Below are 144,179 nucleotides of genomic sequence, written 5' to 3'. Positions count from 1 at the left end.
GAAAGTAAAATCGATATTTCTCCTGTGTAGTCTGCATCAACAACTCCTGGGATGACTAAGATCCTCTGTAACGAGGTGGAGCTCCGTCCTAATATTAAACCTACAGTTCCCTCAGGCAGCGGCCCAGACACTCCTTAGGAATGGCTGCTACTGGCGAGTCTGGGTTTAGTATTGCATGGGTGGTTGAGTGGAGGTCCAATCCTGCACTGCCTGGGGTTGCCCTGAAGAGGTCACTGACTGATTGAAATTTGCAAAGGGGTTGAGGGTTGATGCCCCTATTATTGCAGGGGCCTGGGGCTGGCCCCTTCTCAAGTTTCCCAATTGAGGTGATGGGATATAACCTCCTTGGGAGCTATTTGTAGAGTTTAAAGGCCGACCATTTTTATGGTATTTTGATCTACATTCCTTTGCCCAATGGAATCCTTTCTGACATCGGGGACAAATGGTTTTTGGAGGATTAATATTATTCCCTAATGTATTTCCAGGCTGTCGAGGAGCTTGCCATCTGGCCTGAGTATTATTACTTTTATTTGGGCATTCTCTGCTAAAGTGCCCAGATAAGCCACAAGAGTAGCAGTTCATATTTCTTTTATTACCTGTATTATTGCTGGCTTGTCCTATACCTTGTACATATTGAGGGTATGTCTCCCCTTTGAGAGCTGCAGCTATAGCTACACCCTGTATAAATGCTGGACTTACATCAGCACACTGTTTTATAAAATCATTTATAGTTCCTGTTCTGCGAATCGGCCTTAATAAAGCCTGACAGGTATTATTAGCATTTTCAAAAGCCAGTTGTTTGATTAGGATATCGGCTGCCTCTTTGTTATTGATTACTCTCTTGACTGCCTGTATGAGGCGAGAAAGGAAATCCTGATATGGTTCCTTGACCTTCTGTTTAACCTCTGTAAGGGTGGTTATTTTTCCTGCTGTATAAGGTAGGGATTTCCAGGCATTTACTGCACAACTGGTTACTTCGGTAAGTGCCTCTGTGGGCATATTCATTTGCTCCTGAGCTGTGTTAAAATCACCTTCTCCTAATATCATGTCTAGGGTTATTCCTTTTCTGGTTTTTTTGCTAGTGGCTACAGCTTTCTTAGCAAGATCATCATATTCAGTTTTCCATAATAAGTAATCGCCTCCTGAGAGACAGGCTTTACAAACCTGTGACCAATCATAAGGAGTCATCCATTTACTGGCTAGGGTTTCTACCAAGGTTTGTGTGTAAGGAGCTAGAGGTCCATATTCAGAGCAGGCCAATTTTAATTCTTTAAGTATTTTGTAAGGTATAGGCTCCCAGGTGGGGTTTCCGTCCCCACCAGACTCATTCTCATATGCAACTGGGAAGCAGAGTGAGAATTCAAGATCTCCATTAGCTTCAGCTTCTCTTATCGCCCTTTTAAATTTAGACATAGAGCTCATAGGAGCCACAGGCTTCCTTTCTAATTTGGGGAACCTGTTTTGAATGGGAGGGCCTCTCTCCTCTCTACTGACTGGAAAGGACCAATGGTCATGTTTATGATATTTATTCTCCTCCCGATCAGTAGGCATAGCTAAATTGCTTTTAGATTGAGCTGAAGACAATAATGATGTATCCTCTCTGGGTGGAGCCGAGGGACTATTTAAATTTTGAGAAAGTTCAACCGTTTTTGCCTCTGGTGCCAAGGTGTCACAGATTGAATTCCAGAGAGAAAAGGTATCTGCCGGGACCTTCTCAGATCCATGGTAGCTGTAATAGTTCTTTAATTGCTTTCCTACTTTAGTCCAAGTTTCTAAATTAACAGTTCCATCCTCAGGAAGCCATTGACATACGTCTTCTATAAAACTTTCTGTCTGACTGGGAGTAACCTTAACTCCTCTGCTAGCAAGCATATGCGTTAAAAGATTAATACAGAGTCTTTTTTCTTTAGACTCAGTGTGACCCATCCTGTCAATCTAAGTTCTGTACTAACTACCCGCTTACCCTACTTATCCTCTATGGGGGGGGGGGGGCGGTCTGCAGCACCCTATGGTGCAGTCCTATCCGTCCCAAGTACGGGGGGACTTACCTAAGGGTCCCTGTTCGGGCGCCAGATGCCAGGGTCCAACCCCAGCAGGTCCAGGGGTTCCCAAAGGCGTAGACGGAGTCGGTGAAGAAGGAAGGACACGGAGACAGTGTTCATTTGATCAGCAGCCTAGCCAGGATCTCCAGCCAGGATCTCCAGCCAAGTTCTGGTCTGGATCTCCAGCGAAGTTCTGCTTAGTATCTCTAGCCATGTTCTCTCCATTCCTCAACCTCCCTAGTGTACACAAACATAAAAAAAGGTTACCTCAAGAGAGTGAAAAAAAAAAGGTGAAAGCAGATCTGGGCACTGTACTGATTAATGATAAGAAACAATGAAAATTTTCCAAGAAAGAGGCAAATCAGGCTGTCAAGTCTGAAGATGACCAAATCTAACTTAGATCAAGTTAATAAAACTAATGAGCATGGAAGCTTGCTTCTCAGCAGGCCTATGGAAACACACTCCACAAAACCTTTATGCAAGCTGGCTCTGATATACTAGGCTCTCTTAGGTGCCTACACTAGTCTGCATTGAGTCTTTTCCTCTACCTGCTGTGACGCTTACAGGATCACTAAGCCATCTTTTATCTTTCTGGACCCCCAGCCTCCTGCATATTCTGACTTCTGAAAAAGAAAAGCATGTGCTATGGTTGATTAACTTTGCATGCTCTGGTGCTCCAGATAACTTTTTGCTAGGATGCTCCTTTAGTCTTGGCATTTTAAGCTACCAGCCAAGAGCATTCTGCAGTGTTATCAGGTAACCAGGATTGAAGTGAACCATAATAGATTTTTTTATCCACTCATTTATTCAGATATTTATTGAGACTCTATTATATGTCTGCCATTAACTAAGATCTGGAACATAAAATTAAATACAATCTGACTTCTGTGCAAAGTTATGATATGAGAGAATAGAAAAATATTCAAGACATAATTACAACACTGTGTGATAGGTACAAAGATACAGATACGTATTAGGTGCCTAAGCATAAATTCCCTTTACTTGGATAGGAATGGAAAATGGTAGAGCAAGCCTACAGAGGAGACATAAAACTGTCTTTAAGGATGAGAAGTTTGCTACTGCTGGGAGTTGCAGGCAGAGAAGTCTAAATAAATTGATCAAAGTTGTAAGATAATAAGTTGTAGAGTCAGGATTCAAATGCAGACAGTTTGCATTTCCCCCCTTGATTTTAATTTAAAAATATTTTTGAGGTAAAATGTACATATTGTGAAATTCACAAATTTTCTGTGACAATCTGTGAATTTTTGGATGTGCATTTGATATTTATTTATATAATTCTATATAACAAAAGCCTAATATGCTAAGTGTCCAGTCGTCCAGTCATCTGTTCAACCAATCAAAGCATAATATACTAATGATATGTTAAGGTTGATCAACTACTTGCTATGACGTGCACTGACTACCAGGGGACAGATGCTCTGACTGGTAGGTTACCTTGCTGCTGGGGTCTGGTTGTTCGGGACTGAGTCACACGGGTCAGACACATCCTGGAGTCCTCCCGCGGCCCCTCCCCAGCTGGCCAACCTCCTGTGTACCTCCCCAGCCCTGATCATGCACTGGTGGGGTCTCTCAGCCTGGCCTGCACCCTCTCGCAATCCAGGATCCCTCGGGGGATGTTGGAGAGCCGGTTTCAGCCCAATGGTGGAACGACCAGTCGCTATGATGCCCACTGACTACCAGGGGCCTGACGCTCAGCGTAGGAGTTGCCCCCTGGTGGTCAGTGCATTCTCATAGGGAGAGCACCGTTCAGCCAAAAGCTGGACTCATGGCTGGTGAGCGCAGCGGTGCTGGCGGGAACTTCTCCCACCACTGTGGTAGCCAGCAATCAGACATCCCCTGAGGGCTCCCGGACTGTGAGAGGATGCAGGCCAGGCTGAGGGAACTCCCCTCCCAAGCCCCCCGAGTACACGAATTTCGTGCACCAGACCTCTAGTGACATATATGAGAAGCTCCTGAATAGCTTCCCTTACATCAGTTGGAAGACATTTTTGCTGTTTTACTTTTTGATGATTATGAATAATACTAGTGGCCCAGTGCATGGATTCATGCACATTGAAAGGAAATTAATTAGAAGAAATATTTTAATGTCACTATTCACCCTTTCTCTATAATAGAAGTATCAACTAAATTCATGATCAATAATGACAGATCGAAACACATGTGTGCGATTGGTGCCAACAAGAGCTTTATATGTATCGCACATGCACGAGTCAACTTAGCCTTTTATAGATATAGAATAAACTTGCTTAATTAGACCTGCTTTCTGAATTAGCTCAACTTTTTCTAGCCCAGTGAAGCACCCCAACTTCTCTTTCAGGTAATTGTCAGCAACACAGCAGTAAATATCAACACAAAGCAGATTATTATTGTAGATCACACAGGGAGAACAAAGGGTAAAATATTTAACTGCAGCATTGTTTGAGTATACTAGTATTCTGCTCAGTGAGAAAACCTGAAGTCATTTTCAAGGTCCACCATTTCTTACTTCTTTTTAGTCAGGTCAAGTTTCTAAATTTTCTAAACGTCTATTTTCTTGCTAATGAAAAGAAAATAGGATTCCACCAAGTCTCCTATCTATCTACTCCAAGACTTCTGTGAGGATCAAATGAGATGAGGCACGGGAAAACACTGCACAGACATTTGGTTACAATGTGAAATGTTTCCGCCTGATTATAAAGCAAGTCATGTTCCTGGGCTGAAGAAACTCCAAGGAGGCTAGTCACTAGGGAGAGGAAGCTGGGCATTGTTATGTGACATCATTACCCAGATGGACACTTAGCATATTAGCCATATATATATATATATATATATATATATATATATATATATTAGAGGCCCAGTGCACAAATTTGTGCACAGGTGGGTTCTGGCCATCCCGTCCCAATCGGAGGACTGGGCCCAGGCTTGTAGGGAGGAGGAAATGGTGGGAAGTTTGCTGGCCCACCCCGATCGGGGCCAGATGAGGGCCAGGCCGGCTGGGGGGCAGGCCCCACCCCTGATTGAGATGGGGGGTCGATTGGGGGTGGGGCTGGTCATGGGGAGGGGCTGTGGGCAGTGGGACAGCTGGTCCTGCCCTCGAATGGGGTGGGGGTGGCTGATCAGGGCCAGCTGTCTGGGGGAGGGGCCATGGGTGGTTGGCCGGCCGGCTCTATCCCTGATTGGAGAGAGGGGGCAAATTGGGGTGGTGGGGGCCCACCAGGGGCGAGGGTGGGGCTGGGTGGGAGGAGGGGCTGCAGGAGATTGGCTGGCCAGGCCTGCCCCCTGATTGGGGTGGGAGGGGCAATCAGGCGTGGGGCCAGCCTGGGGGAGCGGTTGTGGGCTGATTGGGGTGGTGGGGGTCCATTGGGGGTGGGGCTGGACAGGGGGAGGGACTTCAGGAGGTTGGCCAGCCAGCCCGCTCCCTATTGGGGTTGGGGGGGCTATCAAGGGTGGGGCCAGCTGGGGGGAGGGGCCATGGGAGGTTGCTACTAACTGGCCCAGCCCCCCAATCAGCCAGTGGGCGTCATAGTGACCTATTGTTCTGGTCATTACTGTGTTTTAGTTGCTGGCTTTTTGTATATATAAATAGATTATGACAAAGTTCCTGCTTGATAGTTCTAAAATCTGGGTCATCTCTGAGTCTGGATCTTTTGATTGCAGTATTTTTTCCCTGCTTTTTTGTGTGCTTCATAGTCATTTATTACATGCTGAGAATCAGGTATAAAGCAGGAAAGACTCTGGTAAATAACATTTATACCTGCAGAAGTTCACCCTTCTTCTTTCAGGCCATGGTGGCCAAATTTTGTATTGTATCTGCCTCTTTTCTAGTCGTATTCTGCCTCTTTTCTAGTTGTATTAGGATAGAACACTGGTTCCAGAACTCCTTTCTGCTGCTGTCTCTGGGATAGAGGGTTCTTCTCTTCTGTCTTTCCTGCCCTGTCAGTGTGCCCTTACCTCTACCCTGAAGATGCCAGGGTTTGCTGTTCCTCCCTCAGTGTCCTTAGGCTTTTGCTCCATATATGAAAAGGATAAGGGGAGTAGTGTGGGGTTCCAAACTTTCCCTCCATGGTGACTGATCTCCTCCATGTTTACAACACCTTTGGGGGGTCTCTCTGCTCTCCCATATTTTCCCCCAATCTTTCTTATGAGCAAAAAGTGAAGGTTCCTGGAAAAGGGACTATGAATATGTGCGAATTCCACGTGGGTCTAGGGCTCACAGAGATACTATTTCATCACACTAGTCCACACTTGACATTAAGAATTCATTTTTTAAAATATACTTTTTATTGATTTTAGAGAGGAAAGGAGAGGGAGAGAGAGACAGAAGCATCAATGATGAGAGGGAATTATTGATCGGCTGCCTCCTGCTCTCCCCCGACCAGGGACTGAGTCTGCAACCCAGGTGTGTGCCATGACTAGTTCACTGTGACAACCCCCTGCCACTCCTACATCCTTGCTCATAGGTCTGCACATAACCACTGAGCAACACTGGCTGGTCAAGAATTCATTTTTTTTTAATTTAATTTGATTTATTCTTATCCACGTGTGCTGTCTATGCTATTCCCCTTGTGAGAAAATCCTTGTGCTCTATCTCTCCTTAAAGAGGTCTGCTTCTTCTCGGGATTCAGCCTACTTCATTGTCTTGCAACACCAACAATCTGATGAATTTAATAAAAGCTCTAACTTTGTAGTTGATCCAGATTTCTCTCATTGTTGGGAAGGAGCAATGCTCATTTCAGCTTTCCACATCTTAGGCAGAAACCAGACTGCTTTTAATCATCACATGAATGTATCCTTCTAAAGTAGCTGCGAATTAGATAATTTAGGGCTTACATGTATATGAGATTCAATTTTATTCTGAAAGGCAGATAGATACAATAAGATTTTAAACAAGTGAATAACATAATCAGATTTGAGATTTAGAAAAATAACTTCAAAAGTAGTATTAAAGGCACAGGTTCGAAGCAGGAAGATGAGTTAGGCCTGAAATATTTTAGGAATAAGACGATGAGCATCTAAATAACTAAATATAGGCCTGGGAAATGTCAACAAGTTTTCCACGCAATGACCAATTAGTTGAAATTTAAAAGATAATTATAGTGTAACTTTATATTCTAATTGACCAATATACTAATGGTCCATTTCATTATCAAACATATTTTCATTTGAATGAAAAATTAAACTATATTGTCAGTTTCAGCATAGAGTGTCTGTAAGGTTTTCAATTTGGGAAACAAGGGTATAGTCATTAACATGGTTGAGATATGCTTTAAAGGGAGCCAATATTGGAGGAAAGAGAATAGGCTCTAAGAAATATTACTGCATTTACCATCAGGTACTCTTCAACAAACAGCTGGATATTTGGGTCTGGAGATCAGAAGAGAGGCCTAGGTTGGAGATATAGATTTGATGATCATTAGTAGTATTGGGATTTATTGATATAAATGAGATTGTCCACAGAAGCTAAAGTTAGAAGAATCAGGAAAGGAGCCTGATAGAGAATGACCAGAGAACAATGAATGTCAATGTAAAGAATTGCCTTGAAAGACAAGAAAGTAGAGTTTAAGCATGGAATGGTTAATAGTATCAAATAGTCACTGAGTGGAGAAAAGGTAAACTTAAATTAAACCAATGGATTTTTTTTAACCCAGACAACAAAGGAAACAGAGACCAAAGCCCCAGAATGCATATTATACAGATTGTGAAATCAAAACAAGCACTCTTCCACACAGATTTCCACTTCTTATCTCATATTATGTCTCAAGCAAAAACATTATATTTGGAAGAATAAAAGTGAATGTAGTAATGGTATGTTTCTTCAGAAGATGGTGCTCATTTTTTCTCATATTTGTAGCTTGATGAAAAACTTTTTCAAAGTCACAATAAATAGAATTATAAGTTATATATCACAATGTATTCAGCTGATTTGATGTATTATGAAATTGTGTGATTTATTACATTTCTTACTGTTACAAATACTCTCTCTCCAGAATGTCAGACTGTGCAATATATGGGAAGGGGTTTTTGAAGACCGGAAAAAGATTTTAACCAAGACCAAAGAGTCTGTGTGTGTGTGTGTGTGTGTGTGTGTGTGTGCGTGCGCATGCGGGTGAGCTCGCACATGCACTACTGTTTCATTGCATTAAAGAGTGTGATTAATTGATAATTAAAAATTCTAATCTAGCCCTGACCGGTTTGGCTCAGTGGACAGAGCATCGGCCTGCAGACTGAAGGGTCCCGGGTTCGATTACAGTCAAGGGCATGTGCCTTGGTTGTAGGCACATCCCTAGTAGGGGGTGTACAGGAGGCAGCTGATCGATGTTTTTCTCTCATCGATGTTTCTAACTCTCTATCCCTCTCCCTTCCTCTCTGTAAAAATCAATAAAATATATTTAAAAAAAAATTCTAATCTAGTCCTAGCCAGTTTGGTTCAGTGGATAGAGCATCAGCCTTCATACTGAAGGGTCCCAGGTTCAATTCTGGTCAAGGGCACATGCCTGGGTTGTGGGCTCGATTACCAGTTGGGGGCATGCAGGGCAGCTGATCAATGATCCTCTCTCATCATTGATATTTCTATCTCTCTCTCCCTCTTCCTTCCTCTCTGAAATAAATAAAAATATATTGAAAAAAATTATATACTGGGAGAGTCATTTCAAATTGTCCTGTTTAGAAAATTGAATGTTCAATATTGAAGAGTCAATGTTTGTCCTCTGTGTCCTCTCTTATGAGTAAATTTAAAATTAGTTATCTTGTCTTCGTGCATAAGACAAAATAATTTATCTGGATTTATGGCTTCTTCTCTTGGCATTTTTTTCCCAAGAGTGAGGTTTTCTTTGCTTAGGATTTTTTATTTTTGCAAGTTTTAAATAGCATTTGCCCTTTCTCCATCATTTTATAACTTAACCAATTGTGACATATCTATAGTTAAAACAAAAAATCCTTTTGAAATAGCCTTTCTGCATGTTTTTCCAAAACAATCATTTCTACTATCCCATTAAAGATATTCCCAATTTTTTAAGACATGTGTTACACTCCCTCACTTTTACGAAAGACCTATATTAGTTATCATTTTTCTAACTGAAATAAAATTGAAGAGGATTTTCACTTCACACACACACACACACACACACACACACACACACACACACACACAAACACACAGTAGAGTTCAGCATTAGCCTTGCTTAGAGCTGTTAAGGAAGCAGTGGCAACCAGCAGCGAGAGCGGCCTCACCCATCTCCTTCCCCTGGAACCACATTCAGCATCAAGCCCCATAGCTTTGAACTGTATCTCTGAGCATCTGTGCTTTATCTTGATTTATGTTGTGCATTTGTTAGCGAGATGTGTCCTAAAGTATCAGAAAGCTCATTAAGGGCACTATACTCAGTGTAATTCTGGACATAATTAAGCATCTCAATCCTAGTGAACAAAACGACGATGTGTGTGTATTGAATTTGCTTTTGTCCACCATTCATACTATTTACATGAGAGAGAACTAAATCTTGAAAGCTGCTAAACTTATTTTTGGTCCTAGTAGTAGCAAAGTGGCTTTTTCATCAATATCCAGTAATGGATTCAATGGAAAGTCTATTATTTGAGTGGACTGATGGGTATACAGATGTGGTGTTTCATTATCTTATACTTAAGCAGAACTCAGTCTTCTTAGTCAATGAAACTATATTGCACATACATTAATTCTACTTTACACAGTGTATTTGTCAGATTAGTCATGGTTTTATTATATGTTAGTGTTATTTTAGGTCTAGCGTGTTATTTGGTATGATTTGATAGGGGATCTGGGAACACTCAAAATTTTTCCTTATACATTAATGATAATTGCTTCTTTGTTTTATGCCATTTTAGCTTATGAAAGATTTTATAGCAATGTTCTATTTCCAATGGGGGGAAACCTGAGCTCTGCCATTGCAAACCTTTTTATTCCTTTTCTCCTTTTGTTTCTGATTATGTTTCATGTAAACCTTTTATGACCTGTCTAGGGACCCCTCCACCTTAATAGTGTTGGCAGTGATTTTTCTTACCCTTAATTGCGCTCTTGACTTTGGTTTAGTTTGTCCTTTTCCACTCTGAGCTTCAAGGTTTATCATTTCAAAGAATTCATCCGTCTGTCAGTCACTTTCCCCTCACTCTTTCCGTAGGCATTCATAAAACTCTCTCTTGTTATGCTCTGACTTTTGCTCTTTCTCTCCCTGGGGCTTAGTCTGGAAAGAGAAATGGACTCTAATCCTTTCATTATCTTTGGAGTGGGAAGCATCGACTGTCGCTTTTACAGCATCTGTTTGTAACCCATCTGAAATACTTTCTCCTCAATTCCACTTAAACGCTTTCTATTTTTTGGCAGGTATTGAGGAAGGACTGTTCATTTTCATTGATTTCTTTCTTTCTTTGCCCCGACAATGCTTCTTTCTTTCTATTTTCCCTTCCATCAGTTATATATAATTATCTATTTTTCTTCTTTCTTTTTGTTAAAGTATCTTTGTCCCTCCATTGTCTTTACGCCTCAGTGGTATGTCTTTCCTTGTCATGACCTTTGTATCGGCTTCCACTGAATCTACTTTGGGAGTTGTCAACTCTCCCTGCACATTGAAATTACCTGAGGACTTAAAAGAACAAACCAATTTCTGGTGACACAGCCCACAAAATAAATCTAACTCTCTGGGGGTGGATTTAAAAGCTTCTCAGGTGATTTCAGTGTAAAGTCAGGAATGAGACCATTGATCTACTTATTCTTAGCCGATTTGTTTTCACTTACCTTCCTGTTTCAAGTAAGGAAACTCATGGGGATATCCTTGCAGTGTTTTTTATTTAGCTGGCAGTAAAAATCACATAGCATTTGCAAACAGTACTGATAATCTCTACCCAAACAGATAGGACACTTAGGAATTACATCATATTCACTGTCACTGGATGAGAGCTAGGTAAGGCAAGAGATACAGAGAAGAAAATAAGGCAAAAAGATAAATAAGTTGTGGAATGGGGAGTCTGAGAGACACAGAGAAAGAAAGGAAGGAAAGAGAATGCAAGTGTTCCTGAAAGTGCTAACATCACTGCGTGTGACATATGCAGATTCCTGCCTCTTCCTAATGGACTGTGTCAGAGGCACTCTACGAGGCTCTCTAATCATTTTCAAGATGATCCTCTGCCTATTGAAGTTTGAGAACACTAACCCTGGCTAACAAAAAATTGATAAATCTCACTAGAAGTTTACCACTCTTTTTTCTACACTTAATAAACTGTGGACATAAAAAAATTCATTGAAGGGTGGTCTCTACTAAGGCAGAAATGCCATGTGTATTAGGATGTAGGGGGCAGATAAATGGTACTCGTGGTTGCACATAATACCACATTTTGTATTATTCCCCCAAATGTTAAGATCACAAGATTCTCTGGCTCACTTGTTTAACGTTTACATTTCTGAGCTCCTTAATGGGAGCTAATATTTTGAGTCAGCAGGTCAGGAGTGGTCTTCAGAAGTGTGTGGTGTGGTTGTGTGTGTGTGTGCGTGTGTACCCACAAGTTCCATAGGTGATTACTAGATCAGGAATTATTAGATAAGGGTGATTATTACATAAGGGAAATCTAGAAAACACTGGCAATATCAGAGAATAGAGATGACACCTTTGAACATTTAAAATAGTCTGTTTTCTAATGCCAGAAATGTGTTTATAAAGGTCACTCATTTGGTAGATATAAGGTATAGATAACTGGTATCAGTTTATTTTTAATGATTTATTTTAAAGCAAATGATAGAAGAAGGACATACAAACAATAGAGACATGGTTTGCTTTCTTTGGACATGTTTTTTGTTAAATGGATTCGTGCAAGTAGCAAGATTGATGTTGTGGGTGAGGCGAGGAACTATGGGCTCTGCATCCTTGGAAGGGGAATGTTGACTGTCCCGCTTCACTTTCAGGGAACTGAGTGGAGAAAGTGGGAAAATGGATCCCCTCTTTGTCTTCAGCTTTACTCTTTAATGTGCGTTCCTCCCTAGAGGTCCCCAAATTCTGCTGAGCTCTGTTCTGCCCCTCTCCCAGTCCATCACACTGCCTGAGAAACCTTCCCAGAAGGCTTCACTTTCTTTAGGAAGTGTGTCTGATTGTTTAGCCTTGGGAAGTATGCAACTTCTAACAACTAGTGTTCCATGTGTGAGGAAGGAGAGAGAGTCCTATCTGGGCTGCCAGTTTTGCTGTGGGTAATGCAGTTCATTAATTGCTCAGATGATTCTACTTGAACACCTGTTCTCTTTTCATTTATACATTTTACTATGAACATCTTCGGATCTGATCTTACTATGAATCTTTCTAATGGTTTCCTCTTGAGCTTGTTTTGAGCTTATGTGTTTTTCTACTCCTGTCAATCCAGTGCCATCTATTTTCTCTTCTAAGCGTATCTCTCAATGGCTTCGATGTTGATCACATCCTTTATTGGTTTTAAATGCTTTCTGTAATTTTAAAGAATTAGGATAAGAGGAGGGGAAATATGAAACCAAAATGGATCAAATATTGTATTAGTCAATTAGAAAACAAAAACAAAAGACACAGACCTCTGATTAATTTGAACTGAAGTGAAATGTATTGCGAGGATATTAAGAAGACTTGCAGACTTGCCCTAAATCCAACACACCTGTGTTCTAGAATCAAAAGAGGCTGAGAAAATGAACATTTGAAATGAGATTTTATGACAGAAAGGAGGCAGTTAGGTCTTTTTCAACCTTAGTCTATCAGTCACCTTCTGGCTTCACTTTTTGCAAACACTGCTCAACTTTCCAGTGATGTACTCATTACCACCTAAAAATATCCTTGTATATTTAACCTTGCACTGTGTCAACTTGCCAATCTTCAAAAGTGAATCACTCCACCATCTGTTTTTCAGGTTTTATTCCCAGGTTGGTGGACTTTGCTGGATAAATTCTCAAAATTATGCTGACTGAAAATTCATGCTAACTTAATTCTGAGTCATGATTTTGCCCGTTTTTCCTTGACCTTTCTTTGTCCCTTTCATTTTTTTTTGTCCATGATCAACTGTAGCATAAATGAAGGAGTAGAAAGCTGGCATGAGAAAACCTGATTTTTAACTCTAGGTCTATTGCTTGTTAGTTGTATGATTTAGGGAAGGACTCTTCATTTCACTCTGTCTCAGTTTTGCCTGTGACATGAGTAAATACTTAAATTATAGGATGCTTGTAATGAATAAAAGAGGTACACCTGTGAAATTAGCTTCCAATCTACATTATATCCACTTAGGTTAGCTATGTGATGCTTCATAGGGAAAGCAATCCAAAACCTTTATTAAACACTCGTGGCCTGGTGCACAGATTCGTGCACATTGAAAGAAAATTAATTAGAAGAATATTTTAATATAGCTATTCACACTTTATCTATAATAGAAGTGTCAGAGATGAAAGAAAGTCAGTAAAATATACATTAAAATAATATGTAAATTGATTATTAAATAAACAATAAGAACATGATATAACAACAACAAATACATGATATAAAAACATGATGTAAAACAACACTGATAAAAACAATGGCTAATAAATTGATTAAACTTATTCTAATATCTCCCTGTATACCACATTAAGAGTGAAACACTTTCAGAGTGTTTGACTAATTTCCCTTGTGATGAAGTATTTACAACTTTAACTTTAATGTCACATGTTCTTCAAACTCGAGAGAAAGCAACATATAACTGACCATGTCCGAAAATGGGTTCAAGTAGGAATATTCCTACTCTGTCTAGAGTTTGTCCTTGTGATTTATTAATAGTCATCACAAATGCTGGCATCATGGGAAACTTTCTTAGAATCAATTAAAAAGGGAAGCCAGTGTCAGACAGGGACAGTTGTGCCAATAGTTGGCCTTCAGACATATTCTGTCGATGACAACGCTTTCTTTCAACTTCAGAATGTCAAGAAAAACAACAAAATTCATGATCTACAATGACAGATAGAAACACAAGTGTGCGATTGGTCCCAGCAAGAGCTTTACATGTATTGTGCATATGTGAGTCAACGTTTATTTTTAAATTGCCAGTGCGCATCATATGTACCCGCCGGTCAGTCGGTTGGATGGTCAGACAGACATATGGTCAGTCACTTAGCCTTTTATATATGTAGATATTTACTTGCTAATATCTTTTCTATGTATGTTCATTTCCAAATTTCCAATTCTATCTGGACAGTTTGAAATCTCTACTGACACATCAAACGAAAGGTATCTAAAACAAGCTTCATCATTTTTCTACCAGAACTTCTCTTCTTTCTGAAGTAAGGCAATTCTGGTTAATTAAGAGAGATTCTTCTGTCTTGCATCACCTTGTTGTTCCATTCCCATCATCACATTTTTAAACATCTTTCATTCCACTTCATTTTGACCAAGGACATAATATTCTGTCCTGTCAATTTGGTATTAACGACCAGAAGCTGGAAACCTTGTTTCATGTACTATTTCATAACACAAGATATGATACAATCCCTGGGATAAGAAGAAAACTTTGAGTAATCCAAGCTACTAATCACTTTATTTACTTTTAATTCCAAGAAATTCTACAGTTCGCTTCACAAGCCCATTAGATAATATTAGCAAAACAAATACTACACTTATCTCTCAAATCAGATTTTATGCCATTTCCCTTGTGTCCTTCATATAGTTATTGAAATATCCATACATTGTTTCATTCTAAGAATTGTGTCTAAAATTTTGGAATCATTACTTCCACAGAAGGCCCCTCTGCTGTTCTGGGCTGACATCAATGTGTATGTGCAGAAGACCTCTCCACCCCTTGGGGTCCTTGCTTCCATGTGCCAAATTGTGTGAAATGTCTGCTCCTTCCTAAAATCCTCTCTTTAAACTCAGGAAGAAGGATTCTTGCAAACCAACTGCAGACACAGGATTGGCTTTTCTTGTGTTCACAATGGAGAGGTAAAAATATCTGCTGGGGTGCAACATTGAGCCTTTTCTCTTGGGAGCTGCAGGTGGAAGATGCAGCTGCTTTCCTGCAAATCAGCTGCCTCCCATACGGCCTCTGTTACTCATTTCCCAGAGAAAGTTCTTCTTTTTTAACAGTGTATTTTCCCACACAATCTAAATTATTTTCATACAGTCAATTCTTGAGTTTCACTTTTAACACTTTAAGATGACATCCAAACTTGCCTTTCTTTTTCTTTCTTTCTTTCTTTCCTCCCTCCCTCCCTTCCCCCCTCCCCCCTCCTCCCTCCCTCTTTCTTTCTTTCTTTCTTTCTTTCTTTCTTTCTTTCTTTCTTTCTTTCTTTCTTTCTTTCTTTCCTCCCTTCCTTCCTTCCTTCCTTCCTTCCTTCCTTCCTTCCTTCCTTCCTTCCTTCCTTCCTTCCTTCCTTCCTTCCTTCCTTCCTTCTTTCTTTCTTTCTTTCTTTCTTTCTTTCTTTCTTTCTTTCTTTCTTTCTTTCTTTCTTTCTTTCTTCTTCCCCTGCAAAAAGCATTATTGTTTCATTTGGTCCAATGCATGGGAGAGGGCTTCAGGGTGGTTAAAAGAATGGCTAGTAGTTTTGCGGAGAGACTCAGGCAAAAGCCAGACACCAGGGGATGCAGGGGGGCCCCTCAAAGGCCTCTGGGCTCCAAAGGCTCCCAGTCGTGCTTGCGGATGAGCCTTTCGAAGAGATACTCGCCCAGCCCAGCCTGGGGGCCCGCAGCCTGTGGAGGGTGTCACCCATCTTCTTGATGAGTTTCACCTCCTCTCCCCGGAAGTGGTTCTGCAGGAAGTCCCAGAGCTGAGTGTTTGCGCTGGCGGAACCCAGGGCCTGCAGCTCCACAAGGGCCTGGTTCAGGGTCCTCTTCAAGGCCAGGGCGGCTTCCATGGCGCCCTGAGTTTTGCCCACTCACTTGGGGAGGCTTCAGCTCGTCCTGGAGAGAATGCAGCCACCGGAGCTGGTTTTGGTTTTAAGAGAAGCTCAGCGCCCTCGGCTTCTTCTCCGCCAATTCTCGGAAGAAGAGGCCCGCCCCGGAGAGCCAGATCATCCTTGGTGGGAATAGAAGCCCAGAGAGAGGTAGGTGTGGGAGGCCCGCAGAGGCAGGCTGGCCAGGCGGGTGACTGCAGCCTCCCCCTCGGTGGAATAATTGATGAATTTAGGAGCTTATGTAATTAGCAATAAGGAAGTTAAGGTAGAAAAAAAACAGGTGTATTGGCTGGTCCCAGAAGTGGTTTGAAGGTGGTGACTGGATAAGACGCAGGAGAGTGGCCGGAGGCTGGGAGAAGGGGCGTCCCTGGGTCTGTTCCATCCAAACACTGTTGATGCAGGAGACAGATCCGGACTGCCAAGGGCACTGCCTGCCTTACTTTCACTGGAAATAGTGAAGTAATTGCATTCTTTCATCTCAAAGCAGTAAGTCTAGGATTTCCTGGCTGTATGGTGGAGTGATTTCATAGTAATGAAGTCTGAGTTATATTCATAATTGATACAATTAATAGTTTTATTTGTCAGAGATTTGGATTCATAAATTCTGAATAAGGGAGACAAATAACTAGTACACCTTAATGGGTTGAAAAGACTACTTTGAAAAATCAAGTATTTACATAGATTTTTATGAACCAGGATTGACACCATTTTGCCTTTAAATAGGATTTGCTTAACAAGAGTGGCTCAGTTATATATTCACTAGATGTTCACCACTGTGTGATGTACTTTTAAGAGGAAATGTAATCAATTTGAATATATAGATATGTCTTTCTCTTAAAATTTCCAAATATATACAGTATATATTTTCTGCTTGGTGATTTTATGTGACTTTTCTGAGAAATATTATCTATAGCTATCTATCTTTCATCTATCTATATAACTAGACCAATATTTCCATTTTTTGCTAGCTTTGCCTGGGTAGACATAACATTTATGGTGTTTATTAATAAGGAGGCAATAAAAATATTTTAGGAAAATTGAAACACCATATGAATATCCTCTTTTGTAATCTCTAAAAAATCCATTTAATCTATGTACATTTTTCTAAGGGATGTTTCATAGATAAACCTTTAGTCAAAAAATAGAGGTAACTAGTTAGGTCAGGGACATGGAATCATTGAGGTGCCCCTGGTTTATGTTATAGACTTCTGTGTAACTTTAAGGGAACATATAACACAATTCATCACAATTGACACAGCATGTATTTTAAAGTAATTATTTGCTTAAAAAAATTTATGGGTAACAACAGAAGAGGTGGTAAAAGCTGGAAGGAACCTGTCCTTTAGTGATGTAATGTCAGCATTTGAGAGCTGCTGTCAGCCTGGGCTCCTGGACCTGGGAATGGGTCAGTCAGGCTACAAATGCAGTGGGGTCTTGACTTACGAGTTTAATTTGTTCTGTGACGGAGCTCGTAACTCAAATTACTCGTATGTCAAATCATAAAGTGAACAAGTTAGACACGTGATGCTGGGCTGATGTTGTGGCATTCACTGTGACGTTCGCTAGCGGTGGGGTATCTGAAGCTGGCTCATAACCCTAATTTTAGCTCGCAACACAAAGCAAAAAATCAGCCGAGAGATGGCTCGTCTCTTGAAAAACTCGTTAGTTGGGACACTCGTAAGTCAAGGCCCCACTGTATGTGCTATTTCAAGGCATTGGGGATACAGAAATAAAACACATAGTTTAACTAATTGAGAGGGCTGGAAAGTGAACCTGACTATACATAAGATGATTTCAGATATCAAAAAGTGTTACGAAGAAGATAAATAATAGTAGAGAATGGCCCTCCACCCATGATGTTCTGGAAAGAACTCTCAGACCAAGTACATTTCCACTAGGATCTGAATGATGAGGAAGAGGCAGCTACGTAAAGACGTGGAGGGAGGGGGTTTCCAAGTAGGAAGAACAGCAAGTGCACAAGCCCTGATCTAGGAAACAGCACGATGTGTTCCAGAGGCCAGGGGAACGGCCAGTGGCTGGAGAGGAGTGGCTAAGGGAGAGAGGGCAAGGACAGGAGGCAAGGAAAGCAGCCCCAGGGAGGTAATAGAGGACCTTGTGGGGCATGACACCGATGTCAGATTTGTATTTAATGGTAAATGGTAACCACTGAAGTTTTAAAAAAGCAGTGAAATTATATGACTTACACTTGGGAAAGATCATTCCAGTGGTTGTGTGGTGGATATACACTGGGGATAGAGGCAGGAAGAGCAATTAAGTGGAGCTGCTGAAAGTCCAGGGAGAAATAATGAAGGTTTGGAACACAGAAACATTAACTGAGGTAGTGAGAAGCTGTGTATTTGGAATATATTTAGAGGAAGAGCTGACAGGACACACTGATGGGTAGCACATAGAGTATATGAGAAAATAATCGACTATTTGCCTCACTTTCCTCACATTTTCCTCTGAAAATATTGTTTTTGTTATAAATATAGGGGAGCAACTCTTCCTCTTCTCATTTTTTTCCCAACATTTCTCTAACTGGTCCCATGGCTTTTTTATTTAACTGTATATTTGGAAGTCATAGTATAGATTTCAGAACAAACAAAAAAACACAACAAATAAAATATTTTTCTACTCTCAAGGCCAAGAAAATCATCTGTGCTCATCAACATGTTTCTTTGTGAAAGTCCATCTTGCCTCTCTTCTTCAACAATGAATGAATTATGAAGCGAGGACAGAGCAGTTGCACACTTAGCATCTCCTGTGTATGTCTAATAACGGGAATGGAAATAGGATATTACATCCTTTTTCAAGTGAAAGCTAATTGTTGGCTGGAGGCTAAGTACAAGAGAAATAATAATGGCAATTGTATTGTGAGTGCTTGTTCTGTGTCTCACATGGTTCTTCATGTTAACCAATTTAACTCCAAACAATCCTATGATGTATTTTAAAGATGAGAACCTGAGGCACTGAGGTGGACACACTTACTCAAGGTCATAGAATTAATGCATGAAAGAGCTGGTATTCAGTTTCAGGCAGCCAACTGCAGAGGCTGTGTACTTTCCCAGCATGTTGATATTCCTTCTCATCTTGGTGCAGTTTTAGGAAGAATGGAAGAATGGCTACTATTTTTAGCATCCTCTCTCCTGGTAAAGATAGAAGCAACATAGCCTCAATCTCGGAGGCAAGAGAAAGTAGCCCAAATGCTCATTGACCTCTAATGATGGAAAATAGAGGCGACCATACATGCTCACCTTCCTAATGTTTTAAAAAATGAATTAATTCTTACTCTCTAGCATGAAAATTTCCCAGCAAATATTTGAAAAATATAGGCCTGGTGTGCAAGGAGATACTGGTATACTTTTTGTATGTTATCACCTTGAAAATTCATAATAAAACTCATAAGTATTCTTAATCTGGTATTATCAATGAGATTTAAAAAGTGATGAACTTGCTCAGGTCATACAGACAATGTACTCCAGATTAAAATCCCCATGTAATTTTTAAAACATTGGTAAATTATAAGAGCCAAAAGCACTTTTGCCCAGTTTCAGATATCATACTTAAATGATAATGTATTGAACTGATATAAAATAATACTTTAGTAATGCTTTGAATCCAATAGGACTTTGATATAAAAAAAACCTATGAGAATCGTGTTGTTCCTTTGTTTTTCCATTTATAGTCACTTGTGCTATAAGAAAATTTGAATGATTCTTTTAAAACAAAACCACTGTAGCACAAAATAATATGAAAGTATAATTGTTCTGAAGAGAGAAAACTAAAGAAACAATACAAGTTCTACTTTCCTTTATGATTCATTAATCAGGAGTTCTATTTTTTATTTCTATCTTTTCATCCACTTTAATGGGCATTTTTTCCTTCCACGGACTGATTTTGTTGTTTCATCCCATCGTTTTGTTCTATGGAATTTTCTTTGATTGCGTGGCTTTTGTTTTGCGCACACATACGTATATGCGTTTTCATTGCAAAAGGTAGAGCCCTGCAGTAATTGTAAACCAATAAATTAACTTAATCCCACTTACAATGGAATCTTCCAAAGATATAGACAATCAATTTAACCCAAAAGAATGAATGTTCTATAGCTGAAGAGGGAGAATAATTCTTGAGTGGTGAAATCTGAAGGTGGGCTGGAACTAGATAGGAGTAAGTCTACTTCAGACAGAAATCTGCAAGGTGTGCAGGTTATTATCTAGTTTGACCACTGGGACTACTACATTCTTGATTTCGCTAGGTTAATTGAATAAGTCCATCTGATCCAGACATCTACCCAAATCAGTATTTTACAAAGTAATTAAAAAAAACCTGGCAATTAGAAATAGCCAAAGTAACACTATACATTGAAAACCACATATAGTTTATAAGTAATTTGTTTTAGTTATTAATACTAAATATGGCTCCTCTGTTCCAAGTTTAAAATGCTTTAGCTTGTCCCAGTTTGGTCCTAATATACAGATTTCAAACTTTCTCTGCCACACCATGTTGCCTGTCCACTGATTCCTAAAGCATTTGTAAGTAGCCTGGAATGTGATTGGAAGGTGATATCTGAAGGCATATCAATGATTTGACATCTTAGACTCTGAGAATCAATCAGGAGGTAATCTACTTGCAGGATAGCTGAGTGGAATTTTGGGACTTAGTGGTGATGGTTCCACCCATGTGACGGGCAGCCGGGTAAGACCAGCTTTCCCTGTGTTTTAGAGCGTGGGTCCAAGCTCAGGCCTGGGTGCAGAGCGCAGCCGGGAGCAGAGATTAAGCTAGCCAGATAAGACAGAGACTGAGATGGACTAACCTTTGGCATGAAACCAAACTCCAGCAGCTTTGGGACCCTGCGGATGCCAGGACAATGGCACAGAATCTCTGGACCCCGACCCTTCTTCTGGGCTTTGTGAAGACAAGGCCAGACTTCTTCCACAGTGGGACTGAGCTGAGCCACCTGGTTGTGGATGAGACACCGCACACCTGGGGACAGTCCTTTATTTCCACTCCGATTATTCTAACTACTACACCTCATCCTTCCAAGCGTGGTCCCTGAAATGCTTTGCCAGCAACTCCGTTGAAGAACCCCATTTCTACCGGCAACCTCATGACAATAATTATACCAGAAACTGATTATTGATGCAGTTATAGACTAAATGTGTAGCCTACATTATGTCATGTGATAATTATAAAACCTTGTGAGGTTGAGATTTTATTCCTTATTTACAGATTAGGAAGCACAGTTTTGGAGAGAATAAATGACTTGTCAAAGGTCATTGAGCAGGAGGTAGAGTCAACAGTTTAACTCACATCTGTAACCCCAAAGCACTGATCTAACCTTCACACTTTCTGGGCTCCCGCTACTCAACATTGCTCATCCCTTGATTCAGCTACATTAAGTATGGGTATAAATAGTAAATTGATTCGGGGGTAGAAAACCTCGAAAAACTAAACTCCGTATGTCTGAAGTGTTCAGACAAATCATGAGTTAATTATATATTCTAAAATTATGCAAATAATCCTTTTAGTTGTGAATTAATCAATGTTAATCACTTGAAAAGCAGCTTTTAAGTTATTTTTTTTTTCTTAGAGATGTGTCAGAGTAGTTGAAATTCTCTTAGTAAGATTCCTTTTAAAAAAATCCCATTTTTTTCCTGGCAGATGAAGACTACTTGAGTTATTTTGGTGTTGAACAACAGTCACAGTGGGTGATTAAATTAGAGACAGGTGTAAAACTCCTAAGAGTCACCAGCGCTCTGATTTCTGATCTCTGGAGTTATGGATCAGCGGTAAATTGCTAACATTGGAATGCCTTTCTTTTGTTTAAGAGAAGAAGATACTAATGTGACCTGCTATTTAGAAAGAAGAGTCAATAAAGGAATATCATGAATACTGGATGAGGAAGATATGGCTCATCTGTTTATTTGAATTCAAAAGCAACACATTTTCATCTGTGGGTATTTCAAGTGCATGTTAAGAAAAATGCAAATAGAGCAAATGGAATGGCAACCCTCTTTCCTTATCAGCAAACAGTAACCTAGTAACTCTTCATTCATTTTCAAAAGACCTTAATTGAGTGGCATTAAGTAAAGTTTCTAAAGGTCCTCTGGTAATGCAGCTCATTCCAGTATATTATTGACCTATATTATTTTGTAAAAACAATAGAACTGCAGAAATACTAGTATAACATGCATACACACCCTGACTGAGGATGGAGCCTGCAACCTAGGTATCTAGGTATGTGCCCTGACTGGGAATCAAACTGCATCCTCTTGGTGTAGGAATGATGCTTCACCCAGCCAGGGCTAAGATGTATTTTCAACCTGCATTTTGCTTAATGGATATGTTTTCCCCACTCCTAAATAGGATATAGAAGCACCTGAAAGATTTGGTTTACAGGAAGGAATTTTGAGATGTCCTAAATTTAATTATGGTGGTATAGGGTAAGAGAAAGAGATACCAGTATTTTGCCAGTTAACAGACATGGGCCAACTAACTATAGACTGCTCACATTCCTTAATGTTGGAGCTTTGAATCAACTTCTATTAAGCCACCCTGTGTCCTGCATACACATAAACATTCAGGACTGTTGCCCACCACCAATCAAATCAGTAAATATTTCTTCCTTATGGACTAAGTGTTATCAGTGGGGTGCCCTCTGTGTCCTACCCACTGCCAATTGAAGTCGAACTCTTGCAATGTTGTAAGGAAGGGAATTTCCTGAGACTCGTGTGGGAGAATAATTTATCTCTATTTCCATGGAATTAAACCCCTGGGTTTTGAATGTCCCATTTCCCTCTGTCCACCATGGAAAAAGTCCAATCTTGCCTTCAGCAGGGCTAGGATTAAAGCCACTTCATATCCCAGAACTTGGCCCTCTTCTGGCTAGTATATGGCTCAGTAAACCCTTTCTTTCAGAAAAGCTTTTCACTGTGAAAGCTTTTGTTTAACATGGGTATCACAAACTCTTTTTAACATGAAAATTCCTAAAATTTATTGCCCTTAGGCATCTGATATGTTTTGGCATGTCTATGAGTGTTTCTGTTTCCAAATATTGCATTCTTTCTTTCTTTTTGTAAAAAAATGTTTTTAAATGTAAATCTTTGTTTTTAATGGTTCTTACATTCTATAATTTTTAACTTTAGCAGTGTTGTATGGTTTGAAGAGCTGAATGTTAATAAGATATGGTTTGATTTCTCCACTGGGTATTTATGTATTGGATGTACATAGTGGATGATTCTTCCTGGATCAGAGTGAATTATGATGATGGACCTACAAATTAACTTTTATATGTAGAACATAACAAACATACAATATTTGGAATCCCTTTTTCCCAGAGTAGTTAAAGATGAAACATTTTTAGCTGTCACACTTTAACTGCTGTAGGAATGACTGCAAATACATTTTCTTTTTAAATAAAATCTTACATGAATCTTTAAAATAATTTATTAGTATAGTAATATTCCAGAATTTCTTATACCTTGCAATCACAAGTGTTTTAAAAAAGTACATTTAGGTTCCAATTTCTAGTATAAAGTTATACTAGATAAAATAGAATTAAAGTTAGTTAACTAATAAAAAATACTGAGATTTTGGAAATAAGAGACACAACATGTGTTGTCTAGTACTTTATATTTTCAAATACTGACACAACCTTGAAATGTTGGCACTCTTTTGCATGGTAATCTGTTAAAAACTTTTAGAGAGGAGAATTAAATTCCAGTAAATACTTGATATTATAAAATGAATCACAAAATGACATATTTTAAAACATCTAGATATGCTTTTAGTTCAAAAAGTGTGTACATTACACATGTCCATATTTAGATGATTAATAGATCTTCATTGATTAAAGTTTGGTGGCAAGAAGTATATTTGGTAACCTAGGAAATAAAAGTTCATTAATTTGAGAAAAATAGTAGAAAAATTCCAATGAATAGAGAAGTGGGTATTATATTTTCCCAAAGCTATACTGATTTTTGTTTGTAATCCTAAAGCTTGACCAATCATTTTAACATTTTTTTCAGATGTCTAAACAAAAAAGTATCCTAAAATAAAGAGGCAAGACATAGAATGTTTGAAATCTTACTTCACTTTTCATTGATTATAGTCATTTCACTTCCATTTATTATATATAGATTTTCTTGTTTTGTTGACAGTTTATTATGAAAGGAAATGGAATATGAGAAACTGAGAGGCTATGATTGCTAAAAGTAAGATGGCTTATTACTGCTCTAAAACTGCTTAAATATTTAACAATAGTTTTAGCAATAAAATAGAAACAAAAGAAACCTATAAAAGTAGAAGTTGCAGTGAAAGTACTTATGGAGACTTTTCTGGTCCTCAGAGGTTGAGGTTTGTCAGTTTCACAAGTATGTTCATTACCAGATCTCCTGACTTATTCCTATGCCTGCACAAGACGCCTAGATTCATTCTTTCCACCGTCTGAGGTGCAAACCTCAGCCTTGTCTTTTGCTTCCACCAGGAATCTAATCATACCGAGGAAGGCCCCAATGTAAAGTACTAAGTAGCCTCACCACCCGCTTTTAGTTTCCATAAATGTTTCTAAGGTGACCACTCATGCTGATTTTCCTGGAACTACCCCAGTTTTAAAACTGAAAATCCCCACCCAGCCAGCCTGGCTCAGTGGTTGACCATCGACCTATGAACCAGGAGGTCATGGTTCGATTCCGGTCAGGGCACATGCTTGGGTTGTGGGCTTGATCCCCATTGTGGGGCATGCAGGAGGCAGCCAATCAATGATTCTCTCTCACCATTGATGTTTCTATCTCTCTCCCTTTCCCTTCCTCTCTGAAATCAATAAAAAAATGTATACTAAAAAAGGAATACAATTTAAAATTTCAGATCTGGGGGGCAAACCAGAAAGATTGATCAGCCTAGAATCCCATATTCTCAGGGATCCTCCAAATCTCAATGCTCCTGTCTTATAAATTTCTGTGGTGTTCAAGTATTCTGCCTTCTTCAGACACTCAAGAATCTGGGGGACGTTTTCTTTTAAATCTCTTTCTGAGTGAAAAATAAACATACCTAGTATGTTTGCTGCACAGATATTTATTGAAGGCATAGAACAAGCATGGCATTTATTTGACTTTTTTTGACTTGAGCTCCTCCTGAGTGGCTGGGCAAGGATTTTCTCTGAACTCACTTTCTGGGTGAGAATGCCTCCTAGTAGCTTGTGTTTTGGGAACAGCCATGCCCAGCCCATGGTGTTCTCCACTCCTGGCCGGTCAAAGACTGGTTCTTCTGTCACTAAAACCCACGAGAATTCAAGGAGCCTGGAGAATGTGCACTGTTTCTATCAAACTCATCAGTACATTTTAAAAGTGATGCGAAGCCCCAGCCCCTGTGTTTGAAGAAACATAATCAGATGGATGTCTTATCTGCCTTTTGCTAAGTTAATGTGATGCTGTGCTCACCCAGCACTTTTTTTGAAACTTAAACATAAAAGGGTATTTATTGGTTCACATGATTGAAAAGTCCAGAGGATATACTGGCGTCAGGCATGGGTGGATCCAGGGCCACAATCATTGTTGTCAAGACTCAAGTCTCTCCATCATTGGGCTCTGCTTTCCTCTTGCACTGGCTTCATGCTGATGGCTTATTTGATATGGTTTGAGCTTTTTTTTTTTTTTTTTCTTTCCCTAAAAACCTTAGTAAATAGAGTTTCTGAGTTTCTCCTCTTCCACAGTTCAGTAAAACTCCTAGGGTTGAGATCACTGACCAACCCACCCAGCATCTTTAGAGTTTAGAAAACGTGTAATTATGGCCTCTGCCATACGGCCTGACATTAATTTTAGAACAAAGGAAAGAGATCACCCTAGAAAAGAGGTTTATTTATTCCAAGATGAATCTTTCGGCCCAAGAGAAAGTTTAGCATAAATACAGAGACAGGTTTGAGCCCCTGACCATTCCCTGAATCCCTGGGCTCACAACTAGGTCAGACTTTCCAGTCTCCCTTGCAATTAAATGTGCTTATGTGACTGAGATCCAATATATTTATTTAATTCATAGAGCTGTAGTGGTTGTTTTTTTATAATAAGAAATTTAAGTACCTCTGTATAAGCAGTCTATCCTTTGGAAAAAAAAGAGCTTCTTAAGATTTCTCAGAAATATTCTCAAACACTTCAGTAGTTTTCTTCTACAAAAACTATGCCAAAAAGAAAAAAATGAGATTTTTTAAACACATAATACCCGTGTCTGCAATAATAAGATGGGTACACTGGCAAAGGCAGGGCAACTTGAAAAAGTGGGTATTTCTCCCTATCTCCGCGCCCCCCCACCCCCACCCCGCCGCCTTCTTCCACCTATTTTGGGAGTGTCTCTAAGAGCATGTTGGGAAAATTGATAGGACATATGAAATGCAATAGTTGGACCAGGGAGAAAAATTTTCACAGTAGTGTTACACTTAAAATGTTCTGCAGGATGCATTAAATTTCGGTCTTTATTTCTGCCAAATTCTCCTATGTCTGTGAATAATTTTAATCCTAGTAAAAGGATAAACTAATCATGGATTTTTTTCTAGATACAATTCTGGCAATTTATATTCATATTCACCTTAGAGATATTTTGCCCCCCACAGGCAGGCATTTGCTGACATTTCGATCGAGAGATTTGCAATTATAGACACTTGGTATCTAAATGAGTTGTGACAGCTAAAAGAAAAACTACTGTTTTAAAATTTTCTTTCATATGCCAAATCACTTCATTACTTAATTTACAGTGACACATTTAACGGCATTTTTTCATCACGATAAAAGTAACACAACCCAGAAATCCATGGTCTTTTGACATGTCACGTTTTTTGACATAAAAAAAAAAATCTATTAACATTTTAATTCATCCCACATTATCGGTCTCTAGCTCATTTTCTTTTATTTTTGGATGTCTACAATCTATAAGGTCTCCTGAAAATATTTAAGAACTTTCTGACCTTTCTAAAACAACATGTTTGATGGTTATTTATTTTGTAAGGAGATTGAGAAAAGTTTATTTACTAGACTTCCCCAGGGGTGAGAGAAAATGTGGACATTTGAAAAATCCTCTGGCTGCAAGAATGTCTCGAGGGGAAATGAATTGCAGTGGGCACAAGCTTGACTACAAATTCCAGCATTATGTATAGCAAGAAGGGTTCTACATCAGTGATGGTTATAAAACTGTAGGAATTAAGAGGAGGAGACCTACTACAACAGATAGAGGCAGCAAAATTGGAGTTAACTAGAGGGAGGGATTCACACAGTTTGTAAGCAATTCTCCCTGCTATCACTTCTTGTAAATATTCACTGAAACCACAAATATCACCCTTGTGTTTGAGATAGAGTTTCTGTCGAGGTCAATAAGAAGCAGATCCAGTCAGTGTATTTGAACTCGGGAATAGAGATACCTAGGAAGCTGAGAAAATAAGACGAAATTGTGGCATATCCTTGTGCAAGTGGTGCCTCGCAAAATGCACTTGGCATAGCAATCAGCTAAAACTGCCTTTTCAGATATTGATTTTAAGAAACCAAATATTCAAAATATTTGACCTTCCCCTTTCTTGCCTAAGAGATTCAGATGGAAAGGCCTGATCCAGAAAAGAAATCTTAGCATGTTCACTTTAGCCTAATTTGAATTAATATGGTAGAAGAGAAGACTCCAGGCAGGGACCTGGTAGCTAGATCACCCCTTTGTCCCATTGAAACAAAAATTTACCTGCCATGTATGTTCTGCTCTTTCTCAACTGTCTGTAAATTGCCCATTCTCACTTCTGAAATCTGACCCCAATCCCCACTTTTCTCCTTTGTCTAAAATGTCTTTTATACCTACTCTTGCCTGACTATTTTTGGAATTTTCATGCTTATGTGAATTTTTCCTGCATATGTATTAAAATTTAATCTATTTATTTGATTATTTGCCCACCGAGAAGAACTTGTTACAGCAGTTCTCAACCTGAGGGTTGCTACCCCATTGGCGGTCAAACGACCCTTTCACAGGGGTCGCCTAAGACCATCCTGCATATCAGATATTTACATTACGATTCATCACAGTAGCAACATTACAGTTATGAAGTAGCAACGAAAATAATTTTATGGTTGGGTCACAACATGAGGAACTGTATTTAAAGGGCCAGAAGGTTTGAACCACTGATAGACGGTGGGAAGAAAAGTTTTGTTTTTGTTTTTTTAAAGCCTCCACAGCCTCCAGACACTTGTTTCAGTCTAGTGAAACTGATGTCATACACTTTTCCTCCAAAATGGTGAGAGAATCAATTTCTGTTGTCTTAAATAATGTGTTACTACAACCCCAGAAAACTATTAATCTGTCATCTATCAACTATGGTATATAATTATCTCATATTTTTACTAATCAAATTTCTAAAGGCAATTTACTATGATTCAGAATTTTCTTTTTGAAAACTTCTTTGCCAGTTAGATAGAGAAAGAGCAAAAAACTAGAATATGACATGATTAAAATGTACCAAAATGTGATTCTGTTTCATTAGCAGTATAAGAATAGCCACCTCAAAATAAATAAAGTGAGGCTACTATTAGTATCTACTATAAAATTATATGCTAGTACATACTATCCAGACCAATTTAATTTTCATCATGCATCAGAGATTCTTAGCTTATATAAAAAATGTTTTATCTTTTTATAGAATATATTCAAGATTATAATTTTAGACACAATTCTTTTTAAAACAATAGAAAATAATATGTATATCTTTCAATATATATTCTTTAAAAATAATCCTAAATAAATCAACTTCATGAACACCTTTTTAAAATATAACTTTGTAGTTTCTCTAAAACAGGATTTGGCAGAAAAATAATGCACTGTTTATTTACAAATGTACAAAATAATTTACAAAGCATTTGTAAAGTTTACTTCACTTTTTGAAAGATTTTAGACTCAAAATAATAATTGGTGAGCTAGGTTGATAGTAAATATTGAAATATTTGAAGTAAAAAATATGAGAGTAAAATTGTGAAACTGAATAAAAAACACTAGAATAAATGTTCAGCTTTTATCAAACTAAGTAGCCTAAGAAGTTTGAATATAAATCTTTGCTTTTGAACAGATCATGTTTTAATGTATTGAAGAATTAGTTGATATGGACTGATGGGATATGAAACGGAAATTCAATGCCATACTAGAGAATTTACTGCATCCACAAATACAGGAACTTTTAAATAAAGTACTAGAAAATAGAATTAATCTGTTTATTAAAAGAATAATTGTACATGAACAAAATATTTTCCTAGGAGTTCAGATAATTTTATTCCAAATGAGAAATATGTTAAGAAATAAACCATAGTTAAAGAACATAAATAGATAACTCGAGAAAAAAAGTTATGTAATGAAAGAAATAATCACTAATTATTCTTTAAAGATATAAACTAAAACACATTTTTCTATTTTTTCCAAGCAAGTTAGCTATAATTATTATTTTTTTATTGTGAAAATTCAATGACAGCAGATGTGTCCTGAGATAAAGCCCTCTCCTACTTATCAGAACATCATTTAAGACAACACATTTAGAAAATTGTTTGGCAATAGTTTTCAAGAATAATAAAATATTTACATTATTTGACCTTGTAATTCTATTTCTGGGAATCTCCCCTAAGAGAATAATTTAAAATGCAGATGCTTTTTGCTCAAAGATATTCATTACAGCATTATGAATTTTGGAAATAATTTTATGTGTGCAAAACAGGGAGATAGTTAAGTTTGCATTGGGTAGAACCAGAAGAATAGCTCAGGTAAAGCTATGGGTATGAGCATAAGAGGAACACTTTAATAATATCAGAAAGAAAAACTGTAAAAGTAGTATGTAAATTATTTTAATTTATCCATTAATGTTACCAAGTAATTCGAGTTTGAGAAAAGCTTCCTCTTGTTACCTAATAACTTTTTACATATTTGCCACATCAGAACATCTGTTTGCATAATGGCTTTTCCAGTGTTCTTGAAATAAAATGTCAATTGGCAGGTAACATTTAACACTTTAAAATGTCCTGAAACTTGGGATTTGTTAATTATTTCTCCATTTTTCTGTCTTGTTACTATTTTCTTTTTGGAGCAGTTCATTTTCCTGAAGGCTATCTAATTAATGGTCAGGCATTGAGTACATGCTTAGCATTAGAGTGACACAAAGTCTATTAATTCTGACAGTAACTCCCTAACATTTTTATGCCAGTGCATAAACTCATGATCTCTGACTGTGGTTAGAATGAATTTGTCCTTTTCAGTGGTTCTCAACCTTGGCTGCACATTAGAATCACCTGGGAATCTTTTTTAAAATCCTGATTTCTGGGCCTCATCCTCCGGAAATTCTATTTCTTTGTTATGGGGTGAGGCCACACATTAGTTGTGGTTGAGAACCACTGCTTTAGATGAAAGCAACAAGAACCCCTCACAGCTTGAAAGAACGGTTGTTATCCAATGGGTTCCCAGCCACTTTCTGAGAGTCTACAGCAGAGAACTTGAGGCTCTCAGAATAGACAAGCGAAGGAGATGGAGTGCCTGCAGGATTATGAGATATTCAATAAACATATACACAGGACCTAATTTCTGGTTCAGGTAAATGCTAAAAGCAGTCAAACAAGAAAATTGGCGGGCTAACTGGAACCCAGGGTGAGGGGAGGAGCGGGCATCACTTTCATTTGGAGAACTGCGAAGTGAGGCTTGAATGGCGAGGAGAAGGCAGAGGCACAATGACCTGGAGAAAGAGATTTCCAAGCCAGAAGAACATACTGGTATGTTGGCAGGAGAACAAGCCAGGCATATTAGAAGGCAGAAGTGAGGCTCTCCTGACAGCAGCATTGATCAGGGGGATGAAAAGGAGCGCGGAGAGGTATTCAGGGCTGTGTCCTACAGGACTTGTCGGCATGGAAGACATTTGGATTTTATTCCAATTGAGAAATAATTGCGCAGTGATCTGGTTTGATCATTGGATCATTGGTTTATGGGAGGTGAGAGAGCTCATATGTTTTCACAAATTAACCTCCCTCATTTAGTTGGCACGTGAAGCGCAGGTCGTTGAGAGCCTTCAAAAGGAAGCAGTTAAAAGACAAAGCTTCTTGCAGTTTTTTGTTGCTTCTCAAAAACAGACTCTGCTGTATGATTATATTAATAGATCCCCTGCCTTCCAGGCGCGAACAAGGGCAATGGCACAGAGAACCTCACACTGTTCGCCAGGGGCAGTCTAGTGCTCGTTCACCGGCCAGAATCCCTTTGAAGCTGGGGCAGCACACGATTAGATCCCCAGACCTAGTACAGTACCAGAATAGAACTCAGTTACTGTGGGTTGAAGGAAGTAGAATCTATGGAGGGAATGGAGAATTTCATTGTTCTCTCAAAGGATGGTTGGTTCTTGATGGAATCTACTTGTTTGCCCCAGTGGTCATACCCATTTCCTGTAAAGAGTGCTCTATAGCTCAGTGCAGTCTCCTGACATTCAGGACAAATTGCCATGTCTCCTTGTAAGATTTGAGCTTTCATTCCTTGAACTACAACTAGGTGCGTTCTCCCTATTGCTTGCTTGCATTTACTTAGGTTTCAATGCAGAAAACAATTAATTAAAATGAACCTGAAGATTGGATTGAAAAGGGATATGTGTTTTTTTTTTTCCATTTGCATTTGAAAATGCAAAGGACAGGATCCAGAGTTCTAAGGATAGGATGGTGATTGACAGTAATGAGTAACAATTCAGAAGAGAGAAACATATTGCTGGAGTCACAAAACCTCTAATGCCCCAAACATTTCCCCTCTTTTAAACATTGGCCTTTTTCTGCATTACCTTTTTTAATTTTTGTCAGAAGAGTTGTAGCTGCCATTCTTAGCTCAGTTGCTTTTGCATTTATGCTCACGAAGAAACAAGAGTGCCAAGCACAAAAGCTGTACATTTATATGTTCAGATGAAAGGCTGAAATCCCAAACACAGAAAGCTATTGACAGGTCTGACAGATCCATCTCTGGCTCTCACAGTCAAAGATGGTTGCATGGAAACACTAACAGTCAAAAATAACTCCTTTTGTTACAAAAAAACATAGTAATGAGGAGGAGGTGAATTGAAAGGCTTTGAGCCCCAAGTGAGTATCACAAAAATTATTCTAAAATTTGGACCTGACATTTGTCTATTCCTTTTCATTCTAAAAATTTCAAGATGAGCCTCAGAGAAATTTGCTTCACAGGTTGCTAATTTGAGTTTGGAATAAAATACTGTGACTTTAGAATAAAAAAAAATGTGACTTTTTCACAAAGGCTCTTTAAAACATTGCAGTCTAATTTTCCCTACTGTGATTGATACCCTGAGCCTTACCTTAACTCTCTCGTCACCCTCCTAGATCATTGCTGAGGGTTCTATCTCAGCTTTTCAGTTCTACTTTCTCAGCTTGACTTCCATCATTGTCATATACAGGGCATTCCTGCAAAATACATTTTCTCCAGTGATACTTTATGCCATGGTTTGATATAAATAGAAAATAGCATGGCTAAATACTTAGAGACAATTTTGAAGATTCAGGAACTCAGAGTAATAGTTCTGTGAAACCATTAAACTGGCTATTGAGGAAAGATATTCAAAAGTGGTTGTTTAATGAAAATTTTCATGTTCTGGTGAGATTTATTGGCAGCCTATATAGCAAGTCTTATTTCTCAAAAAGTTTGACTTGTCTGAAAAAAGAAAACAAAGAACACAAAACTGACATTGTCACAGTTTAAGAAGGATTGACATTCAGCAGAACTCATTTTCCCATGTCATAAATAACTGTTTGAATGCACCTCCTCACAAAATGTTTCTTTTCTACCTACAAAACCCTGCCTGAAAAGGGCCCATCTCTCATTAATATTCATTGGAATTATTTAGCTCCCTAATTTTTTTCTGTGTGTTTTTTTTCCCTATTCTCCAAGCAAACTGTTGTACCTTAAGGGAACTAAGAGTCATTAATTTTTGACCGACCTTTGAGATTTAAACTCTTTTGTGCACTTTTACCAAACTGATTCTCTGACTTGTTTTTCTGGCTTAGACTGAGCTTGCTTTATTAGAAGACAACAGTCTAATTGATGACATTTGGTGAATGAGTTGGTATTTCAGAAGGCAAATAAAATTTGAGGCCATATAATCACTTCCTAAGCCCTCATCCTTACAAAAGGGCATCAGATTTTTCATAGTTTTGTAGGCTGCTTTTAGAATCCAGCAACACACTGTGATATAATTTTTGAATTAATAAAATGTCTACTTTTTTTACTCAACTATATCAAATATTAAGTTTCCTGGACCTAACCTTCTGAGGAGTGCCAGAGTAGCATGAATTATGATAGTGAGACAGAATCATTTGACCAGGAGAATAGCAGATTTTCTTGTCTATGTAACATATACCAGACCATGGGAATCACACTCAAGCAAAAAGAGGCTTCTTGAAGCTCTGATGAGATCTCAAATTATATTGATTTCCCTATTATGCTTTCGATTTTATCTCCTCTCCAAACATAATAATCACTACAATCATATGATGTGGAGGGCATATGTACAATGGAAGGAATCAGAGTAATATCAAGGGAGATGGCTGGCTGTCACAACCTGACTACATTTGCTACTATTCCAAATGGACAGCTAAAGCATCATTACGCCCCTAAGAGAATGGCTTAGTGTGGGAACTGGGTTTGAACTCAAAACCTTGCCATGGGCCGGTTGGGTGACCTTGGGAAAACAATTACATTCCTCTGTCCCACAGGTTCCTGATTAGTAAAATAAGGAATAAGTATACAGCCTATAGGATGTTATGTAGCTTAAATCAGTTAATACACAACAGTGCCTGGTGCACACTGATCATGTCTTCATACTTGCTATTTGTTATTGATCCTTTTGGTAGTTTGTTCATGAAAGGACATAGTGAATACATGCTCTATGGAGAAGGGAGATTTGTCCTTTTAGAAAAGATGATTAGTAGTAAGAAGGACCTCAAGTGTTCCTCCAAGCCCCATGGTATGAAAGAAAACACTGCCCCGCCCTGACAGGCTGCATGAGAAAAGAGGTCCTCAAGGGAAGGCCAATGCTCAGGAAAGTGCAAAGGTGACAGGAGCACGAAGTAGAATTGGAGGATTTTACAAAGGACAGACTACAATTTTCAGGTGGTACTGAGGCCTTGTTCACGTGTAGTTTTCAAGGAAAAAGGAAATAACAAATTAGTCCTTGTTTCTTTCCAAACTCTGTATAATATTCTGGACTGGGGACAACTGCATGTTACCTCTTTTTCTTGATTTGAAAGGGATTAGTCTCTCCCCATTATTATATATTGAGTATAGATTATTTAAATTTATCATTTAACTCTAGGTTCAGATTAGAACAAAATACATGCATATACAAAATATACCTATACCAGATCAAAAGTATTGCTTATCACTCAGAGATGAATCAACTGACATGATTTTTTCTTTAGGGAGGAAGTGAGTAAGTTTCTAAGTGTATGTGGAAATAACTGGTAGGACAGGACATTATATATATGTGATAGCAAGATAGATATTTATATTTGGGATATGGGAAGAGTGTGTATGTGAGGGTTTGCACTCATATGCAGAATTAAGAGGAGGCATATCTTGGTCAGCTCTGCACACCTTTTATCATCTTGTGAAAATCGCTCTTTGGGCAATTGCTTCTTGCTCCTCTTCTGTTCCCCCTCAGCCCCCCTTATTGTGGAGACTTCTGGGAAGGCTGCCAGTCATTGTACTGAGCCACTCAGGCCACAAGAGATTGGCTTGGGCCAAAGTGCCTCATTCTCCTGGTCACAGATTGATTGATGTGTTTGTGATTTAAGGGAGACCAATAAGGATCCATCCCTATAATTTTTATATATAGTCATTGGGAAAGGACAATTCTTTCTTTCATCTGGGGGTCATAATCTTGATTAATCAGAATGAACCTAGGGCTATCTACAACCATGCTCATAACTTGCCCCTCCACACAGAAAATGTCTTTATAAAATAGGAGAGAATGAAGTCAATATATAGATGAGAACTGCTGAAAAAATGGAGAAAGTACTGGTAGTATTGTTTGTGTCCCTGAATTCAAAGACATGTAAAACTATCCATCTCTGTTTAAGATTCAGAACAGACAGAAGAGAATTGGGGTTTATGATAAATGGGGTTCTTTTTCAAATCCCCAAAGATTGGATAAAAACAACAAACCAACAAAGAGTAATGTCAAGAATAGTGGGCTGAGAATCAGGACAAGTGGCTTCTAGTTCAAGAGCTTCATTAATAATTCATGTAAATGTGGACAAGTTAGCCTTTTCAATTCTTAGTTCTTTCCTCTATAACATGTTTTAACTAATTCTAAGATCTTTAAACTATAAACATGCATACCCCAGGCACTTCTAAACTGATTACACTTTGAGATAACTGCTCCACCTTTAAATAGGTGCTTCATAATTGTTTTCTTATAATAACATTTTTCCCCATTTGCTTTAAGTTTTCAGTTAAAAGAAGTGTGATTTGTTAGAGTAATCCAGTAGAATGTAAATGTAATCAGAGACTACATCAAAAGTGTCTGTAATCCACAACATCTCCAAAGGAAAAACAAAATTATATATCCTAATTTGAACCAGCTGAAGTAACTACTGATTTTTATAGTTTCAATGAAATAGTGAATTGTCAGAATTGATTGTCTCTGCAGATTACAACGCTGAGCACTCATGTACAGAGAGAAACAGCAGCCCCTGCACCAAATTGAGAGCTTCATGAAGTTTAGCACTGGAAATGCTCCTGTGTGTCCTTTCAGTGGGGTCTCAGCCCTCTCAATCCATCCTTCTGACTTCCTTCCCAAGCTCATGCAAGTAAACTCATCATCAGGGCCAACTGGAATACACTGCAGGGAACACTGGGTTGGAGAGAGTTTCTAGGCTGTATCCCAGCTCCTGGGAGAGGATGCTGTGGTAAATAAGTGGTGTCTGCAAAGGACACAATCCTTGAAAAAGTCGGTATATGCCATTCAATTGCGAACTTGATTTTGTATTCCGGATGTTTGCCTTTTATAGAAAAATTTCACATTCAATTTCTAAATGATAGGACTGAGCCTTTGATTTGTGTATAAATCCTTCCCTATTGGGTGATACATTTTGGGATGAGGGTACTTTCTACGTTATTCTTTAAATCCAAACATCTATTCTACTTATTGACCATGCAAAGACAGCATAAATTTATATCTTTGGTGCCTTTCACAAGTCCAATTTGTTCCCAGCATGAAATACCACTTATATGGGTTTGAAATTCTATTCTAAACTTAGAGACGTCGATTTCTGTGTAGGATGTAAAGTTGACAAAACACATGCTTTTTTCCTAATGCAAATCTTACAATGCATTGCCTTTCAGGTAGTTAGGCTGACACTTTGGGGGGCGTGTAAGGCAGAAAATAATTCCTATTAAACAAAAGGATAAGGAGTGAGGAAAGAGGAACAGATCTAGTTTGTTAAATGGAATTTTTAGAGACACAGACCAAATGGTTCTGTTTTGTTTTGAAGAAGATTAAGACTAAAAATAAGGTATCTAAAATGAGAGTGAGTATACCTTAGGAGGTTAAGGAAAGCCGACAATCTGCCAGTTGTGACAACATTTAATAGTATTCAAATTAATTATAATATTGAAAATGGAAAAACCTGACTTCAAATGAATAATGAATAACAAAGCCAGATATGGCTCTGAGGTGAAATGTGATTTTCATGAGGCTGGGAACATTTAACATTTATACAGCAGTTCATATTCTCAAAGCCATATATCAGCGACAACTGTAAAATACATCTTTAATTTGAATTGATGAAATACTCTGCAGGGTTACATTCAGGAGGTAGTACACTTCCTTCCCTAAATAAACCGAGAGCAAGAGAGAGAGAAGATTTGGATAAACAAATTCTTTAAAAGTGCTTATACAAATGTAAGTCAAATGTTCTGATATCCAATCATTTGAAATGATTTAATTCTTGGTAGGTATATTTTTGTTATTCATTCACATGAATACTCAGGGTATGTTATAACTCATCATGTGCTTCGAGGTTAAGGGTAATCCACATTCTGAATGCAAAAGGATTGATTTATAAATATAAACTATAATGCTTAGACAGTAATTTAAATAAAAGTGTTTAGATTATGTATTTTCTCCAAAATTGCCATCTCTGTTCTGCTTTCCCCATACCCTTGCCTTGCTTAAACTTTAGCTAAAACTTTTCTTAAAGCTCACACATGCCTGGAGATTTCAGCTCCATTAGCTACTTCTCTGCTCCAATACTCAATCTGTTAACATGGCTATGGAGAACTCAAAAGTATACCTGTGGTGATTTCATCCCTAGTAATAGTGTTTTAGTATAATGTCACTGAACCCTCAACTCTACAGCCTTGCAGAAAAGTAGAGCATGGCCAAAAATCGCATCATGGAATAGAAGCAGCAGTGCTCCATGTCACTTCCAGGTTTGAGCCACAAGCAAGCCTTTCCCCCTTTGGCTGGCTGCAGTGGCAATAACAAGAACAATATTGCAAGTGACATAAAGATGGGAGAAGCACCATTATCCTGGAGCTCTAAATGAGCCTGTGGAGATTAGCTGCCCACTCACCTGGAACACCTCCGTGGATTGTAAACTTGAGAAGGATGTGGGTTTTATTTTGCTGGAGGTCTTTTTGTTTTTGCTTGTTTTTTTTTTTTGTTTTTTTTGTTTTGTTTTTTTTTATTATTACTCTAGCTAATATAAGTCTAGATTTACTGCTATAAACATATGGTTTCCAAACCCACCTGGCCCCTCAGTGGGACTCTGCAATTCTTAAGAAACTGCCACTCTCTCTGCCTCAGCAGCTTTTTGAAATCTTCAGAACTCTCTTCAAGATGTCATTCTAGCCTCCGATCCTGCCTTTCTCAGCAGATGACATTGACTCAGAAAATGATGCCATCAGGCATGAATTCCTTTAATTTTCCCCTTTGCCAACTCAAAAAGTATTCATATGTATCCCAATCATTTTTTAAAAAAGTATATTTTTATTGATTTCAGAGAGGAAGGGAGAGGGAGAGAGAGATAGAAACATCAATGATGAGAGAGAATCATTGATTGGCTGCCTCCTGCACACCCCCTACTGGGGATCAAGCCCACAACCGGGGCATGTGCCCTTGACCAGGATCCTTCAGTCCGCAGGCTGACACTCTATCCACTGAACCTAACCAATGTTAATTCTTTTCATTTTATTAAGAATTTTGTCTTTAAAAGTACTCCCCACATGATTTTTAATTTTACCCTTTAATCTGCTTAAAGCTTTCTCTATAGTTCTTATTTCTCCCTCATTCCTGTATTTCTTCCCTTATAGTATAAATATGATCAAGACTCTTCGATCTTTAAAAAATTCTCCTACTCCGTATCCCCCTCTGATCCTCCACCCATTATTCTCCTTTGCTTTTCATATAAGTTCCCTTGAAGTGTATTTTACTACTCTTTTCATTTTGTGATCGCTCATTTACCCCACATTCAATAACCTGGCTTCTATTTCTGAGGCTCCCTTGAATCGTCTTAAGGAAAGTGTGAGGATTACTTTGCTAAGTCTAGTATTTCTAAAAGGTGAATTTGATCATTGTATGTTCTTTGTTAAAACACTTCAGTGTTACTCTCTACGGGAGTTAAGTCCAAACACCTTAGTATGCCTTATAAAATACTTCATTCAGTCTCTGACTCTTATTTATTCTTCTGTTTCTTCTTCTATAGCTTCCTCCCAAATACCCTGAACTAGTTCAAGTTAATTATGTTTAAATCTTTATATTCTTTTTCTGAGTTGTTTTCTCTACCTGGGAAGTATGCCCTCAATGAACTATTTATTTTAAAAACTTCTTATACTTTAAGACCAGCTCCAGGATTTTCTTCCTCTTAAAGCTTTTCTTGTTGCATTACATCTTCTATTCTGTCACCCAGGGTATGTTGTTTACTCTGCCCCAGAATTTACCGCATTATAGTATCTGGTATATCGTATTTACTCTTCTACCAGACTATGGAGGCAAAATCTTTATTCATTTTGGTATCACTAGAAAGTAGCCTGGTGGTGAGGGCAGAGTAAAAAGCTAATATATTTATTGAGCAATGGAATTAATGATTGTAAGTTATTTTCTTATTATTAAGTAAGCTCACAAGGTTAGTGAAGGTTGTATTCATTAAATGATATACGAGATACAGCATATCATATGGTTGATAGTCCACACGTCAAAATGTCAGAACAAAATGAGGACATTAGAAATGCCCATTTAAATTATTTTTTGAGAAGAAATTTGTATATAAGCACTTGTATTTTTATAAGAAAGGAAGGTCTTTATGCTTTTGTAAGAAAATTTTAAAAAGTATAAATAAATGATAAATTGCTTTGGAATAACAACTTGGACTACAATTGGTTATATCTGATAGACTTCAGAACAGAAAGCAGTGATGTAAATTGTGGACTCCACAGGGGCCACCTACTGCAGGATTTGCAGATCCTTGTAAAGAGGACAGAGGGAGTGGACGGAAGCCAGCTCCTTGGAGAATGGAATCTCTAAAATGGAAGGAGCGTCATTGCCTTTGTTACTGAAGACTGGATTGACGTAGGCAAATTTCTAAGAGAATGTTTGACAATGCCAAATGTGTGTGAGCAAAGAAGCCTGATATTGGAGACTCAGGTATTCATGAGTCAGAGTTAAAGAGAGGAAAGTTTTTAATTGCACTGGAATGCCTTCTGTCATTTGAAACGAGCTGGATTACACAATTTCTAAATAATCAGATGGTAAGCCAAACCTATGGAAGGACTTTCAACCTCTGGTTAAAGAAATGAGCACTGGCCACTTAGAGAAAGTTAATGAGGACAGAACGAGATTTTCCAGGACACAGGTAGAACACAAAACAATTGAAAATGAACTTGACAGCAGTGCTGAGATGAAATGAGATTAATGAACTAATAGTACAATTGCGGCTTTTCTTATGATTCTGAAGACTAAGTTTATCACGTAAACTTCAGAGGAATTTCTAGGTCATGTGATTAGATTTCCAGGTCTGATGAAAGCAAATACAATCAAATGGCCCCCAAGTTCACTTTCAATGTTTTTATTTTCTTCTAAATATCTTCATTCTAAAGTTTACAAAGCCAATATTCTTTTTTCTCTATCAATTTGTTTTTGCCAAGTTTTTCTTCACCTACAGGGCTAAAAGCAAAGCATTTTTCTTTTGTATATTTCTCCTGGTAGGTTACTTCAACCAAGGCAGTAGGACAGTAGCTTACACTTAGCTCAAATAATTTTCTTATATTTTTAACGTTCTGTCCTCAACTTCTCCCCCTTTTCTCCAATTGATTCCCATTGATTATTTATCTTTGTGTTCATTAAAATAACCCTGAAAACTTAAGCTCACAAAACAGTTGATGGTTATTATTATTTTAAGATCCAAAAAGAGAACTTTTAATAAATGTGTTTTTATTGATTTTTTATATAGATGAGGGGGGAAAGAGAGAGAGAGATAGAGATCCACTGGTTTCCTGACTGGGAATTGAACCCAGGACTTTTCGGTGCACAGGATAATGCTTAACCAGCTGAGCCACACAGGCCAGGGCGACAGCACTTTCTATCCCAATTAGATAGCCCACATATTTACTTGCAATCTAATTGTATAATATTATACAAAATATTTTTTTCAATTTCTTTATTTCTATTTACCGCCAATCTATTACTAATAAAAGGGTAATATGCTAATTAGACCAGACATCTTCCGGATGTCCTTCCAGAAAAAGCCACAGTAGCTCTGTGGCTGCGAGGGCCAGGGCTCAGGCTGGGCTAAGGGAACCCCCCTCCGTCCCCCCATCTCCCGAGTGCATAAATTTTGGGGCACTGGGCCTCTAGTTTATGTATAAGTTATTCAATATAAGCTGTTTGTGTCTGTACATTTAGAAACAGAAGATCTTAAGAAGTAATGTTAAAATTTTATTTTCTCTCGGCTACCTCCAGTCCTTGAGAAACAGAGACTCATGGTAGGTAGCTATTTACTCCATAGTATGTCCTTTTCTTTTTTTTTTTTTTTTTTTTAAATATATTTTATTGATTTTTTACAGAGAGGAAGGGAGAGAGATAGAGAGTTAGAAACATCGATGAGAGAGAAACATCGATCAGCTGCCTCCTGCACATCTCCCACTGGGGATGTGCCCGCAACCCAGGTACATGCCCTTGACCGGAATCGAACCCGGGACCCCTCAGTCCGCAGGCTGACGCTCTATCCACTGAGCCAAACCGGTTTCGGCCATAGTATGTCCTTTTCATTACTCTATCTTAAAATTGTTTTCAAAAATTATTGTTTTATTTTATGATTTTCTAGTGTAAACCAAAAATCATCAAAACACTTCTCTGCTTGCCTTCTGAAACTTTTATATTCTTTAATTCAATGTGGATGAAATATCTTGTTCACAGCCAAATGCAGTATACATTTTTCTGATCATTAGTTTATGATAATAACTGATAGAGCAGTCAGCTTTTTAAAAATCGCTTTAAGTTCCCTGGCTGGGTGGCTCAGTCGGTTGGAGAATTTTCCTGAGCACCAAATGGTGGAAGATTCCATTCCCCACTGTGGTGCGAGCAGGAAGGCAACCAATCAATGTTTTTCTCTCACATTGATGCTCCTCTCCAGCTAAAATCAATTAAAAAAATAAAATTGCTCTAAGGATGAATATTTTTGTCTACTAACTTGAATATTTAGAACACCTGGTAAAACTCACAAGGAGTGATGATCAATATAAACAGGTTGGAGAGGGAGCTGGACTAAATAAAACATTTAATAGGAGAACAAGCAATCAAGATTTACCATGGACTTATATAGACTCGGTCAGTTAATAATGGCAGGAACAGTTGTTTTGTATGCATATGTTATTGAGCAGAAAGAGTTTGTCCACCCAGTGCTAGCAGAGCCAAGCACTAGACAATGAGAATTGCAGTGGAGAGATATTGGCTATTTTATTATGAATGGTAAGCTAATGCTCAATGCTGGATGATCCCAATGGCTGGCGTGTAGGTTACAGATTATATAGGGCAAAATTGCAGGACACCATGGGTTAGGGGCTCAGGGTCCTGCTGCAAGCTGATTGGGGAGGTAAGGGTAATTCATTTCTTCAGGTCTTGAGGCTAGCTCTGAGGTCTTGGCCTACAACCCTTTGTCTGGTCTCATGAGGAAGTAGCCAGGGGGTTGTTTCACCTTAGATCTGAGGAGCTGAAGCATAACTTAGGTCAAGATGCTATCCTTAGCCTGCCAGAGGTTCAGACCTTGTGATAATTAGTCAGATCCGGGCTATTGTCTGCTGCCTCTGAGTTTGCTGATTACCTAGGGGAAAGGCTAGATCTCATAGGAATATATATGTTTAAGAGAAGTGATTTCTAGAGCTAGAATTCAATGGTAAATTTAATCATGATCATAAGGACCCTCAGTTTCCCATACAGTCATTCCTGTATGCAAAACCAATATAAGTCTACCGGTGCCAATCTTACAGAAATGGAACATATGAGAGTACATCAAAGCTGTTATTGAGAAGAGAGAAGCATTACTTTCGGGTCATATTGAAAGAGCGCAATGAACTGGAAAAGTCTCTCCAAAATGACTACCTCTTAAACATAAAGACAAAAATGAAGAAAGGCAAATGTATTTTTTCCTAATGTTTTATTCTTTGAGTGTGGAAGAGTGCGGTGTATATCCTTAGAAGAATGTCGACTGCTTGGTTTTGAAAAGCTTCAGAGTTCCGTTTGAAACTCAAAGGTGTGTCTTATGAATTGAGTTGAAAAGAACTTGAAAGAGTTCTAATAATTTTCTAAGATGAGAAACATACCGATTTCTTAACGTCTAATAAGATTTTCAACCCAGTCAACAGGTGTGTTTTAACAAACGTATTTCTCTGCAAACATGATTATTGGTTAGAATGCTTTTTTACTCTTCTTTTTTTTCCTTCTAGTATATATAACATGAAATTAGTGATTGGGAATATAAGAGTACCATCAATTACTGGGGACTTAGTTTTCTTGCTCTGTGGTCTTATTTCAACTTTGATTAAATAAGAGTTTGAGATTTTGTGTGTGTGTGTGTGTGTGTGTATACATTTTCCCCTCTGAGTTAGCTAATTCTAATTAGGCTCTGACCCAAGTAAATTCATAACGAGTTGCATAGAAATTATTAACTCTTCAGTTAACTGCAGTGAAAGACTATGAAAGTTTCTGACAAATGGATATGGAAAGCACTATCTTTTCTTAAAATGGAAGCACTGTGGAGATGAATGGAGATGCCCTTGTGAGTAGAGTCCTGCTTTTAGGCTCCATCCTTCCCACCATAGAAAGTGGACACTGACCCATGTCTCCATGAGGGTGCTGGAAGGAGCTGGTGTCTTCTCGGCTCCTGGCGTACCTAATTTTTAAGGATTCCCTTTCCTTGCAAATGGTAGTGTCTGCAATAAGTTTTACTTCGTGGGCAAGGTGTCAGACTTATCGTCAAAAGCCTTCAAGCCCAGTGGTGAGTGTAGGATCTTATATAAAATCATGAATGTAACTGGAATTACTTCCTCTTTTGTGAGTTGAGAATGTTTACTTAGTTATGTTTTTATTTGGTTGGTATATCCACACTCCCTATTGTGCAAAGAATTGGGCGGCAAATACAGAACTGCTAACATGGATGGAGGAGGTCATTGTCTATGGAAATAGCTTGTGCAGTGCTCTTTGGAATCTCAAATACTAAAACAACACCCGTGACTTTTCTTTATGATCTCTAAGATACCATACAAATTCAAGAGATTCTGACAACCAGAGGCAGAAAGTTAAGGCTAAAAGTTTAAACTACAAACATTTGTTAGGTTGAATATGAGACTAAAATAAAAGATAAGGATCGTCAGGCCTTAAATAGTCACAAATTGCCTAGAATTTGCGATTATTGATGCCCTTTGATTCTCCTTCTCCTTCCAACCACCAACCATTGAATATTTCCCTGCTCATTAACACTTGGCTAGGAGTAGAAAGATAAAATGCTAATCAGTCAATCGGGCTAATTGTTAGCAGCAATGATCATTATTTTATTTTATTTTATTTTTCTTGAAGTTGAGGTAGGGAAAAGGTGAAGTCTTTTACTAAAATGTGGGCTGGAGATTCCTAAACTTTGTGCCACCTTCCCTTTCTTTTCATGCATACATAAGTTCAGACACTTTGTTTTTTAGTAAGATATTAAAGTGAACAAAAAATTGAGTAATTCATCTGTTCTCAAATGTTAATATAAGTTCATATTACATATTTCCTATTGCCTAGTGTTTGGATAGTCCTATTCTCCTACAAGGAAGCTTCAGGATTTAATAGTTGCAACTTTAAATGTAGGCCCATATAAAGAACTGCACTTGCTGAATGGATTTAGACTAATAGGGAGTCAAGGTGGAGAAAATGACTTAAGACTACCTTCCCCGTTGCCTCTGCTAGACATTACAGGGCCCTCCTCACACCAAATAAGGGGAAGAGGAATGTTCTGAGCATTAAGGACACTAAGAATAAATCTGAGTTATCATGGATAAGATTACTTTCAACTCTTTATTTCATGTTTTCAGATGTAGACCCCAAGAACTGTAATAATCTTAGGAAAACTGTGAGGGATTAAGCAATACTTTTGAGTTCCCTTTCCTGCTTTCATTATTTCTTTATTTTTTTATTGCCTATCTCTATTTGGGGCTGGGGAACTGGTGTGTGTGTGTGTGTGTGTGTGTATGTGTTTCCCAGTGCCAAAAAAAAAAGTGCTGCAGAGTCCTAGGGAGATGAGGAGGCTATTTTTATTCGAAGCTGATACTTCTGCCTGAGCCACAAGTGCTGCTTGGAAAGGGCTCAGGTTGTTTCCAGGGGGAGAACTCTGCAGAGAAGAGACAAGTTCAAGAAGACACAAAGGAGCAGCAGGAACAGCCAGGAAAACCAAGAGCCCTCACTCTTCACCCAGAACGCCCCCAGCAGAGTTCTCGAATCCTAAAGTATTCTGCAAAGTGCCACTAGACCAGGACTCTTGGCCTGCCTTTTCCTCTCTGGAAACACCATGACTGAGATCACTGCTGAAGGTACTGCTACCATTTTCCGATAGTATCAACTAGAATACAAAGTAGAAATTGACAGTCAATGTGCCGACTTAAAATCTTGTTTTTAGTTCATTGCTTTGATCAAGTGACTCCATACGGGATCAGAGAAGTGGATTTGGGAACTGAGAGGCGGGCAGAGTGGTGTGTTGGGGGAATGGGTAGAGGTTTCTCGGAAATTTTGCATGTGGAAACTTTTTTGCTACGCCAAAGGCCCCACTAGTGAATAGTGTCACCCACACCTCTATAAATAGCCGTGGCCTTGTAACATAGCTGATATCTCACCTAGCAAAAATACAAGGCTTGCAAGCGTGGAGACCACAATGAACTTAAAATGTTGTATTTCATGTTTCAACTTGGAATTTGAGTATTTTGCCTACTGGTATTTTAAAATAGAAATCCTAATTTATGTTTCCTTTCTAACTGGAGTATATAAATACACCCACATACAGATTTGTATACAATTTAAGATATAAGTTCTCCCTCAAAGTTTTTTTTTTATATCTTACTAGAGACAAGGTTTGGAATTACAGAAAATCACTACAGATCAATGTGATTTCCAAAATAAAGCAATTTAAAACTGGCTGTATTCTGATTCTTTTTATGCACTCATGTTTCTTTCCCCCCTAAATGATGAATTCCATCTTTATTTTAAAACAAATATTTTATTTCAATACTTATTCTGAAAAGGTGCATGCTATAAATAAAGCATATAATGTTTAATTATTTCACCATGGTAGTAATTGTTTTACATATGTATTATATGTAAAATGTATGTTTAGATGTAAATATACAAATGTATATATCAAATTATATATATACAATTATATATAATTTTATATATATCTTAAGCTAAAAAGAGACTTTAAAACAACTCAAGCATGTTGAACACAGACACAATCCGGTTCTAGTTGGTGTAAAAATTTGGGAGGTGGATCTAAAATTTGCTTCTGACAGCTGTAAGAAAATCAGACAGGTGGTGCTCTCAAAAGCTTCCAAGTTGAATGCTGTGTTGGTTTGTTTTTAATCAGACAACTAAAAAATAGAACCTGAGGTTTTGGCGCTGTGGACAGACAGTTCTATGGACACACAGTGACATCAGAGTTGGAGATTTTTTGTATTTATCAGAAGAAATATCTTACTTGTACTTTCCATTGAGACATTTAGTCTGATACCCTAAATTAACAAAAACAACTGCTGAGAGATTTCCCTGTATATCAGGTATTTTGCTCAGGGCTTTTTGTGTATTTACTTATTTAAACCTCACACAATCCAATTAAGTCAGCATTATTATCTCCACTTGGCAGAAATAGAAACGGTAGCTCAGATGTTCGGTGACTTGCTCAAGACCACAGTATTGCCAAGATTAGAAGCTCGTTCCCTGAAATCTAGTTTGTGTTTTCGCTTTTCTGTAAAAGGATATCGGGTTTCCTCTTCACCCATTTTAGTTGAGAACTTGCTAACTAAATATAAGCAGCATTTTTTTTCCTATTCCTTAGATATTCTGAGTCATCCAGCCTTTGGTTTGTCTTAAAGAGTGCTGTCTATAAAAACTTCTTGCTTAGCCCGGCACAAGTTGCTAAGATACTTATGAATATATTTCTCTACCTCTGCACAGGACTGCCAGCTGAATCAGGAGGTCACTTGGCCAAAACATTTTTGACTTGTCTGCAGATTATGCTCTGTAGACCTTTGCACTTAATTGGTAAAACATTTTACAGGAGAATTCTTCAATATGAAATAGAACTTTTCTATGTTCTCTCCATGGGAGAGTTTAAAGTGTTCTTGGAAGACCTCCTGGAGTCACCCATTAAAAATCATTGAATTAGAAAGAAATTAAAAATGCAAAAATGCCACCCAGTTCCTGGGTGATGGTCATTTCCTACTCCCTGGCTTTAGCAGTTCATAGGACCTATGTCATCTGAACATCAGTTATGTGCTCTTATCATTTTCTGGGATGATTTATTAATCACATTTCTCAAATAATAATTAGACTGCCAAATCAGAGCTTAACTTTTAAGGTTAGCACTTCAGTCATTCTCAGTGGTGATCTAAAGTTTCTTCTTGCACACTGCTTCTACTAGACACTTTTCTTTTTGTCTTCACAATTCTAACTTTTTGTGTCTCATCTAGCCTTCTTTTAGAAGTGAACTTTTCTACAGGGCCTTGGTACAACCTGGAATATTCTTTCCTCTCACCTGCTATATTTCTTTTGCACCACTTTTGAACACATTACTGCAATGCAAACACTGCATTAGTGGCCTATGACATCTACTGATTACTCTTCTGATCCATTTATCACAGAACAAGCAAACACATCATCGTAGCACTTAAGAAAATTAGAGTTCAGTAGCCTCTTATAGAGTTCTAGTTCACTGTCCTCACCTCAAATTTTGAAAAAACTGAGGTTCATGAAGTTATATGACTCTCCATGGTCATTAATAATTACAGGAGGTCTGATGATACACTTCATGTCTCCGTTGGTGTATCCCAGAGCTTATTCAACCATAATGCAGGACATGTTTCTAAACCTTACCCAGTTCTTCACGTAGATTTCCACTGCATGTTCCAAGCTCGATGACTTTATCTGACAAACGAAAGGAAGTAATGCAAGGTATGGAATTGTCTTTCAAGAACAGAACAATAGAGTAACCAGAACTAGGACCAAGTTGAACACCAAAGGACTTTAGGCAAACAACATCTTTTGATTCTGGCCTTGATAAATTAATAAAGATAATTATAATTACAATGATGATAACACTTCACATTTATTCAGAAGACATTATATATCAAGCACAGTGTTAAGATTGCTTTATGATCATTTAAACCTCAGGACAACCAAATGAGACAGGAATAGGAACCTGAGGTTTAGAGAGGTTAGAAATTTGCCTGAATTCACACAGCTGTATATGATGTAGCTAGGATTCACAACCACATCTCTGATCCCAAAGTCACATTGAATACTTCAATACTAATAGTTAGCCTGGTATGAATTTGGAGGTTAGTGGGGGCCTACACTAGGTCCGTTTTCTGGTTTGGCCAATGCTACTTTGGGTAGGTTAGAGCCAGCTACAGACTGGATCAGACTCAAACAGCCCTAAGTTTTAACACTATAAATAACCTTCTATCTTCTTTGTAGAGGCTCAGTTATTCCTAGACAAGTGCCTAAGTTAGTTTCCCTTCTGAGGTCCATATGAATTTTCAACTACCAATTTCAGCATCTATTTGACAGTATGTATCACTAGGCAAAATACATTTTGAGTAATTTGTTAATAAAATGACATTTAATTAATTCTTAATAGCTTTGTTAAAAAGATGGAGATTTTTAAAAAATAAGTTTAAAAGTATGTAATGTTTTCAAATTGCCAGTTAACTAATACATAAACAAATTATTGTTTACAATAATTGTGCTCTTTTGGCCTAAAGACCTCCAAAATAGTAAGAAATAAAATATTTACATAATGGATTCCTGTTGATAGAAGTCCAATATATATAATTAACTTGGCATTACTAGAACACTTAGTTGAGAAAAATTCTGTTTTTAAGTTATAAGTTATGTCATTCTCTCAACTTCTAAACTATTATATAATTTCAGGATTCAGGAGAAGGGTTATTGTACTGCATATTCTTTTCTTACTATTAGTTCAAGCGTATTTCACTGCTTCTGTATCAAACCTATGAGAGGGTTTTTATATTACACAATGCACTGCTTTGACAGAATCTGTAGCACACAAGGAACCATGGTTGCTCTCAAGGAAAAAGTTCAATAATTCATAGCTAAACTACTTAACAACTATGTACAGAAGTTATACCATTTAGAGCAACAGATAGTAAAATTAAAAGAAGGAAGAGATCCAACTTACATATCTGTTTTTATCTGCCCAAAACCAAGAGCAGCTACTCTGGCCTAAGTGGAGATGACTTGTGTGTAGTAGGAGGAGAAAGAGAATAAAGAACTAGGTTCAAGTCTAATTACTTCCACGTGTGTTCTCCTTTCCAGGAAAAACAAGAGACCACAGAATATCATTTTTAGATGCAGAAACACATTTTTTTTTTTTAAAAGTCAATATTTTTTATTGAATAATTCTTAAAATAAATATTTTATAGGAAAAAATTTATCGTCGCTGAACAACGTATGATTATTAACATAACATTATTTTATACCAATCATTGCATTTGATTTTATTTTATTTTTTTTAATTAAATCTTTATTGTTCAGATTATTACATTTGTTCCTCTTTTTTTTCCCCCCATAACTCCCCTCCTCCCAGCTCCCGCCCCACCCTCCGCCCTCACTCCCCACCCACTGTCCTCTTCCATAGGTGCACGATTTTTGTCCAGTCTCTTCCCGCATCTCCCACACCCCTTTCCCCCCCAAGAATAGTCAGTCCATTCCCTTTCTATGTCCCTGATTCTATTATTATCACCAGATTATTTATTCACTTGATTCTTAGATTCACTTGTTGATATATGCATATTTGTTGTTCATAATTTGTATCTTTACCTTTTTTTTTTTCTTCTTCCTCTTCTTAAAGGATACCTTTCAGCATTTCATATAATACTGGTTTGGTGGTGATGAACTCCTTTAGCTTTTCCTTATCTGTGAAGCTCTTTATCTGACCTTCCGTTCTGAATGATAGCTTTGCTGGATAAAGTAATCTTGGTTGTAGGTTCTTGGTATTCATCACTTTGAATATTTCTTGCCATTCCCTTCTGGCCTGCAAAGTTTCTGTTGAGAAATCAGCTGACAGTCGTATGGGTATTCCCTTGTAGGTAACTGGGTTTCTTTCTCTTGCTGCTTTTAAGATTCTCTCTTTGTCTTTTGCTCTTGGCATTTTAATTATGATGTGTCTTGGTGTGGTCCTCTTTGGATTCCTTTTGTTTGGGGTTCTCTGCGCTTCCTGGACCTGTAGGTCTATTTCTTTCACCAGGTGGGGGAAGTTTTCTGTCATTATTTCTTTAAATAGGTTTTCAATATCTTGCTCTCTCTCATCCTCTGGCACCCCTATAATTCTGATGTTGGTGCGCTTGAAGCTGTCCCAGAGGCTCCTTACAGTATCTTCGCATTTTCGGATTCTTTTTTCATTTTGCTTTTCTGGTTGGGTGTTTTTTGCTTCTTCGCATTTCGAATCTTTGACTTGATTCTTGCGCTCCTCTGGTCTGCTGTTGGGTGTCTGTATAATATTCTTTATTTCAGTCAGTGTATGCTTAATTTCTAGTTGGTTCTTTATCACAACATCGAGGGTCTCATTAGATTTCTTGAGGATCTCATTACATTTATCGGCGGTCTCACCAGTCTTTTCGAGGGCCTTACTAAGTTTATCGGCAGCTTCTAGACAGTTCTTAAGAGACCTTAAAAGTGTGGTTCTGAACTCAATATCCTCCATTGACAGTTTTGTCCTGTTTCTTTGTCTCCGCATTTTTTATGCTTTCTTGGTTCACCCCCTAGTGGTCTTTGACTGCAGTCTTGTTGCCTTTAAGCCTTGATTGATGTCGGCAATACCGGGGTGATTTGACCTCCAGGCTAACTGGCTATGAGAGTCTGCTGTGTCTGTAGTGGGAGGGCTTCTGTGCTGGATCTCTAGGGCGGTGCTAATCTAGCGTTTGCCTGAGGCTATCCGGCAAATGGCGCTGCGCAGGGCTTGGGCGGGGCGGGTCCCCGGGGATCTACAGGGCGGGCGGAACAAGCAGTAATGGCGACTCTCAGTTCCTTCCCCAGGGGCTCTGCCTCTCAGAGCCCCAGCAATGGCTGCAAACCTCGGAGAGAAAGCTGCCTTCGAGTTCCAACCGAAGCCAGACAGTCCCGTTTCTCCCGTTTGAGTCTCGGTCCCCAGAGACTCGCCCGGATCTGGAGCTCAGAGTCTGAAACTCCCTCCCGATTGAAAACAACAACCGCGCCCTCCGCTGCCAGCCCGCTCCGCGCGCACACTCCGCACCTGAGTATTTCACTTCAGCACTGCACCTCCTCTGAGTCTGGGTATGATATTCTCTTTCCTCCTAGTTGTAGAATTTCCACTCAGCCAGCCTTCCCGTGGTTCTGGGTGATGTCCGTTCTGTCCTTTAGTTATATCTCTGAAGTGGTTGTTTGAGGCAGCGATCTCCGGCGTTAACCTATGCCACCATCTTGGTTTCTCCCCCAGAAACACATTTTTAAAGTCGAAATTAATAAGCCAGTATAGTTGGAGGAAATCATGATGGCAAGAAGCACAGTTAAATGAAAATATGTGTACAGGTCATTTAAATGCAAGGTTAGAATTCTTTTATTATTATGTACCACTAGAGCAAAATGCAAAGACCCTTGGATAAAAGCCTGGAAACCACAATAAGGGAAGCTGTTGGCAAAATATAGGGCAATGATAGTGAGGACTAACAAAATAAAAAAATATAAAAGGAGAAAAAAAGAAAAGAACAACAATAAAAAATATAGCCTCCAATTTTCAAGAAACAGAGGGGTGCAGAATATGCTATAAACTATTCCATAACATGAAGTCAACAAAATCCAGAGTATGGGAATCTCTACAGTACAAACAACCAAGTTCCCTTAAATAAGTTATTAGGAACAAAAAGAGATGCCAAAGAAGATTATAGACTAACACAGTGGTCAGCAAACTGCGGCTCGCAAGCCACATGCGGCTCTTTGGCCCCTTGAGTGTGGCTCTTCCTAAGCCTTACGAGTACCCTAATTAAGTTAATAACAATGTACCTACCCATATAGTTTAAGTTTAAAAAATTTGGCAATCAAAAAAATTTTAATCATTGTACTGTTGATATTTGGCTCTGTTGACCAACACACACACACATATTGGTAAGTGAATTTACTGACCACCAAATCCTATATAATAAAAGCCTAATATGCTAAGTGTCCTGTCGTCTGTTCATCCGTTCAACCAATCAAAGCGTAATATGTTAAAGATATGCTAAGGCCACTCAACCGCTCGCTATGACATGCACTGACTGGTAGGTTAGCTTGCTGCTGGGGTCCGGCTGATTGGGACTGAGCGAGACGGGCTGGACATGCCCTGGAGCCCTCCTGCGTCCCTCCCTGGCCCTGATCGTGCACTGATGGGGTCCCTTGGCCTGGCCTACACCCTGTCGAAATTTGGGACTCTTCAGGGGATGTTGGAGAGCTGGTTTCGGCCCCATTCTGCAGGCAAGGCCGAGGGACCCCACTGGTGCACAAATTCGTGCACTGTGCATTTGGTTTATTTATAAGTGCAAATTATTCTCTAAAATGAACAGTCTGTTGTTATTGAAATGGAAACCAAATATACTAATGTTAGAGGAGTCCAGAAATGTACATTACATTTGTAACAGCAGACAAGGAAATGCCGATTTTTAAATATAGTCATTATAATGTGAAAATCTGGAAGTTAGTTTCATATAATTTTTTCCAAATTATCAGTGACATTAATTAGAGACATTAATTAGTAACAGATTATTTTGAGATGGTCCATGTGAAAACCTAAGAACTTAAAAACCTAAGGAACCAGTATGATGCAAGTAAAATAATTCTAAGAAACACTGTGGTCAGAAACATCTCGGTATTGACAGGGTATTAAGGGCCAAGGTCTTACATGAATATCTCTTTTAAATATCACAGAAACTCTGAAAGGCTAGAAGGCAGATATCGCATAAACCTGGTCGTTCTGACTAAACTACTTGACCTTCTGTACTGCTCAAGTTGAATTTGGAAAAAGTGAAGAAAGCAGATTATGAAAATCAGTGGGCGATATAATTCATTGAAAACCAGATAGAAAAAGTGATGCAGAGCTGAGAGAAGGCAGCATTAAAATAATTAAAGGCAGTGTGACATAGTAGAAAGTGTGTGGGGTTTCAAGTCAGAAACCTGGCTTCAAGCATTAGCCTATTACTTAACCATATGCGGTCTGGGGAGGATGGGAGAGCCTCATGGGGCCAGGCCGGAAACTAGTTGGTGAATCTTGGTTAATTGTGTGTCACATGGCCAGATAATTTTTTCAACTTTTTATAAGATCTTGCCAGTTGGTAAAATTAAGTTTATATTGTTTTAATTGTGCAAAGCAACCATGGTGCAAAATCTGCAGTGAAAGTGAACAGAAAATATATCTCGTTTAGTGTCAGTCCTAGCTGGATTCCATTAAGAATCTTTTTGTTGTACTTTTTTTTATTTGTAATAGTGACTCTTCCCCACCTCCTGACCCCGCACACCTTGAGCACACAGTACCAAGGGAAAATGTTCTGTTTGCCACCTTAAGTGCTTTTCGTTTTTTCTTATTTATTTTTGGTCATCATTGTGACTATAATTTAAAAATCATGCTACTTTTACAATGCAAAATGAATTGAGCCTATTCAGTTATTCCAAGGGCATAGGAATACTTAGAGATTTAAAGCCTCCAATACTGTTTGCATTAATTTTTAATCAGTTAACAATATTTAATATGAGAGAAACATAAAATGGTGCAACTAAGCAAGTTTTAAATCGTCTACGTTGACCTTTGGGTTGAATATATCAATTTGAAAGGAGAATGCATAGATGGCTAAGATTTTTCTGTTAAGCTTTGGTTTTACAGTCATGGAGTTTAAAACAGTATTTTCTTTTCTTCCTTCAAATAAAAAAAGAATATATTTAGAAATGCAATTTAAAACCTGTAAATGAGGTGAAAACCTTTATTTGGTAACTATGCGTTAATATCTTACAATTATTGCAAGTTTATAGAGTTTAGGTTCTGTTCATCTTCAAGTTCTAGGAAGATTTGTGAAAGTTAGGTTATCTGCAATTTTGATTTCCTGCGGATAATCTGTCATGCACAATATCTGTTAGAAAATGTTTACTTGAGTGTCACATAAACATGTATTGCCCCAAGCAAGGGTTATTCAGAGATAGATGAACTTCCTGACACAAAAATATAGTATTTTTTTCATCTTCAAAGGAAGTTAAAAAGAATATTGTTGGCATATGTGTAATGAGTAAAGTTCTCCTTCTCTCTGTACAAATGATGTTCTCTAAACATCAAACCTTCCACATCTCTTTGCTGAAGCAAGCTGTCAAAGACTCACAGAATGTATGATTTTGAGAGATCCTTTGGTATGTAAATGAGCTGTTTCCTCATAAACCACAGAGCCCATCTCACAATGTACTTAAACATTACATTAGTAAATATATATGGCTTAAGTATTTTCTAATCTGGTAGCTATGACAGAGGCTGGGGCATGTGGTCTTCACTTAAACAAATTGAAGATACAATGTTTTAACTACAGGAACAAACTTCATTTATATTCAGCAGCCTGCTTTTTATAGGGGAATCCGGTTTATTCAGGAGGCAGGCGGCTACAGCTCATTGCAATGGACTGGTTTTACCTGTCATACTCCGTTGCTGCATTGTTCTCTCTCCACCATGGGTTACTGAAATGTTGAGACACATGAAAGAAAGAAAAAGCGCTTAATATTTAGAACTTAGTTTTAAAAAGGTCTTAGCACATTGGATGTAAGAAAATCAGTTTCCAGTTATTTAAACTCTCAAAATACATTTTTAGCAAGGTTTCCCTGGAATATTTATTGTGACCTTTTAAAATAAAATCATCATGTGATTAAAAGAATTTCTGTGGTAGATATTTGATACAATGTCAAGACAGAAATGGTAAATACCAAGTGTTGCGTCTTTGACTTTCAGTGCTGGAGCTATTATTTTTGTCCCTGCTTATTTCTATTTGACTTATGTACAATTACCTGGGAGGAAGAGAGTGTACTATAGAATCTTTCAGTTATCTTAGTATGGTAAAAAAAAAAAAAACACCACACAAGTTTGTGAATATAAATCTGCAGAAGTATTAGATGCTATGTTTAGAGAAAAGCAAATAAACAAAGTAAGTCCATTTGAAATATAACAAAATTTTAGATTCTATTAATTACCAACCTATAAACAGACTTATAAAGCAGGAGGTCACGTCAGAGTTTCAGTTGTAATCAATATTTTAGCACCTATTATGTACTAGGCTGAATGCCAGACAATGGGGACATGAAGATGAGTAACACAAGGTCCCTAACACTAATATAGTAGATTGAAAAAGAAAAAAGAAAGATCAGGAAACTTAAGACTGTACAGATTTAAACACATATGACTATAGTTGGTTTTATGAATGATGGGTGTTTAATTTAGTTGAATAAAGTAATGCTATCGTTCATAAATTTTATAATTAGTGAACACATTGAAACTCGCTGAAAATAGTTTTAGAATGATAAAGAGTGCCCCATCATTAACTCTGGTAATCTGCATTGCACATGCCATTATTGGGAAAGTAAATGGCTGGACAAAGAACAAGGAGATTAGGAGTAGGTTGGATCAATGTAGAAATGAAGAAAAAGGAGATAAGTTGTAGGGGATAGGTCTGTGGGATAAAGCCAAGACCAGAGCCAAGTACAGCCAAGTACAGAGTTCCCTGGCTATGAAATTGGGTAAAAATCTTGGTTTAAATACTCTATTTTTATTAAGGCATCCTATTGTTAATAATATCGAAAAGGTTGGATGTCTTAGAGTCCTGACTTATTTTGAACTTGTTGTTTGTTGTGATTTCGAGGTTTCCCCCCGCCCCTCTCCTGTATAGTTTTCCCATTATTTGTATTTCCATTGCTGCTTTTCATTCCCAAATACTCTATTTTAAGCTTAATTTGTATTTATGGAGCGCCACTTCTAATGCATAAAGTGGTTGAGTGTCAGTCTATGAACCAGGAAGTCACAGTTCCATTTCAGGTCAGGGCATATGCCCCGGTTGTGGGCTGATCCCTGGTGTGGGGCATGCAGGAGGCAGCCAATCAATGATGCTCATCATTGATATTTCTATCTCTCTTTCCCTCTTCCTCCTTCTCCAAAATCAATAAAAATATAAAAAAATAAGAAATGATGAAATTATAGTCAGATAGATACTCATTAAATAAGCTTCTTTAGGTTAATAATGAGAAATAGGCTTTTAAATAAAAACTAACTCTATGGTCAGTGTTGTTCTAAGTTCTTACTATGAGAACCAGTGTTACAGACTAGTGGTCTTATCAGGATGTTCTTGAAATGAAATATATACAAATGTAGTCCTCAGGAGAGATGAAATAATTGCATAAATAACTATATGATACAAGGCTGTTTCCTAGAAGCTCCAATTTTCTAAAAGAAGTAACAGTTAAAATCTATAATAATAAAAGGGTAATATGCTAATGAGACTGGACGTCATTCTGGACATCCTTCTGGACGTCATTCCGGATATCTTTCTGGATGAAGCTGGGGCGGGAGGGAAGCCACCCTGGTCCCGAGTGCCTGCCAGTGGTGCTGGAGGAGGGAAGCCAGTGCCAGCAGCTGGGTGAAGAAGCCTATTCTTGCATGAATTTTCATGCGTCGGGGCTTCTAGCTATATATAAAAATTCTGAGATAGAATCCTTGGTTTCTTACCACTCAAGTCTAAAGTAGACATTTATACACATGAAACAACTAAAGAATGGATTGATATAAAATAAATAAATAAACTGTTATGAGATGTGATTATCAGAGAAATCTAGGAAGAGGAAAATAGATGAACTTGGTTGATGAGTGATTCTCATAAAGAGGTAAAACTTAAGTTAGTATTTCTAAGTAAAAAGACAGGAACAGAAAGAAAATGCAAATAATTCAATTTCATCAACATCCCGAGATCCTGAAAGTTCTAGGTTAATTTATTTAACAAATAATTATTTGATAAGTTTTCACTAAATTTATATATTGACCTCATGCTCTATGTTGAGGAATCAAAGATAGAGGAGACACATTTTATTGGCATTTGGGGCAGGAGAATTTGTCAGAAAGGTCTTTCTACATTGCAGGATAATTCGCATGCAGTAGCACCCATCACCACAATTTTGACTCCTCAATCCACTCATTTTCCTGAAGGGATGCTAACCTACATCCCAGTTAATGACCAACTAGAATGAACATGCTCAACTATGAGAAACTCCTGGCTTAGTTATCTTCTAATCTTACACAGAAGATTCTTTTTAAGTAAAAATAAGGGATTTCTATAAGTGGGAATGTCTTTTTAAAATCTTCCTGTCAATTACCAACTAAGAGTCAGAATATTAATTATAGCCATCTGGTCCAGTGATTAGAGTTTTCTGGAATCAAATATAATCTTTACTGAAATGTAATTATGTCTGGCTGCTTTGATTTGCTATTTATAATTCTACAGGAGAAAGAAAAAAAGACAATAATTTTAAGGAAATTTGGGGCAAAGTGATTCACAAGTAAATGGAATGATGTGATTCCCCCTTGAGAAAAACCAGTGAAAGTTGATGGCTTATTTTTGTGTACTTGAGCTAATAAGTTGACGTGACAGCATAATTTGAGGAGAGGCTCAGGTGGAAGCAGCTCTGATGGGTAAACTGAAAGGTAGGACTTTGCAAAATTGCCTCACATCGTTTTATAGAAGCTCAGTAATAAACTTGAGTGTGGATTACATTTCTTTACTTCATAGTCACCCTATATTGGGACATGTTGAACTCTACATGTCCACTTAGAGCATCTCCAATGTTTGTTTTCTTTTAATCCTTTGAGTCACTACCAAAATGACAAATATGTTTGCTAACCATGTAGGGACTCACTTAAAATTAAGTTGTTAGATAACACTGACCTACCTAGAAGCCAAAATCCACAGTGCTCTATTTACACATGAAAAATGAATTAGATAACCATGGCAATTTTTGATTTTCAAGAGGCCAGCCATCTAATCAGTTCAGTGTTAAAAGAAATGTATAATGGATCATCACAGTTTTTAGTTTTATTAGTTTTGAGAGAGAGAGAGAGAGAGAGAGAGAGAGAGAGAGAGAAGGAATGGAGGGATAGAGGGGAAAGAGAGAGAGAGAGAGAGAGAGAGAGAGAGAGAGAGAGAGAGAGAGAGAGAGAGAGATTTATTATTCCACTTATTTATGCATTCACTGGTTGAGTCTTGTATGTGCCCTGTCTGGTATGACGCTCTAACCAACTGAACTACCCAGCCAGAGCAAGTCATCATAGTTTGTTTATTAAAAAAATAGATTTTATTGATCCTTCAGAGAGAGGAAGGGAGAGGGACAGAGAGCCAGAAACATTAATGAGAGAGAAACATTGATCAGCTGCCTCCCGCACCCCCCCCCCCCCACTGGGGATGTGCCTGCAACCAAGGCACATGCCCTTGACCAGAATCGAACCTGGGACCCCTCAGTCCACAGGCCAACGCTCTATCCACTGAGCCAAACCGGTCAGGGCCACCATAGTTTTTAAAATGGTTTTAATTTTTCTATAAGTTATTTTCATGAAATATAGGCAATGAAAGCTGAATACATCACATACATTTATATATAATTTACTAAACATAACCCACACCCACATTGGGAAACAATATTTCCATCACCTTTGAAGCATATTTCCATCTGCCCACCCACCAACTGACTCTCACTTCAGTTTTTCTTCCTAATCAATACTCCCCTTTTCCAATCCTTCCCCACAGGGAATAACTATTCTGACTTTTTGGATAACAGTCTTCTTGCTTTGCATTATAGTTTTATGACTTCCACATCTACAAACAACATAGCTTAGTTCTGCCAAGTTTGCTCTCTCTCTCTCTGGAACCACAGAGTATGTATTATTTTATACCTTGCTGCATTGATTCAATACTCTATAAGGCTCATCTATTTCATTGTATGTAGCAGTAGTTTGTTATTTTTCTTTCTGTACAGTATTTCATTCTAAGAGTGTTGAAATTCATTTATCATTGCATTTTTTTAAATTGGCAATGATCATCCCTCTTCTTTTAATTTAATATTCAATGGTTCTATCATCAATGTATAATTATTTCATGACACTATGCTCTGTGCTAAAAAGGTACATTCAGCATAGAGAACATACCTTGTTCAATCAAATTGAATAGCATGGACAAAACTGTACATGGACAAAAGGTAACCTCTACTTGAAATACCCCAGCTTCTTTTTCAGGAGAAATCCACTTATCCCCATGAGGTACATAAACTGGGTATTGTAAGGAACAAGACGAAAATAAATAATAAGGACTACTTAGAGGTAAAGAAGTAATCCCCAATATTTAGTGACCCTTATCTGAGATTGTATAGGCAGTAGCTCAAAAATTAACATTTAGACCTGGCATAACAGATTCTCAATTACCACCCATTTGGGCATTTTCCAAATGTGAGTGGACATTATATTCGGTTATTATTCTTAAAAGATGCCCTGGTTGTGGGCCAGCAAATTGAAGCAACTTTCAATACGTAGGAACCCCTCACAGTACTTTGCTCTGCTGAACAGGTCTAGACAACACTTTGCATAGAGAAGTGTTCACACAGTGTCTATTGATAAAGAGTAGAGAAAATATTAGTTTTGGTTTGCATAATGATGGCCCCCAAAGATATCCATATACCAATCCCCAGAACCTGTAAATGTGATATTTTATAATGCAAAAGGGAATTTTCAGATGTGATTAAATTAAAGGCCTGGAGATAGGGAGATTGTCCTGTATAATATGAGTGGGTCTATTCTAATCAAAGAAGTCCTTAAAAGTGGAGAATCTTCCTCACTGTGGTTAGAAGATGTGATATCACTTGATCAGCAACTAATGGCTTTCAAGATGGAGAAAAGGCCTGGCTGGTATTGCTCAGTGGTTGATCATTAGTTTATGAACCAGGAGGTCAAGGTTCCATTCCCAGTAGGGGCATGCCCCAGGTTGCAGGCTCCATCCCCAGTAGGGGGCATGTAAGAGGCAGCTAATTGATTATTCCCTCTCATCACTGATGTTTCTAACTTTCTCTCCTTCTCCCTTCCTTTCTAAAATCAATAAAAAATATATATAAAAGATAGAGAAAAGGCCATGAGTTAAAGAATACAGTAGCCTGTGAAAGCTGGAAAGAGCAAGGAGACCAGTTCTCCCCTAGAGCTCCTTGAAACCCACTCTGGATTTTTGAATCATAGAACTGTAAGATAGTAAATAAATTTGTGATATTTTAAGCCACTGAGTTTGTGGTAATTTGTTATGGCAGCATTAGAAAACTAATATAACAGGGCCTATCTGGTTACTATAAATCTCTGTTATGCACCAAGGACAAATTTTCAGAAGGCTCATATAAAATTGACCTAGAAGAATTGCAAATTTATTTTCCACAAAATATTTTTACATAAATCACTCTTTAAATAAAATGAATACGGCTCCCTTCTATATAAGAAAACTGAGGCTAAAAAGGAGTTCCTTTTTCAAGGTCATATAGCTCATTATTGGGACAATTAATAATGGATTAATGACAGGTTATTCTCTATGTAAAACTATATGTTGACTTTCCTTCCAATAAATGGAGTTTTCTAGTAACATGTCACCCTGGTAACCAGAAAATTTAGAGAGACACTTCATTTTGGTGTGTATTTCCACCAAAAGATAATTGCAAATCTTAAGAAAGGAGTCTGTAGTTTGTGCAGTATTTAGTCCTTCTTAATATCTCTACCAGTATGATTAATCTATTTTCATACAAGTCCATGAGCATTTCTGAAACACAACTTGTGAATTGTTCTATACTCAATAACAGTTGCATATATACCGAGTTATGCACATATAATATCGAATACATATTGTCCACAATGTCTAGATGATTATAAAGTGAATCTTTAATTTTTTAAAATCTTCACCTGAAGATATTTTTCCATTGATTTTTAGAGACAGTGGAAGAGAAAGGGAAAGACAGAGAGAAATACCAATGTGAGAGAAACACATTGATTGGTTGCTTCCTGAATGTGCCCCAACCAGGGTGAGGCTGGGGAGGAGCCTGCAACCGAGGTATGTGCCCTTGACCAGAATGGAACCCGGGACCCTTCAGTCCATTGAGCTAAACCGGCTAGAGCAAAGTATACATCCTTAAAAGGCTTCTTTAAGCCAGGACACGTGCCCCTTATTAGAGTGGGTGTCCTTCACTCCCTAGGTTTGTATACACCAGGAAGCTATGCACATTTTCTGCTGGATAAGAGCCTATTAATAAAAAGGTGACACCACTGCAGGTTTAAAAAAATCAGGTCAGAGATTACTTTCATGAAAGCCACAGTCATGTCAGCTAAACATGATCTGTTTGAGGTTTATTCATTTCAAGAGTTGCTAAAAATTAGAAACGAAAACCAAAAGCAGGATTTTCCTCTAAACACCCCTTGAAATGCTCTAGGACCTTTTTGCTCAAAGTGTGGTCCATGTACTAGCAGCATCCTTATCTGGGAACTTGTTGCAACTGCACATTCTCAGGCATCACCCCAAACCCACTGAATCAGAATCTGTCTTTACCAAAATTCCCAAGTGATTCATATGCACATCAAAGTTTGGGAGGCATTGGTCTAAGTATGTATGAATCACTTCCTACTTCAAGCTCCTCACCATTCAAAGAATATAAGAATGTTACCATGAAACAATAGTTAGCTATGTTTTAGATAACTATATATTGACCCTTGTAATATTAATTCAAAGATATCTGAAGTATAAATTTAGATAAAATAAGACAACTTGCAAAATTGTTCCAGAATAAAATACCATTACTAGCTGTTGACCTTAAGCTACTGATATATTTAAAATACTTAAAAATAATTTTAATTACATTTATCAAAGAATATCTCTATCTAATAATATTACAACTTTTTGTGTTACAGTTACCTAATAATATATTTTTGCTTTATAAGTGTCTCATATGTTTTAGGAACTCAATATTTATTAAGATAAAAACTTTACACTCATATATTTTTTTTAAATATATTTTATTGATTTATTACAGAGAGGAAGGGAGAGAGACAGAGAGCTAGAAACATCAATGAGAGAGAAACATTGATCAGCTGCCTCCTGCACATCTCCTACTGGGGATGTGCCCACAACCCAGGTACATGCCCTTGACCGGAATCGAACCCGGGACCCTTCAGTCCGCAGGCTGACGCTCTATCCACTGAGCCAAACCGGTTTCGGCTACATTCATATTTTATGTTGTGCATCACAAGTCAGTTATGTGAACTTTATTTATATGAATTTATACTGTATAAATGCTATACAAATATTATAGATTTATGGTTTCTCACCACATAATTTTGCTCTGCTGTTGTATGCTTTTCTTTCTAAAAAATATCCCTTTAATATTCATCAACAAAGATATCTCAGAGAGGACCAGGAGAAAGAAATTTTCATTATTTGTAGTTGACATATTTGAAAGAATATATATGAGCCTTTTTAAAATGAAAGATTCATAATGCTGGGTTCGTTAAATATTTTCATGCAAATATACTCAATGTTTTCCTTAGAAAACTATTTGTCTAACAATGCTTATGTCAAGCTGTCTTTACCCAAATCTCTCTTCTCAAGATTTAACACAATTTCTACTTTTATTTTCAAACTTGAAGTAGGACTCACCATTCTCTTTACCCCTTGTCTTCTAGAATGCTAATCTTAACTTGTTCTTGTCTTTTTACTTAACAGGTTGAAAGACACATAAAAAAAAGTGTTTTTCATATGCTGTACATTATTTTTTAACCTTTTAATTATATTAATTTCTAGCCTGAATATTTTAAATAATAGTGTGTTTTGAGAAGTAGATGTGATATTTAAAACATTTATTAACAAGTAAAGTAAAGGCACTGACTGATAAGAAACAAACAAACAAAAAACCCACCTAAACCAATCAGAAGGAATGTCAGCTTTGATTCTGTGCTTGTGATTACTGGCTAACTACCAGCTCTGTGTATTGAGAATGTCTGATGAAAAAACTATATATAGTCAGATAGTCAGAGCTTTGGACTCCTGCCCTCCCCTGAAATCACAGTGTGACTTTTTCACATTAACTTTGTGAAATGCAGTTTTCTTATCTATAATAGAAAGGTTATAATCACAGTTCATAGCATGTATGTCTGAAAGTGCACCAAATTGCCTGACAAATACTAGGACAACATAAATATTCATTTATTTATTTCTCTTATATTGATCAAATAACATTATGGGAGCTCTGAAAAATCATACACTTATGTGGGTGTCTGTATGAATCATGCATATATACAATCAATAACACATACTAGTAAAATGTTTATTTTTATTTACTCATATAATAAAGATAGCAATGTCCCCTAACTTTCACAGAGTAAGTGGGGAAAATTGTTTCTTTGTTTTCCCCCCCTCTTATATCTTGTTAATAGAGTGTAACTTTTGTTCTCTCCAGTCTGATTCTCTTGGTTATTCTAAAATTACTAGTATTTGCATTTTTCAGATTTAGAATTTAAGTAAAACCGTATTACACATTGAGTTTTTAGTTTTCAATTTTTTTCACATACTGATCTCTATTTCATATTTATTAAGAACTCTGAAATTCTTAAACAGTTTAATTATTCCTTCCAGCTCAAAGAACTTGTACAAATAGCAAAAGTAAATAGGGTCTTTCCAGGGTTTAATTCACTTTAGCGGACCCCTTGTCTTACTTTTCCATTGCTAGGTAACAATATTACCTCAAACTAAGTCACTTAAAATAACACATATTTATTTTCCCAGTTTCTGTGTGCCTGGAGTCTGGACATGACTTAGTTGGATCTTCTACTTTAGGGTCTTTCAAATATGCAGTAAAGGTGTTAACCAAGATAAAGTCTCAAACAATGGTGAAATGGTCTTGAATTGTATTAACGGTCTTATATATCTCATGTATTATATCAATTACTTTATGCATTTTTCTAAAATCTAAACTTATTCTTCTGTAATATATTTTGAGTTTTATCCAAGTTTATATATAGCTTTAATATAAATAATTATTAAAATATGTATAGTAAGTAAGCAACTCACTATCTAGTTACTTTGTTACAAGAGTCACAGTGATGAGATCTTACTGCTCAGATTAAATATTTATTTTATAAGCTAATAAATCTTCATGAATCTAGTCAACAATGATACACAAGTCATATCCCTTATCCATGCAGTGAAAATATATGCCTGTGTGTGTGTGTGTGTGTGTGTATAAATGTTAAAATTTAACAGACCAAATAAATATCCAACTATTTTAGTGACTATAAATGCATTATTTTCCCCAGCAAACCTGCTTCTTTTCCTCAATATTCTGTCTTGGTAAATGGCACCATCTACTTACTTTTTATAGCTAGAACTCTATCGAATCATTGACCTTCCCCACCCTCTAATCATGATATCACCCATGGTATCATGATATCATCAAATCACTCAAAACCTGCAGATACTATTTCCTGAATATTTCTTAATTTTATCCCTTTCTTCATTTTTCATGTCATTTCCAGTGTTCAGCTTGTTATCACAGAAACTTGGATTTCCATAGAATTCTTAAATTTAGTTTCTCAACTCCTGTGGCCTCCCATTTAAACAAACTTTCCAACATGCAAGTATGATCAAGCTCCTTCTGTGTAAAATTGAGCTCTGCCTTGCCATGCTATTGGTTATAATTTCCAACTTCTCATTTCAGCTGTCAGGAGCATTATAGATGCCTACCTATCTCTTCCATTTTGCTGCAGGTACCTTTGCCTGCAGTGAAAAGGAATCTAGTCCCCTTTCATGCTCTAAGCTTTTACACATACTGTCCTTCTGTCTGGCTTAGGGGTCCTGCTCACACTGAGTTCTCACAGTGGCCGGTGCAGGACATCTTCACACGATTAGCGAACAATGCTGTGATTATGGTTTCCATGTCTGTCTTCCTCAAGAGTCTCTAAGCTTCTTTGAGGTTAGGACCAGATCTTGTCTGATTTTATCTCCAGCACTTGACTGTCACGGTAAATGTTCAATATACACTTATGAAATGAATGAAAAAGGACAAAATTCTGATAAACACTCAGTGGTGAATTTTGCTTTATCAATCTTCTGAAAACAGCATTTTATTTCAGGTAGATGCAGTGCTACTTCTTTTGATAATGATATATAACAATATATAGGAGAATGTCAATAGGAGTATGTACATTATTGCAGTAGATGCATTTGAGGAAAATAGTGCATTTTAGCTGATACCTTCAGTTCAACATAATGGTACTTTCAGAAATGCATGCTTTATGGTAGAGATTTCTGAAAATATCCAACATTTAAAAAAAAATGTTACAAAGTAAATATACAAGAGAATTTCCAGTTGCCATCTCAGCAAAAAGTTCAGGCTCTCTAGAAAATGGACAATAGCAATAAGAAAAGCATAAAGAATCTCAAATGTTTAAAAATTAGGGGGAGCAGAATCTAGTTCCATCATTTTCATTCTCATAACATAGAACAATGCCTAGAACAAGGTAAATACTCAGTAAATATTTGATGAATGAGTAACTACATGAATCTTGGGGAAATAATTGAATATGTGAGTAAATAGAGCTCATATTACAATGTTAAGCTGTGGGGTAAAATAAACCCAATATAATATCACAATAAGATGACTTGATAAGTCATGGCAAACCTCAATACAGAAAGAGATAAATAAATCCTGAAAGGAATGAAAATAACACTAAATTAATTTTATTATACCGAAGTTCAAGTAAAAAAATTAGATGTGGCCCTGCCAGTATGCTCAGTGGTTGAGCACCGGCCTATGAACCAGGAGGTCACAGTTCAATTCCCAGTCAGGGTACATGCCTAGGTTGGGGGCTTAATCCCCAGTGTGGGGTGTGATTCTCTCTCATCATTGATGTTTCTATCTCCTCTCTCTCTCCCTCTCCTTTCCTCTCTGAAATATATATATTAGAGGCGGGGGGAGGGGTCCCTCAGCCTGGCCTGTGCCCATTCACAGTCCAGGACCCCTTGGGGGATGTCCACCTGTCGACTTAGGCCCACTCCCTGTGGGATCAGGCCTAAGCTTGCAGCCAGACATCTGCCGGGAGCTGGTCCATGCTTGCTGTTTCAAGGGACCTGGCATATATGGCATACTGTTCTTAATATGTTTGCTCACCTTCTTGGCACTATGTGTTTTAACCAAGGTCTCTGAGAAAGGTTGTTTCCCCAGGTAGGGATTTTCCCCTGAAGTTAGGGAGGGAATAAAACCTCTTAACTAAGTGCCAGGCGGGTAATTAATCACTTTAACTATGAACAATCATGCTTAAGCTACATAATCTTTACTCCCTGGAATGGAGATAAGAAACGCCCTAACCTTTGGAATAGAGATTGATAGGATTGGAATCAACTGGTATAAATACAGATGTAAGAAGACAGAACTTAGAACACAGAACTTAGAAGACAGAACCTACACACAGAACTTAGAAGACAGAACCTACACAGAGCCTAGAGACAGAAGAACTTCGCTCTAGAGAACATGGCAAAAGATCCTGGGCTGAACCTGATTACAGAAATTGGCAAGAGAACCTGACTAGAACCTGGTGACTGAACCTGGCTGGAGAACCTGGGCAGAACCTGGCTGGAGAACCTGGAGAACCTAGCAAGAGAACATGGACACAGAACCTGGCTGGAGAACCTAGCGAGGGAACATGGCTACAGAACCTGGCTGGAGAACCTGGAGAACCTAGCAAGAGAACATGGACACAGACCCTGGCAGGAGATCCTAAGCAGAACCTCTCTGGAGATCCAGACCAGAACTTAGCTGGAGATCCTGGCTAGGCTGCTGATCAACTGAACACTGTCTCCGTGTCATTCCTTCTTCGCCGACTCCGTCTACGCCTTTGGGGACCCCTGGACCCGCTGGGGTTGGACCCCAGTAGACATCCTTCTGGCAGCCAGGGAGCCCTCAGGGGATGTCCAAGAAAGGCTTAGGCCCTCAAGGTATCGGGTCTAAACCGTTAGTTGGACATTCTTAGTGCTGCCACGGAGGTGGGAGAGGCTCCTGCCACCACCTCCGCACTGGCCAGCCATGAGCCAGCTTCTGGCTGAGTGGCATTCCCCATATGGAAGTGCACTGACCACCAGGAGGCAGCTCCTGCATTGAGCATCTGCCCCCCTGGTGGCCAGTGCACATAATAGCAACCGGCCATTCTGCTGTTCAGTCAATGTGCATATTAGCCTTTTATTATTATTATATAGGATGTCCCTATTTCCCCCCTTTAGCCCTCTCTACCCAGCTCTTGCCCCCAACTTCTTCTGGCCATCACCATACTGTTGTCTGTATCTATGGGTTGTGCATATATTTTCTTTGGCCAATCCCTTCTTTAAATTCACTTCTTTAAATTTGTATTTTCAAATTAGTGCTTATAACTGCACTATTATATATTTTCTATTATATCATTTAGAATTAAGATATTTTTTAATTGAACCCTTATAAATTTTAGTACAATTTAATAAATTATGCTAGAAGCAATTGGGAGATTTTTCATGTATTGCAGATACATTTCAATTAATATTTTATTAATTTTTAATTTTTTAATATTTTAATTTGAAATAATCTCATATATGTAAAAAACTATAAAATACTACAGCATATTATATGTACCCTTCACCCAATTTCTTAGGTGTTAATAATTTAAACATAACCATTATACAACTAAGAGAATTTGGAATATATTTTTCTTATAATCTCTTTAATGTTACTTAATCCATTTACTTTGTTTTTGTTAATCTTCACCCAAGGATATTTTTCTATTGAATTTTAGAGAGAGTGAAGGGAAAGGGAGAGACACATTGATTGGTTGCCTCCTGCACATGCTTTGATAGGGACTGGGGATCAAGCCAGCTACTGAGGTACGTGCCCTTGACTGGAATCAAACCTGGGACCCTTCAGGTTCGATTGCTCTATCCAGTGAGCAAAACAGGCTGCAGCTTAATTCATTTACTTTTAATCTATATGTGTATTTATATTTAAAGTGGATTTTGTTTTTGATTCACCCTCATAATCTGTCCTTTAATTGGTGCCTTTATGCCACTGACTTTCAGAGTGCTTACTGATAGAGTTACTGCCATATCACGCCCTGCCTTGCCTTTTTTCTTCTTTTTTTCTAAGACATTGCACTTTATTTAAAAGAAGCCAATATACAGGATATAAAGGGTATGATATTTACAACAGTACAGTAAATAGGTTGGTTTCCTGGTAGGATCAGTAGTCTTTCAGTGAGTCTTAACCCCTCTTCCCCTTGATGCTCGACCCAGCTGGCAAAACAACAGCAACAGTGGGGTGGGATGGGACTGCGGGATAGAACGTCTCCCTGAAGGGATTAAAAATCACGTAGATGCTAAAATGTCCATGAAGGGGTGTTGCGGGTGAGGAGTGCCTCTGCCTCATTCGTTTGAGGACTTGGCAGCAGGAATGCTGAGGGATTTGCCCCAAACTAACACACGGCCCACCCTGAGCCTGTAAATCTTTCACCCATGGAATATTCTGTTCCCGAGAGAATCAGCCCTAATCCCTCAGCCAGGACCTGGAGGAGCAGCCCAGGCTGTGGGCACAGCCAGGACTGTGGACATTTCATGGCCTTTCCACTCCCACTCCAGCTGCCTAACAACTCTGCACTGCCCCCATCCCCTTCCTCACCTCCCCCGTCACCCCATCAAGATGCCATGCACAGGAGGGGACACTGGTTTTCCCATGCCCATTGGGAGCTGGCTTTTTCTGTTTTCTGGAGTAAAAAGGTTCCTGTGGGTCGGGTAGGGTCTCTGCTTGGCAGGAAGTTCTGAAACAGAGCCACTGACCACACCCGCCTCCTCTGGGCATGGAGCAGCTCTGGCCCTCGGAGCTCATCTCTCCGGCAGAACTGAAGGGAAGACCATGTGTATCCTTCTGTCCCTCACCCTTCACATGCCCAGAACCATCAGTGTCGCACTTCCTAATTCCTATCACTGTATTTCATTAGTTCCAGACTGTTTTACTAATCCTGGATCTAAACAGATTGGTTCAAAAGGAGATCGTTCTATTTTTAAAGTAGCTGGGCCTTCTGGGGGCGGGCCTTGCCTTGCAGCCCTAGACCCTCTGATGGGCAGACGGGCAGTTCCTGGCCCGCAAAGCAAGACCTGCTGCTGGGGCTTCTGGGGGCGGGCCTGCGTCGCTGTGGGAGACACGATTGCCTGGCTTCTCCGATCACTGGCAGGGGGCGGGCAAAGGTGGCCAGGTTCCCTGGTTCTCTGATCACGGCCCTGCCACCTGGCTCTTGGCTGCCGCCTGGGTTTCTGATCACCATCAGTGGCAGACTGCTTCTTCCGTCCTTCCCCTTTCGCCTCCCAGCATTGCGCCTACATATGCAAATTAACCACCATCTTTGTTGGCAGTTAATTTGCATATCTCACTGATTAGCCAATGAAAAGCATAGGAGGTATGGTTAATTTCAATCTTTGTCTATTATTAGATAGGATATATATATGGATTGAGTATGATTGGAATGACAAAAGCAAGTGTTTACATTTTTCCTAATGGCATCTCAAATAAGACTGAATCAGGCTGCTTATTTCCAATTTCAACCTTGTGTCAGTGATCTTAGTTTAGAATACGTTTACAATTCATGAAAAACCAAACTTGACCAGAAACACAAGCATGCTTCTTTTTTATAATGCCTTTCTAATTTCGTTTGTGCTGAGTCTGCTCAAAAACTACCATAAAGAAAAAGAAAATTCAAAATGAATAGTATTATAATTGTGATTGGATTTCAATAGATCCATGATCTATCCATTGTTATACATTAGCCTTTGGAATAACAAAGATCGAAATATCTGAAATTTAAATAAGAACTGATGCTAAATTGAATAATGCATCCTAAAGTCAAAATTTAAATTTCATAATGCTGTATAATTTTATAAATCTAAATTTCATATTTATTTTAAATATAGCCACTGTCCCTTGGCTAACGTAATAGAATGAAGTCATTGTTATGGGGTAATAAAGCAATGATTATATTTTGCCTCTGTTGCTCTGTTGAGATTTTATCCTGGGCTGTGGTTGCTAGTCCGTAGGGCATATGGAAATAATGACAGTCTTGTTTTGAAAACTGCTTCTCCAAAATTTATCTTTGTAAACGCAGGGAAGAGTAAATTTATGGTAAGTATTGTGATCTGTATGGAGCTCAGCTTCTCTATGTTGTCAGCAGAGCCTGTATTCCTTCTCCTGTATTTGGATTGAGATAGAGTAAATACCTCAGTAGGTATTTGCCTTATTCTTGATGCTCTAGTTCCAGCTGATTGAATTGATAAGTCTACCACTGTGGGTTTTAGTCTTGGCAGGATTATTTTCCAGTACTTATCACATAATCTCTTTAAACATCAGTTTTCTCTAAAGTGAAAATGGGATTAGCTGCCTAGCCTACCTCAAAAGGTCACTTGATACAATATATGTGAACTTCAGTTTCAGTTTTACAAACACTGAAATATTACACAAATGTATGATTTTGTTTGTTCGTTAGCTTAGTGCACAAACAAAAAATTTTGAATTAATTGTTTGCTGCAAACCTAACGTTCTCCAGTCCATATAGAGCAAGACTGGGGTAGGCAAATATTGTGCCCTGCAGGGAGGTGCCTGGTCAATGAGGCGAGACAGAAACTGGGGTGGTTTTAGTTCATGAGGCCTGATCTCTAGGGTAGCTGTGATTGCATAGAAGAGACACCTTCTACTGATGAGCACAAATCAGGCATTTGGAGTAGCTGGGGCTTTGGCCAAGACCACCCATACTTTGATTCTCAGTTATACTTGATTCACTGTTGAAGAAATGTAGTTCCTGCCATGAAACATGAAACCTGCTTTTCAATTGACAGTAAAGGCTGCAACTTTATTCTTGAGTCCATGTGGCTAGACATGCAGCCAGGCTGAGCAAAAGGGTTGATGATGGCATATCACCATGGGTTGCTTTAAGCAGTTTTAAGGTAAAGCATTATGTTTTTCATAAGAGTTGATAAATTTAGTATTCGGTCTTTACAAATATTTAATGTTCATCATCTCAAATTTGATTATGCTATACTTCACATAGTCCTTTCCAGCCAGTTTTGTATACTAATTCAAATATTGTCAAATATGGTTGGCAGAGGGCATGAGGGAAGGATAAGAAATCAGGTTGATATAGCACTTTTTTATTTAAAAAATATTTTCGCTTGTGTTCAGTTATTCAACTGATAAGTAAAATATGAATAATAAATTATTTTAGTCTTTAAAATTTTTATAAAGACCCATAAATGCATAAATAGTATGCAGTGGATACAAGTGTGCTGAACTATTAATCCTGCTCTCCAGTGTTTCAAATTAGAAAGCAAAAAGGGGACAATAAAGTTAGTCCTATACCCAGGAACATCTCCCAACAACACTTACAATTATCTGTGAATATGATGGAGGTTGTTTCCTTCCTTAGCTCTTTCCTTCATCACCTATTCCCAGTGTGTGTGTGTGTGTGTGTGTGTGTGTGTGTGTGTGTGTGTTTGTGTGTGTGTGTATCTACACTAATAAAAGACAAACATGCAAATTTACCATACCTTCGCTATGACTTAAGCCAAGACCACCAGCCAATCAGAGCGACTATATGCAAATTAACCCAACCAAGATGGCAGCCGGCAGCCACGGAGCTGGAGCAAGCAGGAGGCTTGGTTGCCCCAATGATGGAGGAAGCCAACTTCCTGCCTGCCGCAGCCCCGGCTCTGAGCTCCACTCAAAGCAACAAAGTTTCAATTATAGAAGCTAAATAGACCCCAGATACCTGCTTTCAGCTGGCCGTGGCCATGGAGCTGGAGTGAGTAGGAGGCTTCCCTGGTGCCCTCCCTGGCCGGCTCTGAGCTCCTCTCAAGGCTACAAAGTTTCTATTATAGAAGGTAAATAAATCCCAGTATAAAAAAGAAAAAGAAAAGAAGGAGAGGCTGGGAGCTTCCGTTGCCGGGGCGGGGGGGGGGGGGGCTGGCCAGCTTGAAAATGGCCCTCAGCCCCTCACCCAGACTGGCCAAACCTCCATGGAAGCACAGAAGAAGAAGAAGCCCCCAGAAGAAGAAGCCGCCCACCTTTGGTCCAGGCGCCAGCATCTGGGGCTGGCTGCAGCCCAAGAGACGGACAAGCTACCGGCCAGAGGTCCCAGGCTGCAGCCACCCGGAGAAGCTGCCAGCCCTGTGGTCCAGGGCGCCAGTGCCTGTGGCCAGGGAAACAGGTTCCCTCTTCTCCTACTGTAGTCATTACTTCAATATTCCCCTTCTGAATTTCTCTCCTGTGCTGCAACCCAACTCCACTTTTCATCGGAAGGATACAGAACAGAGAGAGCAGTGTTAAAAGCTTACATTTTTAAGCCAGTAAGGTTGGTACTTAAACATATAAATGGAAAACTAGAGTCCTCCTTAAGGTCACAAAGGCTACAAAGGACAGGGACAGCGCATGACCTATTATATCCAGCAATCCATATGGGGACTGAAAACTTTGCAATGATGACAATTACTGAAGATATGAATCAACTTAAATAGTTGACAGGGACAATTCTTCCATCTTTGAAAATATCTACATCAAATCTGTTTAAATAGATTTTCATCTGCATAATATAACACATTCTGACAAGACCACCACCACCACCAATGTGGTCAGTGTTGTGCCGATAAATGTTTAATAACTGAGGGACTCCCCCCAAGTGCACAAATTTTGTGCACCGGGCTACTAGTATGTATGTGTATGTATGTATATATATATATATATATATATATATATACATATATATACATATATACATATATATATATACATATATATATGTACATTTGTTATTGTTAATCCTAACCTGAAGATATTTTTCCATTGATTTTTAAAGAGAGTGGAAGGGAGGAGGAGAGACAGAGAAAGAGAAACATCAGTGTAAGAGAGACATAGTGACTGGTTGCTTCCCATAAGCGCCCCAACCAGGGCCAGGGATCCAGCCTGCAACTGAATCATGTGCCCTTGACCGGAATCCAACCTGGAACCCTTCAGTCCGTGGGTCAGTGCTCTAACCACTGAGCAAAATGTCTAGGGCTGATTAATATTTTTTAACATAGTGCTCTAAATTTTCTTTCCACCCTTCTATATCTCTATGGGGATAAGGCTTAGGACCCAGAAAAACTAAAATCAGCTCTCATAACTCCTGCCATCCCAACCTTTGTCTCTATCTCTCTCTCATTTTCTCATAGCAAAGCCTGCTGCCCCTTTATGTAGACCCTGCTGCCAGGATCTTTCAGCCATTCATCCCATTGTTGACTCACGTAGGTTTTGTCCATCCTTGTCTGATCCTAAATCCCTCCCCTTTGCATATGCAACCCAGGTGCCATTCCTGGAAGAACACACCAGCATTCCTAGTTCCCTCCTTCAGGGGAGCTGAACGCAATGGCTGAGATTCAGTGGTGTCCCACATGCAGACCCTCAGGCTGCTGCGGAGGAAGGAGAGCACTATTGCTTCACATGCTAGCAAGGCTCCACATGCTGTGATAATCTGCTGATAAAGGGGAGGATGTAAAATGTGTCCTTGTGTCCAGCCAGTGTGGCCCAGTGATTGAGCATCAGCCTATGAACTAGGAAGTCACAGTTTGATTGCGGGCTCGATCCCTAGTAGGGGGTGTGCAAGAGGTAGCCTATCAGTGATTCTCATCATTGATGTTTCTCTCTCTCCCTTTCTCTTCCTCTCTGAAAAAGTAAAAATATATATTTTTTTAAAAGTGTCCTTATAACAACTGCCTGAGACTATACAAAGCACAGAAGAATTCTGTGCTTTGTGTAGCATAGCACACGTATTTGGAACAACTGCTTCATCAAAAGCACCAAGAGGTATTTGATATTCTGGTCAGCACACCAATCCTATAACATTTATTTAGGGTGAGTTATTGTGCTGGGCACCAGAAATACACAAATAAGGATGAGAAGCTTCAAAGAACTTACATTCTAGTGGGAGATTCAGAGACATAAGCAGGCAATTGTAACACACTATGGTAGGTCCAAGATAAATGTGCAAAGAGGGTGGTCTGGAAGTGTCCAGGAGGGGCATTTAAAGCACCCTGGTTGTTTATATTGAAGGATTCCTGAAAGAGCTGAGGCTTGAGCTGAGCAGGACTTGCTCCTGTCCCTTGCAGAGATAATATACAAACACATAAAAAAAAGCATGCGAACGTCTACAGTTTTATTTGTATAATAATTCAAATGCATAATATTGGAAAAAGTTTTGATGGGCATACTGAGACTATAACCAACCTTCAAAACATTTTTTTAATTAAAATGGAGAAATAAACTTGTATGTGTTTATAACCACCTTATGAAAAAAATTCTTTTGGATCCAATTCCTGTTTAAAATAAAGAATAGCATTAAATTGCACAAGGGATGAATAAAAATAGCATTACTATGCTTTTTGTAATTGGTGGTGAATTAAAAACACTATGAGTTTTTCATATGAATGAAAATGCATGATTTTCCCACTAGGCATTCTGAACATTGATTGGAGAAATACATTTCTGAATTGTTTACATCTCTTGGCTTTTTTATAATGGTGGTTATGAATGAGTTGAACACCAGTGTGTACTTTGCCATGTAAAATGTCTACAAAGAAATGAAGACAATTATCATATACATGAAAAAGTGATGTAATCTCATCACTTCAGAATTCCATGTTCAGAGCAAAATTAACTGAATGGACAGAGCTGAAGTAATCCCCCCATCTCAGAGAGACATTTTAATAAGTAATGTTTATATGGAAAATATTTATCACTGTTAATAATAAATTGGGAAGGTTGGCAATAGAGGGAAAGGAGTTAGTTATGCCTGAAACTGTGCTAGATACTTCAATCCTCAAAATAATCCTATAAGATAGTTTTAATGATTTTTATTTTATAGGTGAATAGTGAGGTGCAGTTGTTAATGAGGAACAAAGCCAGGATTCAATTCCAGGACTGTCCATCTAAACCTATCTCGACCAATTTGATATGAAAGCATGGAAGGTTTTATGTCACTGTTACATTGGGCTCCCCTATGCCTAATTAATATTTATAAAATGCTAGCTTATGTTATTTTCATTACACACACACACACACACACACACACACACACACACACATATACACACACACATATATATGTATATATATATACATATATATAGTCCCAAATAAACGTATATACTTTTTTAAAAAATATATTTTATTAATTTTTTACAGAGATGAAGGGAGAGAGATAGTTAGAAACATCAATGAGAGAGAAACATTGATCAGCTGCCTCCTGCACACCTCCCACTGGGGATGTGCCCGCAACCAAGGTACATGCCCTTGACCGGAATCGAACCTGGGACCTTTCAGTCCGCAGGCCGACGCTCTATCCACTGAGCCAAACCGGTTTCGGCAACGTATATACTTTTTAATAGCTGATCAGTCAATTTTGAAAATGAAATGCATTTTAATAAACATTAAACATTATTTAATAAATAATATATATAAATTCCTGTTTTGTCGGTTACTCTCCTAGACTCAAAGAGCAGCCTTGGCAAACATTTTCTGTAAAGGGCCAGAGAGAATAAATATTTTCGATGTGGTGGGGCACATTGTCTAGGTTGCAACTGCTCAACTCTGCTAGTGTGGCAGGAAAACATCGACAGCAGACAAAAGGCAATACATAAATGAAAGGATCTGGTTATGTTTCAGTAAAACTGATTGCTTAAGAGGGAGTAAGGAGCAAGATGGACAGTGTGTTGAAATTGTTTCAGAATTAGGCTGCAGACAACTCATACTCACAGAGGAGTAAAAGGACACAATGGGTCCCGGGTCTGACAGAGATTTGGGGTTTACTGGATTACCTCATTTGAAGGGATGAGTGATGAAAGCTGGGGGTGCCAAAGACTTGGTGGCAAACTTTGTCTGGTGGTTGTTGTCATTGTTACAGTTGAGTCTTGGTAGATAACAGAGCCTCAAAGGTGGAGGTGACAGTTAAAAGCTCTGCTGGTTTTGTGTCACCTGCATTACCGCACCGAGGTCTTTGCTGGCAGGCAGATTGATTCCCTTCCTAGTGCTTACTGAGCCCTAGAGCTTTCCATGAAGAATATCACATGCTTTCATATTCCATTGGTCTTGCTCTTTGTAGGAGGAGGGGGTAATCCTAATTTATATTTCCAGAGATGAATTGACTTGAAAACAGATCAGGTGACACCCATGAAGTCTGTCAATCAGCCCTACTCCCCTGCCCAGTGTACCTCCCCATCCCCCAATTTTTGCTATTAACCTGTGACATATTCTTAATGTCTTTAAAGTAATCTGGCAAGACCTTTTCTGATTACTCTTTCTTTCAGAAGAACCAAAGCCACCTTTAAGAGAAGATAAAAAGAATACTTGACTACTTTTTAATTTTTCATTTAGGTTTTCAAATCTATTTATGGAAAGTTCAGTTAGAAGCTATTCAGTCTTTCATCAAGATCCATTGCAGGGTAAATTAGTTTTGTCGCATTCACTAATAGCTTGCTTTAGGTCACAGACTCTGAGGAGGATGTGAGTCTAGAAAGTACCATATGAAAAATAATAAAATACTCTTTAATAGGGGACACCTCAAGAATAATGAGTTTTTTAAAAAAACTTTTACTCAAAAGATCTATGAAAAGTACAAATGAACAATGGAATAAATTAATGTGATTTCGTTAAAATGTTCATAATTAAAACTTAGATTTCATAAATTACTCTCAGTTTCATGTGAAAAAATTTGTAGGACACCAAGAAATGTTGTTGTTTTGCTATACCATGCATTTCAGTGGTATTATGGAGTCCATGGCCTCAAACGTGGTTATTATTTTATGAATAAGAAATTGCGGTTGATACAGATAGTCTAGCCTAATGTTTCTATATCACAGAGGCATATTCTTGGCTTGAAGCATCTTCTAGACTTTGTTTTGTTTGTTTATTTTTATTTCATCTATCAGGCCTTCTTGGTAGAGAATGAGATTTGATCATTTGGCAACTGAGAATTCTCTAGGTTTGATTAAAAAATTGAAATGCTTGATTGTTTTAATAAGCATTTTAAAGATATATTATCCAAATATCAAAATATATATTCAAATCTTGATATTTCATATTATAACTTTTCAGTCATTCATTAGCTGTAAAATGATCCCTGCATTATAAGTGCTGAGGATAGAAGATTTTGTTGAGTATGTTTTCTTAGGATCAATCAACAAATACAAATACTACAGCCAGGATTTCATTCTGTTTAATTACATTCATACTTTAGGCATTTCTTAATATTTACAGAGAATTTTTATGTTTCTGGGATAAATGAAGGAAGCAGATTTCCTTTAGAGACATATTTTTATTGTAAATATTTAAATTTAGCAATCTTCAGTTTTTTATGACATGTAATTAAATCATACAAAACTATAACCTATAATAAAAATTTCTCTAAAAACAAAACATTCATAAATGTTGATTCCTTTGGCAAAAAAATATATGGTCTTTACATTATAGTTTATAAGTTAATAAGGCTACAAAATAGGATTATTTAAATGTTAAATTACTGGTTATAAAATCTAATAATCCAATTTAGTGAAAGAATGAATAATTTAGACAAGCAGCTGTGTTAAATATTTGACCTAATTGCAGTTACTTTAAATGTTGGTATTCTATTATTTCATTAAATTGGTTGTGACATGTGCCTCACTAACCTACTGTTTATGTGTTTGTGTGTTTATGTGCACATATGTACTTTAAAATACACACACATATATATTCATCTAAAATTTACACCCAGGATTTTGCTATAGGGTATATTCCCTTATAAGCATATTTATGGCTCGTGTGATAATTTTTAGTTACCCTGGAGCAGAGATGCCATGTAAGCCTAAAGCAATATAATTATGATCATTTTGGGGCCTAGGATAGTAACAATTATGATTTTCTCCTGAAAACTGCCTTCAACTTTTTTTAATGATCTGATTCTTCTTATGATATGTGGAATCTTTTACAAGAGGCATATTTAATCAGAACTTAGATGTGGAAAAGAATTGATGATATCTTTAAAGAACCTCCTCTTCTCAAACCAAAGAGTTTAACATACAAATTTGAATATTTAATGCATTTCCCTTTTGTTTCAAATGAAAAAGGAAAGTGATTTTTAAATGCAAGAAAAATGTTTCCTAAACTGTTTCTCATTCCTCTTCTAAGACAGGAATAGACATTGGGTGGCAAACATCTTACAGAGTGTAACTGTAGAGCTATGTTACTCAGGGGTAGGCTGCTTAGTAGTTTCAAAAAACACCTGCTTTAGGGCAAACACAATTTTATAAAGCTTATTTTACAGAATCCGCTGTGGCTTGGTGATGCTAAGGCGGTTGTAATGCTTGAATAAGCCTAATCAAATAAAGCTTATGGAAATGCTCCCTCCATAGAAATAACCGTTCTGAGCAATCTAAATGTCAGAAATATGGGCCCGTCAATGGTAAAATCCTATTCATAGAAACTTTTTGAAATGATAGGGGATTTCACTGTTCCCTGTAATACTGACCATCCCAACTCCCAGAGACGACCCTGTGCTGCCTCTGAGGGACTTGGCTCCTCTCTTCCAGCCTGTCGCAGGGACATCAAAGTTGAGTTCACCTCACAATAAATGCTAAGTAGGTCCTTAGAACATAAGGGCCTAATTTTCCACTTATTCCTCACCCCTTAAGGGGCTGAGGATATACTTTCATCCCCAGAATACTCAATAAAATGACTGCTCTTCTGCCCAGTAAAAATTGCCTCAATGAAGGGGCTAGATGAGAAAAGTTCGCTCCTCATATCTTTTTTGTTTATATCTTTGCTTTTTTTTTTTTTTTAATGTTCTGTATCAGAACTGTAATTGCCCAGAGAAAAAGCCTTTTATTAGTTGCCAATGAGTGGCATCTTTCTCACATAAAATTTAAGACCAACTTTAGGTCTATTTAGATAAACAATTCAGAGAATGAAAATGTTAGCGACTAAGCAATACACAATACTTTGAAAACTCTCATAATGGGTAGACTTCAGAAAACTGTTCTCTTTAACTCCTCATTTTATATCAAAGAGGAATAGAATACTCCCTGGCTCTATTGATGTGAGCTGCTTTCTCAGCTGTTTCTAAATCTCTCAAAGCTCCTTCGAAAGACAGATTTGTATAAAGTATTATTTGTGTTTACCTAATTGCTTGCATTTTTAAAATATGGGCATGGATACCATAATGCTCTTTTCAGAAATACATAAAAGAGCTTCATGCTTATTTAAAAGTCCTTTAAAAGGCACAGGAAGCTGCCCCTTCCCCTTATAGGATAAATGTTTTTTTAAAAAACCCACAGGAAATCTTATCTCTCTCCCTACATTTTTAGGCTGCATTTTCTTCATGCAGTATGTGTATTCTCTTCCTGGGATATGCGAACTCAATTTATAAAGATGAAGCTTTGTGCTACACTATTCTGATCTGTTTCAAACAAATAGCTTAAGGAAGATTTAGGTTGGTTCAAGTTAAAAAAATATAACAATATCCTATTACAATGGTTCCCAATTCTGAATACATATTTTTTCCTTACTAAAATGCTTAAATATTTTACTTTATTAGATATAAAAAATTAATGGATCTGTTTCAATCCAGTGATGACAATAGCATTAATTCTGGAGTAACTAGATAAAGTGTCAATTCATATTACTAATAATTAAAGATGCACAAAAATAGGATATTTCATTGTAATTTTATTTCAAAAGCCCCTGAAGTACTCAATAAAATTAGTCATGTTGCTCCTTTATAGTTAGGCACTCTCAAACTTCCTTGTTCATGTCCATGTCCATATGAAAAATATTAAATATTTGAATTACCACAGCTTTTCCAACAAATGAGTGGAAATTTCCTTATAAATAGAAAATGCAGGGCTAGTTTTATGTATACTTAAACATATTTAAAAAACTAGGTTGGCCGTAACTGGTTTGGCTCAATGGATAGAGTGTCGGCCTGCAGACTCAAGGGTCCCAGGTTTGATTCCGGTCAAGGGCATGTACCCCGGGGGTTGCGGGCACATCCCCAGTGGGGAATGTGCAGGAGGCAGCTGATCGATGTTTCTCTCTTATCGATGTTTCTAACTCTCTATCCTTCTCCCTTCCTCTCTGTAAAAAATCAATAAAATATATTAAAACAAACAAACAAACAAAAACTAGGTTGATTCGTGCAACATTTGCACAAAAAAGTTATCCAGAGAGCAAATTAAAATAAAAAAGTAGGTCTTAGTTCCTGCATTTTCTTAAATTTCCTGGAAGTATCTGATGGCAATGTGAGAAACTCATCATTTTATGAGTAGAAATTTAATCAGATGCTTTACATGAAGTCCTTATTATTGCCGAATACATTTACATGAAAAAATACGAATATGTTGTATGTGTTTTTTGGGGGTGGACTGTCATGCTTTCTTAATAAAAATAAAGTAGAAACTATATTGACATCACCATAGTAGGATTATGGCTCCATGTGGGGTAAAGTAGCAGGAGATGATTAAATTCTTAAGGAAGAAAGTGAAAACAACCATTAGAATCAACAAATCATGGAAATCTAATGATATTGAAGTAATCAGTTTAGTATTTTTTTCCCCAAAAGAAATAACATGTCATTACTCAAGTCTTTTCTATTTCAGTGGGTTTGTGAATCAATGTCAATGGGGCAATTTAGTAGGAGGACCACTGGGGCTCAGTGAAGGATTTCATGTATGCATATTTGGTTCAGGACAAAAATGTATCAATCCATACAAAAAATACTAAAAAACTAATTTTCAAAGATACTAAAAATAGTTCATGAATCTTATGTCTGTCCTATATGTATTATATTTGCTAGGAAGCAGAATCTAATGTCTATTTGCCTGAATCTGAACCTTCACAGACATTGAGAGATTTTCTGTAGATTCCATCCCCAAACTTCAATGACATAAAAATCAGACCCTAAAGTGCATTATTTTCTTGCATGAGTCTTCCTGGGTTCATGCAGTGAGCATGGATTATTTCCCTTGAAAAAAAAAATTGAATCTGTCAAAATCATTGTCACAAAAGAGACATCTCATGGGTCTCATGATTAATTTCCATCCCTAAATTATATGTACTGAAAGGGACCATGGTCATGGTTTACACTTATTTTTTTAGCATGAAAGCTATAACTCTATTAACATAATTGTGTTTTTTTTTTTAGCTTAATACATGAATATTTTTTGAGCCCCTTTAAAATAATCGAATATAAATATGCATTCTATGAATTGAACTAGGTCCTCCCAATTTCATATTTAAAACCCTAATTCCAATCGCGATAGTACTTGTGATATAGGGACTTTGGGAGATAATTAAGTTTAAATGAGGTCATGAGGGTAGAGCCTTCATGATAGGATCAGTTCCCTTGTAAGCTGAGATGGAAGGAAGCTTGCTAGCTCTCTTTCTCTCTGTCATGTGAGGACACAATGAGAAGGTAACCATCTGCAAGTCAGAGATTCCGACCAGAATCCAGCATGCTGGCACTCTGATGTGAGACTGCCAGCCTCCAGATTATGAAGAAATAAATTTCTGTCATTTGAGACCCCTGGTCTGTGGTATATTGTTATGGCAGGTCCATCACACATTTGTAAGTTTATTGTCAGCACTCTTCTGCATCTGTACATTTACTCAGCCTAATCTGGTTGTAGAAACCTCTCCCAGTCAGAGATTTTTTTCAACCTTTAGAGATTAAACAACCCTAATAACATCTGAGATGCTAGTTCTAATTGTTTCATTAGAAATAAATGTCTCAGCTAAATTATTGACATTATTTAGCAAATATATGCTTTTTTCAGTCAGAGATTGCATATCTTTTTCTCTACCCTACTCTGTTGTGGCCTTAATTATTTTGGCCGGTTAAACTTCCCAGTACTTATGAGATGTACTAGAACAGATAAGCTTTTACGTCAGTAATATAGCTCTCATCTCAACATTTCCTCATGCCATAAAAATATATTTTGTTTTACATTTCATTTTTCTCTCTGGTTAAATGTTACTAGGTACACCCTTCTATATGCAGAAATATTGAGGTTATTCAACACAACACTTTTTTAAGACGATTTCTTTTAACAAAACTTACGAATTTTTCACATTATAATAAGTGTTTCTTTGGCTTCAGTGTGTAAAATAAGTGTTTATTTTGCTAAGTGCTATCAAAGAATAGATGACTTGCTTCCAACATGGAACATTATTGAAAACCAAACAAAGGGCTACATGAAAGTCAGAATAATTTTGTCTGTACCATTGTATTTTCAAAAGATGTTACAGGTAAGAACAATAGTGTTCATTTAAAAAGATATCTCACAGGGAAGGCGGGGAGGGTGGGTGAGTGGGAGGTAATAACCAAAGACCTTGTATGCATATATGTGTAGCCCGTGGACACAGGCAGTAGGGTGGGGTGGGGAAGGAGGGGTCAATAGGGCAAAAAAGTGGACATATATAATACTTTCAACAATAAAGAATTATCAAAAATAAAAGATCGAGGAAATAGCATCATGGAGTTGACGTTTGAGGTGATTCTTGAAAGAGGAGTTGAATTTTAACAGTGGAGTTTTAATAAAACTATCTTTTCAATAGAGAAAAAAATCATCAGAAATACGTGCCCACTTTAGATTGGTAAATCAGTGCATTTTACTTGTAATACATTAGAAGTTCAATACATGTTGTTTCAAAAATTAATTCTAGTGTCCTCCAGTATGCACTCATAATTGCTTTTGACCTTTAAATTCATTTGCTATTTGTAGGAAAACTGGTATTTGAATGGGGAATAGCTACTAAGTGGAAAATGAGTTCAAAAAGTCAGGGAAACTGGGCTTACAGGAACTAATACAAGAAAGGACATCCATTACTTTGCAGTGAGGACTATTGGAGAGTGGGCTAGCAGGTCACAGTGCAACAACACTGCCCAGGGAGGGAGGTGCTGCCTCTCATTCACCCAGAGCAAGAGCAATTCTCCCTCGTAAGAGCACCTCACTGTCGGCAGCTCACCTGGCATACCCCAAATAGGTTTCATTTAGAATCATGTCAATGCAGCCACTAAAGAAACAAGAGTGAGATTTAATATTTTCCTTCTAAAATGAAAATAATTTTTAAAAGAAACTGTGTATTTTAATCATTCTGGCTGATCACTCCTCATGATACAAGAGATGAAGTAAAATAATTATTTTCCTTCTGCGCAGGAGCAAAAGGATCACTCAGAACTTGTGATGGCTGGTAATGCAAGTACAGCCAAATCAAAGCAGTTGATACACTCTCATTTAATTGGAAAGTCCAGAGATAAACTTGACTAAACACAGCTGGCTGCATGAACCTACCCAGTGGTATCTGCACCCTGCCACTTTCTGTGCTGCAGCACACTGTCCAGCTGGTGGGCTAGAGGGGCACCGGAGGAACCCATCAGTTTAGCAATCCTTGTAGAAAGAGAGTGTCCTCCAATACTTCCCCAAAAATGTGGTGGTCTCTCATTTCCCTGCGCTTCACTGTCATAGGCAAGAGGGAATGATGTGAGTGATCGGGCTTAAACACTCATTCCTGTGACTGGAGGTTAGGGCAGTGTTTTCATTTTCTAGTCTCACCCCTAGAAAAAAAAATCACATCACATGCTGGAAGAGTGCAGGGAGTGGGTGGACAGAAAGGAGTGCTAAATAATCTCTCTCTATATATAAGCCCAGTGACGAGAATGGCAGAATGACTGGAACAACTGGTGGCTATGACATGCACTGATCTGGGCCCTGATTGTGCCCCCCCCAACTGGCTGGCAAAGCCCCCAATCGGCCCCCAACACCCTGATTGGAGGTGGAGCTGGCTAGCCAACTGCCTGAAGCCCCTCCCCCACCCTCCAGCCCAGCCCAATGGGCCCCCATTGAGGAGGGTCGGCTGGACACCACCCGTACACAAATTCGTGCACTGGGCCTCTTGTGTACAAAATAACTGTATAACTCTACACCTCAGCAGGTGGATTAGGTGGCCAAATCATTCTATGAAATATTACAATGATCACATCCCACGGAATCTGGAAGAAAAGGTGACAATTTAGAGCTTTTATTAAAATTGACAGGAGACCAGTTTCTGGTTTGAGACAAAGCACTTTTTACCTTGGAAGTGAGTAGTGTTTTTGTTGTTCTGTTTTTATGTGCCTAAAATCAGGATTTTTCTAAAAATTACTCTTGGTTATTTCCACATTCTTTCTATCTATCTATCTATCTATATCTATCTATCTATCTATCTATCTATCTATCTATCTATCTATCTAATAGAATATGTAGGATTATTTATTTTTATAAATTACTATGGTCCTTCTTGCTTCTCAAAATCTGTTTTCATTTTGTTTATATATACTTGTAGAAAAAATAATTTAATTGTAACAGATATATGTATATTATGCGTACACATTCTACAAAAACTAGGATGATAAAATACGTAAGCTAAAAGATGGATTTTTTTTTACTTTTTAACTACATTTATCAAAAGATCTTTGAAATAGCTTCTCCAACATTTTTATTTTACATGCACTTTTATGGCATACTTAAAACATATATCAAATATTATTCTTACTTATAATTGGAGTTAGATTCTTAACACAATTTTGGAATACAATATATTTTTATATCATGATAGTACATACTCTCTCTCCTTTGTTCTCTAATTCTTGGAGAAACAATATACTGGTTGAGTATTCCACAAACCACATCACCTGGTGATATACACACTTCAGAATTACTGCTTTTGTGTAATGAGGATCGAGTACTTTATTTATGCCATTCTAGAACATAAGTGTTCTCCTTAAACATCCTCGAAGAGGCTGTATTGCCAGTATCCCATAGGAATAATGATGGGCAAATGCACTTGGCAGTTCCTCCCCGGATTAATAAGGCATGATGAGGTTAAGCGACCTCTTCCAGGAGGCGTATGATTTATTCTTCCAGGCATAAGGGGACTGTGAAGCTGGTCTTTGGAACCACTGCGCGAGCCGCCCACTTTACTTTATGGATGGAGTCACAAGGCCTTGCAGCCAGATCCCCACTTCTTTTGAAGCTGATTCTGGCTTCCTGGCAATCAAAATTATTTGTATGAAATGCAAAGCAATGGAATTGAAAAGCAGGGATGGAAAGTACTGTGACATATCCTAGCTGCTTTACTCCTGTTCTGAGACAACAACTTTCAAGAAGCGAGGTCCATGTCCAATTGCTCAGTAGTATTTGCCTCCCGTTTTTTTTTTCTTTCTCCAAATCTATAACTAGCTCTTGTCATCTTCAAAGGGCTTCTCAAATATTAAGTAATCTCAGATTGCACACTGTTCTTTGCATTTATCTTGACCAGCTGTCAGAGAAGGCAATTTATTTCTCCTCGATTTTATTCCTCTTGGCTCTGTGGCTTCTGTAGTAAATTTGAATGGAACATGAAAAGTGCAACTTCGTGTGTTTTCATAACAAAGGAAACACATATTTTCTTTAAGCAAGATAACTTTCACAGTGCTTGTGGTGTTGCATTTGACACTCAAAATATACTTTTGTCACCTTTGAGTCTTCATTAAGTCCTAAGTAGAAATTATGAGGATGTGAAGACAAAGAAGATATAAAAAATAAAAAATCAGCCCTGACTGGTTTGGCTCAGTGGATAGAGCATTGGCCTGTGAACTGAAAGGTCCCAGGTTCGATTCCTGTCAAGGGCATGTACCTTGGTTGCAGGCACATCCCCAGTGGGGGATGTGCAGGAGGCAGCAGATCGATGTTTCTCTATCATCGATGTTTCTAACTCTCTATCCTTCTCCCATCCTCTCTGTAAAAAATCAATAAAATATATAAAAAACAAACAAACAAACAAACATCTTCTAAAGAAGCAATTTTAAAAAATCATTTGCCGTATTATATTCTTCTATTTAAAATATTGTAACAATTGTTTTGTCAGGATTATAAGGTAAAATAAAATTTGAAATTCATATACATATGTATATATATATATATTTTTTCCTGACTTTTAAAAATGTGACAAGGATTCAGCTAATTTCTATCAAATCTCAGTAAATCTATTCTTTCAGTTTCAAGATACCAAGCAGATGTCATCATATTGTCTGCAGAAATACTCTCAATACACAGTACACTGAAGTGAATCTGAAGTGCTAAAGCAGTTCTCCCAGTGTTCTTCATATAGCGGTAGTAGGAAACCTTCCAGAAGTTAAAAAACGGGAGATTAGTTAGCAACATATCAAATTTCAGGTGGGCTCTCTTAAACACTTATAATTCACTTATTCTCTTGCAAATCACTATTCCAAAGGTTTGATTCACTTGCAGCCCCACTTGGGTCTTAAATCACATTTCAAAGCACTCCTATCATTCATCCATTTTCAGAACTGCCATTAGAAGTGATGGGAATTTGGCACAAAAATCAATGAGTGGATATGATATGAGTTCTTTCTAATTTTTCCTTCTTGGAGCACCATCTCAAGTACAGTCTGTGAATTCTGTTTTCAAAGGTATTTTTCCATCCTGCTGTCATTTCAACCAAATTGAGTTCATGAACTTGGGATATATATTCACGTAGTTTTTCAGAAAAGAAAGGAGTTTCATTGTCACAATTGCAAATTTTTACCTGAAGTCATTTAAAAATCTTAATTAAATAATTTTAACACTGATGTTCCACATCAGCTTTTTAATCTTTTAAAAACATGGGCTCAGATTTTACCATTTTATCTAAAATAGTTGTATTTCTTGTTCCTGGTTGGGGAGATTTATAAAGGATTGCCTAATTATTTACCTATTTATCTATTTTTTATATTTTTAAAATTTTCTCTCATGAACATGTAGACTCTTGAAAGCAGGAATAAAAAAGTTACTATATTTAAGATTTTCTCACATTGTTCTCTTAAATCGTCTGTGCCCCTTCACAAATAAAAATGAATGGCCTCAATAAAAGGGTCAGGTATGCCGTTAAACCAGGATATCTAGAAGGACTTTCATCCATTGACTCTATTTTATTGCTGATTTTCTTTCTCTCCCAGAAGAGATTCTTTTGCTTGCATTCAGAACTGGCATAGGAGCTAAATAAAGAATTTTTTTTAAAAAAGCAGCTTGACCAAAAAGAGCCCATTGCCCAGGATATAGTGGTTTTGGAGGTGGTAAGGAAAAAGCGAAAATGAATTCAAGATGATGGTAAGGTTTGTGACCTTGATGGCAGCATTTATGGAGCTTGGGAGACAAGGCCTGCTGATTCTAAGGGCATGTGGGATTCAGGCAGGAAGGTGAATGCTGAGGAAGAGGTGTTGTGGCAGTGGGCAGCGAGGTACGGTCCTGCCACTGAAGAGGCATGTTCTACTAGAGAAAACGGTATAAGCCACTTATATGTATTTGCATAACCTACGCTGTTGTTTTGTGTCATTAACATTCGCTGTGAAGTTCTAAATTGCCATTCTCCTTTCGGAATGTTTGCTTAGGAAATGCATCCACCACGACCACGGTTATCGACAGCAAGAACGGATCTGTGCCCAAGTCCCCTGGGAAAGTGCTGAAGCGGACAGTCACAGAAGACATAGTGACCACTTTCAGCTCCCCCGCGGCCTGGCTTCTCGTCATTGCTCTGATAGTCACTTGGTCGGCTGTTGCCGTTGTGATGTTTGATTTGGTGGATTACAAAAACTTTTCAGGTAAGGTCCATGACATCTGGCTTTTTAATGAATAGAAACAATGTTCTCCCCAGTTCTGGCTTTGTTTCTCTTCACCCCATCTTAATGTGGTAAATAAAGCACCCCACCAATGTGCTTTTGGGTCACCAAAGTCTGTTTCTTTTTTTTTTTGTTTTGTTTTGTTTGTTTTTCCCCCTTCTAATCTCCTTCTTTGACTGGTGTACTCATTGATTGCAAATGAAGTAGATTTTCTTATTTGTAGAGCTGAACAAAGGCTGAATGTTACAATTTCATGAAGATAATGATTAAAAAGGTTAGGTGTACTTAGTTTTGGAACTGGAACTTTATTGACCAGTAATAAAAGGTGATTTGTGGATTTTACAGTAGGTAATATAAAACAAAATGAAGAGCTTTTGTTGATTTTAGAGAAAGAAGAAGGGAGAGGAATAGAGAGATAGTAATATCTGTGGGAGAAAAACATCAGTTGGGTGCCTCCTTCACCCTCACCCTCAATGGGGTCAAGTCCACAACCTGGGCATATATCCTGAGCAGGAATCAAACCACAGACCTCTTGGTTCATGGGTTGACCCCTGAACCACAACAGCTGGGTGAAAATGAAAAGCTTTTGGACAGATGGAAAAGAGTGTAAAGTATTTTTACCCTCCCGCCCCCACCATGTGGCTTCAAGCTTCCTTTTCAGACATACTCTTTGCTCCTCCCATCAAAACAGCCTATTTTGAGTTCTTGAAAATAAAGAGTGTTAAAAGGGTTTTCCCAGAATGACTTATAATGAGATATTATATCTTGAATGTCCATGTGTTTTTGCAGTAAAATAGGAAAAACACAAGTGAAGATAGATCTTCATTATGACAATTCAATCTCTGAGTATATCATTCATCTCTTTGTTCAAAGTCTTTTTATATTTTTAAAATTATATTTACTTATTTTCTCATTGATACACTATATTGACTGTGCATTCCTTGAGGAAGGAATTACTCAGGCATTTGATAAATAATAAATAAGTAGATGAATGAGTTTTTGCTTATCACTTTTTACCACAAGGAAAACATTTCGTTAATCTATTAGAGCACTTCATATTTGTACTGCCCATACCCCACCCCCATTTTCCTTCCTCAGTAGTAGATGAATCAGTAGGACCCAGAAGCTATAATTTCTATAAGTTGCATTATATATACTCAAAGACCCTCTAGTTTTCATTATATTCTTTTATGCATTAAATAATTAATTATCAAAAATTTACTATATGTGCCAGAAAATGGCTGTTAAAAGAAATACAAATATACATTTGCAAAGTTGTAAAATTCTGTCATTTGGGTTTATTGATGTGGAGGTGTGACTGAGATGACCTTGCCCACCTGCACCACTGGTAGCTGGGCTAAAGCAAGCATCATCTAACAGCTAGAGATATGTCCATGGGATCAACCTAAGCAAAAAACGCTACTCACCCAGAGTCATAAACCTCTGCTATAATTTTGTTATATTGTGAAATATAAACTCTTAAAAGAATATACACTGGAACTGCACATAATATAAAATTATGACCTAGAATTTTAAATGAAAAACAATTAATTACATTACTCTAGAAGATTTTGAGCCTATATTGACTGTGACATTTCATCTTTTATTTCCTTTCTTAAACTTTCATTCATTTAAATTTTAGAACCAAATATGACAATAAAATATAGTTCTTTAATGCATATAATACATGTTAAGAACTGCGTGTGAACCTAATATTTGTAAAGTTAATAATTTAAAAGTGTATTACAGAAATTTCTGTTGAATGCAGTTTGTTCTTAATTTCATAGAATGAGCAGCTACCTATTAGTCTTCCAGGTTAGATTACTTAAGTGAAAAGACACACTTTTAATCCACGGTAGAAGTCCCTTGGACCACTGTAATTAGGTGCTATGGATAATGCCTATGTGATTGTCATTTCATATGACAGAGAAAAAATAGCCTCTATATTACTACGACTTCATTTCTTCTTTTAAGAAGTGTTTGTTAAGCACATCTCCTATGTGAGGTCTCCCCCTCCAGCTTTCTATATTTATTAATGACCTAACCAACTATCCATTCCCTATGAAAAGAAACCTGCACATCATCTCTTAAATCTGCTTGGCATCTGATTAGTCACCATGCTCCATGGCGGCGGCTACTCCGTGTCTCATACATTTGCTCCCTTCTCCTTTACTACACTTCAGACCTTGGTTCTTTTCAGGGTGTTAGGAAGTTTCTTCTTGTCTCCCTCATCCAGTCTCTCCCCTTTAACATTGACCCAAAGGCATCTGCATAACACATAAGTTTCATCAACCATTTCTTATTGCCTAAGTGCAAGTTCCTTGACACGATATTTAAGTCCTTGGCTTAGTTCTTCATTTTCTTCCTATAATTCAGCTCATGCACTTGTTTTCCAGTCGTATCACTACTTTCTCTAGACAAATGTACTCTCATTGCTCAATGCCTTTTTTATACTGTTCCTCTCTTCCAGCCCTGCCGAGACAGCCGAGAGTGTATTAGAATAGTTAAGAATGTGAACCCTGGTGTTGGATTTCCCTGGTATTAAATCCAGACCTTACCACTTTCTAGCTGTGGGATATTGGAAAAGTCACTTAGCCTCTCCCTGTCTCAGTTTCATCACCTATAAAGCAGGGATTATAATAGTACCTATGTAAAAAGATTAAGAAAAGTATATAAGTGAATATATTTAAAGTACTTAGAACTTAGTTTATCACAAATACTGTATAAATATGAATATCACTAGTAGAGACTCATTCCTCAATCTTCTATCTCAGTGATGGTGAACCTTTTGAGCTCGGCATGTCAGCATTTTGAAAAACCCTAACTTAACTCTGGTGCTGTGTCACATATAGAAATTTTTTGATATTTGCAACCATAGTAAAACAAAGATGTATATTTTTGATATTTATTTTATATATTTAAATGCCCTTTACAAAAGAAAAATCAACCAAAAAAATGAGTTTGCGTGTCACCTCTAACACACATGTCATAGGTTCACCATCACTGTTCTATCTAGAAAAATTCTATTCACCCTTTTTTGTGAAACGTTCTCAGACATCCTAAGAAGAATCCTCCGTACCGTGCTTTTGTTCCTTCATACGTTATGGGCACCTGTATTAAATCAGTTAACACATTGTATTACAGGTATCTGTTCACTTACCTATCTCATTCAGAAACATAAACTTATCCAAGGAAGAGACTTTCTTATATATCTCTGTATATGAGTGCCTGTCACACAGTAGGGGTTCTGCTACACGTTGCTTAAAGGAATGAATGATACTGACATTTGGATTTTGAAACAACTTTTTATATTATGAAGAAACAATCTACCATAAAAATTTCATTTCAGCCAGACAGTTTTGAACAACTTTAAAAACTAATAAGTTTAATAAAATTAGATTGTAAACACAGTAAAATGCTTATAAGATGAAATGTGTTCGTTATGTTTTGTAATGTTATCTATTGTTACATGATAAATTACCTCAAAAGTAAGTGGTATAAAACAACAGTAACTGTTTTTTATTTTATTTTACGCTCTTTCTGGGGGTCAGGAATTTGGGGATGGCTTAGCAGGGTGGATCTGGCTTAGGGTATGCCTTGAGGTCTCAGTGAAGATATTTGCCGGGGCTGAATGATTTCTGGGGTTTTAGAGCCATTGGCAAGATGTCCCACACGGCTGCCCATTAATGCTGGTTTGTCCTCACAACATGGCAGCTGCTTCCTCTGGAATGAATGATTCAGTAGAGAGCAAGGTAGACACCACAATGCCTCTTAGGCCCTAAGCTTAGAAATCACACACTTTCCCCCCTACAAAATCCTGTTGATTACACAATTAATGTTTGAAGAGACTGTGCAAGCGTATAACTACCAGCACGCAAGGATAATTGGGGGCCATTTGGGAGGCTGGCTACCACATATTTCACCTTCAGAAAATCACTTTGCTAAGTTATACACCTTGAGAGAAATGCTTACATATATGGTATGCCATCCAATACTCTCGTTGACAAAGAGATATTATAATTATGATAGGTTCAAACAGAAAGATGATGTGGTAAGATGACTCATGACACCACATCTAGGAAGGTAAATATTCACCAATGGATTTGTAATGAAAAAAAAAATTTACAAAGCTGAAATTTTATAGGGGAAATGTATAAATTCTTCAAATACAAAGTTCAAATAGTCTTAGATAATTGAAATTTGAATGATCAATTTCTGGAACCCAAAGAATATAAGCTCAAAGAATTTGTATAATTGTAGTACAAAAAAACCTCATTAATCTTTGGTTGGTTGGATGGGACACATCCATTCAGATTATAATTCTAATCTTCTTTGCTCTATTTAGCAAGTTCAAACCTGCCTTTTTTTATGTTGATTCTTCACAGAAAAAAATCATTTGCTTGAAGAGTTTCAAAATGTAAAAGTTACTCTTATGTTTTGGATATTATTTTAATTGATACATTTCAAACATTTAATAAGGATTAATATTCTTATGATGGTGAATCTTTTGTTCTACATAACAATCTTTGAAATGTGTTTTGCAAATTCTTAAAAAGCAAGGATAGTGGTAGACGGAAGCACACTGGAAATACCTCTGAAGGCCAAACAGTAAAGGCAGCTGTCCTTGGGCTCTAAATGACTCGCTGACACTTTAGAAAGGTAGATAAAGGCTTTGAAGATATGAAAAACTGATCATAGGGAAATAAAAATATTTTTTCCTAAGTACTGTACTGGATTGAGAAGAATGATTCTCCTCTGAGAAACCTTCACAATCCCTTCTTTTCTGAATTTGATCTGACCTACCTGTACATAATTTGCTTATGAGGCATTTGTGGAATTGGCGTTTAAGTGCTTCTTTCAGAAATCCTGGGTTCACGCTACAGCTCTAAAACCTACAGGATAACATGACTAGAGACTTGCATTTCCTTGTCCGTGAAATGCAGACAGCACCTTGCTTTCTGGTTTGCAAAATTTGTGACTTTGATTCCCGTTATCAAATAAGACAAATTATTGGACACCAAAACAGATACTAGAAAACAGGTTTTACCCACCCTTCATTTTTTATTAAGTATAATGTCCAAAGTGTATTCAACCAACACTGTGGTATATCTGTCAGAGTTTGCTCAAAGTAGAATCACTATGAGTGATACAGAATAGGGGACTTATTATATGTCCTTTGAAGGCATTTGCAATGTGTCTGGGCTGGGTTGGAAGTCAGCAAGGAGCACATTGGTGTAGGAAAGGAAGAATATCTGTTTCTTCTACCCTTCTTAATTTTGGGCTGGGATCCCTTTAACAAAAGAGAAAACGCGTTCCAATTTAATTGACAAATGTTTTATCTGACACTGGGGTCTTCAGAAGAAAAGAAAGGTCTCAAGGAACAGTTAAACCTAAACACTTTTATCCCAAGTTTGATGAGGAGTGAAAAGTGGTGGGAAAATGTGATAGGACAAAAGAGTTACGAGCTAAGTGTTGTAAATTGGGGCAAACAGCAAGGCCTGTTCATTTGATTCCTCTGGTTTTTAAGGATGCTCCTTTCCTTGGAGTAGAGGGAGAGTACTCTCACATGAGGGTTTATGATCTGCTTTAGGGGAAGATCAGAAAGTCCTTCTAGTGTCTGCCATTCCTCAAATTCCTTCAGTTGAATAAATTCAATATGCCAAGGTGCCAAATTTTAGGATATGGTGTGCTTAACCCTGCCATTGGGAGGGGCAGATGGAAATAGAATAGGGACAACTATGGACAAACCGGAACTGACAAGGACAAAATGGAACCCTTGTTTGACTCACATCACCTCAAATCATGATGATGTGGGTGAACTGCAGGATAAATTGGTGCCTTGACCAAGGAATCTGCACAAACACCTGGCCAGGATTTGGAGATGCCGAAGGAGGCAGTCCGCTAACAACTGGCAGACACGCTGAGGTCTGCTGCCACATCTCAGGGTCAGCCAGCATATCAGAGATAATGTGCTTGAGCCGCAACAGCACCTGCCCTACATCAACCTTCAGAGAATAAACAATGGCTTAGTACTTCCTTTTTACCTCCCAAAACTCATACAGATTTCTCTTGTGCCCAAATGACCTGTAAGGTACTTGTAAAGGAATTCTGGGACATGTAGTTCCAGCTTAGTGATTTGACAGCATGCAAAGCTACCATGTAGGATGACTATAATTTATCATCCAAAACAGAGATACCTGTGAAAGTGAAATGAATAGCTATTAATATTTACTTCAGGACCACAGGCACAAAGCAAGATGCCTGATTGCCCTGATATTATCCACCCTGCATTTAGTTCTCTCCTGGAAGATGAATGTCTTCAGAAATTCCAAGTTAAGGGTGATAGGAGGTGTGGAGGGGAGAGGAAGGACAACCTTACTTTTTTAGTAATTGGGGCTAGGGGGTCACAAAGATTGCTGGAGGTCTTGGCCCCAAAATTCTGCAAACCAGCCAGAAAGCCCTTCCAGAAATCACAGGGGTGCCCCAATAATTTAATAACTCTTTCAGGACCAAAATTTGTAGGATTTGGTTGAAATTCCTTACAACTTCTTTGCTTTATTTGTACAAAGAGAACTTTTTCTCTCAGCAATACATACAAACAAATAGGATTTCTAAAGAAATGACCATAAATGTAGGCATTAGTGGATGTTCTGATTTCCCTCTAGGTCAAAAAGTACAAGGAAAAAAAAAGAAGTAGTAACTCTTGGCTCTTCTTGCCTAAGAATGAGGGTCATAATTTATTAGCATCCTCATTCATAAGAAGGAAAAAAAATCATTATATGACAATACCAGGTGGTCTCAAACAACATTTGGTAATTTTTGCATGCATTCCACAAAACATACTTATTTCAAAACAATTCCGTAAGAATTAGATAAGCTAATCTATGTAAAATATACGTGCCTGGCACATAGGAGGCACTCATTAAATGTAACTAGGATTTGAATCTTATTACCAGAAGATCAGTAATTTGAGAAGAGAGCCAGCAAGGACATGATGGTAGGAAGCATCAATTTCTTATGAAAGTCTAGCAGACATCTCCTGATGTGCCTTTTAAATAGATTTTCTAATGAGGTGCGCCATTTATCTACTGCTCTTGGAAATTAATTTTCCTGATTTTTTCCCCCTGGCACTTAGCCCAGTTAAGCAGGTGCACTGTTTGTCAGACTAAGGTTAGAGGGGGAAAATGATTCAGGTAAGCCCCAAAGTCAATCACAATGTGTACATTTAACATTTAACAGTTATGTATATAGGTATTTTTATAGGTGTCTGTGTGTCTGTGTGTTTATAGAGATGTCTGTGTGACTGTATATGTATGAATATGTTATTACATTTCAGGAGACTTGGAATACTGAGACACTGAAATGCACCATTTTAGACTTTACCAGTTCTCATGTGTCCTGAGTTTTTAAGAATATTTAACATTTTGTGTGCTTCTTATTCTGATTCAAGTCTTATCTCATATTCCACATTTTCTGTTCAATGTTCCAGGACTCTTTGGTCCTCTTGGTCACTAAAGTTTTTTAAAAAATGCATTTAATTACACAACTCCAATCTGTTCATAAATATCTCAAAGAAACAGAAGACTCTGTAGCCCAATGATTCCCAGACCTTAATCAAAGTTGGTTGATTCTTCATGAAACAAGAGGGGTGAAAACAATTTTTTCATTTTAAAGAAATATTATTAATTTTATTGTTCCTTCATTTTGGTCTTAAAAGTCTCTTTTGAAATTATGATAAAACGACAAATATTATTTTTGCCAATGCTTTTTAATGTCAGTTATTTATTTATTTATAAAATCAAAGGTTGATAATTCTGTGTTGGGCCCCAGGTGTTTGCTGGTTGTCAATTCGAGGTCAAAAAGCCTAAAAGTATGGTACCAATGCTCTATGTCACTTGCTTAAACCTTAGCAAATGAGAGCTTATATTGGGATTTATAATTATGTCCATCTTATATCCACATTATAAATCATAGCATATGTTAATACTCACTTTTTGAGAGACCAGCTGTTATACATCTTTCAGTACTATGCTTAAATTCATTTCCTTAAAAAGCCTTTCCTGAACTTTCAATGAAAATCACGTCACGCTATCATAATCCCTCATTATATGTTTTACTCTTTACTCATAGCATTTATTCCAAGTTGTATATATTTAATTGGGTCTGATTATTTATGTAATATCTTTCTTCACTGACCTGCTAGGTTTGTAAAAAGAATAGCTTTATTTCGTTCACTTGATTTTTTCTAGTGCTTATACATATGAGCTCAATAAACATTTGAATCAATATTTTTTTTTTAATTTTTTTTAAAATATATTTTATTGATTTTTTACAGAGAGGAAGGGAGAGAGATAGAGAGTCAGAAACATCGATGAGAGAGAAACATCGATCAGCTGCCTCCTGCACATCCCCCACTGGGGATGTGCCCGCAACCCAGGCACATGCCCTTGACCGGAATCGAACCCGGGACCCCTCAGTCCGCAGGCCGACGCTCTATCCACTGAGCCAAACCGGTTTCGGCCATTTGAATCAATATTAATGTAAAATAATGATGCATAAATAAGTAAATAAATAAAGGGAAGGGGTAGAATTGTTTTACACTCTGAATGTTGAATAATGAGCATAGCATTTCTTCATGAAATATTAGTTTATGATGACATTGATAGTGATAGGATACATTTATAATACTTTTAAACTTCTGTCTTACTGAGTAGACGATGTGTCACAAAGGTAAAAGTCTTATTCATCTTAATATATCTGTCTCCCTGCTTACTGCCTGACACATATCATTCAATAGAATTTGTATGATCTAAACAAAAAGTATTTCCTAAGCATATATAGCAAGCAAAAACAAACACGTGAGCAAAATACAAAACAAGAAAAACAGAACGCATGACTTTCAAGACAAGAACCAAAGTATGTAGTTGAATGCAGGCTCTGGGGGCTAGAACAGTGGGTTAAAATTCTGGCTCCACCATTTAGCAGCTGTGTCGACTTGTGGGAATTTACTTCTCTGTGCTCAATATGCACCTTCCGGTGCAGGCTGAGACTCCTGAAGACCCCTAAGCAGAGTCAGAAGATGACTGAGACCATTGTTCTCCTGCCATTCCATGCAGTGGCTCAGACAGATGTAGATGGGCAAATCTAGAGACCCTTCTTTTAGTTGCTCTTTAGTTTGATAAGGAAAGCAGGAGGCCAGCCTTATGGCTGGGGGGGGGGGGGGGGGGGATGATAACTCATTTGAGAATGGATACCATACAGTCAGAATTAAAGTGCAAGACACCGAAGAGGATACTGGAAATGGCAGTCCTATTGTATTTGGAGACTGAGAGAAGGTGAGATCATATATTGAGCCTGATGCTGAGGGGAGGGGAGGCTGCCGGCCCCACAGTCTGCCTGGCAAACTTGGAAGAGCCTCTGGATTATCCTAAATCAGTGATGGTGAACCTTTTGAGCTCGGCGTGTCAGCATTTTGAAAAACCCTAACTTAACTCTGGTGCCGTGTCACATATAGACATTTTTTGATATTTGCAACCATAGTAAAACAAAGACTTATATTTTTGATATTTATTTTATATATTTAAATGCCATTTAGCAAAGAAAAATCAACCAAAAAAATGAGTTCGCGTGTCATAGGTTCGCCATCACTGTCCTAGATTCAAAGACAATCTTGCTTATTTCTCCACATTGACATTGAATAATTACCAGGCACTGTGGCATGTGATTTGTATGTATTATTTCATATAATACTCACAATGCCTTGTGAGATATTATTACTCTTATTGTCATTTTACAGTTCAGCAAACTGAAGCACAGAGTGCTTTGAGATTTTTTCCCCACTGTATAACACTGTTTGTCAGAACTCAGCATATTATAAATTGGATTATGAGCAGGCTGAATATAGAAGTAATTGGCATGAGGCGTTGTGGTCTTGACTTAGCTTAGTGACTTTGGAAAAGCAGAGGTCTCAATGAATTGTATAAACATGGCAAAAGCTGATTTTCTGATCATCACACAGCTCTTAGTTGGGGAGCACCAGGACTAGCCTGAGGTGGGTAAAGAACTTACCTTACATGTAAAATTGAAGACTGTTCTAGAAAATTCATCAATTAAAATGAATGATATTCTAATGCAATATTTAACAATTCAGAATTAATGCAAACAACTGTGATTACAAAATATCAAAAATTTTAAATGAAGACAGGATCATTTTCACCAAATTTTCCTTTTGTTTCTGGTTCCAGTATGGTTTGGCACTGCCCAAGGAGGGAGGCTTGAACTTGAATGCTATCAATATGAGTTCAGAGCCCATTCTTGTAACCATCATTTGCTGATGTTTCTCTGGATATGAAAGATAAAGAAGAGTCAAATACAGCTTAAAGAACATAAGACTGATGGTCAAAGATAATGGTGAAGACATGGGATTGGTTCTTTAGGAGGAAAGCAGAAAAAAATGACTAATCCAATTTCCCTAGTATATTTAGAAACTTAAGAATCTATAAAGTGTGGCTTCAAAGACAGAGAACAAATAAAAATCTTATTTAACTTTTAAACTTTTTCTTCTCTTAGCACTCTTTTATGAGTGTCAAGAATCCAATTACTGATCTTAAGGAGCCTAAAGCAGTTTCCCCTGCATCTGGTGGTATACATTTCTGTAAGAAATGGAAGATACTATTAAGAGTACTTGAACACTGAGAAACATTTTTATCTCATATAATGGAAGTGCTGGAAGCAGGTGATAATTCCAAGATTGGATAATTCAATGCCTCAGCAATGTCATGGACTCAAGTTCTTTCATTTTTAACCTTTGCCTTTCTTAGTGATCCAGCTACAGTTTGTGTGGGCATAACGTAGCCACAGCAGCTCCAGGTTCTCTGACACCATGCCACAACTTCTTGTTCCCCCTTTTAACAGCAAGAAAACCCCTTCAAGAATCTCCCATCCAACATCTTATTCCAGAAACAATTGTGAATTCATGTCATTGTTTGTTTGATAGCAGTATAACATAACATAATAGCTAAAAGTCATGCTCTGGAGGGTACAAAGTCAGACTCCTTCATTTACTAGCTGTGTAACCTTAGCCATATTATTCTCTATGTCCCAGTGTCTCAGTGTTTCTATACTTAATATAGAGATAAAATAATATAGCTACCAAATTGGATTATCGAAAGGAAAAAGTAAGTTAATATTTGTAAAGCTCTTAGAATGATATCTTCCAGGTAACATGCACTTTATAAGTGTTACCTACTGTTGTTATCTGAGGATCCTCACTGTGATATATGTAATTTAACTCATGGAAACAGGAGAGGTAAGAAAGTAAAGTTATCTGAGTACTCTTAAAAAGGAAGACATTAATAAAAGGTTTAGTTGCATTGTATATTATTCCCTTTGAAATGATTTGGATGTCTGAGGGAAGGAATAAGAATTAACTTGAGGACTGCTATCTTATTCAAGATCTATGTATCTAGTAGTATATCTAGTATATATCTCTATCTCTGTATCTATATCTATATCTATCTATATTTATATCTAATCTACCTAACTAGTCCATATCTATCATTTTTAAAAGTTGTTGTCCAAGTGGCTAAAAATCAGAAGCTGATCTCAAGCCAGCAACATTGACTTCATAAAAGTAGTCTAATTTGGCTATTTTATTTTATTTTATTTTTTTTATATATATTTTATTGATTTTTTACAGAGAGGAAGGGAGAGAGATAGAGAGTTAGAAACATCGATGAGAGAGAATCATCGATCAGCTGCCTCCTGCACATCTCCTACTGGGGATATGCCCGCAACCCAGGTACATGCCCTTGACCGGAATCGAACCTGGGACCTCTCAGTCCGCAGGCCGACGCTCTACCCACTGAGCCAAACCGGTTTCGGCTAATTTGGCTATTTTAAAACCAGGCAATATATACATGTCTGCAGAGTTTATATAATACATTTACGCATAAGGATAATTAAACAGATGTCTATTTTGTTGGATTTTATTGTTATGTTCCTCAGTGAACACTTAGAAAGAAGGGGAATGGATAAATGGTCTCAATCTATTCAGATCATAAAAACTCCATTTGCAGTATTCTTCCATTAGATATAATATATAGAAGGGCTAAAATGTCTTTAATGATGTCAGTACAATCCAGTTCTGTATATTTAACTCTTTTAAAATTCTCAATTGCAATAATAAAATCCATTCATTTCCTTTCTCTCAGATTTAATCTATCCATTCAGACTACCATACCTTGCTCACACAACTCTCCAGAATGTAGCAAAATAAGGACCAAAGAGTAAAGTTACAATGACACTGAATCCTGGAGATAGGTTTTGCTGAGGCCAGCATTTTATAACTTGTCATCCTTGAATGGGTTGTGAATCTCCTCAAATAGAACATAAAATTTAAAATTTCCCTAGAAATCTTCTCTCTCCTATCATTTCCCCCCTCTGTGGAATCTTATCCATCAGCATAAAAATGGAATATTTATTCCTTCTTTAATAGTACCAACAACAGAAAACCCACTATGATTCCAGTCCTTCAACCATTTCCGAATTTCTGTCATTTACTTTACAGTAAAATGTACTCACTGCCTCTAGATTCTTCCCACTTGGTCTTGAATGCATCCCCCTGAAACTATCCTTTGAGATTGCTAATGACATCATCATTAGAGCTAAAAGTCATTCTCACTTGACCTATCAGCTACATTTGTCAGTGATCATTCTGTCCTCAAAACAATTCTTCACTTCATATCTATCTAGTATAGCTAGTATATTAATGTCGGAGTGTTCCTGGACATACTCTCTTGTTGATTACATTCAGTGATCACATTCAGTGTCATGTCTTTCAATACCTTCTATTCTCTCTCAAACCCCCAAGTTTCTATCTTCAATGAGGACTTCCCTTTTGTAGAACATAGTGAGCTATACAATATGACATATAGGTGTGTGAAAGGCAACTCAAGTTTGACAAGCCTGAAACTCAACTACTTGTATGCTCCCCCTAAAATCCCTGCTGCTTCTCTCCAGCTCTTCCCATTTTAGAAAATGGCATTTCAATTGTTCTGGTTTCTTATACCCCAAACCTTAAAGTTATCTTGTATCCTTCTCTTTCACACCCTATAGGCAAACTGTCAGTCTAATTCTATCTTTTAAATACATTCACAATCTGATCACATCTCATCCCACACACTGTTAAAACCCTGATAGAAATTATGGTAATTTTTCTGCTAGATTACTTCATTTGGCTCCTTTCTGATCTTCCTATTTCCAACCTGGAATTCTTCCAATACGCAACACAGCAAAAGACATTACATGAGTAAAATCACTTCATTCCTCTTTCAGTGACTTCCTATCACAATCAGAGTTAAAGACTAATTTTGAAGTACTTAACCTTTAGATAATATAATATGTTGGTATAATTCTAGCCTCTTAAAATATCAAAGAGAAAATAATCTCTGCAAAGCTAAAGTAGTTTTTTGAATTAAGGAAAACATAAATCTAAAATTTAATTACAGGTTGATGAAAAATCAGGTTCAATGTATACTGTGTTTCTGGGTAGACCACCTCTGCAATCAGATCTTAAACACTGGTCTTACCCCTTCAGAGAAATTTTCTTATAATTTGAATGAGAAGAACAATATTTTGAAAATCCCTAAAATGTCTAATTGATTACATTTTTATTATTTAATCTCTCATTCTGCAAATACTTTATATCTCCTAACAGTGGTTGGCAAACCGCAGCTTGCGAGCCACATGCGGCTCTTTGGCCCCTTGAGTGGGGCTCTTCCACAAAATATCACGTGTGGGCGTGCATGTATAGTGCGATTGAAACTTCGTGGCCCATGCGTAGAAGTCAGTATTTTGTGGAAGAGCCACACTCAAGAGGCCAAAGAGCCACATGTGGCTCGCGGGCCGCAGTTTGCCTACCACTCTAGTATAAAAGAAAAGGACAAATTTGTGGACTTTATATGTTTTCTAACTTTATCCATTACAGTTATTAGAAGTTCAAAGACTTTTTATTTTTAGGTGTTGGGATATCTAACAAGGGTGAACAAATTGAATCTAACCAGAGCTCAAAATGATCACTACCGTGACAATTCCATATTTTTCTTACTATATCACAAATGATAATAAATGGACCTATCAGTCTTATTTTAGTCACAGCTACTTAAGTCAACTTGGAACTTAGAGTTTATCTGAAAATTTAAAGTCTTCTTTACCATGATGTTTTCCAGTACAATATGGGCCAACCATGATATCTTTTCTTCCTGACCATCCATAACTTAGAGTTTATATTGCAGTTTGGGTAACAAAACTATATATTATTTTAATATATTTCTATTTTTTCCCATGTTAAACTTTTATTTAGATTAACACTTCTCAAGGGAAGCTGCATTATTGGTAACCCCATAGTATTTGAACCACAGTTACCCAATAACATTCATTTTTAATTGAATGCATGTGCTTACTAAAAAAAATGCAATTTATATTTCTGAGCACACACACAAAAAAATGTAGCCAAGAGCTACTTAAATTCATAAAATTGACATATTCATTTAGTCAAAAGAACAAATCTGGAAAAGTCTTTCTTAGTTTTTTGGGGAATTGCTGTAAAATTTTCTTCTTTTAAAATTACTTTTAGCAAGCTCTATTTCCAAGATTGGCTCAGATCCTGTAAAATTCGTACATCATGCAGTGGAGGAAACTACGGACTGGGTCTATGGCTTCTTTTCTTTGTTGTCTGACATCATCTCGTCTGAGGGTGATGAAGAAGAAGAAGAAGATGGGGACGAGGACACTGATACAGGTACAAAAAGCAAAGAGACATATTTAACTGCTGGGACCAATATTAGATATCCGTCACAGGGGTTTGCTTACATTTAAGCAAAAATGAGAACTTGGTCCATCTAAACCAAAATGGATATACTTCTGAGTGCTCATAGAGAATCAACAGAATGCCAAACTCAGTAAATGAGTTTGGCTTTCACCTTATAGTTTATCTGCCATATGGCAAATATGTCAATAGTAAATGCTACCATCAAAGTAGCAATATAGTAGAAGGTCTTATATTGTACTACTATAAGCACACAATAGAAACATTTACATGTTTCTTGGAGGAAAGTAATAGCTGTTTCTCAAGTTTATCTTTAGAAATGCTGAAGTAACTGTAAAACTAAACATACATATAAATGTTTTATGCACATAAGTCATGTTCAAAGTCAAATCCTATTAAAATCATAATCAAAAGTAAATTTATTGAATCAAACGGAGCTGTAGAATAGAGGGACACATTCTAAATGTTACAACAATTATGCAACTAATATATATTCATATGTCAATAAATAAAAATAAATAAACTCAAATTACACATAAATTACTATTGAATAGATGTGAAAAGACAGAGCATTTTGATTCTGCATTTTAGTGACATTTTTAGGGACAACCTTAGTCATCATTATTCAGCCTTGACTACCAGGAAGGCTCCAATTATTTTAGCCCTTTATATGACTCTGTCTGAATTTGTATTTGCTTGGCCCCAGTGAGTGGTGGAGAAGAACAATAGAGAACTGAAATTCACATGATATACGAACTATGATGTATAATTTGGATCACTGCCACAATTTTATTGAACTCATAAAAGTAGAACTATGTCTAATAAATGTACCTAAACAAAGTTTATATTTAAAAACTGGAATTTTGAAAACAAAGTAACATAAGGACTTTTGTTGTCAAAACAAATAGATGTTTTTAAAAATTAAAAAATAAAATGTGAAAATAGAGAAGCAATATTATGCTATGTTAAAAGATTTTCTAATTTATTGTTTTCTGTCTTGGTTTAGGAGAAATAGAAGAGCCTCCCTTGAAAAAAAAAGGTTTGTGGGTTTTCTTTTCACTTTTGAAACTAATTTTTTTCTCTGTAGTAATATTGATCTTCAGCATGACTTAAATATACTTTACTTGAGTTTTAGCCTTAATTTAGTTTTAATATAGAATATTTAATGATTAAATCAAGATTTATAGTTAGGAAAAGAAATACTCAATTCTTTCCAGTGAAACTGATCCCACTGTTTTTCAGTTGATTATTTCATTGATGCCTTCTTCAATAGATGTGTGAATCCATCTATACACAGATCATTGTGAATTGGGATTGCGAAAATGAGGGATGAATTCTGTAGTCTTGGTAATGCCCCAAGAAGATACCCATGATCTTTATTCTCCACACGGCAAGATTTACTGATTCTAAACTTGTCTTCTTATATTATTACTAGTGTCCCAATGCACGGATTCATGCACATTGAAAGGGAATTAATTAGAAGAAATATTTTAATATCACTATTTGCCCTTTTTTTATAATAGAAGTGTCAACCAATTCATGATCAATAATGACAGATTGAAACACATGCATGCAATTGGTGCCAGTGAGAATGTTATATGTATTGTACATGTGTGAGTCAACTTAGCCTTTCATAGTTGTAGAATAAACTTGCTTAATTAGACCTGCTTTCTGATTTAGCTAAACTTTTTCCAGCCCAGTGAAGCACCCCAACTTCTCTTTCAGGTAATAGTCAGCAACCCAGCAGTAAATATCAACACGAGGCAGATTATTGTTGTAGATCACGCAGGGAGAACAAAGGGCAAAATTCTTAGCTGTAGCAGTGTTTGACTATGTTCTGCGCAATGAGAAAACCTAAAGTCATTTTCAAGTTCCACCATTTCTTACTACTTTTCAGTTGAGTCAAGTTTCTAAACGTTCTAAATCTCTATTGTCTTGCTAATGAAAAGACAATAGGATTCTACCAAGTCTCCTATCTACATACTCCAGGACTTATGTGAGGATCAAATGAGATGAGACACTGGAAAACAGTTCACAAACATTTGGTTAACCTGTAAAGTGTTTGCACCTGGCTATAAAGCAAGTCATGTTCCTGGGCTGAAGAAACTCCAATGAGGCTAGTCACTAGAGCAGTGATGGTGAACCTATGACATGCGTGTCAGAGGTGACCCTCGAACTCATTTTTTTGGTTGATTTTTCTTTGTTAAATGGCATTTAAATATATAAAATAAATATCAAAAACATAAGTCTTTGTTTTACTATGGTTGCAAATATCAAAAAATTTCTATATGTGACACGGCACCAGAGTTAAGCTAGGGTTTTTCAAAATGCTGGCATGCCGAGCTCAAAAGGTTCGCCATCACTACACTGGGGGGAGGAAGCCAGGCTTTGCTATGTGACATTATTACACGGCACCCACAGCAACCGTTTCTGGGCTGTGCTTAGGCTGGGGGCTGCATTTTGCGCCATGGGGTCTCGGCAGTGTTGGCTGTGATTTGGTGGGGTATCACTCCAGGGTGATGCCAGGGCCTGTGTCCCACTTGGGGGAAGCTAAGTGTTGGTTTGTCAGTGCCAGGTCCACAGTACCGTTTATTTTTAAATGGTCAGTGCATGTCATGGCAGCTCCTACATTGAGCGTCTGTCCCCTGGTGGTCAGTGCGTGTCATAGCAACTGGTCAGATGAATGGACACTTAACTATATATATATATATATATATATATATATATATATATATACACATATATATATATTGGATTGTTTTTGTTTTTATTTTTAGGTAGTAACTGTGGGACATGATGGCTGAGATAGTGTGGAGGATAATAATCTTGGAGGCACAAGCATATTCAGTCAGTATGTATTGTGTAGGATCCTGAAGTACAGTTACCAGGGTATGCTTGGATGTGGTGCACAAGAATTCCTTGCAGGAATAGCTAGATCCTTATGCTGAATGACATGCTCACAAATTCAAAAGATGGGCACAGTAAAGGCTAGGAAAAAGTGGTATAGTTATGGAGTAAGAGCCTCAGATGGGCAGAGATTTCTACAGGAAAGAGTAGGAATTATGTCTGCAAGGGAAAATAGGGGGTAAGGAACATTATTCTCAGGTACTTTTAGTGTGACTGAGAAAATGCCAACACATAAACCAGACTTGACACAATCACAATGTTTGAGTTATTGCTGCCCAGGTTTAGCAGCAATATCATGGGGATATTTATTTTAGAGGCGGTCTTGCTGACTTCTATTGCTACCTCGCTAACACACTGGTTACAAACAGTGGGATCCAGATTTGGAGCTTCAGCCTTGCTGGAGCACGTGATGATCACCTCACTGTGTGGGGTAAAATCCACTCGGTGTATGTTAAACTTGAAAATATTAATTTGACCAACCAGTGAGAGCAGGAGCTAAACCAGTGAAGCACGACTGTGACAAAGCCATCCAGAAATGACAGTGGTCATGAAGCTATGGAGAGGAGAAAAGACAGGTTTCCCGACTCACAAATCCAAGATGAGAACTCAAGAAGTCAAGAAAGACTTTAACCATTACATCCAGGTTACAGATTCTAGATTAGTTTATTAGTCTTTTGAGGTAAGAAACATAGTCTTTTGACATCTAATCTTCAATGAATAGTGCCTAGAACAAAGCCAAACTTTAAGCTAGTCATTATCTGGAAATAACAGTTTGTGTATATGTCTATTGCAGTTGGAAAAAACAAACAAACAAATAAATAATGATTTCTTACTTATACATAAATTAAATTCTATAAAAATATATTTTCCATGAGTCAATACCCAGTATTTAATAAAGAATCTGTTCTCTCTCTTTTTTTTTTACTTGAATTGTCCTGTGGGAATATTTTAAAATTAAGTTTCATGTAATGATTAACATAAATTGCAAATTCTCACAAAGATATTTAATTATTGTTTCTTAATGTATTGCCTTGATTTCTCAAATCAACAGAAAAAAACATTAAATAGTTATTTAGGGTACTTTTTAAAAAATGTCGGTAACACTTATTAGTTAAAATAGTCTAAGGGATATACTAGTATGTGTTTAAAACCATGTATAAAAATATCTTCTTGAAAGATTACTAGGAGCAGAATTGATTTTATTTTTACTTGTTTTTGTTTTTGTTTTTTTAAAAAATATATTTTATTGATTTTTTTTCACAGAGCAGAAGGGAGCAGGATAGAGAGTTAGAAACATCGATGAGAGAGAAACATCGATCAGCTGCCTCCTGCACCCCCCCCACTGGGGGTGTGCCCACAACCAACGTACATGCCCTTGACCGGAATCGAACCTGGGACCTTTCAGTCCGCAGGCCAATGCTCTATCGACTGAGACAAACCGGCTATGGCCAGAATTGATTTTAAAATCACCTGAATATATATATTTTTAGTAATATTATTTAAAAAGCTACATGAGAAAATGAACATTTAAGGAGACATCTTATGTACCCTACCTTGGGTACAAATGCTATGTAATTATAAACATTAGTTGAAGTGGACTAAAGAAAATAGATTTCACCTGACCAGCGTAGCTCAGTTCATAGACTGAGTGTAGACCTATGAACCAGGAGGTCACAGTTCAATTCTCGGTCAGGGCACATGCTGGGGATGCAAGCTCAATCCCCAGTAGGGGGGCGGTGGGAAGGAGGCAAGTGATTGATAATTCTCTCTCATCATTGATCTCTCTCTCTTTCTCTTCCTCTCCCTTCCTTCCTAAAATCAATAAAAATATACTTTAAAAAATAAAAAATGAAAGCATTTTTTAATAAGTGATATTATGAGCTTAGCCTTATTTTAAAATGGATTATTTTATACATCTTCAGATTAAAAAATTGTGGATTAAAAAGTTTTATTTTGTAATCTGGAATGATAGCCTCGAAAACATTTGATCTTTATTCATCTAAATTATTCTTTATTAACATCTCCATTAATATTCTCTCCCATTCAGATATATTGAATAATATTTAGCTAAGTTATATTAACTAAATTATCAGGCTTTTGTTGTTCATTCAATTGCTGGTGTCTATATGAAGCATTTTTATTTAAATGCACTTAAAGTGTTGGTTAAATTTGTACTTGCTATTTGAAATAAGGGACTGTCGTTAAGCTTGAACAGGACCACATACGATGACTGATATTTCTGTAAGATTGTACCTGATGCATGTCAATGGCAGAGGAAGAGTCTCTTCTCTACTTAGAGCAAAACAAATTCCATCCTCTTTATAGTTGTGTTTTTAAATTGCCCTAAAGCTTCTCAGGTCAAAAAGAGCCCAGTGAATTTAAACTGAGGTTCTTCATTGTGTATTTTTCTCACTTTATTGAAACCCACAATAGCTCTTTGCCGTCAGGGTGAATAAGGAAAAGCCAGGAAATTTGAGCATCATAAATATTCAAGACTTTAGGATTAGGCCCTTGAGAAGATTGCATCGAGTCACCGTGAGTAAGATAGATGGACAAGTTCCCCTGCCAGAGATTTCATTGCATCCATCTTTGCTGGCAGCTTCAGCGGCTTAGACAAGGGTGGACACTAAGTGCCTGAAAAAATATGGGGAGAAAAGGAGGGAGAATGGAAAGGTAACTAAACTTGTTAAAATTCATAGCCTCAGAATATTGGTTACTAGGTAGGTCAGAGTAACATTGTTAAGAAGATACATTTATTTTTGGACCTTTTTAAATAAGTCTCAATCAGAACTCAGCTTCATAGCTGCACTGCTGTATACTGCCCTCAAGCTCGGACAGAACTCTGTGCTTTATACCCTGTCTTTCTCAGTATTGATCAGATCAGCAGTGACCGGGTAACAAAGCCCGGAGAGAACAGACAGTGGGCCTGGAGGTGTGCTTTAGGATGAAAAAGGCTGAGGAAGCAGAGGTAAATGGAAATATGGTGAATGACCCAGAAATGCACTTCCCAAGTAGTTGCAGCTGTTGTGAGTTCTGGACCCACCATGTCAGGTAACTTTAGTACCATGTGCTGCTAAAAAAAAAAAAAAGAGTTTGCCTCCATCAAGGCAAGGAAACTAGAACCCGGATGATGAAAAGAATAGTGGGTACGACCAGAGCCCGAAGGAACAGGCCAAAGAAAGCAAGAGATCAGATATTGGCACCAGCCTCATGGGGAATGAAAAGACAGTCTGAGACAACTCAATACAGGCCCAACCATTCTAAATCGTTTTTGGTAGAGCAAGAATAATCTCAGTGCTGCTACATTCTTACCTGTAAGTAAAATTGGATATGTAATTGAGGTGTGTATGAATGGAAAGCTGGTAAGTCCATTGTATTCCAGACTCTCTTCTCTCTAGCTCTGTATGTTTCTTTTCCCCAAATCATGATAAACTAAGGTGCAGGTTGAATGCAGATGGCTTAATGTGGTCCCTGTTCCAGATTATGTATTTTCATTTAGAAAAGCTGGCTGAAAAATAAATTTTAAAAAATCAAAACAGAGCCCAGTCAGTATGGCTCAGTGGTTGAGCTTAGGCCTATGAACCAAGAGGTCATGGTTTGATTCCCAGTCAGGACACATGCCTGGGTTTTGGCCTCCATTCCCAGGAGGGGGAGTGCAGGAGACAGCCAATCAATGATTCTCTCTCATCATTGATGTTTCTATTTCTCTCTCCCTCTCCCTTCCTCTGTCTGAAATCAATAAAAATATAGTTTAAAAAATCAAAACAGAAAATTTATCAGTGGCTCTCAACTCTGTGTATCAAATTCAAATGATGTCTTCATTAGAATTATTTTGTCCACAAAAGACCAAAATCCATTTCAAACTGGCTTAGTGGAAAATATACTTTATTACTTCAAATAAGTGAAAAATACAAGAGTAAAATTGGTTTGAAGATGTAGAGATATAGGTTTTTTAATGTCATTAGTAAATCCCCCCCGCACCTCTCTCTCTTTACTCCTGACCTTGCTTTGTTCATCTGTTTCACTTGCTTAATTCTCAGTCAGGATATTCTCTTCCTGGCAATTATGATCACCAGAAGCTTGAGGCCAATATGTACGCGCGCGCGCGTGTGTGTGTGTGTGTGTGTGTGTGTGTGTGTGTGTGTGTGTGTTTTTCTTTTTTTGCTTTAGTAACGCAGGAGAGAAGACTATGCTTTTCCCAAAGGATTTCAGCAAAACCAATGTATTTGACTCTCCCTGAATTGTATCACAACTCAAATGTCCTCCACGGAGCAGCCACATTAGCATCTTCTGAGAGTGATTTAGAAATGCAGAACCAGGCTCCTTCTAGACCAACTGAATCAGAATCTGCATGTTAAGAAGATTCCCCAGGCGACTCACATGCACATTAAAATTTGAGAAACATCGGTCTAGACAGTATTCTGACTGTGGTTCTCAAACCACCTGAGAGCTGATTGAAATTGGAGAGCTCTAAAAGGTTCCTCACCATGAGAGACTACAGTAATTGATTAAGTTTGGACTGCAGCTCAGGAATTGATTTTAAAATCTCCCCAGGTGATTCTGATGTACAGCCACATTGATCCTGTCTAGTATATCATCCAATATGAAGCTCAAATACTGACACCGTCAAAACCTCATCCAAATCTGTAAGCTCCACTAGTGATTATCTCCTAAACGGTCTCATATGTAATCATTTCCACCTCTGTCTGGTTTATGGACATGTGGGAAATAGCATCTCATTTTATAATTGAGAAAATAAAATTCAAAGGAAAAAATGGATTCATGTGAGATGACTAAGTTAATGGTAAAAATGAAATGGAATAGGTATTATCTTCATTTATTTTAAAATTTTTGTAGGGGTCAATAGTATGCTGTGCTGACACTACTAATTTTTTTTTTTAAAGTTTATCTTATTTTATGACATTTACCAAAGAATCAAACCTAACAAAATAAAGATCCAAACTATTTTTATGCTTATGGTATTCAACATTACTGAAGGAAACTGTCCTCAATATTTGCCTATCACTGTATCTGAAGTGTATGCCCACTGAACCACAAACACAAGGTGCTTTGAGGGGGAGAAAATGTTTCTCTTTATTTCCTTCAGTAATAGTTGGCCCGTAGTGTACTTTCCTCAGAATTTTTGTTTACCCACAGAAAAATCATCAGAAAATCATGGAAAATACAAAGGCTTATACATCATTTGGTATATTTATCTAAAATAGTGAGAATTCAACAAAAAAGATCCCCATAATATTTCTTAATTAGTTACTAAAAAGATGAAAAGGTGTGCTTGGTTATTTTTCATAATTAAACTTTTGTATACTAATCACAATTGGCTGAATCTTGCAAATAGAGATATGTTCAAATGAATAAATAATTTGAATTTTTAATATTAAAATTAGAAAAAAATGTACGTGGGCATCCTATATTGTCTGGTGCTTGTGAGATATATATAGAAAACATAATGATAAAAGGCATTCTTTGAAATTCACAATCCTCATAATAATTTAGTAAACTGGGTTGTCATCTAAAAGAATCAGGATGGTTGCCTTGGTGACAGAGATTACCCCTTCAACTTCTTGGGTCTGTTATTTAAAAATCTTGATTCATAATATTTTTTATTTATTAACAATGTGCGATACAGATAGAGAAAAATTGCTTTAAACTGGTCACGTAAGTCTTAAACAAAATGATAAACTACCTACTCAACAATAAGCTTTGTTATGATTGTGAGTAGATAGAAACTACTTATCACAAGCGAAATGCATGTAGTATAACAAAAGAACCCAGAAAGACTTCACTACAAAATAAAGTTATTCTTCAGAATCATTAGAGCAACCTAGTTTCACTAATTTTGGTCCCATTGATTGCTATTGCTGGCATTCTTTTCCTTTTTAGTACCCATGGCCTCTTTTCCCAAGTTACATATGAAAAAGGTGATCTCAGAGAGTCTTGGGAAAATCTGTTGGTCCCTGATTGCTATTGGCATCATGGGAGACAGAGAGCTTAGATGAACACATTTTGATAGAATTAAATGCCTAAAGAAGATGAAGGAGAACCAAGCTAATAAAACAAATCGTCACTTCTAATTTGGAGACATTTTAAAGATTTTGTCTATTGCAGCAATTTTCAACCTTTCTCATCTCATGGCACACTTAAACTAATTACTAAAATTCTGCTGCACACCAAAAAATATATTATATTTTTTGCCGATCTGACAAAAAAAAGGTATAATTTTAATTCATTCACATCATACTGCTATTGTTATGTTGGCTGTTGTCACTTTTTTTATTTGACAATCTAAGGGAAAAGAGATCAGTGCATCTGACTAAATAGTCAGGTATTGCATGTTTTAAAAATTCTTGCGGCATACCAATTGAAAATTGCTGGTCTATTGAGTAATTATGTGCTCCCCGTAGAATGTGCAGCATTCACTAGGAGACCAGAAAATTCTGCATTATACTGAAGCATTCTAATTTGGGCCACCAAGGGAATCTTGGACCTTATAAGTTACAAAACAATCTTTAAGCTTTACTGGTACCAAAATGGCTTATGATTCTAACCAGGACCGGATGCTGAGACTTACAGGTCTCTAACCTAATTGCAAAGCACACATATTTGGAGATAAATAGTGACTGTTTTGACTTTCTTCTTTGTCCCTGTGTCCGGGATTGGTTCATGTCCAAGTGAACTGTTCTTAGACTGGCATGATGTTACATGCAGGTTTTTTTTGCTGTCATACATTGCTGTCATTTTATACACAGTGGAAGCAGTCACCTGTCTATGGCCATTATTAAATAACTAGAAGCTAGTATTAATATAATAGAAGGAATTTTATTTTTGTTTGAAGTTTGCTGAAAACCATAGAGCAATAAATTTCTACTTTACCAATTTAAATCTTTTAAATTTAATTTTGTGTTCTTACTAGTATACAAATGGCTCTTAGTTGACAAGATCAATGGAGAGTAACAAAGCAGGCATCAGCTGCTTGTGAAGTCTAAATTGGTAGCATGTTGTACTCATTTGGACTGGTGCCTGGATGGTCATCATTTCCTGGCTGAAGTGTGTGGAGAGAGAACTGGCACACTGTGCAGAGGCTTTACTGGATTCTTCAGACATCCGATAGCCAGAGGGTGACACCAGTGATGGAATCCAATCCGCAGAGAAAATGCAATGTGGCAACAAAAGATGCAGAGGCATTTAACTTATCCTTAAGTTTGAATCATCAGAAATGAATTCCTTTTGTACTTTATGAGAAACGAATGTAGGTGTATGTATGCTTTTACAAGGTTAGCTGTGCTTGTCCACACTTGCCTCCATAGAAGTACTAAGGGTCTTCAAAGGAACATCAGTTAAAAAAAAATCAATTTGTGATGTTCCTGCAAAAAAAATGCTCATATAAGTTGTCGTATTTCTGCTCATTCGGAGCTGCAGAGATGTGTGTGTGTGTGTGTGTGTGTGTGTGTGTGTGTGTGTGTGTGTGTGTGTGTATCTATAACTTCTACTTGCAAAAACGCTGAGTGAATCTGCTCAGATCATTGGGTTGTCCTGGTTTGGATTAGGCTGAAGTGCAGCATCAGCAAAAAATAAAATAAAAAAATAAATAAATGGGGCTTTATCTTTGAAACTGGTCTGAGTTACACAATTAGGTTGTGTTTACTCTATTAACCATAGAGTTTCCTCATGCACAAGCCTCCACCTACCTTGCAGGAAACACTGTTGTGCACCAACACAGCCGACCTAGTCCCTTAGAGCACCACCCTGTCCAAGCACTGTATTTCCCCAGAATAAGACAGGCTGGGGGGCTGTGAAGGATTTCCAGGCAGGATGTCGTTAGCACCGAATCCTGCAGAGATTCTAACTCAAGTCTAATCCTCCTGTGTGATTTCCGGAATCTCTCTTTTATTCTTCTGAGGGGCCAACAGATGTGTGTGGAACACACACACACACACACACACACACACACACACACACCCCTACCTCTAAAGGAAAACTATTCTAAATGACCATTTTAAAGCCTCTCATTTCACAATGAATGTAGCATTTCATGTAACATTTTAATTTATAATATTTCATCCCTTTTCTGTATTCAAATTCATCATTACATGGAGTAAGAAATCATTTCTTAAGGTGACTCCCTTAACATATCCAAAGACTCTTGTCTTTGACAATATACTGCTTTTTTTTTTGGCCTAAATTATACAAGGAGCCAATCCTCTCCACAGCCCTTGTTGGTTAGCATCAGAGGAAGGAAGTAGGATAGCATTGGCAGGGGGACATTCTAAGTTTAGTTTTTCAATTCACTTGTAAAATATTTAACCCTGTAGATGACTTTAGATTTTAAAAGAGATCATTTGCCCACCCATAAGACTAGACCAATGACGTCCAATAGTAATAAATTGTGAGCCCCATATGTAATTTAAAAATTTTAAGGAGCCACATTAAAAAAGTAAAAATAATTATAAAAATTAATTTTAATAACATATTTACTCCAATCAGGATATCAGGGTTCACCCAGAGAAGCAGAACCAGTAGGAAATTTTGCTAATATATTTTATATTGAGACATTCATTATAAGGAGCTGTCCTATGTGATTGTGGGGACTGACTATATAAGTCAGGAAGGGAAGGTCATGGGAAAACTTGAGCCCACACGCAGGGACCAAAACCGTAGCCAAAGAGAGAATTTCTTCCCTTTCCCTCAGAAACCTCAGGTCAGTTTGCAAGGCCTCCCAATAGAATCAGACAAGCCCGCACAGATGATCCAGAATCATTTTCTTAGTTAACATCAATGGATTAGGGATTTTGATTACATCTGCAAAACACCTTTGCAGCAACTCTTAAGAGTAGTGTTCATTTAAATGACTTGGAATAGTAGTTTAGCCAAGATGACACATAAATTTAAAACCATCACTTCATTATATCCAACATTATATCATTACAATCTGTAACTAATGTAAAATTATTAATGAGATATTTTACATTCTTCTTTCCACTAAGTCTTCATAATCCAGTGTGTACTTATCCTTATATCACATCTCAATTTGGACCAACCACATATCATGTCCTTAATGTTCACATGTGTCTAGTAGTTACTGCGTTGGACAGTGTAAATCTGCATGGTGATAAACTAATTGGGCTGATTATCTTGTGTCTTTAAAACTGTTCTAAAGATACCAGTTCTGTGTGTGTGTGTATTTACTGTTAGCTTTTTTTTTGCCTTTCATCTATAAGATGAAATTTTATTATGCCTTTGCAAACACAATACATTTCTTAAAACACTGATCAAAAGTTTCCACACATGTAGTTCTACATGATACATTACGATGCAACGCTATTTTTGTTACCCAATAATGAAAATACTAAAGAACCCAAATGCAAAAGGGTAAGCGAAAGAAATATAATTCTGAGCCACCTCAACATATTCTTGGGGATCATTTTGCCCTACAGGGGCACTTGGCAACGTCTAAAGCAGTGGTTCTCAACCTGTGGGTCACGACCCCTTTGGCGGTCAAACAACCCTTTCACGGGGGTGGCCTAAGACCATCGGAAAACACATATATAATTACATATTGTTTTTGTGATTAATCACTATGCTTGAATTATGTTCAATTTGTAACAATGAAATTGGGGGTCACCACAACATGAGGAACTGTATTAAAGGGTCACGGCATTAGGAAGATTGAGAACCACTGGTCTAAAGACATTTTTCATAGTTATGACTAGGGATGAGACTATAGCCATTGAGTTCATAGAGGCCAGAGGTGCTGCTAAATACCATGAGTGCACAGAATAGGCCCACTGCACTCCAAATAATGATCCACTCAACCCAAGAAGTCAATGATGCTAAGATGACAAACCCTGCTTTGAAGTAGGATCTATAGACATATAAGGAAGAAATTAAAACAAAACAAAACAAAACAAAAAAAACCAGAGATCCAGGAAGATGAACGTTTCCTATGCCCTATGGAGATCTTTCCTGGCACCTTAGTGAATTGTGTTTTTAAAGAGATGTGAGTATCTTACCTCTTTTATATCTCTATTGCCATATCTCTATTGCCATATTCAAAGTCAGGGATGGAATAAGGGTAGAGCAGTGGCCCTGCATAGTCTGATGATGAATTAATGAGGAAAAATGAGGGAAGGAAATCTTCACAGTGGTGGTTACCTCCTTAACAGAAGAACAGGAATCAGTAACTGTCTTTTCTGAAGATATTTAGGATTTCCTTATGGTTAGTCTTGATTTTAAACTTATAGAAAAATTACCAAAATTTAAAGTTTAATTTACAAATGGAGAGTTTAAAATATATACAGTAATTAGCACCATGACAGACCATCTGTGGGATAAAGTTGTGATAATTAAATAAGTAAACCTCATTAGCATTTTCCTAAGAAAAACCATGGAATTTAAGATTAAGTCACTTTTCAGAGGTAGTAATCATATTTGCAAACTCTAATCTCAAATTACATCTATCCAAATTAACTGCAAATTCAGAATTAACTTCATTTTCTAATCCTTGCAAATGCATATGTACTGAAGCTAGCAGCAAATTAAATATATTTCTTAAAACCTGATGTTTAGAAAAATGTAACGACTAACTTATTTTATGAAATGGGTCATATCTGCTTACAGTAATTATTGGTTAAATTAAATACCAAATTCTGATTATAAATATAGCTTAGAGTCACTGCTTCTGATATATACATATTTTATGAGATAGTTGTTACAGTTCGTTTCACAAATTCTTAATTTAATATGTAAAAAGTAAATCTTCCTAAATCTAAGTGACATTCTTGCTAAGTATTCTTAATTTGTAACTGATATAAACAGCCTGCCCGGAGTAGCACAGTAGTTGAACATTGACCTATGAACCAGGAGGTCACGGTTCAATTCCCAGTCAGGGCACATGCATGGGTTGCATGTTTGACCCCCAGTGTGGGGCTTGCATGAGGCAGCCAATCAGTGATTCTCACACATTGATGTTTCTATCTTTCTCTCCCTCTCCTGTCCTCTCTGAAATCAATAAAAATATATATATTTTTAAAAAGAGAGTAACTGATATAAAACATAATTATACTTTGGGATCAATTTTTACACTGAAAACAGTGACAATATATTTCCATTGATATAAGTTTTTAAACTTTTTCATATAACTCTAATCTGAGGTAATTCACATTTTTTCTTTATTTCAATAAATGAGTAATTTTTTGTAGCAATATGTTATAAAATCTTTCATTTTAGGCATCTGTAAGCTTGTTTGTTATTGTTAGATATAATGATTGAGGTATCATGGTGAATAGCTATGGAGTCATAGCTATTGTCTATATTTTGCACATTTTCAAAAAGACTTTTTAAATTATAAATTCTATTTTCCCCTAGAAATACGCAAAGAAAAAACTGAAAAAGAGGAGAAACCTGAAAGGAAACTTCAAACTAAAGGTAAATGTTTAATTTTGTGTTTATTTTAATTTTTATTTAGTGTATATATACACATTTATATGAGAAAGGGAAGTTTTCATATTTAGTCTTCTTTTGTTTTAATTTTTGATAGTGTTTAAATAAGTACATTTACTTCTCATTTAACTTCAGGCACACATATAGAAATAATGTTTAATGATTAGAATAGAAATAACTTCAAAATGTATGATAATCTTTAAATTATCTACATCCAATATTTACTAAGATAGTACCACAATCATATTTTTGACTTATTAGCAAACATTTTTAATAATCTATATATATAAAATTCCAGCAACTGGAATGGCGGAATAACCAGAACAACCAGAATGACCGTGGCTATGACATGCACTGCAGCAGCCAACCAGCCTGATCCGGGCCCTGATTGGCCTCCCCCCGCAGCAGGCCCTGCCCCCGATTGGCCCTCAACACCCTGATTGGGGGCGGGGCTGGCCGTCAACTGCCCACAGCCCTTCCCCCCCACCAGCCCAGCCTGATGGGCCCCCATCAGGACAGGATGGCTGGGCCCCACCTGTGCACGAATTCGTGTACCAGGCCTCTAGTATACTATAATGAGTGAGGGTTCAATTTATCTTAACCTTGAATTCTTTTATTCCATGCAATACCTTTAAAATATTTGGTATAGAAATGCAGTCATTAAATTACCCACTACGTACTGCAAGGCCTTACAACTTTCTTACTAAGCATTAAGTGGGATATGGAAGGTGAGGCATGATGATTAATATCCCTTTCAAGTGAGCTGAACCCAGTTACTACAGTGCTGCATGACCAGCATTGTCTTGCTCATTTTACAAGCCTAATTTGTGTGTGTGTGTGTTTGGAGGGAGTCATATAACTTTAAAGAAACATGGAAAGCAAAAAACATATTTCTAAATATGTCCAGGTCTCCTCAATGGTCAGTTTCCCATGAGTTTTGGGTGAAACTGACCATTTTAATTTTTGCCAGGGCAGAAAGAAAACATAATTACTATTATTGTGTGATACCGACAGAAAGTAAAAGAATTTTGGAGGGATAAAAATTGAATGTCGTCTAATATTTATTATGTCAAAACTGGATAATGCAAAATGACCTGTAGTAAATATCAAAATTGCAAAATAGTACAGTTTCAAATAATAGAAGTAATAATTTACCTAAAATTATACCAATATGTAAATATATATTTAAAATGTCATTTAAAAAAGATATGCTTCATGTCCTTCCTTTTGTGAAGACCTGGACTCATGCTGCAGACATTCTATCTTTAATCCTATTGTTTAAATTCATTTTATATTGGCCAGCCAATTCTTATACAATCAGGGACATTGAAGCTTACTCAATCGAAACCTATTTATATTTGTAGCCAGGGAACTAATGTCTTCTTACTTTTCCCTTTCCTTCTTTGGTTCTTAATTCCGTTGGTCAGGGAAATTGGACACAGCTCTTAGGTACAGATTGACTAGCCGCGACTGAGCTGGCTCTGTGTTTCTATCTGCTGGGGGTTAAACAGAAACTCAACTGGTTCCACACCAGTGGGGTCTCTGCTGTTTTATCCTGCAGACTGTACGATTAATTTAATAGCAGTGCTGCCGGAGCGGGTGGGGTGATGCAGATGGCACCATTTCCATTTTGGACCTGGCTCTATTAGAATCCTGCTGTTAAAGACTTTGAGCAGTGGGCTGTAGAGTGGGTTTATTAAACGAGTGAGTTTTGCATAATTAAAACAGTGAATTTGGCTGAGGTTTAAAATAACTTTCTCAAAGGCTTGGCTAGAGATTAATACCTGAATCTATATCCTGAAACTTCAGCTGTTCAACACTGAAATGGGCTTCAGAGATAGTTGTTTTTTTCCCCCCCACTTCCCCACAGTTTTTCTCTGTGAGTAGTAACAAAATATTTTGTTTTAGTTTCCTCATCCAGGTAGAATACTGCCTGCTTTTTAAATTCCCAAACTGTTCTGTGAGAAAGTAAATGTGGTTTTATAACTGTTCCCATATGTAGATAAATAGATGTTTTTATATATGCCACATTCCATATCAGTTATGGTTAGATGTGATAGATAACTGAAGTTTAATTGTTATCAAAGCATTTTGAACGATTGAAAGAAAAGATACAGTATATTCAAGTAGTTAGTAGCCTGCAATGGTTACAGACAAACCAGGAAATATCTCGGTCTATAAAGATCCATTATGCCGAAGTTGGTGTATTTTGAAGGGAGATAAAAATTTTGGTGATGATAGAAGCTACATGACATCCTATTGTCTCTATTCTTTCCTCCTTCAAGGGACTTATATAGAATAATAAAGGTTTTAAGAGTGTGAAGTAATTGGGAAAGCCATGGAATCCTACATTTAGGTGATTTACTCATCTACTGGAAAGCAGAAAACAAAAGAATATGAATCCCAGAGAATATACATTTCCAAAATAATTTCATATTATATGCAAATCCATTTATTTTTAAAGTATCAAAGAATTAATGTTTCAATTATGACTCTTTTTTATGTAAAATTAGGTGTTTTTTATAGTCATTTACATTATGTGAGCGATTTTAATTCATGAGGCCAAGGTAACTTTTATTCCTATTTTGTCCATCTATTTATTTTGTTTGATATTTTTTTGTTAGGGAACAAAAGGAACAGTTTTATGAAGCTAAAGAGTAAACAGTTTTACAAAGCCCTTTAATTTTTAACCTGGCAATGAGTACTTATTTTGGTTTTAAGGTATAAGCTCTAAGATGTTAATTAATATTTGTATCTTGTTTTTTTGGCCCACATAAAAGAGGTAGTAACTTACTTTATGATCAGAACAGTGTATATATATACTTGTGACCTTGTGTTGAACTAATAACATGGTCTATTCTTACTTCTCCTTCTCCACTGCTATCTCCTCAACAACCAATCTCTCAATAAGATTATGACAGTCACTCCTTAACTGATTTCCCTGCATTAACCCCTAAAATCCAGGCAATTCATGCTACTCATAGGCTTAAGTCTATCTGTTGCCATCACAGAGCCTTAGAGATAAAGCCACATATTCTGCTGGCGCATGTAAAGCCCTTCTCATATGATCACTGGCAGCCCTACCAATTCCCAGCTTGTGCACTTGAACATATACCCTCCCTCCTCTGCAACCTACTCATCAACTCCCCCTCACTCTCAGATCTCCTCCTGCGCCCCCATGCCACTCCAGACCACTGCGCCCTCTCTGCCTTAGACAGGCTGAATTTTGGGGCAGTCTCTAAGCAGGCACTGCTGCTGTCTCATAACTCTGGGCTTTTGTATACAGTTCTCTCTGGGCATTTGGCCATTCCTGTGTAGTCACTTGGCAGGCTTCTGCTCATTTCTTTGGTTCTCAGATAGAATGTAAGTGTCTTTAATAGGCCTCCTTTGCTGTCCCTTAATCTGGGGCAGAGACCCTTTCTCCATGGTACTGTTACACCCCTGCCTTTACTCTTTAAGCATTTTGACACAATTTTTTTTTAAATATTTTATTGATTTCAGAGAGAAGGGAGAGGGAGAAAGAGATAGAAACATCAGTGATGAGAGAAAATCATTGATCAACTGCCTCCTGCACACCCTGTACTGGGGATCAAGCCCACAACCTGGGCATGTGCCCTTGACCAGAATTGAACCTGGGACCCTTCAGTCTCCAGGCCGATGCTCTATCCACTGAGCCAAACCAGCTAGAGCTTGACACAAATTTTAGTTGTGGGTATCTTGATCTGACTGAGGGCAGAAACTATGTTTGTCTTCACATATGTTCTAGGTCAACCCTGGCATTTTCTCCTATTATTCTGTTTCCTTGTCTATGAACAAAGAACTTCAGACTCAGTGGTCTCTCAGATTCCTACCAGCTCTGAATGTGTATTACTATCAAATTAATTTTTTAACATCTAGCAAACTACCCAACACATGAAACACACTCAGTAATGTTGAAATAATGAATTAAGTATCCATTTTCTCTATTTTGTTAAGCTGTAATTAATTCCTCTGAGCAATTTTTCCTTTGAGATTTCTGTTTTTATGCAGCTTTAATTGGAACACTCTAATGTCAGATTTATGTGGTCAACAGCAATTGAAGTATTTGATAGTGAGTTCCATAATAGAACAAAACAATCTGTAAGATGTAATTAGGAAACACCCACAATAAAATTTAAAATATAATGATATAGATTAAAGTAATACAGATTAATTTGGACAATTTTGAAAACAAAACAAAAAAAAACAAAGAAAAGGAACCACAATGTAATTACCCAGAGATAAATACTAACATTATTTTTCTCCATTTAGTTGTGTGTGTTTTTAATTGCATATTGTTTTGTTTCTTTGCAATTGCAAATTTTCTTGTTGTTTTCAGATAACATTTAGGCTTCTATTTAACTATTAAGCATTTCAATTTACTCATGGAACAGAACAAACCAAAAAAGACTAGAACCTGGTGGAAAACACATACCAAGATAAGAGAACCTTGTCCATGATGTCTCCTAGACAAAAGGAGGGCCTTTTAGGACTCAGAACAGTATGTTTCTGCTCTACCACCTGGATTGTCCCATGTTCAGGTGCCAAACTGACCTCAGAAATGGTGAGACAGTTCACATGGCAGAAGTGTGTGCTGACGGATGGCATGTGGTCAGCATCAGAGGGAGCCAGCCAAAGGAAAGGGGGATACCCTGGAAGGCACATATTGTACATGGAAAAACTGGCCATAGCCATCAGCTGATGATACACATTAATTTATTTACAGCACTTACTTTGTGCCAGACACTCTACAGAGCACTAAAAAGTTAAAGAGCAATCAGACTCAGTCCAATGAGAAATCTAGGAAAGCAAATACAGAGTTATACCAGCAGGTGGTATAACTCCGCAAAGAGATGTCCTGGAGGAGAGATTGTGGTTGAGGAGGTAACTGGCTACCTTGGTTGCAGAGTAGGTTTGACTGTAGTTGCCTGGTAGGGCCTTAGAGGCATGGGTAGGTTGAGATTTAGGCCTTTCGTAGGGCTGTTGTAAGAAAGCATCAAAAACTGAGTAGCTAGCCCCAGCTGGTTTGGCTCAGTGGATAGAGCATTGGCCTGCGGACTATAGGGTCCCAGTTTTGATTCCAGTCAAAGGAATATGCTGTGGTTGAGGCTCAGTTCCCATTACAAGGCATGCAGGAGGCCAATCAATGATTCCCTCTCATCATTGATGTTTCTATCTCTCTCTCTCTCCCTTTCTGAAATAAATAAATAAAAAATATATTTTAAAAAAACTGAGTGGCTTAAAATAACATAACTTTATTGTCAGTGACAGAGGTTAATTACATTAATTTGCAAACCATCAATCGATAGCCAAAGTCGAAATCTCAGCAGGGTTGATTTTCTCAGGGGACTGTAAGGGAGAATCTCTTCATGCTTCTCCCAGCTTTCTGATGGTTGGCTGGCAATCTTTGGCTTCTAGATAGATCACTCTGATCTCTGCTTTTATCTTCAAATGCTGTCCTCCCCATGTCTCTGTCTCTCCTCCCTGTGCATATCTGTTTCTGTCCAAATTTCCCATTTTCGTAAGAGCATCAGTCATGCATTAGGTCCACCCTAGTGACTGCATTTCAAGTTAAATACCTCTGTGAAGACCAACTAAGGTCACATCTGTTTGAGGTGACACATTCAACTCATATCAATTACCATATGCACAAAGTCAAAGGAACATTTTATATATATATATATATGTATATATATATATATATGTATATATATATACACATATATATATATATATTTTATTGATTTTTTTTTACAGAGAGGAAGGGAGAAAGGTAGAGAGTTAGAAACATTGATGAGAGAGAAACATCAATCAGCTGCCTCCTGCACACCCCCTACTGGGGATGTGCCTGCAACCAAGGTACATGCCCTTGACAAGAATCGAACCTGGGACCCTTTAGTCCGTAGGCTGATGCTCTATCCACTGAACCAAACCGGTTAGAGCTTATATATTTTTTATCTACATATACATATTTAATTATTTTTTACTTGTAGTTTATATTCAATAATATTCTGTAGTAGTTTCAGATGTACAGCATGGTGGTTAGAAAATCATGTACTTTACAGAGTGGCTCCATTTTTAAAAAGTATATATTTTTATTGATTTCAGAGAGGCAAAGGAGAGGGAGAGATAGAATCAATGATGAGAGAGAATCATTGGTCGGCTGCCTCCTGCAGGCCCCCAACCGGGATTGAGCCAACAACCCGGGCGTGTGCCTGGGCCAGGAATTGAACTGTCACCTCCTGGTTCATAGGTCGATGCTCAACCACTGAGGCACACCGGTAGGCTTGTTCCATTTTTAATAAAACGGTGATTTATATAAAAATAATGCTGGTTGGTTTAGAATGGTTTCTGGGAAACAATTACAGGGCAGGAATCATAAGCTGGCATAGGATTTTGCTGAAGATTGTGGTTCAAAAGCCAAAAAGGACAGGACATTAAAATCCATCTAAATATTATGTAGCCTTTTGTAAAAATGCTTTCAAAGCCCACAAATTAGTTTAGTCAGCTTGTACAAACTTTTACTTTTGCCTTCTCTCAGCTGTATATAATTGACTCATTAAAATACAAAATATATTTTCTTTTCCTCTCTGGCAGCAGTGCAAAATAAACCTGGAAAATGAGAACAGAAGACAACACAAAGCTGTGTGTCACCTCCATACTGACTGTTCCCTTAGGAGGAAGTGATTACGGTTCTGACTGGCTCTGTAGCCATGGGTGAAGGGGAAATTACCCATACAATTAAACCAAATTTTAGAGTAAATCTCATATTTTGGAATTTAAATTTATGTTTTGTGATTTAATGTAAATGTATCAGATGAGCTTTTTAATTTTCGGTAATTTGCCTAATCTTCACTTTAATAATACATAAATGAAGGTAATTTTATTATGGAAAAGATGTGTGCATGGTATTATAGGCTAGATCAGTGATGGCGAACCTTTTGAGCTCGTCGTGTCAGCATTTTGAAAAACCATAACTTAACTCTGGTGCCGTGTCACATATAGACATTTTTTGATATTTGCAACCATAGTAAAACAAAGACTTATATTTTTGATATTTATTTTATATATTTAAATGCCATTTAACAAAGAAAAATCAACGAAAAAAATGAGTTCACTTGTCACTTCTGACACGCATGTCGTAGGTTCACCGTGACTGGCTAGATTGTAGATAACATGCTTAGAGAATCCAATCACCACACTTTGGCTCATAGAACAAGTTTACAATTTTGGGATGTACAAGGCAGCCTACTTTTGAGAGAATACTAGTTTAGATTTCTGACAACTATATTTCTATTCTATTCTTCAAGGGACTCTTATGAGCCTATATTTTCTCCTCCAGGGATAAAGAAATTCAGGCTAATTGACCTGATTCCAACCAGCTCTAAAGTGGGGTGCTTTTATTAAATTTAAAATGACAAATCCTTCCCGTAGCAGGAATGAATAATGCAATCTTTGAAAAGTTTCTGTACTCAGGAATATATCATTATATATTGCTTAAAGTGTGTAGATCATTTTGCCTGAGCACAGAATGGAAATTGTACTAATTAATTACAAAAAAACGTGAAACACATGCAGAGACATATATACTAACCAAAGGTATATCTGGCGTTTTTGTTTAGTGGTGGCTAAAGCAGAATTTTTAAAGGGGTTTAAAGTGAATTTGTATCCTGCTCTTCTTTCATAAAAAAATGATGAATGCAAGCATGGGTATATATGAAAGTTATGAAGCTGTTTGAGGATTTGACATACTTAAAATGTATAGACCCCTTCAGTGCTAATAGCTTCCACAAGATAAACACCAGAAAGCTGAGAAGCAGTGAAATTAATTAAAAGAAAAATCAGCAAAAATCTATTACAGCTAACCATGTTCCCCAAAGTCTTTTATAATATGAAGAGGTAATGATCACTTGCTTTCCCATCTGATTTGTTTTGATTTTGAGCACTCAAAACTCATCCTAGACAGTAGCTCCGAGGTCAAGTATGAATTCCAGTTTGGGTTCATTAAATTTATTTGCTAACCATCCATTGAAGAATATAGTAGTCCTTACAAAATAAAACTTAAAAAAATTTGACACCAAAACTTCATTTTTGAAGTAAGAGCAGAGAGACCAGCAAAGGGCTCTGACAATCTGGCCCCGAGAGCCTACAGCTGGGCCCCTCGGAAGGCTTAGCTGGCGAAGCGTCTCAAGGTCAGGAGCACTGTGAGCTCGGATACACTTCAGAAAAGGACACAGCCTGGCTGGCAGGTTGCCGAGCCGAGCGCTGTGAAAGCAGAGCACAGCTTGCAGAGTGCTGGAGAGGGACCATATGGGCAAGTTTGAGAGACACACTTCAGAGTTGAGTTGAGCCGAATGTTCTGGTCAGGGAAAGGTCAGAATCTGGGCAAGTGCAGAAACAGCAGGGCCATGCCAACTCGGGTGCCAAGCATCAGGGCCATTCCAACTGGTGGACTCCATTTGTTTTTAATTATCAGCCTCCCGAAGGGACTTTTGTTTCTTGTAAATAAGGATGACAAACAAATTAAGCTCTAGCAGGTGCAACCAGCTTATTTTATCCTGAGCTAAAACTGGCCTCGCTACGATGTCACCTGCCAAACAGATCTGGTGACAAAAAAGAGGGTACCTTTTTCTTCTTCCATATGCAAACTTCTGGTTGTGGGTTGTGAGTAAAGAGATGCACAAGAAAATGCAATCACCAGAGCAAATGACTTTTATTTTAGAGTGATCATTCAGGCAGTTTGATTGACGATTGCATTGTGCTGATGAAAGACATTTTAAAACTCGGTATTTGAGCGCAGTCTTGCCAAAGTTTGAAGTTTCTGTCCAAGAAGGTTTAGTGGCTGTCTGCCATTTTGAACAGCTCCCCTAGAGCACAGGACCCAGCTGCTTCCCAAAACTCTTACGGTGCCATTTCTGAGGGGGATAATGAAATGCCAGCATACAGGACTGTGTCTGCAAATCAAAACTTAGACAGCGAGGAACCAGATTCTCCCACAGGGTAAGAGAAAGGAGGCATTCATATGCTGCTTTGAGTCTGAATGCAGCTCTCTTGCTCCTCTGATTTTGTGTGAATGCTCCCATTTGCACCCGGGGAACACGTCAACCAGAAAATCCTTTAGTGCTGTGGACAGCCAGCTGTCTGAGGTGGGAAAGGTCTGGTCCTTCGCAGAGGCAGATTAGGTGTTCTCCTGGGGGCCCTGACAATCAGGGTTCCGAAAGCACAGCTTATCTCACACAAACTAGGTTTCCCCTAGAGAAACTTTAAAAGAGGCTTTGTTTTTGCCAAGATTTTATTTTGGTTTTTCAGCTTAATGAATAGTAATCCAAAGAAACTGGACTAAGCTATCTGTGGTCATGTGTGAATACTGATGTCTTCTCCTTATTTTGTCAGATAGTTATATTGCATTTAGTAACTCGGAAGCACCTCAAAGAATCATTGAATGTGGAATGAAAAAAATAATGTTCTAGGGAATATTTTTCTTTTGTTTCTCACTGGCTTTTAACTAGTTAAGAAATTTTTAACACATTGTAAAAATGGTTTGTGATGGAAGCAAAATTATATCTATATCACATCATCTATGAATAGAATTGTACTAGAAGATGAAAATAACTCTTCTTGTAATACTTTAGAATTTCACTTATTCAAAAATATCTATTAGGAGTCCACTATGTGACAGACACCATATGATGAGCCTCAGATGCAAAAATAAAATAATGCACAGTAGTCCCTAAAGAGATTTCACCTACTGGGTTGTCAGATATATGAACAATTGCAGTATTTTTATTTACTTGCTAAAATAGAATTATGCACATGGTATAGTTGGTGTATAAAATAAGCAGAGGTCAAAATACATTTTGTAGAGGTGAAGGCATGGGGGTGTGGAAATTCCAGGTAAAAATGAGCAGTGGGGAGATGCAAAGGCATTAACAGAGCACACGGCGGAACTCCAAGAATTTTATTATAATTGGATATAAAGTTCAAGGGGATATAGCACCTACTATATGACAGATGCCATGCTAAGCAATGAGGGAGATCATCTTTTGACTGGTCAGTGGTATAATCAGATATTCATGTTTTCAAGGTTACTCTGAGGACAAAATCTAAACCTAAAGGTTCAAGAGACTAGTCAGGATATTGTAATAACTAGAAGCCCAGTGCACAAATTTGTGCACCAGTGGGGTTCCTTGGCCTGGCCTGTGGGATTGGGCCAAAACTGTCTCTCTGACATCCCCTGAGGGGTCCCAGATTGTGAGAGGGTGCAGGCCAGGCTGAGGGACCCCACCAGGGCACAATCGGGGCCAGAGAGGGACCACAGGAGGGCTCCAGGGCGTTACTTGCTCAGTCCCCATCAGCCAGACCCCAGCCACAAGCTAACCTACCAGTCCGAGTGTCTGCCCCCTGGTGGTCAGTGCACATCATAGAGAGTAGTTGAGCAGCCTTAGCATATTACGCTTTGAATGGTTGAACGGACAACCAGACACTTAGCATATCTGGCTTTTATTATATAGGATATGTGTAATCATATACCTAAGAAGAACTTCCTACTTCAACTTTTGAAATTGTCTCTTCTTTTTCCTTCCACTCCCTTACTAGCTTAATTTCTTCTCATCTTTTGTATCTGTAGATGTCAATTCTACCATGGGGCCTTCTCCGTACACACAGACTAGATTGGGTCTCATTGTGCACATTGACATGCCACCAGGAATATATATATATTCTTCATAGCAGCCATACTAACTTCAATTAAATATCTGTATAATTATTTGTTTAGCATCCATCATCCATTAGCTTGTTGACATCATGGAGTCTTTCTTGCCTAGCAGGGTTTTTAGCACTTGGCAGATACTCTTTCTGTATTTCTGTGTAAATAAATGATTGTCAGAAAATGTAATATTGGATAAAAGAAGATAGGTAAGAGGAATATTAAACAGGTAGGAAAGAGTTGGATAAATGAACAAAATGGAAAATAAAAGACAAATTCTAGGTGAGTTCCATGTTTCTAGCTTAGATTATTGGAGGTGCCATTAATAAGATGTATGATTACATTGTGGGGTAAGAATATGACTTAAATTGGAGCCTGACTATATTAATTAATTGGCTAATATTAAATTACATTTTGTTTACTTTGGAGGGATTTGGTGTCATCTAGTCTTATCTCACTATATTTTCAAAAACTTTCATTGTGAATTGTTTCTGGAGAAGATTAACATGTACTATTTAGGTTGGTTATACTTTCCTTCAGTTTCAGAAGATTATCTCCTGAATTTTTATGCTCATATGTTTGGCATTTCTCCAGTATTGAACCAGCCTCCTTTGCTATATGGCATAAGAAATTTTAAAACTTTTTCATTTAATTAAGTTAAACTTGAAAATTTGGAAAAGCTGAGGGGTATTCTTATCTTTGCTATTAGACCTAGGTTTGTTATAAATTAAAAAATAGAAGTAAAGAAATCTATAATTATCTTAATGGTTAAACCCCTCTGTAAAACCTCATGCCAGTTAAAGAAAGATTTCTAAAGGCAGAAAGTAAGTTTTTGACATCAAAGACTGCCATGTAATCATCTCATCATTTATTCTGTTTACTTTAATAAGAAGTATTGTCTATTTCTTTCCAGTTACACACAGAGAAAAAGACAAAGTAAAAGAAAAGGAAAAACCTGAAAAGAAAGGTATAGTGTTTTTGTTATTGCTGTTTTTAGACATTGGTTCCTTCCTGTTTGGCCTCTTCTTTACATCAGATTTTAGATGATCATAAATTTATGTTTTTATTTATATTATGATAATTTTATTATAATTGAATCTGAAAAGAGTAATTTCTGGGTTGAAGAAAATGAAATGCTTAAGACTTTTGAACTCTGTTGCATATTTTGATTACCTATTAGACTAGACTTTAGATTTTTATTTTTTGTCTTATTTATTTGTTTAGGATACATAATGCAGATTCATTATTTAATGCATAAAGATACATTGTTAAAAGTTTCCTGCCTTGTTCCCACCCTCCAGGTTCCCATTCCATCCTATCTATACATAATACATAGTAAAAGACTTTTATAAGTTTTATGTGTATCTTTCAGAGCCTCGTCATGAATTTATAAGACATATAACTTATTGTTTCTCCATGTTTTTCCACACAAAATTTAGCATATCCTCTATTCTAACTTTTATAATTTATCAATATTATCTAGAGAACTTTCAATATCAGTAAATAGATATTTTCCTCATTCTCTTAAAAACACTGCATTTAAGTAGAGATAAATTTTTTCACTTTAACTGCTTTATATCTATAGATTCAAAGAGTTAAGTATGAACTTTAGCAATTTATATTTCTGGTGTAACTATAAGTACTCATTACCTATTTCTCCTGATAATATGTGTGCATTTCATTTGAGTATATACCCTTGTCTGTCACTTTTCAAATATTTTTTTCAGTTTTGTAGTTAATGTAATGGTGTCTGTCTGTGGGAATAGATATGTGTGAGTATGTGTGTTTATATTCCCAAATTTGCATGTGGCTAGATAAATATTACTTTTGGTATTTCTGCTTTTAAATCTTTTCCCACAGATTAAATCACTAGTTAATAATATTTTCCCCAAGTTTTAAAAACTTTCACATTTCACTTTAATTCATCAAAAATCTGTATTAATATATGATCTGAAATAAAATTCCCAGTTACTCTTTTGCTTTTGTTTTAGAGTGGATTATTCCTAGAATATTTGGGTTAGACTTCAAAATGCTATCTCAGTCTTCACTCCAAGTCTTTAAAATCGGACCCTATTCAGATATTATTACATTGGTAGCTCTTTATTTCTGAGTCTGGCTCTTTAGAGTCATAAATCTTTGAAATAGTTCATTATTTTGGTGGTTGTAAGACTGAGGTAAAGAGAAAACTTGGCTTTAAAATCTATTAAAAGTGTGTACTAATATAAAATTTTCTATTTAAGCAACTCACAAGGAAAAAGTTGAGAAAAAAGAAAAACAAGAAACAAAGACAATGGCAAAAGGTAACTTTTCTCTTGATTATTTTCATAACTAAATTCTTTTATTGTTAAAGTTTACATTTTGGGTAACAGCTGGATGATTGTAAGCATTCACGTTTCCTTTACATAAAACACTAATTTGGCCTTACATTTTAAATTTAATATTTAAAGAATAATAAAACTGAATACATAAAACAAGTGAGCACCTTTGAGAGGAGAATAAAGAACTTTCCCATGCGTGGTAGGCAGAATTTTGGACCCCATGCCTTTTATCCCTGATGTCATCCCAGTGGCTATGTTACATTATATAGCAGAAAGGAGTTTGCAGTAGTTAAAATTCATCTAAAATACAGAAATTTTCCTGAATTATCCAAGTGACCTCAATGTAATTTCATGAACTTTTAGAAACCTTAGAGAAGGGGCAAAAGAGAAAGATTTGAAGAGTCAGAAGAACTGACCTTTGTTGCTCTCCTAACATCCTTTACATAAGAAAATTGAGGAGGGCACATGGAAAGTGTGAGAAAAATTCTGCAACACAATGAATGAGGATGAAAGCCCATTCCTCCTAGAGCCTCTAGTAAGAGATGCCGCTCTATTAATAACTTGACTTTAGCCTTGTGGACACTAAAAAGAGAATGTATTGAACCACATGGTGACAATACTTTTGAACCATGGAAACCAGGAGATATTGAATGAATGTTGTTTCAAGAAGATGTTTTAGGTAATTTGTTACTATGACAATAAGGTTTACAGCTTTTGGCCAGTATTACACATTGAGTTTGATTTTTAGAAGATTTTAATTAAGGATTGTTTTTTATGAAGAAAAAGTAAATCATGCATTTTGATTAATATTTTAACCATTGAATCCCCAAGTTCTTAATACTAAACCCCCCAAAATCAAATACACAATCAAAGTAAAGTATTTTGGAGGATTACATCTATTAGCTTATCCTATGCCAAATTTGCCTACCACTGGTTTGATATTAGGAAAATATAAAATTTAATTGATAGTTCAATATGAACTATTAAAATATAGGTTTTATGTGATCAGCATAGTTTAGAAATCTCAATCTAGTATTTTCAAGGGATGAACAAATCATTTAGATGAAAATTGTAATCTATTTTCAAAATTTAATGCATTTATTTAATGTCAAATAATTAGGTATTTGAGATATATATACATATATATTAGTAAATTTTCTCAATGAGATAACCAAATATCATTTTATTGAAGTTAAGATGGATGAAAGAAAGTCTGATTCTCACTTTGGTTCTCCATTGCATACACCATTTTGGTTGAAGCTCAGGTGAACTAATGATTAATATAAGTGGCAGCGCCACTTGTTGCATATGAATTTAGCACAAAGGAATGCATATATGGGGGAAACATGGGGAATATAGAGAATGCCTTCTGGCAATGTTTGGCATGTGGAAAATACATGAGATATTCAAGAAAAAGAAAGCAGTCCAGTGGAGGAAGAAACTGGGAAATGCTACGCGAAGAGAGATGGGATGGGGCCAGATATCACAAGGTTTTAAATGCTCTCCTAAGCATGCTTCAGATAAGATTATACTGCTGATCATTAGAGCTCCAGAAACTAGCTCTGAGCCCAGGTCACAATGAGCTCTCTGGCAGTATTTTTTGGGTGAATATATATGAGTTGTATGTCTCAGGTGCTGTTGGCCATCTGAGTGGAACTTTCTCTCCAGGCAGAAACTAATGAATGTTTGGTGTGAGCTTCTGGAATGATGTTGATTTAAAGTGATTTGCAGAGAGCTGATGGTTTCAGTCGTTGAAATGAGTCTGTGGTAGGAAAGAGCAGAAACTAACAAAGGAGATTTAGAAATGGTTTAAAGGGAGTAGAAGAAAATCTCCAATTGAATATAGTCACAGGAGCCCCAAAGACATTAGAAGTTTGTGGGGCAGTTGAGTGTGTTTCAATGAGATTTTTAATGGTCAAGTAACTTTGGAGAACAGTGCATTGTGTAACTCCCTTCCTTGAAGATGCTCAAGACATTTCAGCATTGAGAAGTTTTAAAGAAACTAGTTTAACTTTGTGATTCCAAATTTATTTGATCATAGGAATATCCCTCTATTCCTAACACAGTATCAGCATCTCCCTGTAAAGTTTCTGAGGAATGGAGCTTTGGGAGATATTGGTCTATTTAAGAAAATGAAATACCCCAAACAATTCTGGTTTTGTAAATATCAGGCATTGTCATTTTCATTCTTCTCTTTATTCTTCACTGGACCTCACAATATTATCTTAATTTCAAATCATTGTTTAGTGTACTAAAGTCAAGAAACTTGATTATAATATTTTCATCAAATTCTTCAACATGAATGACAATAAAAGCCTTGATAAATTACATGAGAGTCCAACATTGTAGTAGACTTATTTTGATATCTAGTGATTATGTATGATACCTTAGAATAAATGATGTCCAATATGCTGCATTTATTATAAACAATTTTTTATAAATGCATGCTATATTATTATTGCTCTTTAAAAAAAAATAATTGAAAGATTCACAGACTATTTCATATTCCCAGTTCTCTTCCTCCAGACACACATAATAGCAAATTAAAATAATGTTTGTATATAAAATATATGTATACATTATAATTAATATATATTCATACATATTCTAATTTGTAGCCCTTTCTATTTACTGAGATACATTTAAGTGCTTTAAAAGTCAATATAATATTTATTTCTGACTTAAGATTTGCAAGAGCCAATATGTTAATTCCTGCTCTCTTTATGTCTCTTTAAAGTCAAGTTACTAGAAACTGAATGTCTGAGTCATCCTTGAATGGATTTTATTGTTTTATCCCTTTTAGTCATCATTATTGCAAGTAATTTTATATTTATATTCCCAATAGTTATCTTTAAAAAGTCTTATGTTGACAGTTCAGTGTCTTTAGTGACTTTTAAGATATTCAGTTGTGGAACAAAATTATCTGATCTCTTTTACTGGCTTTTTGGTTTGAGCATTGCCTTTCATTGAACATGCCTGTATACACACCCCCTGCGTATTTGCAATACTTCCTTGTTGATATATTAAGGTCCTAACTACCTAAAAAATAATGTGTTCACGTACAAATTAAGAAAGAGTCCAACATTTCCTTTGTTTTACTACTCTAATATGGCACTTCCTAAACTATGTAAAAGTCAGATAATGGTATTTGTGCCAAGTATTTATCTCAGAGATACTATTTTTCTATTGTTTTTTTCTTTTTTCTTTCTTTGTAAATTGTTCTTAACAACCAGTGAAATATGAAATGCTGTGTTGGTAAGTGAACAAAAATAAACCAACTTTTTAAAAACCTATACAGAAGAGAAGAAAACTAAGACTAAAGAAAAGACTGAAGTAAAGACTAAAAAGGAACCAAAAGGTGGGAAGCAGGAGAAAGTGAAGCAATCAGCTGCAAAAGGAAAAGAAGTACAGAAAACATCACCTAAACCCAAAGGGAAGGATGAGAAAGAGACCGTGGCGGTGTCCAAGCATGAACAGAAAGGTAAACATTCAGACAAGGCGGCTGGAGGTTGTAAGAGAATATTGGGCAAGAAGCAGATAGAGTGAAATTAAAATCTGAAAAAGACAGATCAGACATCAAATGGGGAAAAAGATTTGTATAAGTAAATACACTTGGAAAGAAATATAATAAATTGGAAATTAAAATTTATTTATAGACATACCCAAATGTGTCTACATATCTAAAGATGCACTTTGAAGTATTTTGAAAAGAGGATTTGAGTTAGTATCTGAAGTTATTTAAAGGTTGGTGATAAATGTTGAATTCTCAAGATAAGGGAGTTCTATTAAGATGTGGAACAAACATTGTATGTGTTCTACTCTTTGGAGAAAAATAGTCCAAGAAAAATAATAATTCTTAAGGAGTAATTTAAGGGGTGTATGTTCAAATATATAGAAAAACTATTCATACATTTCTGTTGCCTCTGTAAGAGCATATAATTTAGAATATACATTAAGTTATTAAATTCACCTAATTTGATAGGCAAAAAGGTTTAGAAGAACCCTCAAATTTCTTTGCCAGCTTCTATGACTAAGTGTATGACTTTGGAAAGCTCTATATCTGACATACTGTGTGGTTCTTCAGCTAGATTGATGTTAAACTTACATCCCTACTGAAATAGTAAAGAGCATTTAAATGGAAGTGAAATATGCACCTGAAATTCTCTATGGAAAGGTGCTATGTAAACATAAAATGGTGGAGTTTTAAGAGGGCAGCTGAGGACCTATTGCCTCACATTTCTGTCCCTTGTTGAATCAGTCCTTCCCTAAGTCCATTCCTGGCTCCAACTGCTACACAACCGGAGACTCCCCATACAGAATGTAGGATCTGCTCTGTAGGGACTATTCCTGCACAGGTTTCTCAGGAGTATTGCAAAATAACATTTCTCTGTACTCCAGTAGTTTTGAATAATTTTATTCGAGGACTAAAATTAAGAAGTGGTTTCTGGGATACTTTCATTAAAATATTTTACAACTTTCTTACTAAGGTATTTGAACGGTGAAATTGAAAATATTTTTTCCCATTATAAGGTGTAAGATATAAAATTTGCATTCCACACTTTTTTTTAGATTCCACATGTAAGTGAGATACATGATATTTGTTTTTGCAACCTATTCTTGCATTTACTTTTAAACCATGTTTCCCCTGAATTTATAAGCAATATTTATAAACTTTGATTTATATTTAAAAATTTTAAGGGAAGAGAAGGAAAAGAATAAAAGGTAAAAGGTAAAAGCTAAAAAAATTTCTTTTTTAGTTATCCACATAATTTAAAAAATATATATATTTTTATTGATTTCAGAGAGGAAGGGAGAGAAAGAGAGAGATAGAAGCATCAATGATGAGAGTGAATCATTGATTAGCCACCTCCTGCACTCTCCCTACTGGGGATCAAGCCCCCAGTCCAGGCATGTGCCCTTGACCGGAATCAAACCTGGGACCTTTCAGTCCACAGGCTGACACTCTATCCATGGAGCCAAACTGGTTAGAGCACATAATTTTTAATTTAGGTAATTTTAATTTATTACAATGTAATATTTTAAGATATGAGTGGAGTTTAAACTTTGGAGCCCTAAAAACCTTTTTCAATTTTAAATATTATATATATATATATATATATATATATATTGAAAAATATTAAGTATTGCCCCTCTTAAAACTATATGTTATTTTAAAAATAATTTGGGTACAAAAAATACATAGTAAATAAAGATAAAATATTTTGAATAGATTATTTTACTGTGACATAAAACAGGAAAATTAATCTTCTGACTCATTATATGTTTATTTACAATTATTATCAATACCCTAAAATACTTTAAATTTTAGATCGCCCTTTAAAAAAGAAAGTAATCTGCTGAAACATACCAAGTATCTAACTAGACACATGAATATACTTTTTTAAAAATATTTTTTATTGATTTTTTACAAAGAGAAAGGGAGAAGGATAGAGAGTTAGAAACATCGATGAGAGAGAAACATTGATCAGCTGCCTTCTGCACACCCCCTACTGGGGATCAAGCCTGCAACTCAGGCACGTGCCCTTGGCCAGAATCAAACCTGGGACCCTTGAGTCCGCAGGCTGACGCTCTATCCAGTGAGCCAAACTAGTTAGGCCATGAATATACTTTTAATGTTCATTTTTAGCACATTTGGGTTTTGGATGAAGAATATATTATTATTTATTATTATTTATTATTATTTATTATTATTGATTTCAAAGAGGAAGGGAGAAGGAGAAAGATCTAGAGGAGCATTAATGATGAGAGAGAATCCCTGATCGGCTGCCTCCTGCATGCCCCGCTACTGGGGACCAAGGCTGCAACCGGGCTTGTGCCCTGACCAAGAATTGAACTGTGACCTCCTGGTTCATAGCTCAATGCTCAACCATTGAGCCACGCCACCAGTGCAGGGCATATATTATTGATGGAGACATATCCCTAGAACATTTTCAAATAATATTTATTTTCCTGGTCACCTGTATTTTATTTCTATCAGTAAAAAGGATTATTAAATATAACATTATATTACCATTTTCACTTTTATTCTACTGTTTTTATTTCCACATGAAGAGCTACTTATCTATTAAAAGGACATTCAAATTTTACTTAAAGTTAGAAACAAAACCACAAATATGATTTTGTCAGCTAAACAAGTGCATGTGCTAAAGTAAAGCACCTTATTGAGACCTGCTACCATCAATTAAATAAATGTTTCATTAGGTAAGTCATCAAAACTTTAACTTCTAATACCTGGTCAGACACATAAATATGTATGTTTTTTAATTAAGCAAAAATTTAAGAGCATTTAAAACAAATAAAAACTAATCACATAATGATTTTAAGTAAACATGACAAAGACAGTTGTTTTTTAAAATATTCTGTGAGGTGGCTTTGATTTTTGAGACTCTTGTACTGCTGATTTAGTAAAATTGTTGAGCTAGTTCTCTTTTGCGCAAGGGAATATTTATTTCCTTAGATTAAATTACGCCTAATTAATTTGAGTTATTCTTTTCATACAAACTTCCAAATAATTCTTTTTGAACCAGTAGGGCCCCCAGGTCTTTTACTCACTGGAAAGATATTTTTACATGGAGTATACACACTTATTGACAATTATTTAATCATACAGGGTAGGTAAAACTGGTTTATAGTTGTAATACAAATAAACAAAACTAATAAGTAATAATACAAGAATAAACTTTGTGTTTTGCATACTCACAACTGTAAACCTAACTTTGCCTACCCCTGTATAATATACATACATATATATATATATATTCATTTGTGGTTATTCTTACTATTGAATATATAAGCAATATATTCCTACTTAAAGCATTGGGAATAAGATTCATAAGTATGTACATATCTACCACAAACTTGTACACACAGTTATATAGCATATAATCTAGTTTTATGGACCAATCTTAACCTATTTAAAGTAGGGTAAGAAGGGTTGACATGAGCAGGCATTGCTCCCTGATTTTCTGATAGTCTGTGGCAAATCTGTGGGGAAGGAAAGATTAAACCTCCCACTGAATGCTCATTCCCTCCCTCCCTCCCTCCCTCCCTCCCTCCCTCCCTCCCTCCCTCCCTTCCTTCCTTCCTTCCTTCCTTCCTTCCTTCCTTCCTTCTTTCTTTCCTTTTTTAATGACTAAATATTTGTGACAGGAAGACAAAGTATAGCTAATGTGAATCTGTTAGAGAGCACAAAGCACAAGTGTCCATCCTCATTAGAGTTTTTAAAAATTTCCTTTCTGCACCCAGAATGCATTTTGTCTCAGTTGCCCCTCCGCAGGGAACTCGACAAGGCAGCAGCTGAGTGACATCCATCATTGTTCCCTGAGAATCAAGGAGAGAAATGAATGGACAGTGTGTTATCCCTGGAAGGATATTCATTTGAGGGGGAAAAAAGAGTAGTGACCAAATAGGAAATTAACTTATGTGAATTATTAATGACTAACTTTGAAGTTAGAATGACAGTTCAGATTTTCTCTAGGAAAAAATTTTTCTATTTTAAAATTTGAGTTGTGTTTAAAAACATTTGTATAAAATAAATCTTTCAGAGTTGAAAGGTCTTGGTTTTGCTCTATCCTGAGACAGGTGAAGGAGATACACTGGGGAGTGCCCCAAATATAATTGCCTAGAATTCTCATATTGTTAAGTTCAACACTGAGGACAGGCGGAAATAGGCATCCTAATTTAAAATATTGAAAATGTCTAATTTAAAGTGTTCTAAAAATATATTTATCATGTTCCTATTGATATCTTGGTGCCATTAGAAGGCAGAATCATTTATAACAGAAACCACCTAAGTTTTGTAACTCAAATAATTTTCTTGATTAAAAAATAAATATTCTTAGAATGTGTAAGTGATTTTCTTTTTCAAAGTGGAAGCTCATAGGACTATTGGTGCATTAATTCAATGGATGACTTTTGGATCCATAAAATATTTGGTGTAATAAATATAAGCACTTTACTTGGGTAATAATTTAACATTTGGCTGTTCACATTACATGTCACCACAAGGAAAAGCTTGGAAGCATAATGACTTAGCTATGTCAGTACACTCTTCCACATCTCACCACAGCTTGGAGCAGAGAACAATATTTCATTTATGAGGGTTGTTGAATCCTTCACATTCCAAGTAGCCCCTGCATTCTAAACATAGGACATACACACATCCTCCATTGTGTTGCAAAAGCTGTCATGTCCCTAGAAATCGTTGTGAAAAAGAATTTGAGGGATTTTAGATCAGCGATTCTAGAAGTGTGGTCTAATTAGACTCTTCCGAGTGGTTTGCTAAAAATTGTGTATTCCTTGAGTCCAGACCCATGGAATTATAATGTTCAGGGTGACGGGGCCCAGAAATCTGCATTTGAGCAAATTTTCCATCTTTTTAATATAGATATTGCCCTTAGAGAACTATGTCTGAGCTGCAGGAAGGGCACATCTAAAAAGATCCCAGTCACTTACGCTACTGAAACAGAGGGCAAAGCGATCATTTCAGGAAGCCCACACTTGCCCAACCTCAGATTTATTATTTAAGGTTTAGCTTTATCTTAGAGCCAAATTGCCCATGGTGGAATTTTGCTCAGGAAAAAGTTATGTCCAGAAAAGAGAAATGCTCTCTACCTTAATCTTACTTCCCTTCTGTACCAGAGGGTGTCCGGGTTTTGGGCTCTGAAATCTCTGCCATTACTCTCAGTGAGTCCAGGAGCAAACAGATTCCTGAGCTGATCTGACAACTCCCTCCCCCTCTACACCTCACCTATGTGGAAGTGTGCTCCAATACAACAGTCAAAATACATGCACGTTTTACATTTTTGAAACCTAATAATTTTTGGCCTATTCATATTTAGATATTGACAAAAGTTTATTATTTCTACATCTGCAATAATTATATTTATTATTTTTTCAAAGATTTGGTAGATTCATAATAAAATGAAATACTCAATAATACCATTAATACTTTAAAAAGAATGAGGTTTACAAAAATCCTTGTATGTGTATTTATATAGTAACAAGTTTTATTATTTCATGCTTGCTATACATGATTTGGAGCACTTAAGGATGTATCATGTTGCATATATTCAATAAACTCTCTTGGTCCTAAAGCTGCCTTTGGATTTGTTGGATAATAAGATGCCTGTTTAGAAACATGAAATGTAAATCATCTTAAACAAGATTCATTTCACAATATGCAAACGTTAAAGAAGATATGGTAAAACTTACAGAATGATTCATCAACTGAGATTTGGGTTGGAATGACCTCGTCGGATTCTCAACTTATGTGAGAATTGAAAGTTCAGTACAATGGATTTGATTTAGAAGGAAAAGAAAACAAACTTACTTCTAAAATCATTTAAACAAAGTCGGCTCCAAATTCTCTTAATCCTATACTTTTCTCTTTATTTCTTCTTCCATAGGCTGTAGACTATTCCACATTATAAAATGCCCTTGTGATAAAGGTTACTGAATGGATTCGCTTAACAATGATATTATTTGGTACTATAAGTCTGTCCTTCCTGATTTACTCCTAAATGAGGAGCATTCCCATGCAGGGGAGCCTAGCCGATTGCAAAGGGGTTAGCTCTCCTGCTTGTCTTTTCCAGAAAACACCCTGCTGCTCCATTTGGACAATTAGCAGAAGGACTGGGAGTGAATATTTGGTAAAACGCTCCGAGTTGAAAGCAATTTCCTTTTGTAAAACTTCCGTTTTATTTTTGAGAACACGGACAATGAGAAAGATTGCTTTAATATGATGGTTTCTGTAATCAAATTGATCAAAGAGGTTTTGATTTCTAAAAACAACCACTATAATGATACCCTGAACAAGTCTGTTTCAATTTTTAAAGTTATTCTTTTTGTATGGAATAAATGGAACAGTATGTTTATTATGTCTTTTTATCCCCCAGTGTGTTCGTATAAGTGCAAATTATTCCTTCACAGAATTGTAGTAACTAAAATAGAATTGAGCTATTTTGTTTGTTTTGTTAAACCATGTCTCCCTAGAAAAAAGAAAGGTGTTGATGACAATTTTTCATTGTTCTTTTTTCTTTCTACTCTTGTCAGATCAGTATGCATTCTGTCGATATATGATTGACATGTTTGTCCATGGGGATTTAAAACCAGGTATTCCAAACAAATCTTATACTTGTCTGTTGTAATAGGCTTTGTTTCTAGTCAGCTTTTTTATGTACTAAAGTGTATTTTCTTTTTTTATATTGCATAATGCATGTGTAGATCTAGACTAAAACCAATAAAAAGAAGTAATAACTTGCATCAGAGCCTTTAATTTTACTTTGTATTACTGCATGGCCTATTATAAATGAAGTCAGCTGAAAACTAAAAATTGCTAATCTCTTCATATACAAAAAAATGCTAATATCTTTAATAATATCTTGGAGGGAAGAGGTGAATCATCTTGTTTTATTTGTAGTAAATTTAGAATAACAGACCTACAACAATGAAACTACCCATTTTTATTTAGTAGTGCACAAAATTCATATTAAAATTAATCACATTTTAAATATTTAATCTTTTTTTCAATACTGATTTTCTCACTTACATATGAACTTGGCTTAGTTGCTCCAGAGAACTACTGAAGGAGATAGTCAACCTTGGAGTTATTAGTCAATGCGATGAGGAAGTATATTTTTACTTAAGAAAATGTACCTATCATCTCTTCTATCCTTGTTACCCAGAGGGTAACAAGGGATTCTTTATTAACATCTTAATTAAGAAGAAATAACTTGATTGCTTGTGCTATGCCTTTTGAAAACTTTCTTATTTAATATATTGGTGTGATGTTGGTTAAAAAAAAATATGTTTCATGTGTACAATTCTATAATACATCATCTGCATATTGTATTGTGTTTTCTCCACCCCAACTCAAAGGGGACTTCACTTGTGCTATGGCTTTTGCATATTTAAAAATTGATGGTACCATGGCACCATATTAATGTTTGGGGAAACATTTCTAAGAAGTTGGTATTATTAAGGAAGGAGCTAATATACCTTAGCATAATTGAAGCAGACTATTAAAAAATATATATGTCTTGGTTTCTCAAGTATTTTTATGAAAAACTTTCTAAAATGTATCATAATTTATGCATATATTGGCAAAAAGACATATCGTATCTAAAACAAATATACAACACACCTAGGTCCTAGAAAATTAGAAGAGCATGAGAACTTTGGCTCTCAGGAAAAGTTAGTTCATTCTAGTAACATATTCAAGTAGATTTCCTCCCCCTCCTCCTCCTCTTGATCTTCTCATTTTTCTTCACTTTCTTAATAAATTAGAAACTGAAATGAGAGGGAAAATACTGAAAAATGTGTTGACTCTTTCAGTAGATACAATTAATGTTAACATATGTGTATTGTTTTATAGTAAATGTAGATGGAAACATTCAGGAAGATAGTTTAATGTAGTGAAAACAGAGGCTTTTCAACACAAATACAGACATAATTCTTGACACCTTCCTTTTCTAACATTGGACCTTGAACAAATCATTGAATTCCACCTGATCTTTAGGGTTAATACATTTTAAATTGCGATCACAGTAACAACCTTGAAGAATTGTTGACAAAGCATCTAGTAGATGCACAAGAAAATGCTACTATAACCGTATTCTTTAATTCACCCCTTTCACCTCTGCCTATCTGGGTGAGGGTCCCCATAAAGGAGCTTCTCAACATTGACAAGTACCAGTCTATAAACACCATTAATTCACTTTTAGAGGACAGGTTTGCTGCCCATTTCAGTGAGAGATACTAACAGCTTAATAGTCATGCTGCCAATCATTTCTTTCTGAAAATTTAACAACAGATTACGGTTAGAAGGAACAGTAAAACCATCTCTGCAAAAGGTAAGAAGAATTTAGTTATGAACAATACAGGGAGAGCCTCTCTAACATCATATGTGAACATTCTCTGAACAGCCATGAGTTCAGATCTATAGTACTACTATGTAATCTCCTAACTCCTGAAAATAATCCTGAATTGTTATAGATTTCCTAAAACCATTCATTGACTTTCCAATTGCCTTCTTAATTTATTTCATCTATGTACATTCATACTTTTGAAGATTTGTTCCTGTAATGTATACAAAATTAAAGAATATGTAGACCAGTATTGCTTGTGAGGTGAGGCGTGGAATGGAAGACTCTGGAGAAGGAAAGCCTGTATGGGATAGCATGCCCCTTGTTTCATGTAACAAATAACATAAATCTTCATCAATGTACAGAAGGAAGATTCTAATACTGACTTTATTGGTGAGATAATACATAAGATAGAGTTAGCAAGCACAAAATATGGCTTGTATTTTGAAAAACAAGAAATGAGAAATAAGGTTTAATCTGGGCATATTAATTTGAGAAAATGCAAGTGATAAGACTTTGACTCTGACTGACAATTAGAGAATAAAACAATTCCTGCCAAGTTTATTGCTCTGCACGTATCCACTGTTTAGAAAACATTTGTGCTTCCATCTGTTTCTGTTTGGGATTAGTGGAACACCTGTTATTGTTTAGCTAGAGTTCATTATTAATGACTGGTAATGAGTTTTTAAAACTATAATTTGATTTTTTCCTCTGGGATACAGTATTTCCTTAGCATAATATTGTCACCCCCTCAAAAATAGTCCAAGTTACAGTTCAAATTTGAAAAACCTTATTAAGCTCTGACCAGCTGGTTCAGTTGGTTGGAGCATCCTCCCTTACACCAAAAGGTTGCGGATCCTCGGTCAGGGAGCATGACAGGAGGCAACCAATCGATGTTAATCTCTCACACCTCTCTCTTCTCTCTTCTTTCTTCTCTCTCTCTCTCTCTCTTTCTTTTTCTCCATTTATCTATCTGTCTATCTCTCTCCCCCTTCCTCTCTCTAAAAAACATACCCTCGGGTGATGATTAAAAAACCCAAAAACCTTATTAATGAAGTATGCTGACACCGTGATGTTAAGTCCCAAGTTTCACCTTTTTATCCTATTAAATAGAATATTTTTATGATAGAGTTAATATTTATTTTTTAGCTAAGATTTTTGTCTATATATCTGAAGATGAACTGAATTGTTCTTTCTGATTCTCTATCGTAAAAATCCCCACCTCAATTACAGGGATTATTTTAATAAACTAGAATAATGTATAAGGATCATATCATTTTATTGTATCTAAAATTCTCCTGTACTGAATCACTCTATATTAAGTTGAAAAAATAAGGGGAAAAAAACTTAAATCTAGAAAGTGAGCATACTAAGTGACCTACTAAGGCGGGGTCCTATGGCAATTGGAGTAGATATATATTAAATGTATACCTTTAGGGATATCGGGGACACTTGAAGAACTCCCCACTCCAGAAATACTCTCTTTTTGCTGCTTTTTAATGACCTAACAACCCCACTATTAGATCTCTTGATTTTGTAGATGGTCAATGTTATAGGAGAGTTTATTTTTAATAGTCCATAATCTGTCTTAGGAAGGAGAGAAGAAAGGAGAGCTAGAGAGAACACAAGCAAGAGCAAGCGAGAGCGAGAGCGAGAGAGAGAGAGAGAGAGAGAGAGAGAGAGAGAGAGAGAGAGAGGAGAGAGAGAGAGAGAGAGAGAGAGAGAGAGAGAGAGAGAGAGAGAGAGATCCTGTCACCCCATGGTGGCTGTTTTGAAGCTGGTAACTCCTACTTTTACTTTAGGCCTAATGTACTCTAGTTGTCATTATCTTATAAGAGAAGTATTAAAGTTGGTCAAGACAGACATTAGTTGCAATATTGAGACTCGGTTTATGAGGGTTTTTTTTTTGGTGTGTTTTTAATTTCTTTTTTAGTTTTTAGAAATTGATAGTACAGATGGTCAAGATAAATTATTTTAGATTTTCAAAGTTGATTTCTCTTTATTAAAGTTATAGTAATTCGAATTTTCTTTTTTGATGCTACGTACATTTTTCTTTAGTGAAAGCTGTAACAGCAGTTGCAGCCATATCAACAGGTTTTTTTGCTTTGTTTTTGTTTGGGTTTGATTTGTTTTCATTTAGGTAGGTTATTTTTTTTAAAATCATGATGTTGCTAGGCATTTTCATATTTCCTATTCATCAACTTCCACCTGGCTCAAATGAATTGCATGCATCATCGGACAGATTCAACCAAGTCAACAAATTTGTATAAGTAAGAAATCACAGGGCTCACAGATCTCTTTATATTAACTCTAGATAAAGAAATCAATTTAAATGTCCAGTACAAAATCCAGAGTTAGTGTGCTTTGGCTTAGTAATTTTAACACTTTTTTTCAGCTTTTCGTCTCTGTAGCCATTATGATTAAAGTTCAATGCAAGTTAATGTTTATTCCTTAGAAGTTATCCCACCATTGAAATTCTAACTACTATCTCACTTTTACTTGAGCCAAGAATTCATGCCAAGGTAATTTATTCTATTTTTA

General features: G+C 37.0%; 1 protein-coding gene across 1 annotated transcript; it reads left to right on the top strand.

Annotated features, from left to right (window-relative positions):
* Positions 1-44,753: 44,753 nt before the first annotated feature.
* Positions 44,754-134,494, top strand: LOC118660039 (triadin-like). Its single transcript, XM_036316999.1, has 8 exons — positions 44,754-45,015; positions 87,294-87,503; positions 102,157-102,321; positions 103,355-103,387; positions 116,638-116,697; positions 128,349-128,402; positions 129,676-129,735; positions 133,052-134,494. Exons 1-8 carry the CDS (start codon positions 44,994-44,996, stop codon positions 133,297-133,299), a joined length of 852 nt encoding a protein of 283 aa, XP_036172892.1. The 5' UTR covers positions 44,754-44,993; the 3' UTR covers positions 133,300-134,494.
* The last annotated feature ends 9,685 nt before the right edge of the window (positions 134,495-144,179 follow it).

This window comes from Myotis myotis, unplaced genomic scaffold (assembly GCF_014108235.1).
Source record: "Myotis myotis isolate mMyoMyo1 unplaced genomic scaffold, mMyoMyo1.p scaffold_m19_p_7, whole genome shotgun sequence".
NCBI classification, from domain to species: domain Eukaryota; kingdom Metazoa; phylum Chordata; class Mammalia; order Chiroptera; family Vespertilionidae; genus Myotis; species Myotis myotis.
This window is presented reverse-complemented; position numbering and strand designations above follow the sequence as displayed.

What these genes read in the sequence shown, in the direction of transcription:
- LOC118660039 (XM_036316999.1), top strand. Translation starts at nt 44,994, where the DNA reads ATGACTGAGATCACTGCTGAAG. An exon ending in AAGGAAACTTCAAACTAAAG is followed by an intron (nt 116,698 to 128,348) that starts GTAAATGTTTAA and finishes ATTTCTTTCCAG; the next exon opens with TTACACACAGAGAAAAAGAC. An exon ending in GGAAAAACCTGAAAAGAAAG is followed by an intron (nt 128,403 to 129,675) that starts GTATAGTGTTTT and finishes TTTCTATTTAAG; the next exon opens with CAACTCACAAGGAAAAAGTT.